A 121896-nucleotide genomic window follows, 5' to 3' on the forward strand; every position below is an offset into this window, starting at 1 on the left:
GATTCTGGACAAAGGACCACTTGCACAAGATTCTGATGGAAGCTCATCAAAAAGTAAGAACTATTTATGATGTTAATTCGTTGTTCTGTTGAAAAATGTAAAACTACTATTCCGCCATTAATTTCGGTGCGGTCTCGCTTTAACGCACGCTGTATGTCGTAGTAACGTTAATTTTAAAAATCTAACACAGCGGTTGCATTAAGAACTAATGTATCTTTCATTTGCTGTCCAACCTGTATTTTTTAGTCAAGTTTATGATTAGTTATTGATTAGATTAGGTGCCTCTCCCAAGATTTCTCCCGACATTTTGTTGGCAGCTTGGCTACTATTCTCATTGTATAACCACGATTTGTGCCGCTAAATATGCACATTTTCGAACAAACAATATATGTATTGTGTAATATGATGTTATAGGACTGTCATCTGATGAAGTTTTGAGAAGGTTAGTGAAAAATGTAATATCTTTTGCTGGTTTATTCGCTATCGCTAACGTGCATGAATTAATGCTGCTGTGTGGTTGGCTATTGTAGTAAGCTAATATAATGCTAAATTGTGTTTTCGCTGTAAAACACTTAAAGAATCTGAAATATTGGCTGGATTCACAAGATCTTTGTCTTTCATTTGCTGTACGCTGTGTATTTTTCATAAATGTTTTATGATGAGTATTTAGGTAATTCACGTTGCTCTCTGTAATTATTCTAGTTGCTTTGGTGAGAGTTGTGATGGTGGCTGCAATGTAAAACTATGATTTATACCTGAAATATGCACATTTTTCGAACAAAACATATGCTATACAATAAATATGTTATCAGACTGTCATCTGATGAAGTTGTTTCTTGATTAGTGACTATTTATATCTTTATTTGGTCGAATTTGTGATAGCTACCTATGCAGGAAAAAAATGGTGGGAAAAAAAAGTTGTGTCTTTTGCTATGGTGGTTAGCTAATAGAAATACATATTGTGTCTTCCCTGTAAAACATTTTAAAAATCAGAAATGATGGCTGGATTCACAAGATGTGTATCTTTCATTTGGTGTCTTGGACTTGTGATTTCATGAACATTTTATTATATGATATCCCTGTGGCTTTAGGCTAGGCTATGCTAGTCAGCTTTTTTTATGGGGGGGATCCCGGATCCGGGTTTGTGACTCGTTAGAGGTTTTAAGATGGTTTCAATTAATGTCTTATATAAAAGGTGAATCATCAGTAAGGCCATAGGAAGTTTCCTAAGTAATCCTAAGCCAGATATTACAAAAAGACAAAACCCTTTCTTATGTTCACAGAATACAAAACAGAACCTCAATGACCCTCACCTCCACCACACTCTCTGACAGTCCAGTTCTGGTGGCTGTCTCAGCCAGCAGAGGCGATCCTCTCCTGGTCATTCCCTGGTCAAATAAGGCTTTCAAAACCTCTCTTTGACCAGGAAAAATGTACAATCTTCTTTGTCCTAAGAACAGAATGACACTTGTTAAGACATATCCTAATCCAGTGTTATATAGGGGTCAGTATACTTATTACAGACTTCATATGAGAAGTGGGCCATGATCAGCTAAGAAATCACTAAGGCATAATACAAGATTGGGGACAGCAAGGAGTCATCATGCCCGGTAGTCCTGACGCATGGTCCTAGGGCTCAGGTCCTCAGAGAGAGAGAAAGAAAGAGAGAAGGAGAGAATTAGAGAGAGCATACTTAAATTCACACAGGACACCGGATAAGACAGGAGAAGTACTCCAGATATAACCAACTGACCCTAGCCCCCCGACACATAAACTACTGCAGCATAAATACTGGAGGCTGAGACAGGAGGGGTCAGGAGACACTGTGGCCCCATCCGATGCCCCATCCGATATACAGTAGATGGGTTCTAAGAATATTATAAGGCCTCATGTATTCAAGTATGTTGTGCTGGAGTATGGTGATGTTCAGCTTTTCAGTTGCACCAAAGAGCTGGAGAAGGAGCTTGAGCCAGCACAATGCAGACCGGCTATATTTTGCCACCTTGCTCCCCAGCTCTACCCTCACGTTTTTGGCCATGGATGGTGACTTTAACGAAATGTAGATAGGAAGCCATAATTGTACTCCTCAAAGCCATAATTGTACTCCTCAAAGATCCATCGCAACCCCTTCACGACCTCCCTCAACTCAGAGAGCACTGACAGTTCACAGCTTCTCAGTTCTACCTGCTAGGACAAAGACATTCCGACTATTTCCTACATTATGCTGACAGACCCTATACTGTGAAGATACATTTAACGTCTACATGATTTTATGATGTATTCTAATAGAATTGTATTGGTTGCATTCGCATATTTAGCAGATGTTATTTCTTCAGCCTCCTGAGGTTGAAGAGGAGCTGTTGCACCTCACCACACTGTCTATGAGGGCGGACTATCAGATTGTCAGTGACGAGTACGCCGAGGAACTTGAAGCTTTTCCCCTTCTCCACTGCGGTCCCGTGGATGTGGATGGGGGCGTGCTCCCTCTGATGTCTCCTGAAGTCCACGGTCAGCTCTTTTGTTTTGTTCATGTTGAGGGAGAGGTTATTTTCCTGGCACAGATGTATAATGTCTGATTTTTCATGTATTTTTAGCTGTTCTATATTATTTTGTCTCTTGCCATTTCAGAGTCAATGCAAGTCACCCTGTGCCTTAAAATGTTCTACTTGTCTACTAATAAATTCAAACTAAAACCTTGTGAGAGGTTTTGCCTATCGTGCTGTACCAAAAGCAATTACCACCAACTCTGATTGTGTGGCAATAAAGAGTCTTGTTGCGACCAGTGTAACAGACCGATCTAAAGACACTACACACAGATGAAATGGGAGACCAGGACTAGTCCGTCACATCATTCCTTTTGAGCTTTCCCGTTTTGAGCTTTTCTGAACTCATAAAGTAGAATCTGGGTCAGCCATCGGTCAATGATCAACGCGAGACTGCTCTCTACCGAAAAACAAAACTGAAACCATAGAAGAGCAAATGAGCCGTCGAGGGGCAGTGTGCCCACAAAAGCCTGGGACTTGATTGGAGGCAGTACAGGGTTGTATTCAATAGGAACCAAACAGAATGAAAATGGACTGAAACTGCAAGGGACTTCCTGAACTTGTCCTGTAAGAAATGCTTTTTTTTTGTTTTCCATTGAAAGGGGAATTCTGCTACGGTCCGCACTAATAAATATGACCTAGTACTTACAACAGATCTACCTAACTCTCTTCCTGGAGATCTACTATCCTGTGGGTATTCAGTCCAACCCTAACCTAACATACCAGATTCAGCTAGTTGAGGGTCATGTTCCAGGCCCTGACCAGATTGCAGATAATGCATTGCATCAACCAATAGTTGCATAGCACGTGATTTGCATGCCACGTCATCGACTGCGCAGTCGGGCATTAGATTTCTATACCGCTCCGCTATATCATATGGGTGGCATTCCTGCCTGGCTACATTGCAGACGCCTTCCTGATCTCGCAAAGCTTGGATAGGTGTTTAACATATCAGCTAACCTAACATCATATGATATAGGAATGTAATGCCCGATAGTCGATGACGTGGCGCACAACCATTGGTTGATGCAATGCAACGTCTTCAACGTAATCAGGCAGGAACACTACCAGTATGTGGTTAGGTGATATGTTCAACACTAGCCTCGCGTGGCCATCCATCCAAATCTTGTCTTGGAAGTCTGGAGAAATCCAGTATAGGATTCTGGGTTTGAATGGGAGTGTAGGTTTTTGTTCAGACCCTTATCTAGCACGCCTAACTAACTGGTTGATAAGTTGAATGACGTTAGTTGGGTTTGGAGCGAAAACCTACAGGATGGTCGCTCTCCAGGAACAGGAACAGAGTTGGTCAGCCCTGCAATAGCGATTTGGGATTTGTAAAATATAAATAAAAGTAGAGGCCAATAAATCATCAAATAATCTGAACCAATTATGCTAATCCGTTATGTTAACGATCCGTTATAATACACACAGAAATGATGAAGCAATGAAGACCACCTGGAACACACCCATGTAGACCTGCGATGAGCCCGCGTGCTAGCAACGCAACCGCAGCCTAGCAATGAATGCAGAGGTAGAGGATGGAAATGGAGTCCCTGGACAAGGCGGGAACGAGATGGTGGTTAGGAGTAGTGCAGTATTATCAATAGGAGAGGTGTACTTGGAAAACTGAGGAGGAATGGAGGGAAATGGAGAGGGAGAGAAGGTCTAAGAGAGAGAGGGAAGAAGAGGTTGAGCTTGAGTCGGATAAGAATGTAGAGAAAATAGAGAAATGGTTTGTTAAAGAAGAAGGGAAAAATGTGTAAGCAGAGGGGGCTGAAGACAGGAGGAGAAATGGAAGTGAATGAGGGTGAAGTATCGGAGGTGGTAGGTGTGGTGAAGTTATCGGAGACCGAGATATGCACCGAGGATCAGGAAAAAGATGAGTCTGTGACAGTAGGAGTGAAGTTTATGGAAAAAATGGACTCTTGCCTTTTGGCTGATCCATTTGTGGTTCACTGTGGGTGAAAAAATAGTTGGGTAATGTGGAATCGGTGAAGGCAACCAGAAGTGGTCTAGTGATAATTGTTTGTGTTTCTGCTGGTCAGAGGGAGAAGGCGCTCAGAGTAAAACAAATGCGGGAAAGAAAAGCGAATTGTTTCGCTCTCAAGAAAAGGGTGCTGATGAAAGGAGTGATAACTGGGGTAGCAGTAAATATAAAAGTTGACCAGCTGAGGGGAAAGATTCCCGGTGTAAGTGATGCTCGTTGTTTGATGTGACGCAGAAAGGGTGGCGACAGTGGGGAAACAGAAGTCATTGTCTGTTCTTTTGAGTTTTGATGTTGAGTCTTTGCCTGACAAAGTGAAGCTAGGATATATAAGTTATCCGGTACGAGCGTATGTGCCGAATACATTATAATGTTACAGATGTCAAGCTTATGGCATGAGGCAGCAATGTGTAGGAGGGAGGGTCCAAGGTGTGATAAGTGTGAAGAAGAGCATGAGACAAAGGAATGTGTAGTATTGGGGAAAGTATTGGAATGTGTCAATTGTAGGGGTGCCCATGGGGCTGGGGATCAGAAATGTCCCGTACGAGAGAGGCAGGTTGAGGTTTCCAGGGTTAGAGTAGTGCAGAAGTTGTCATATGCTGAGGCAGTGAAGAAAGTAGAGGAAGATGGGTTAAGGGGGAGGAGTGGTGAGAGTAGTAGAGATATGCCAGTACAGAGGGATAAGCCAAAAAGTGATATACGGTTCAGTAAGATTGGATTTTTAGCATTTATGGCAATGGTTATCAACTGTACTGCAGGGATGGAGCGGAAGTCACAGAAAATTGAAGTTGTAGTGGCAGCTGCAGAGAGGTATTTGGGTGTGCGAGACTTGACATCAGGGTGTGTTAAGTGGTAATGTAGGAATAAATACATTTAATAGTGGAGTAGGGTGGTGTTAATTTTATTTTCTATCATTTTGAAATTAGTGAGTGTAGTGTTAGATGGTAGGGTATGTATTTTTTTTACATTTTATCTATCAAGCAAAGTGTAAGGGAGTTGTACTCCAGTCTAGTAGGTGGCGGTAATGCAACAAATTGGATGCCAACCGCCGTTAAACCTCATAGAAGAAGAAGCAGCAATGAACGCACCCGTGTCGACCTGCAACCTGGAACGCGCCCGAGGGCTAGCAACGCGACCACGGGCTAGCAATGTCAGTAAAGCTAGCCAGCTGAGCCACGAGTTGCCGGAGCTCGTTCAGAGGTGACGTAAATATTTTTATTTATTTAGGAACTGCAAATGCAATGCTCACTTATTTATTAATTACCAGTTTGCTTCCTATGGCGGTCAATGGAGGTCTGGTTGTCGGCCATGCTGGAAATGTGATCTCACATTATTGTGAAATTGTCAATACAGTACACCTGTATAGATGTTTTTTGTAAAACATGTCGTGGTAATTTCCTGTATTACCAAATATGAGAGAGCAAACCACACACAAGTCAGAGTTATATTTTAATCTTTAATTATATATGAGCTTCACCATAGCCCTTTTGACTCTCAGACTCTCCTTACAAAACAATTCTTAGTATCTTTTTTAATAGCCAAGATACACCCCTCTCAACTTACATGACGAACCACAGATCTTAGGAACAGTTCACAAATAACTTTTTACTTGAAAGAGGAGTATCCCATAGCTAGTTAGCATTAGCTATAAATTATCGTTCAGTTTGGTCTCCTAAAACGAGATTCTAATCTCGTTCTTGGTACCACTTAGTACGAAAACACTACCTCATCCAATGGCATATATCAATTGTCAATTCTAGATACTCCCATCTCAAATACACCCCCTCCTGGACAAGCTCAGAAAGGGGAGTGAACCTCTAGGTCATATACTATCTCAAGATTCATCAACACATCAGAGGGGTAATACAATGATTCCAGACACTGCCATACTCCTCCCCCCAATGGGAAAAGAAGGGAGTGACTAGCGTACAGACATAGTGGAGCCCTTCTCCCTTTCTGATATTCTGCATATTATGAAAGTAAATAAAACATCTTATTTATCTATGTTACCTAACTAATTCTGATTAATCTACAACAAACATCAGTTATTTGATTAAGTGGGGGTTATCAAAAAATATGGTTGTATAAACCCCATTAGATTTATTTAAAGCCACAATCTGGAGTTTCAGCAAAGAGCAATCTCACCACTTAGAAGAGGATATCCCCCATTTGACGTGTACCTGTTTCAGAACTTACCTATACTGTTGTTTGATATCCCACGACAGTTTGTGGTCCATATACCAGATATAGATACTTTACAGGCATATCATGTTATGCCATTTGCCCAAAGGATCCCATTTAATGTAGAAATTCACCTAAAATACCTTATCCACATCCTAATACACCAACATTACCTGTAAAGACCTTAAAGAAAGTACTTTTTCTAAAAAAGTCACTTTCTACACTTAAGTCCACTACAAATCAGATTTTATTGGTCACATACACTTGGTTAGCAGGTGTTAATGTGAGTGTAGCGAAATACTTGTGCTTCTAGTTCCAACAGTGCAGTAATATCTAACAATTCCCAAAAACAACATAATACACACAAATCTAACAAGTTATCTAACAATTCCCCAACAACTACCTAATACACACTAATCTAAAGGGTGAATGAGAATATGTACATATAAATATATGTATGAGCGATGGCCAAGTGGCATAGGCAAGGTGCAGTAGATGGTATAAAATACATTATATACATGTGATATGAGTAATGTAAGATATGTAAACATGATTAAAGTGCCATTATTTAAAGTGGCATTGTTTAAAGTGATTAGTGATCCATTTATTAATGTGATCCACTTTTGACAATACATGCACTTAATTACAGTGCTTATACTTACCGTAAAACTCAAATAGCCCCAGAGTCCCTTTTAATAGCCGGGCAACGGCACACATTTCAGCAAATAAACACCCGTTTTGGCTCTAAATTAATTGTTTCCGTGGTTACCATGGACACAGCTCTGATTTTCCCACGGTCATTGTCGCTAGCCCTGGCAACACCACCAAAAAGAAAACACGACATCAAGAAGTGCAAAATCGGGGATGTATGATCGGCAACCTAGTCTTTGTAAGTCTGATCTGTGATGGATTTGTTATTATAATGTACACTACCGTTCAAAAGTTTGGGGTCACTTAGAAATGTCCTTGTTTTTGAAAGAAAAACACATTTTTGTCCATTAAAATATCATAAAATTGATCAGAAATACAGTGCAGACATTGTTAATGTTGTAAATGACTATTGTAGTTAGAAATTGCTGATTTTTAATGTTATATCTACATAGGCCCATTATCAGCAACCGTCACTCCTGTGTTCCAATGGCATGATGTGCTAATCCAAGTTTATAATTTTAAAAGGCTAATTGATCATTAGAAAACCCTTTGCAATTATGTTAACACAGCTGAAAACTGTTGTCCTGATTAAAGAACCAATAAAACTGGCCTTTCAACTAGTTGAGTATCTGGAGCATCAGCATTTGTGGGTTCAATTACAGGCTCAAAATGGCCAGAAACAAAGAACTTTCTTCTGAAACTCGTCAGCCTATTCTTGTTCTGAGAATTTAAGTCTATTGCATGCGAGAAATTGCCAAGAAACTGAAGATCTCGTACAAAGCTGTGTACTACTCCCTTCACAGAACAGCACAAACTGTCTATAACCAGAATAGAAAGAGGAGTGGGAGGCCCCGGTACACAACTGAGCAAGAGGACAAGTACATTAGAGTGTCTATTTTGAGAAACAGATGCCTCACAAGTCCTCAACTGGCAGCTTCATTAAATAGTACCTGCAAAACACCAGTCTTAACGTCAACAGTGACGAGGCGACTCCGGGACCCTGGCCTTCTAAGCAGAGTTCCTATGTCCGGTGTCTGTTCTTTTACCCAGCTTAAGTCACCTCTTCACTGTTGACGTTGAGACTGGTGTTTTGCGGGTACTATTTAATGAAGCTGCCAGTAATAAGTGAGGTAATGGAGTCCAGGTGTGCCTGCTGATGACGTGCAGGTGTGCATAATGATTGATGCCAGGTGTGCGTAATGATGGATCCCAGGACCGGTGGTTAGTATACCTGCGACATCGAACGCTGGAGGGAAGGAGCAGGAGTAGACTTGACAATATTGATATACATTACCCCAAAACATTCACTCCTCCCATTTGTCATTTGATGATTTTTGTAAATTGGATGTAAATCTCCTCAGATGGGTTGATATGTAGTTTATTTGTTTGTAAATATTTATGTGTGTCTTCAGCATCTTGTCTCATTGTCAAACTAGTGTCTGTCAATGCAGTTGTATTTCTGTATCACATTAAGTTGGAGTGGATGTGTGCGCAACAAAAAAGTTATCCTTCAAACAGGGTAAGAGTGGGGGTGGAGGGGTCAAATAAATCAACACAAACAATGAAATACTGATATTCATTGATTTGCACAAAATTACTCTCATTGTAAATTCTATTCTTATTGGCATTGAAAATGTTTTCCTTTACGCTATTAAGCTAGCTTAAAGTTGCACCGATAATTAGCCTTTAACCCAACAGGCTACAGGAAAGACAGGATAAAAATCAACCAATCAAAACAATATTCCAAGCTGGTTCAGAGACTATAATGTTTTTTGTACTGTTATTATGATGAAACTTGCCACAAATAGCAACGGGTAAAGAGAAGGTTTTGAGTAAAGTTCAGTAATCAAATGTTGGGTAGGATGGTGGTTTCATTCGGTGGCCAGATCACCTTGGTCAAATTCTATGGTCTACAGGCTGCTTGACCTATAAGAGAAAACATATTTTTGATATCAATTATGAAACCAAAAGACTAGAAACGACAGGAAATAGAATATACTTAAAAGTGTCTGGATCCCACAAAGAATACAGAAGTCACAGATACAGAGTGGCACTACTTAGTTCTGTTATTTCTAACTAGATCAGTAGAAATGTAGGGCTAACTGAAACTACAGTTCTGCAATTGCAGAAATGAGGCTTTTAGTTTAATACATAGGATTTTATAGCACTTTTCTAAAACCCAAAGGTGTTCAAATAAGCAACTATGAAGAAAACCAACACAAAAATGGCAACAAATTACCTGGGCTAGGGTCGAAGAGGAGGCGGGAAGAAAGAGACAACACAAACAAAACTTCTGTGATGGTGTGTAGACACAAACAGAAGGGGAATGTTGAAATCCCCAGACGACATCCTCAATTTTGCACTATGCAACACACTGCAATAAGCTGTGCACTGACAGATCAAACACACAACGGGTTTATCAACACTTATGTAATATTTCTTGTATTATTTCTATTTTTTTTAAATATTTAACCTTAATGAGGCCTGTAATTACAAAGACAGACACATCAAATACAATTACAAAATGCAAAACTGCACAAACAGCAAACATGAGGGTATTGAAACTCAGCAACAGTTCACACTGTACAGTATCAAACGGATGTCTCTACATAGCCAAAGAGCATTGTGGTTAAAAAGGTACCAAAACCCATCTTCTAACAGACTATTTGTGTGCTGAGCTATCATACTCTACTTAACTTATTAGAGCAACATGAGGGTATTGAAATGAATCAACAGGTCACACTGTACGTGTCAGTGTCAAACGGATGTCTCTACATAGCCAAAGAGCTATGTGGTTAAAAAGGTACCGAAACCCATCTTCTCACAGATGGATTTTTGTGTGCTGAGCTATCATACTCTACTTATCTTATTAAAGCAAATGTCAATGTGTACAATGTGGCAATTGGGACAAAATTTGATATATTCATATGTGAAATAAAATGAAACTCAACTGAATAGCCAAATAAGCTCAGGGTCACCCTGACGAAGGCTGCTGTAGCCACAACGCGTCAGTGTTTTTCTATTCTTTCCATGCATAATCCAGAAGGCTTTAAACATTTTCCACGACATGAGTGCCTTGAGTTCTTCTGGAAGTTTGTTTGGACAAATGCTTTTCCGGCATTGTTTACTACCTAGTGTCAACTTCTTTTTGTTCTATAGTATTTTATCCCATGATCAAAGAGCACCTTGTGGATTAATTATAACCACAGAAGCACTCCTGTCCCGTGTCTCTAACCTTTCTCATATGTTTGTTGTTGCCTCATTCAAAACATCCCTTCCAGCCACCTGTTCTGACTCAAATAAGACATTGTTATAGATTGGGTGTAGTATGTAGTCTGTGCCGCTTTTCTTCTCAGTTTTTTCACATTTGATACTTAGGTATTCTCACTGGGGAAGTGTAAAAGAAGGAGCTCGGGGAATGTACCAACACCAATCATGCAAAAGAGGAACGAGCAAAAAATATGTACAGCGCCTTCAGAAAGTATTCACACCCCTTGACTTTTTCCAAATTGTGTTGTTACAAAGTGGGATTCAAATGGATTTAATTGTCATTTGTTGTCAACGATCTACAAAAAATACATTGTAATATCAAAGTGGAAGGGAAATTTGAACATTTGTAAAACATGAATGAAAAATGAAACACTAATATATCTTGATTAGAAAAGTATTCAACCCTGAGTCAATACATGTTAGAATCACCTTTGGTAGCAATTACAGCTGTGAGTCTTTCTGGGTATGTTTCTAAAGAGCTTTCCACACCTGGATTGTGCAACATTTTCCCATTATTCTTTTGTAAATTCTTCAAGATCAAAAATTCTTCAACATCCATTTTGGGATCTTTTAAGTCAAAACAGTTACTGAGCACTCAGGAACATTCACTGTCTTCTTGGTAAGCAACTCCAGTGTAGATGTGGCCTTGTGTTTTAGGTAATTGTCCTGCTGAAAGGTGAATCCATCTCCCAGTGTCTGATGGAAAGCAGACTGAACCAGGTTTTCCTCTAGGATTTTGCCAGTACTTGCTCCAATTTGTAAAAAAATTTGAATCCTGAAAAATTCCCCAGACCTTAATGATTACAAACATACCCATAACATGATGCAGCCATCACTATGCTTGAAAATATGGAGAGTGGTACTCAGTAATGTGTTGTATTGGATTTGCCCCAAACATTGCACTTTGTATTCAGGCCAAAAAAATTATTGATTTGCCACATCTTTTGAGGTATTACTTTAGTGCCGTGTTGCAAACAGGATGCATGTTTTGGAATCACAACCATTAAACTCTGTAACTGTTTTAAAGTCATGCTGAAATCCCTGAGCGGTTTCTTTCTTCTCCGGCAACTGAGTTAGGAATGACGCTTGTATCTTTGTAGTGACTGGGTGTATTGATACACCATCCAAAGTGTAATTAATAACTTCACTGTGCTCAAAGGGTTATTTCGTATCTATTTTTTATTTTATTTTTACCCATCTACCAATATGTGGCCTTCTTTGTGAGGCATTGTAAAACCTCTCTGGTGGTTGAATCTGTGTTTGAAAATAACTGCTCGACTGAGAGACCTTACAGATAATTGTATGTGTGGGGTACAGAGATGATGTAGTCATTCAAAAATCATGTTCAACACTATTATTCCATGCAACTCATTATGTAACTTGTTAAGCACATTTTTACTCCTGAACTTATTTAGACTTGCCACAACAAAGGGGTTGAATATTTATTGACTCAAGACATTTCATCTTTTCATTTTTAATACATTTTCTCATAAACTTTATATGTTAGAATTCATAAATACGCTTCCCAAAAAGAACATGTTCGCTGTGGAAGAACATTTATTTTGATTGCCGATTTTCTGCATTTATCAGAGTGCCATCAGGTAGCCTGATTTCAGATGCGTCCATTTAAACAGGATTATTAAGAAATTGTTATTCTTGCAAAGCATGTAAATGTTTTAATCAAACTATTATTTTAACCGTACTCATTATGGGGTATTGTGTGTAGGCCAGTGAAAAAACAAAAAAACAAACTCTATTTAATACATTTTAAATACAGGCTGTTCAACAAAATGTGAAAAAAAGTCAGGGGTAGATACTTTTGGGGGTGGAGACACCTCCTATAAGAAGAGGCACACAGGAAACAAAGTGCAGGAAGACAAGTAAGTTTCATTTGCAAAGGTTGAGTGTTGCAATATTTTCCTCACTGCATGCTAGTGAACAAAGCAAAGGAGAATGTCCGGGCAGGGACCCCTCTCCCTGCTCACCTGGATGGCAGCCATGGGTAAGCGCCGACTCACAGGATTTCCCTCAGCTTAATATTCAATTACATATTAACTCGTTAAAAAAAGTAAATTACTTTCATTACTATATATTTTACATTACAGTAAAAAAATTGTGAGGTTTTCCTCAGTGTGAAATATTCCAGTATGTTGAACCTTTCACACCATTGTAATCAATAAGTATAGTTGAAGTAGTGGAGGATATGTTTTCAAGATGGATGCTTAACTTGCACAGGGATCATTTATGTGAAAGGAAGGTGCCTAATGTACTCATTCGCGTGGGCTAATGGGGCTCCCAATAAAATCTAATGCTCTAAATTTAATTCACAGAACTAGTCATATCTTTATTTGCGGTTTTACGTCAATAACGGTAACCCACTTCCACCAAAAAGCTTTTTGGTTTTGAGGTAATAGTTGGTTGGAACCATAGGTCACTTAATCTTTTAAACCTAGATAACACTTTATAATGCATTCATGTTTTTGAGACAGTCAATGATAAGCATGAACTATTGGCCATTTATCACATTTTTCATGGTGAAAAATTCATCAAGAAGTTACTTACAATGTTACAGCTACATTCACTTTTGAGGGCAGTTCTGGTTAAACCACAGTAGCCTATAGCACACCTATGTTCAGTCAAAAATGTTGAAATTAGGATTCCTCAAAATACGTTTGTGCACCTTCTCATCCATGTGCACAAATTACAGATTAAACTTTGTTTACACCAACGCCTGTGCCAGACAATGATCAGCTGTGGGTCATTTTCTTCAAAGGAGGGAACTCTTCGATGCTATATTTCTAGGCTATATATAATATATGCAACAAATCGTCCACCAACATGGTTCTGTGGCAATGGACCACATAACCAATAAGCAAAGCATTAACAATGAAGGTTCCAACACACACTGGACCAGCACCATTTATTTGGGCTGGACTTAACAATGATGGGGCCCATGGCAAGAACGTCTTTAACCAACTGTTAGCCTAAATGTAATTCAAAACACATCGGCGCCACCGATATGGTATGTTGTAACGATTTGGGAGAAGCCCAGGTAAAATGGAGACACGTTAATGCTCACCTGTGTCATCCAGACTATGTGCCAGCCCCTCCATTAGCTGTTTTGTGCGTCTCCGCGGTGGGAGTGACAACATCAGGACCATGGCCAGAGGCCAAGCACTCGGCCAAATTGATAACACGACAGTCTCATCATAATGCACAACAACAGAAATTATTGAATTTACTCTAGGAAACGTTCTGAAAGGACATAGAGAGAATAAGCAAACTCACAAGCATACCCGTCAAAAGGACCCAGCATTTAAAGCCACCAGCGCATTTCAAACACACGAGCAAATCACACTTCTCCTTTCCTATAAATGTTGGCTAATAAAAACCTAGGCATTGGATAACCGGCGTCAACACCAACAAGCTGCTTGTTACTTTCAGTCTGCTACTCTGTGGCGAAGTACACACATCGCGTGGCCCAAACACCACAAAGCAAGCAAAAAAAAACTATGGCCAAACTGAGGTAAGGAAGAATTCAAAAGCGGTGGCATGCGACATTTGTGATTTGTTTGTTCACAATAAGTGTGGAGATATCCAACCCTTGTCATATGATTAAGCTGTAAACTCTCAAAGTAACATTTAGCTTGTTTCCAATCTACTATGCTTAATGAGCACAGACAAAGCAACTGGGCTGGACAACCTTCCGGGAAGATTCATAAAGGATAGTGCTGGTGTCACTGCTAAAAATAACGCATACTGTAAACCTTTCTATTAGTAGTGGTACATTTCCCAATGATCTCGAAATAGCCCGGGTGGTTCCGCTCCACAAGAAGAGCAGTAAAACAAATGTAGGAAACTACAGGCCTGTGTCGATCCTCAGCACCTTATCCAAAGTTGTTGAGAGATTCGTTTTTAATCAACTTTAGGAATACCTTCTCGATCACAAACTTCTTTATGAACTCCAATCTGGCTTTAGAACAGCTCATTCCACTGATACTTGCCTTATCCACCTTTTTGACCACATCAAGCACGAAAGTGAGAAGGGGAGCTATACAGGTAGGGTCACGTTAGACTTGCAGAAAGCTTTTGACACTGTGGACCATGATATTCTCCTGATGAAACTGAAATGCATGGGTCTAAATGATGAAGCAGTGAATTGGTTTAGGTCTTATCTGACCAACAGAACACAAGTATGTAATGTTGGTGATGTTCTGTCAGAGGCCAAAGAAATATCCTGTGGAGTACCGCAGAGATCAATTTTAGGGCCTCTCTTATTTCTTACATACGTTAATGATATGCCAGATACAGTAAAGTGGAAACTCCTGCTTTATGCTGATGACTCAGCCATACTTGTATCAGGGAATGATACAGTTTACATAGAGGAGACCCTGAATAAGGTATCGCATTTTGTTAGAGATTAGTTGACTGACAACAAATTGTCGCTACATTTGGGAAAAACTTCATCGATTTTGTTTGGAACAAAATGTAGATTGCTTAGGGCTGACAAGATAAAGGTAAACTGTGCAGACAAGAAGATTGAATTTAAAACAAGTGTAACTTATCTTGGTGTGTCCCTAAATCAATCCCTTTCTGGAGACCTGATTTCTGCAAAAATATTTCGAAAATGGTGAACAAATTGACATTTTTATATCGTAACACCAGATATTTTAGGATCAAAGTTAAGAAGCTGCTTGTCTCAACCTTGATTCAGTGTCATTTTGATTATGCTGCTCTGCTTGGTATAGTGGGCTATCAAAAAAAACAAAAAAGAGAATGCAGGTCATGCAAAATAATGTTATCATCAGGTATATGCTGAATGTCCACCCTAGGGCCCACATAGGGGTACAGGAGTTCTGGGAGGTGGGCTTGTTGTCTTTGGAGTCCAGAGTGGACCAATTTAAACTTAATCATATGTTTGATATCTTAAATGATTGTGGCCCAGGTTATATGAAAAAACACATCGATATGGTCTTCAACCAACACAGTTACAATACCAGAGCTAGTGTTATGTCTTGTAAAATCCCAAGAGTCAACAGTACTGCGAGGGGCACATTTTTCTATACAGGCATTTGTCTATGGAATAGCCTCCCCTTGGAGATCAAGCAAAGAAAAAGTAGAAATATCTTTAAAAAGCAGGCAAAGGTTTTCATTTGGACAAGGTTGTCTAAGTAAGAGAAACCACTCCACTGCCCCTTGTGCCCCCTACTGCTGGTCAGGTGTATTTATTTGAATGATAGTTATGATGTGCAATGAATAGATTGTTTTAATGTAAAATGAATATGGTATGATTCTTAAGGCTAAGGAAAACTGCAGCGAATAGTGCCACTTTTTAGGATGTCAATATAAATGAATGTATATATTGTTGTTTGTAATTTTATCTTGCCTTTTATTCATTATATGTGTTATTGTTTTTACCATTGAGGATCACTTTGGAAACAAGCGTTTTAATACTTTCAAGTGATATCCTCTGGGTTCACTTTGTACATTTTGTTGTACATGTCTGTTACTCAAAATAAATTCAATTCAATATGTGATAGTAGGCCTATATTATGAAGGCCTATATGATATCAAAATCTGTCTCTAATGGATATTATTTGCCTCTGTCTTGCATAGCACAGGTCAGGTGGTATGGCAGCATAGGCCTACGAATTATAGATGAATATATTAATTACCCTAATTTTTCATTTACACATCTCTTGATCTTCACTGTTCCTGTCCTGCACAATTCATCTCCACTGGCATCAGCTCCACTGGCCTCGCGTACCCTCTCCTCTCTCTATTCCTAATAACTCTTGGATGAGTTGCCTAGCTCAATGCGAGTCCCAGTAATAGCATTAAAGTTTGGTCACTTATTTTGAGCAAATTTTTGGGGGATGATAAATTGATAGTCTATATTTCTGCACTGATACACTGCGAACTTAGGCTACAGGACAGACAGTGATCATTAATTTTCACTGAGCATTATCTAACATATTACATGGTAAATTATGCCAATTTCCCATGTTGTATGGAAGATCTGATATCTAAGATGACAGGCCTGATGGAAACTAGATAAGGTGGGATCTTTTTTTGACTCAGTAAAATGAATCATGAGAGAAATATTGATATAATAACCATATCGAGTCATGCGATAACATGCTGTGTTGTCCTCCCACTACGACTCACCGGGAAAGCATGCAGTTTATTAGTCTACTGATTAAATAAATGATGATGAACTTCACAGGGTGGTGAAAGTGAAAGATCATGAGCTTGATGATCATTTCCAATAAATATCGAGGGTCTTATTCTGGTGACATGCTCATCAAAAAAATTACTCTGGCTTTTTTATGTGCACAACGTCATCACGCATACACTTTTATCCTCTACAAGTCAATTTGATCTCTGGTGAGAAAGAGTGCATGTTGTTTTAGAATATTCTAATGGAAATCTGTCGCCAATTGGATGGACACCTAGCTAATCATCTGATTGTGCTTCTCTACCCTTCTTTACCAGCTGTCTCTTCAATGGCTTTCAACATTGATGAAGCAAACCCAAAAATCTACAAGGGGGAGGAAAAGGATTTCTTTGGATACAAAGTCCTGCAATTCATATCTGGCAAGGAGAAAGGGCAAGTGTTACTGTTATCATAGTAGTGAGAAATGCAATGCATTATGTTACAAACTTAATCTGCAAAACAGTATTACACACCCGAGGAAACAAAAATAACCAGAAAAATGCACCTATGTCTGCAAACATGCACTATATACAGTACCAATCACAAATGTGGACACACCTACTCATTCAAGGGGTTTTCTTTATTTTTTTTACTATTTTCTACATTGTAAAATAATAGTGACAGCATTAAAACTATGAAATAACACATATAAAATCATGTAGTAACCAAAAAAGTATTAAACAAATCAAAGATTTTAGATTTTAGATTCTTCAAAGTAGCCACCCTTTGCCTTGATGACAGCTTTGCACACTCTTGGCTTTCTCAACCAGCTTCATGGGGAATGCTTTTCCAACAGTCTTAAAGGAGTTCCCACATATTCTTAGCACTGGGTTGAGATTGGGTGATTGTGGAGGCCAGGTCATCTGATGCAGCACTCTATCACGCTCCTTCTTGGTCAAATAGCCCTTACACAGCCTGGAGGTGTGTTTTGGGTCATTATCATGTTGGAAAACAAATGATAGTCCCACTAAGCGCAAACCAGATGGGATGGCGTATCACTGCAGAATGCTGTGGTAGCCATGCTGGTTAAGTGTGCCTTGAATTCTAAATAAATCACAGACGGTGTCACCAGCAAAGCACCCCCACACCATCACACCTCCTCCTCCATGCTTCCAGTGGGAACCACACATGCAGAGATCATCCCTTCACCTACTCATCCCTTCACAAAGACACGGTGGTTGGAACAAATAATCTCAAATTTGGACTCATCAGACCAAAGGACAGATTTCCACCGGTCTAATGTCCATTGCTCGTGTTTCTTGGCCCAAGCAAGTCACTTCTTCTTATTGGTGTCCTTTAGTAGTGGCTTCTTTTTGACCATGAAGGCCTGATTCACACAGTCTCCTGCTGAGATGTGTCTGTTACTTGAACTCAGTGAAGCATTTATTTGGTCTGCAATCTGAGGTGCAGTTAACTCTAATGAACATCCTCTGCAGTAGAGGTAACTCTGGGTCTTCCTTTCCTGTGGCGGTCCTTATGAGAGCCAGTTTCATCATAGCGCTTGATGGGTTTTGCGACTGCACTTGAAGAAACTTTCAAAGTTCTTGTTGAGAGAATACCAAGAGTGTTCAAAGCTGTCATTAAGGCAAAGGGCTATTGCAGCAGACGACCACACCAGGTTCCACTCCTATCAGTTAAAAACAAGAAGAAGCGGCTCCAGTGGGCACATGATCACCAACACTGGACAATTGAGGAGTGGAAAAACATTGCCTGGTCTGATGAATCACGGTTCCTGTTGCTTCATCCTGATGGTAGAATCAGGATTTGGCGTAAGCAGCATAAGTCCATGGATCCATCCTGCCTAGTATCAAGGGTACAGGCTGGTGGAGATGGTGTACTGGTGTGGGGAATGTTTTCCTGGCACACGTCAGGTCCCATGGTACCAATTGAGTAACAAACATTTCCGACACCTTGTAGAATCCATGACCCAAAGAATTCAGGCTGTTCTAGAGGTAAAGGGTGTACATAATAAACTGAATATATATATAAGTAGTGACACAGGCTCATCTAAATCGACCAATCCATACTGTTATTTCTCACCCACAGGGTAATGGTCAGTGCTCCATATCAGAAGAACGGATCTGGTGGAATCTGTAGATGTGCTCAAGACAGAACAAACTGTAAAGACTGTTACACTCCTCAAGGTAGAGATGGAAGTTGATGATACACTATACTGTACTTACTGGACTGCAATTTAGAAAGGTGGTTACCTTAACAAAATGAATAATTATACGAATTATTAGAACATGTAACACCTATCACGGTAACCATGGCTAATCGATATTTGTCAGAGTATTAAAATATTGCTGAAATGTCAACAAGATCTTGAAAATGAGAAACACTAGTTGATTCTGCAAGTCTGCCTTTTGCCTTCCAACAGGAACTGACACAATCAAGTACATTGGACTGTCTATGGCTGGACAATCTACTTCTCCTCCAACGTTCACTGTAAGATAACCACCAAACAGTTATTTTGATCATGTTCTTGTTTTCAAATACTCCATGTGAGTATACTTTACATATGTAATACATGTGTTTGGCTGTGTTTACAACAGGCTGCCCAATTATGATCTTGATTTCACTAATTGGTATTTTGACCAATCAGATCAGCTCTGAAAAAGATCTGATGTGATTGGACAGAATACCAATTAGTGGGAAGAATATCAGAATTGGGCTGCCTGTTTAAATCTAAATTACTTGTTTCACTTGAGTTATAAAACAATACCTCAGCAATCTCAAAATGAGCATGGCAAATTCCTGTAAATCTCTTTTGAAGCCATCTGAGGTCCACCAGACAATCCATTATTTTATCACATTTACAATTATTTATTCTCCTCATTCAGGCCTGCAGCCCTGGCCTGGCACACACGTGTGATGGGAACTCCTATCTGAACAGTATTTGTTATCAGTTCAACAGCCAGCTCCAGATCACCTCGAGCTTCACACCTGCCTTCCAAGGTATAACGGCGAAACTTGAAGACAATTGTCGATAATAATAACATAACCCAAGAGTTTTAGGTATACATTGACTGTTTATTCATGTCATGCTAAATTACATTAGGATTAGGTCACAAAATATTAATTGTGAATGATAAGATCTGGTTTCCTGAATATGTAAAGAATGTTGTGAGTGTTATCCATCAAATACATTTATGTAATTCACTTTCTCTTCCAGAATGTACTAAGAAAATAGTGGACCTCGTTTTCCTCTTTGACGGATCAGGAAGCATGACAAAGAATGAATTTAATGAGAACAAAGGTTTCATAAACAATATCATGACAACCCTAAAAAACTCCTCAATCAAGGTATTCTTCCCTTTAAATTTCATAACTTGAATCATGCTTGTGAGGTTGCTGAACATACATCTGTTTATCTACACTCTTAGAAGTAAAGGTGCCTAGAAGAAGCTTTTGGGTTGCCACACCGGCAGAACCTTTCCAGTTCAAACAGGTTCCTTGAGGAACCCCTCTGAAAAGGGTCTTCGAGGAACCCCTGTGTAAAGTTTCAAACCGGAACCTTTTTGTGATGGGAGGAGTTACATTTTGAACCTTTCTAATAATATATTGTAGAGGTGGCAGCCTATCAGATTGTAGGAGTGGCTTATTGGAGGTGACGCTTTCAGATGATTATTTTTGGCCACCCGTTAGCGTAAATGTTTGTACACTGCAAAAACAATTACTTGAATATTTACACATATTTATTCTAATATAATATTAAGAATATTTACATTTATGTTAACATATAGTAATAACGTGGCAAGTATTCTAACCTCGGGAGTGGCATAGGCTCTTGAGGATCTCATATGCCTCTATTGATGAAGCTACAAAACTGTCGGTGTTCAACCTTAACATGGGATTACAATACAACAGATCAAATGAACAGGAATAACATTTACTCTAACGGGTGACCAAAAAAATATCTATGTTAAAGCCACACGACTACTACGCCGCGCCTCCATTCCAGGGTTCCTCCAGGAGCCCAATGCTACTTTGAACCATTAAACGTCCCTCCAAGAATCCCTCAACTAACTGAAGGTGCAAATATGAACCATTGACTAGCAATGGTTCCTTGTAGAACCTCAGGGGTTTCTTGAGGATCTTCAGGGTTCCTCGAGTCACCACTAATTCTAAGAGTGTATGTCAAATACCCATGTCGCTGCATGGAAAGTATGGAATGAAATCAATTTTAGTCATCTTTTCCTCTTTTTTTAAACCACAGTTCGCAGCGGTTCAGTTCTCAACAAGAGCCAGGACAGTTTTCAACTTCAATGACTACCAAGAGGGGAGAGCCTTGACTAATCTTTGGAAAGAAGAGCACATGGCTGATCTAACCAACACACATCAGGCGATAGACTTTCTTTTGTAGGTCACAGTTGATCATTATTAATCAGTTTTACTTGACGAAAGGGGATTGTGGTATAAGAAAGATAGCTTGATCTGTTGTTTGTATACATCTAATTCAGGAAAAACATTTATGAAAACCAAGCCGCCGGCGCCACCGCAGATGCAACTAAAGTACTGGTCGTAATAACAGATGGAGATCCCAGTGATACTGATAGAAAGTTTAACTCTATCAAAAGAAGTGATGACAAAAACATAATCCGCTTCATCATCGGGGTAAGTCCTTAAAATGGGAGAGCCTGCATGCCTCCAACACAACACCACACAATTGTTTGACTTACAGTGCATTCGGAAAGTATTCAGACCCCTTGACTTTTTCCACATTTTGTTACGTCACAGCCTCATTCTAAAATTGATTCAATTGTTTTTTTTACCTCATTAATTTACACACAATAATCCATAATGACAAAGCAAAAACAAGTTTTTAGACATTTTTGCAACCCCCCCAAAGAAAACTGAAAAATCTAATTTACATAAGTATTCAGACCCTTTGCTATGAGACTCGAAATTGAGCTCAGGTGCATCCTGTTTCCATTCATCATCCTTGATGTTCCTACAACTTGATTAGAGTCCACCTGTGGTAAATTCAAGTGATTGGACATGAATCGGAAAGGCACAAACCTATCTAAATAAGGTCCCACAGCAAAAACAAAGACATGAGGTCAAAGGAATTGTTCGTATAGTTCCGAGACAGGATTGTGTTAAGGCACAGATCTGGGGATGGAAGGTTACCAAAAAATGTTGCAGCATTGAAGGTCCCCAAGAACACAGTGGCCTCCATCATTCTTAAATGGAAGAAGTTTGGAACCACCAAGACTATTCCTAGAGCTAGCCTCCCGGCCAAACTGAGCAATCGGGAGAGAAGGGCCTTGGTCAGGGAGGTGACCAAGAACCCGATGGTCACTCTGAGCTCCAGAGTTCCTCTGTGGAGATGGGAGAACCTTCCAGAAGGACAACCATCTCCAAAGCACTCCACCAATCAGGCCTTTGTGGTAGTGGCCAGACGGAAGCCACTCCTCAGTTAAAGGCACATGACAACCCGCTTGAAGTTTGCCAAAAAGCACCTAAAGGACTCTCAGACCATGAGAAACAAGATTCTATTGGCCTGATGAAACCATGATTGAACTCTTTGGCCTGAATGCCAAGCGTCACGTCTGGAAGAAATCTGGCACCATCCCAACGGTGAAGCATGGTGATGGCAGCATCATGCTGTGGGGATTTATTTCAGCAGCAGGGACTGGGAGACTAGTCAGGATCGAGGGAAAGATGAACAGAGGAAAGTACAGAGATCCTTGATGAAAACCTGCTCCGGAGTGCTCAGGGCCTCAGACTGGGGTGGAGGTTCAACTTCCAACAGGACAATGACCCTAAACACACATCCGAGACAACGCAGGAGTGGGTTCAGGACAAGTCTCTGAATGTCCTTGAGTGACCCAGCCAGAGCTGAGAGGATCTGCAGAGAAGAATGGGAGGAACTCCCCAAACACAGGTGTGCCAATCTTGTAGCCTCATACCCCGTAGACTCAAGGCTTTAATCATTGCCAAAGGTGCTTCAACAAGGTACTGAGGATAGAGTCTGAATACTTATGTAAATAAGGTATTTCTGTTTATTATTTTTTATAGATTTGCAACAATTTCTAAAAACCTGTTTTCGCTTTTTCATTATTGGGTATTGTTTGTAGATTGTTGAGAAAAAACATGATTTAATCCATTTTAGAATAAGGCTGTAACGTAACAAAATGTGGAAAAAGTCAAGGGGTCGGAGTACTTTCCGAATGCACTGTAATTCCATTACAACTGTTTCATTCCCATAACTACAGCTGATTGATCACTAGCCAATAAATTTTGACTAGGAGGTATGCTCTCTTCCTAGTTGAAACGACCAAATGCCAATATATTTGCATCTCTGTGAACTTCAAGTGAAATGTTTTGCAAACGCACCTCAATCCAGGGATGGAAGATTTTGCTGTAGTCCTACAGTACTTATCCCACAACAATTTACGGTGAATGGAGAAGATTGAAATACTGCTAGTTTTTAATTAAACTGCCTACTTCATCCTCATGCTGGTTAGCTCATGCTAAAGCAGCAGTATTTTATCTTCTCCATTTACCCAACATTTTTGTGGGATAATTAGTAGTACAGCAACACCTTCCATCCCTGGATTAAGGTACATTTTCAAATCGTTTCACTTGAAGTTAACAGAGGTGCAAATATATTGGCAAATAGTCATTTCTCCTCCACCTAAAAATGTGTCTGTTCCCACTCCCTCTCCCATCAATAACTCCACAACTGCTAGTAAATTTACTAAATGCTTTTATCCTCTACTAATGGTCCTGTTCTGTCATCAAATCAAATCAAATGTATTTATATAGCCTTTCTTACATCAGCTGATATCTCAAAGTGCTGTACAGAAACCCAGCCAAAAACCCCAAACAGCAAGCAATGCAGGTGTAGAAGCACGGTGGCTAGGAAAAACTCCCTAGAAAGGCCAAAACCTAGGAAGAAACCTAGAGAGAAACCAGGCTATTCAAATGTTCATAAATGACCAGCATGGTCAAATAATAATAATCACAGTAGTTGTCGAGGGTGCAACAAGTCAGCACCTCAAGAGTAAATGTCAGTTGGCTTTTCATAGCCGATCATTGAGAGTATCTCTACCGCTCCTGCTGTCTCTAGAGAGTTGAAAACAGCAGGTCTGGGACAGGTAGCACGTCCGGTGAACAGGTCAGGGTTCCATAGCCGCAGGCAGAACAGTTGAAACTGGAGCAGCAGCACGGCAAGGTGGACTGGGGACAGCAAGAAGTCATCATGCCAGGTAGTCCTGAGGCATGGTCCTAGGGCTCAGGTCCTCCGAGAGAGAGAAAGAAAGAAAGAAAGAGAGAATTAGAGAGAGCATACTTAAATTCACACAGGACACCAGATAAGACAGGAGAAATACTCCAGATATAACAGACTGACCCTAGCCCCCCGACACATAAACTACTGCAACATAAATACTGGAGGCTGAGACAGGAGGGGTCAGGAGACACTGTGGCCCCATCCGATGATACCCCCGGACAGGGCAAAACAGGCAGGATATAACCCCACTCACTTTGCCAAAGCACAGCCCCCACAGCACTAGAGGGATATCTTCAACCACCAACTTACCATCCTGTGACAAGGCCGAGTATAGCCCACAAAGATCTCCGCCACGACACAACCCAAGGGAGGGCTCCAACCCAGACATGAAGACCACGTCAGTGACTCAACCCACTCAAGTGACGCACCCCTCTTAGGGACGGCATGGAAGAGCACCAGTAAGCCAGTGACTCAGCCCCTGTAATAGGGTTAGAGGCAGAGAATCCCACTGGAGAGAGGAGAACCAGCCAGGCAGAGACAGCAAGGGCGGTTCGTTGCTCCAGAGCCTTTCCGTTCACCTTCACACTCCTGGGCCAGACTACACCAAATCATATGACCTACTGAAGAGATGAGTCTTCAGTAAAGACTTAAAGGTTGAGACCGAGTCTGCTTCAATCACATGGGTAGGCAGACCATTCCATAAAAATGGAGCTCTATAGGAGAAAGCCCTGCCTCCAGCTGTTTGCTTAGAAATTCTAGGGACAATTAGGAGGCCTGCGTCTTGTGACCGTAGCGTACGTGTAGGTATGTACGGCAGGACCAAATCGGAAAGATAGGTAGGAGCAAGCCCATGTAATGCTTTGTAGGTTAGCAGTAAAACCTTGAAATCAGCCCTTGCCTTAACAGGAAGCCAGTGTAGGGAGGCTAGCACTGGAGTAATATGATCACATTTTTTGGTTCTAGTCAGGATTCTAGCCGCTGTATTTAGCACTAACTGAAGTTTATTTAGTGCTTTATACGGGTAGCCAGGAAGTAGAGCATTGCAGTAGTCTAACCTAGAAGTAACAAAAGCATGGATTAATTTTTCTTCATCATTTTTGGACAGAAAGTTTCTGATTTTTGCAATGTTACATAGATGAAAAAAAGCTGTCCTTGAAACAGTCTTGATATGTTCGTCAAAAGAGAGATCAGGGTCCAGAGTAACGCAGAGGTCCTTCACAGTTTTATTTGAGACGACTGTACAACCATCAAGATTAATTGTCAGATTCAACAGAAGATCTCTTTGTTTCTTGGGACCTAGAACAAGCATCACTGTTTTGTCCGAGTTTAAAAGTAGAAAGTTTGCAGCCATCCACTTCCTTATGTTTGAAACACAGGCTTCTAGCGAGGGCAATTTTGGGGTTTCACCATGTTTCATTGAAATGTACAGCTGTGTGTCATCCGCATAACAGTGAAAGTTAACATTATGTTTTCGAATGACATCCCCAATAGGTAAAATATATAGTGAAAACAATAGTGGTCCTAAAACGGAACCTTGAGGAACACCGAAAATTTACAGTTGATTTGTCAGAGGACAAACCATTCACAGAGACAAACTGATATCTTTCCGACAGATAAGATCTAAACACTGATCATCACACTGATGATTTACTGAACAGGTTCAGTTTCACCAGTTAAAACCACAAATAAACTGTATGCCTTGGTTAAATGACCACACTATTGCCTTAAAAAGTGTACTTAGAAATGCAGAACGGAAATGGAAGGTCTGCAAACGTCAAGTATTCTATGAGATAAGGAAGGATCTGATGAAAAATTACAATGTTGCGGTTAAAGAGGCAAGAACAAACTACTTCTCTACCCTGATCTCTGAGGAATCCCACAATTTGAAAAGGCAGTTTTTTTTAAAGCATGTTGTTGGCCCCCTAACAGGGACAGGCTCGCATCCCCTGATCTCTGCAAACAGTTTTATTTTTATTTATTTTTTATCCCATTTTCTCCCCAATTTTCGTGGTATCCAATCGCTAGTAATTACTATCTTGTCTCATCGCTACAACTCCCGTACGGGCTCGGGAGAGACGAAGGTCGAAAGCCATGCGTCCTCCGAAGCACAACCCAACCAAGCCGCACTGCTTCTTAACACAGCGCGCCTCCAACCCGGAAACCAGCCGCACCAATGTGTCGGAGGAAACACCGTGTACCTGGCCCCCTTGGTTAGCGCGCACTGCGCCCGGCCCGCCACAGGAGTCGCTGGAGCGCGATGAGACAAGGATATCCCTACCGGCCAAACCCTCCCTAACCCGGACGACGCTATGCCAATTGTGCGTCGCCCCACGGACCTCCCGGTCGCGGCCGGCTGCGACAGAGCCTGGGCGCGAACCCAGAGACTCTGGTGGCGCAGTTAGCACTGCGATGCAGTGCCCTAGACCACTGCGCCACCCGGGAGGCCTGCAAACAGTTTTTAAGATTCTTTACAAAATTGTAAAGAAAGTTGCCCTCGACTGGTGCAGGTCATATCTATGTGGCAGACGTTTCTCAGTGAGCATAGGTGCTTCAGTATCGACCCCAGTACCTATTCACTGTAGTGTCCCTCAGGGGTCAATTCTGGACTTCATTATTTTTTCCCTGTACATGCTTCCCCTTGGTGACATCATCCACAATCACAACATTCAGTTTCACTGCTATGCAGACACCTTTATTTACTAATCAGACCCAGGGTTCTACTAAGCTAGAATATGGAATTGATTTAAGATGGTAATACCATGGATTCTTTAGCTATTTGATTTTGCTTTAGCTATTTTTCCTTTAGCTATCCCAAAAAACAAAACAAAAATAATTTGATTAAATATTAAATTTGGACTTTACTACTATAGACCATAGAAAATCTGTTGAATAACACATTCATAAATGGTTTTAAAAAAAGACAGTCAAAAAATAAATACTAAGGAATAAGGATTTGAAGTGTCTGTCCTATATCTAGGAGATCTAACAAAGCTCAGGAAATATTGTTTTTTTTTTGATACATTTAACCCCTTATTTTTGTTGGCACCAAACTACCTCCATACTTCCATTAATTTGTATGTTCGTGAAAGTCTCATCTTTCCATAGAGTGGTCATACTAGTTTTTAGGCCAAACCGTTCGGACGCTACAGACGTTTTCGTAAGAAGACCGATTTTCGGTATGTCTCACGGTCTGACAAACACCACTGTAGCTCCGTCACTTTCCACTGCAGATGCGGAAGACCGACATAGGCGGATGCGGTGGGAAGTGACGCACAAAGCCGATGCATAAAAACAGATCTCTATCTTAAACTGACGGATTTTGATGGGGACTTTTTTATCATGTTACTTAGATTGACACACGGGTGAGTCAATAGATGATTAAATCGCTGCTGAAGACGCTTTTATAAAGATTATTTTAATTAGCTTTATTTTTTCATTCTCCTACTGGTACTTGTATAAAAGGGCTATACAAATATAGTTTTTATAATTATTATTATTGTTATTAGTAGTTTCAAGGGTCCAGTCCAACTTCCCAGTTACGATGTGGATGTTTAAATATCATTCATATTGAAAAGGAAATTAGACTTCACTATAATTCCTGCCCTCAAGTGATATATTTCTTGGCAGGTCAAGATTGACAATTTGACGAAACTCAAGTCCCTGGCATCAGAGCCAAAAGAGAACAACACTTTCCTCATCCAGGACTACAACGGACTAAAAGGAATCCTAGACAACTTTCAAAAAAAGATCTTCAACATTGAGGGTACAACTCCAGAATTAGTTGAAATCTCTTATTACTACTTACTTATTTTTCAGCAAAGTCCCTGTCAGCTGAGAGTTGTTATTCATTAAAAAAAACTGAAGTGGAAATACTGGTCACCTCCTGAAATATACACCTTACTCAAAACATTCCACAGTAGAAGTATTAATGTATCGCAATTAATATCAGTGTTCGTATATTCTAGGTTCCAAGACTGCTCTGGCTGGCAACTTGACGAAAGAGATGTCTCAGAGTGGGTTCAGCGCTGTCTACGTTAATAAGGTGCGATATTGCGATAGTATGTACAGTATGTTTTATCATGATCTTAATATTTTTTATAAATGTACTTACCACCATTGCAACTAGTTTATGGACGCAATATATAGTTAATTAATGCTTATTAATGAAAAATATTACCCAATGTTTTATTTCCTCTACAGGACACCTTGGTTCTGGGCTCAGTGGGATCAAACAACTGGCGTGGGTCCCTCTTTGAGACTGAGGGTCTGGGATCAGAGGAAAGGGAAATTCAGGACCCCACATTGGACAAAGATTCCTATATGGGTAATGGAACATTAACTTAGGGCTAGGTGTCCCGCTAGCCAGACAACTTCCGGTGAAACTGGATGGCACACAATTTAAATAAATAATCATAAAAATTATGGATATTAAACATTTAGGTACATACAAGTGTCGTATATCGGTTGAAAGCTTAAATTCTTGTTAATCTAACTGCACTGTCCGATTTACAGTAGCCATTACAGCGAAAGCATGCCATGCGATTGTTTGAGGACGGTGCCCCACATCAAAATATTTTTCCACCGGCACAGGTTTCAGAAATTCACAAATAGCGATTAAATATTCACTTACTTTTTGAAAATCTTCCTCAAATTTGTCGTCCAAATGGTCCCAGCCATAACATGTAGTGTCGTTTTGTTAGATAAAATCTTTCTTTACATCCCAAAAAGTCAGTTTAGTTTGCGCCATCGATTTGAGTAATCCACTCGTTCAACATGCAGAGAAAGGAATCCGAAAATGTACCCCTAAACTTTGTTTCAACAAGTCAAAATAAGTTTATATTTACTCCTCAGATACCCTAAAATGTTATCAAACTATAATATTTCTTACGGAAAGAAGTATGTTCAATAGGAAACCGATTTTAGCAGGTGCGTTCTGTCTTCATCAAGCACGCATACACAAATTTCCAAGACTGTCCCTGTACTAAAACCGATATTTCTTATTCGTTTTGGAAGTTACAAGCCTAAAACCTTGAATATAGACTGCTGGCACCCCGTGGAAGCCATAGGAATTGCATCCTGGGAGCTAGAATTCAGTATGCCCCTATACTTTCCATTGTAAGAGCATGGGTTCTCAAAAATAAAAATATTCTGGTTGGTTTTTCTTTGGATTTTCTCCTACCATATCTATTGTGTTATATTCTCCTACATTATTTTAACATTTCTACAAACTTCAAAGTGTTTTCTTTCCAATGGTACCAATTATATGCATATCCTGGCTTCTGGGCCTGAGCAACAGGCAGTTTACTTTGGGCACGTCATTCAGGCGGAAATTGAGTAAAAGGACCTAGCCCAAAGAAGTTTAGAGGGTCGTGCGAACAGAGGGTAGTGCGAACGGCCCAGTACGTCACTGGGGCCAAGCTTCCTGCCATCCAGGACCTCTATACCAGGCGGTGTCAGAGGAAGGCCCTAAAAATTGTCAAAGACTCCAGCCACCCTAGTCATAGACTGTTCTCTCTGCTACGGCACGGCAAGCGGTACCGGAGCGCCAAGTCTAGGTCCAAGAGGCTTCCAAACAGCTTCTACCCCCAAGCCATAAGACTCCTGAACACCTAATCAAAATAGCTACCCAGACTATTTGCATTGCCCCCCCTCCACCCTCTTTTACATCGCTGCTACTCTCTGTTGTTATTATCTACGTATGCATAGTCACTTTAATACCTCTACCTACATGAACATATTACCTCAACTAACCGGTGCTCCCGCACATTGACTGTACCGGTACCCCCCTGTATATAGTCTCGCTATTGTTATTTTACTGCTGCTCTTTAATTACTTGTTACTTTTATTTCTTATTTTTATCCGTATTTTTTTTAAACTGCATTGTTGGTTAGGGGCTCGTAAGTAAGCATTTCACTGTTGTATTCGGTGCATGTGACTAATACGATTTGATTTGAACAAACACTATTTACAAAGCTCCATTAGTTCAGATGTTTCAGAGAAGGGAGTGTAGTTACAATGTACCTACACTTCTTTATTGTTCCTATAGGATACTCTGTAGCTGTTGGGAAGAAGAACGAGAACCTTCTATATTTTACCGGAGCACCAAGATCTGAACACATGGGACGGATCCTACTTTTCAACAAGGTTAACAACAACTGGACTGTGGCACAAAGATTGTCTGGAGAACAGGTTGGTAACATTAGCTATTTCTGTAAGCAGTGTTGTATATCAATCAAGTTATACAATAGGGACAGCATGAAACCAGCTTTTGTGGTTACTTCAACGGTTGATTCACTCCTCCGATAGTAAAGAGGAACACATGATATCACTTTTTATGTTTACTTATGAGTTCCATTCAAAAACCAGAAGACTTCTTAAAACATTTCAAAACTATTTTTGTATGAATGTAAGTTTGGATTTTCTCAGATGGGCTCCTACTTCGGGGCAGAGCTATGTTCTGTGGACATAGACTCAGACGGCAACACAGACTTCCTCTTGGTGGGTGCACCAATGTTTCACCAACCACCTAGAGAGGGCAGGATCTACGTCTACACACTGACTGATAAGGTGGACTTAACTGTGAATCTCTGAACAACAGATTCAAATGCTGCAATTTGTGGTTGAATATGTTCATCAGGGACAAAGTGATCTGGAAGCTGATATTGATTAATTTGTATATAAATATCCATCCTCTTCAATAACACTGCACAAAAAGACAATGTAATATGGATTTATCTTCATGTGATCTCTCCTTTATTAGCTGGAACTGAGGATGGAGATGAATGTTTCAGTGCTGGCTCGGGGTAGATTCGGCTCCTCCATCTCCTCTCTCACAGACCTGAATGGAGATGGGCTGAAGGATGTAGCTGTGGGCGCTCCACTTGAGGACGATCACAGGGGGGCCGTGTACATCTACCTGGGTGAAAAGCTAAAGGGAATCCGCCCTGAATTCAGCCAGGTGAGACAGACGAAGATGGAAATCATTCAAAAAGGCTCTTCATGATCAAAGAAAACAGACATCCCTCCTGGGATATCAATATCAATGCCTTTTCATGAAATGTTTGTCTTCTTACTGCAGCACATCTCAGCTGCGAGGATGAGATCTAAGCTCCAGTTCTTTGGCCAGACGATTGATGGGAAGATGGACCTGGGTGAGGATGGACTGACTGACATCGTAGTAGGAGCGCGTGGCGCAGTTGTCGTCTTGAGGTACGAGTCCAAAAAAGGATAAGAAAAGACAGCTGGTTTAAAATGACAGTAAAAATATCCCACTAGTGTGTGATCTGCACTGAATGGGGGCTGAACGCAATGAGGTGTGGGCGGTGCTACCCAACATCGTACAATGTAAGCTAACATCACTGTCTTTATCTCAATCGCTCACAGGTCCAGACCGGTCCTCAGCCTCTCTGCTCATCTCCACTTCCATCCCTCGGAGATCAGCACTGATAACTTTGACTGTCTGGCAAAAGAGATAATTTCCCCCGTGGTGACTTTAACAGCCTGCTTTAACATGGCAGAGGCAACAAAGAGTAAAGCTGGTAAGAACTCTCAGAACATTAGGAACACTGATGGCTTTGTGCTTTCCAACAGAAATCATGATCTGAGACCACATAATTGTGGCCTTGGTGGTCTAGGTCGGAGCCTCGGTGCATAGCTAAATTACTGACCCCAATACGTGGGTCTTGGTCTCTGAAGACCAGTGGAGGCTGCTGAGGGAAGGATGGCTCATAATAATGTCTGGAACAGAGTAAATGGAATGGCATCAAACACATAGAAACCATGTTTGTTACCATTCCACTTATTCCGCTCCAGCCATTACCACAAGCCCGTCCTCCCTAATTAAGGTGCCACCGACCTGTGGTGAAGACCCAGATGAAGTCCAAGTGTTTTGGGTCACAAGAGTTAAGGTCTTGACTCCATCTCTGCTTTCTACTTTAATGGTGTTCATCAACAGGCAACCATGAGGTTCAGAACTTCTCTCCCTGATAGGGAAGCCATTTACGACTCTTGTGTACTTTTCCAGAGGCGCTGAGTGCAGGGATGAACGTCTCCTACTCGCTGGATGTGGATCCAGTGAGACAGAGGAGCCGAGCCTTTTACAGTGACACGAACAAAGGGGCCAGAAGTCTTCTCTCTACTGTGGAGCTGAGAAAGAAGCGGACCTGCTTCAACCACTCAGTCTACATGACAGTATGATCAATGCGAACCTGTAGCTATGCAACAATACAACAACCATAATGTTTCTCGTAAAGAGGGGATTTAATGAATAACATTAAGTTGTTAGGTTGTTGAATTATTATTGGATTGTTATTGTGTGTTGATCTTATTCAGTGATGAGAAGAATGAGGGTTTTTCAGGACTATGGATAGGAAAATTAATGCCACATTTTCTTTTCTTCCAGCAATGCGTGATTGACACATTATCGCCCATAATCATCCAACTTAATTTTTCTCAATCTGAAAGCCAACAAGAGGGTCGTACTGCCATTCTGAATACTGACAGTCCTACAAAGGCTGTGGTCGAGGTACGAGGAAACATTCTGGGTCTGACTAAAACCTGTTCACTTACAATGATCAACAGTACTAGCAATTACTGTGGACTGAGTATTGTAATTTAGCCAAAGACCTGTGAAAACATGTCATCTAAACACATTCACAGTTGTCTTGAATTCGTCACAGGTGCCCTTTCAAAAGAACTGCAAAGAAAATGAAACCTGTTTGGCAGAGCTTGAGGTGGACTTCAACTTCATGTAAGTGTCTGATAAACAGAGGCCACATAAAGTAACTTGTTTGTAGCTATAATAATTACTGACTGCTCAAGTATGTTTTCTGACTGTACAGTCTTGTCTCTCTTATCAGCACATCGACTTTATTAGTGGTGGACCAGAGTTACTTCAACGTGACTATAAGACTGTCCAATCACGGGGATGACTCCTACAACACCAGTCTAACCCTCCTCTACCCTCCTGGCCTCTCATTCTCCATGATGCATCTTCAGAAGGTAATACCGACACCCCTCCATCTATTGTGTAATTCACTCTGATATTTTCTTCTTGCTCTCATCTAAACCAATGTTATTAAATGCTGGAGACCCAAACCATGTTCAGCCAATCAAGGGTTAGATGATTAGTTTAATCAGTGGTGTTCCTCCTGGGCTGGAACAAAAGCTTTCCTTGCACATCTTGTGGGTCTGCAGAACCAGGATAGAAGAACATTGATTTAAACATCAGTTTGCAGCCAAACATTTAAATGTACCCTACATGTGCTAATTATTTATAAAATATTAAAAGTTGCACTATGCAGAAATCACTCCACCCTTTCCTGGTTACTAAAATTGTAATAGTTAGCCTAGGTTTGTGACAAAACAAGCAAGTATAGTGTAGAGAATTATTGTACCATCTAAATAGCTGTGAAATATATTTTCCAAAACCAAACATATTGTATTTTCAGCTGTTTGAAGCTGGTGTACGAAACTGAAAGTAAGACACAAAAACAAAACGTAACTGGAAGCAGTGTTAGGTTCCTAACAAACAGAGTAAAAAGTAAAATGGACAACTAGAAAAACCATAAACCAAGTTTATTCACCCACTGGGTCATACAGCTGCAAAGACAAGGTATGATTACACAAGCATATATATTTATAACCTCCTACTAGCCGGTGTCAACCCCTTTTACATCTCTGTTGCTAGTGTAACGGATGTGAAATGGCTAGCTAGTTAGCGGGTATGCGCTAGTAGCATTTCAATCAGTTACGTCACTTGCTCTGAGACTTTAAGTAGGGTTTCCCCTTGCTCTGCAAGGGCCGTGGCCTTTGTGGAGCGATGGGTAACGATGCTTCGTGGGCGACCGTTGTTGATGTGTGCAGAGGGTCCCTGGTTCGCGCCCGTGTCGGGGCGAGGGGACGGTACTAAAGTTATACTGTTACATTGATGCTGTTGACCCGGATCACTGGTTGCTGCGGAAAAGGAGGATGTTGAAAGGGGGGTGAGTGTAACGGATGTGAAATGGCTAGCTAGTTAGCGGGTATGCGCTAGTAGCATTTCAATCAGTTACGTCACTTGCTCTGAGACTTTAAGTAGGGTTTCCCCTTGCTCTGCAAGGGCCGCGGCCTTTGTGGAGCGATGGGTAACGATGCTTCGTGGGCAACCGTTGTTGATGTGTGCAGAGGGTCCCTGGTTCGCGCCCGTGTCGGGGCGAGGGGACGACGTAAAGTTATACTGTTACACTAGGCAGGAACTTAATTGGTTCCTCTCACTGGTGTAGTCATGGCCCTGCCTGATGCTCAAACCTTCGTGGGCAAGGAAGTGTTTGTGTGTGCGATAGGACTGTAGTAGGAGGGTCGTTGTGGTCGGACCCTTTGGCTCCCCTCCCAGAGGTTTCTTCTCTTGACCTCGAGCCAAATTCATCAGTCTTCCCTAGTCCTGCAGCTGGCCTGCCTTTTCAGGAACTGAAGCTAGACTGTTGCCCTTTGCTTCTCTCTGTAGGAACATTGATATTTAATAATAACATCTTTGAACAGAATATTACATTTGCGCACTCCCCCTTGTCTCACTCAGTAACTTTCCATACACCAAATTCCTATACATGTAAAGTAATCAATATGTTCTCGTATGGTATCATGAAGAAGTATATTTGAAGCTTGAATCCAACAAAAATAGCGGCCATAGAACATATCTACCCCTTCTCAGACTTGCTTTCAATGAGAATGACAGATCTATAACTCCCATTTGTATGTGAATTTGGTCGGGTTGCCCAAAAATGTACATATAGCGATTTATGCGTAGTGCACCTTTAAGTGTTGAATTGATTAGTTCCGTAAAATTGTTAATTTTTAACAGGCTTGTTTATTTTAGACTGTATTTATTTTACACACTTGACATATTGTCTGTATTCCATAGTCCACAAGGAGAACTGTGTTCAGCTGTGGCGGTCTGGAAGGTGAAATGGACAGGACTACATGCAGTGTCAGCATACCTGTCTACCGTAGTAAAACTACCGTGAGTGATTACTTAGATATACCAGTAAATAATGCTCAACTGTGAATACACGGTAAAGCTTTAAAATGTTCTTAAATGATAAAGACTCAGAGCTACAAGCAGTAACTCAATGTCTTATTGAGTGACAGCTTTGATTTGACTATATACAGTGCCTTCAGAAAGTATTCAGACCCCTTGACTTTTTGCACATTTTGTTGTTACAGCCTGAATTTAAAATAGATTAAATATAGTTTTTTTTGTTTATCACTGGCATACACACAATACCCCATGATGTCAGTGGAATTATGTTTGACATTTTTACAAATGAATTAAAAATGAAAAGCTGAAATGTCTTGACTCAGTTTAACCCTTTTTTAACCCTTTTTAAGCTTAAATAAGTTCAGAAATAAAATTGTGCTTAAGTCCCAAATTGCATGGACTCACTGTGTGCAATGATGAGTAGAGAGCAGAGCATTACTTTATTCATCTCAACTTGGGAAATTGTTTGATCACAGCATGTATCAATGACTTAAAATGACAGGACACGCAACAATGACCAACATGATAAAAACCAAACATTAAGACAAAAAGGCACATACACCATAGTATCCCTAAAATAATAACCTGATTCAAGTGCTGTTTTTTTTATCCTACTTTGGGAGAGAGAAAAAACAGGCAACAACATTTTCCAATAGGAAGACCTCATAACCGTTAATCAATTAGTCATTAAAAAGCTTCATGGCTGTCAGTAAAAATGACCATCTAAACCTCTCTGTGGAACATCTGGGCAGGCTTAACCTGCTACTGAAGCTGCTCCTGTGTTGCATTCGAGCCCTGGTGGAGTGGGTGTGTGTCATGTGCAGCTTTTTTATGAACATGTCCTGCATTGATTCCAGCCTGCTGCCAATTGTAGCACTGTCTTTCTTAAGGATTTTGTCAAGCATGCTTATGTCCTCCTTAGCTAAGTTCCCTTTCCAGCACACAATGGCATAGGTCGCTACACTCGCCACGACATTGCTATAGAACATATGAAGCATTTTGTCACATACTTTAAAAGTTCAAATCTTCTTTAAAATACATTCTGGTTTGGGGTATATGCAGCAGTTTGGGCCGTCTGGCTCATTGTGAACTGGTTGAAGTCCATTTATTCCTAACAAAGGCCGTAATTAATTTGCCAGAATTGTACATAATTATGACATAACATTGAAGGTTGAACAATGTAACAGCAATATTTAGACTTAGGGATGCCATCCGTTAGATAAAATACGGAACGGTTCCGTATTTCACTGAAAGAATAAACGTTTTGTTTTCGAAATTATAGTTTCCGGATTTGACCATTTTAATGACCAAAGGCTCGTATTTCTGTGTGTTATGTTATAATTAAGTCTATGATTTGATAGAGCAGTCTGACTGAGCGATGGTAGGCACCAGCAGGCTCATAAGCATTCATTCAAACAGCACTTTCCTGCATTTGCATAAAGGCACTAAAGTAATACTGCAAAACTGTGGCAAAGAAATTAACTTTTTGTCCTGAATACAAAGTGTTATGTTTGGGGGCAAATCCAATACAACACATTACTGAGTACCACTCAATATTTTCAAGCATAGTGGTGACTGCATCATGTTATGGGTATATTTGTAATCGTTAAGTGTGGAGTTTTTCAGGATAAAAAATAAACAGAATGGAGCTAAGCACAGGAAAAGTCTGAGAGGAAAACATGGTTCAGTCTGTTTTCCACCAGACACAGATTAATTCACCTGTCAGCAGGACAATAACCTAAAACACAAGGCCAAATCTACACTGGAGTTGCTTACCAAGAAGACAGTGAATATTCCTGAGTGAGTTACTGTTTTGACTTAAATCTACATGAAAATCTATGGCAAGACCTGAAAGTGGTTTTCTACTAATGATCAACAATCAATTTGACAGAGCTTGAAGAATTATTTTAATAAATGGGCAAATGTTGCACAATCCAGGTGTGGAAAGCTCTTAGAGACTTACCCAGAAAGACTCACGGAAGTAGTCGCTGCTAAAGGTGCTTTTACAAACTATTGACTCAAGAGTGTGAATACTTACATTTACATTTAAGTCATTTAGCAGACGCTCTTATCCAGAGCGACTTACAAGTTGGTGCATTCACCTTATGATATCCAGTGGAACAACCACTTTACAATAGTGCATCTAACTCTTTTAAGGGGGGGGGGGGGGGGGTTAGAAGGATTACTTTATCCTATCCTAGGTATTCCTTAAAGAGGTGGTGTTTCAGGTGTTTCCGGAAGGTGGTGATTGACTCCGCTGACCTGGCGTCGTGGGGGAGTTTGTTCCACCATTGGGGTGCCAGAGCAGCGAACAGTTTTGACTGGGCTGAGCGGGAGCTGTACTTCCTCAGAGGTAGGGAGGCGAGCAGGCCAGAGGTGGATGAACGCAGTGCCCTTGTTTGGGTGTAGGGCCTGATCAGAGCCTGAAGGTACGGAGGTGCCGTTCCCCTCACAGCTCCGTAGGCAAGCACCATGGTCTTGTAGCGGATGCGAGCTTCAACTGGAAGCCAGTGGAGAGAGCGGAGGAGCGGGGTGACGTGAGAGAACTTGGGAAGGTTGAACACCAGACGGGCTGCGGCGTTCTGGATGAGTTGTAGGGGTTTAATGGCACAGGCAGGGAGCCCAGCCAACAGCGAGTTGCAGTAGTCCAGACGGGAGATGACAAGTGCCTGGATTAGGACCTGCGCCGCTTCCTGTGTGAGGCAGGGTCGTACTCTGCGAATGTTGTAGAGCATGAACCTACAGGAACGGGTCACCGCCTTGATGTTAGTTGAGAACGACAGCGTGTTGTCCAGGATCACGCCAAGGTTCTTAGCACTCTGGGAGGAGGACACAATGGAGTTGTCAACCGTGATGGCGAGATCATGGAACGGGCAGTCCTTCCCCGGGAGGAAGAGCAGCTCCGTCTTGCCGAGGTTCAGCTTGAGGTGGTGATCCGTCATCCACACTGATATGTCTGCCAGACATGCAGAGATGCGATTCGCCACCTGGTTATCAGAAGGGGGAAAGGAGAAGATTAATTGTGTGTCGTCTGCATAGCAATGATAGGAGAGACCATGTGAGGATATGACAGAGCCAAGTGACTTGGTGTATAGCGAGAATAGGAGAGGGCCTAGAACAGAGCCCTGGGGGACACCAGTGGTGAGAGCACGTGGTGCGGAGACAGATTCTCGCCACGCCACCTGGTAGGAGCGACCTGTCAGGTAGGACGCAATCCAAGCGTGGGCCGCGCCGGAGATGCCCAACTCGGAGAGGGTGGAGAGGAGGATCTGATGGTTCACTGTATCAAAGGCAGCCGATAGGTCTAGAAGGATGAGAGCAGAGGAGAGAGAGTTAGCTTTAGCAGTGCGGAGCGCCTCCGTGACACAGAGAAGAGCAGTCTCAGTTGAATGACTAGTCTTGAAACCTGACTGATTTGGATCAAGAAGGTCATTCTGAGAGAGATAGCAGGAGAGCTGGCCAAGGACGGCACGTTCAAGAGTTTTGGAGAGAAAAGAAAGAAGGGATACTGGTCTGTAGTTGTTGACATCGGAGGGATCGAGTGTAGGTTTTTTCAGCAGGGGTGCAACTCTCGCTCTCTTGAAGGCGGAAGGGACGTAGCCAGCGGTCAAGGATGAGTTGATGAGCGAGGTGAGGTAAGGGAGAAGGTCTCCGGAAATGGCCTGGAGAAGAGAGGAGGGGATAGGGTCAAGCGGGCAGGTTGTTGGGCGGCCGGCCGTCACAAGACGCGAGATTTCATCTGGAGAGAGAGGGGAGAAAGAGGTCAAAGCACAGGGTAGGGCAGTGTGAGCAGAACCAGCGGTGTCGTTTGACTTAGCAAACGAGGATCGGATGTAAATGAGCTCTCTGTTTCATTTTCAATAAATTTGCAAAAATAAATCTAAAAACATGTTTTTACTATGTCATTATGGGGTATTGTATGTAGATGGGTGAGATTTTTTTATTTAATCCATTTTGAATTCAGGCTGTAACAAAATGTGGAATAAGTCAACAGGTATGAATACTTTCTGAAGGCATACCTTCCACTTCTTTTCCACTTCCACAGTTATGATCCCATTTCAAATCAAGTCTGACTTTGTCAACAATGCCATTTCTTTTTTCAGGCAGTGTTCACCAGTAAATTCCATATTTTGAATAGATACAACTGGAACGACACAATGGAAATGACCGTCATCGGCCTGAGGTAGAAAATCTGCTTCCACAATGTGAATTGTGTGAGAGAATCAGTCCAGTAAACACACATTTCCCAGTGCAGTCAAAGTATTGTACATACATTGATTAAACCAAACTAGTTGTATACAACCCCAATACTTTCTACTCAATTAGCTGAAGGACTTCATAGCATTCCATTTATGTACACAAAAAATGCATTTGCCTTTGCTTTATTTACAGCGACAATGGAAACTCAACCAATAGTTCCCTAACCAGGACCATCCCTGTTCAATATGCAGTTGACCTGGTAGCAAAAGCGTAAGTCTTTACACGCCTATACTTAACATTTTGTTTGAGAATGACTCCATCAAGTTCATTGAATAAAATCAAGGTGACTTATGTATCTTTTTGTTGTTGTTGAAGCCTTCCCCAAGACTCCACCACTTACATTAACTTTACTCTGGAGGACACATCACCTAAAAGACTGGTGAATGTATATGAGGTAAACAATCAGCTGCTATTGCTGTGACTGATCTTGAAAGTGTGATTCACATGTGGGGGACTGTGCTAGATCTTTTTATACTCCAAAAACTATTTTAATGTCTCTGTCGCTCTAGCCTTGCTCATTTGGGAGTTAGGGTTTATGTTTTGTAACAAATTCTGTGACAAATGCCTTTGTATAAAATCTCTATACAAATGTTATTGTTAGTATCATTGAGTGATTAAATGTCCCACTGTTTACAGGTGCAGAATTTGGGATTTAAGTCTGTACCAGTCACAGTTGCCTTCACTTTCCCAACTAAGCTTGAGCACAGATTTGAAATGGACTACCAAATATCTGTCTTACAGGTAAACTGTTCACATTCCTTACGAAAGTCCTGACATTTTACTGGCACAATTTCTGTCAATAGGAAACACCTAATACAAGTTTCCTTTCTTTTCTTTGAAGAACTACACTCAATGTGGAAAGGTCATCAATTCATCAACAGAGGTGAGAATTCAAAAATGCCACTCACTCTTGACATTGTTGGTAACTGATCCAATCAGGTTACAACTCAGTATAGTAAATCATGTTACTGAAACACACATGTTGCTTCTGGCTGTGTTTACAGTACTGCTCTCCAGAAAAATACTGCAAGTCCATCGAGTGTGACAGTTTCCTTTTGGAGAAGTTTTTGACAGTTACATTTGTGCTGTCTGGAAATGTTTCCTTCAAGGACCTCGATCAACATGCAAAGGTCTGTATTAAGACACCTTTAACAAATAATGGTACAGAGTAACAACATGCTAATAATTAATAAGACTTTGAGACAGCAAACATCCCACTTTAAATCTTTGTCACATTTATTGTTCTTTAGCACGCTACACCATTTAAGCTAGAAATGCCATTCAAACTTTTAAAGGTGCAGAGTGGACTCATTGATATATATATATTAAATTATACTTTTAAACTATTGAGCTTTTTGTCCTCCATCCACTTCCATGGGATTTCTTCAACATTCTAAAAGGTTCCATTGTTAGACTCCCATGAATTCCAATATTCTATTATACAAATCAACAGATGTCTTAATAACTGCATCAACTTCATCCATTAACTTCCCAGTGCTGAATACACCATGCAAGAGACGCCATGCAGTAAGCATGAACTTTTGTAGGCTTTTTGACTGGTCTTCAAATGGGCAAAATCGTAGCGCAATAGTCTTCATCGCAAAAATGTCATAAAAGGCATCTGATTTTATGATATAAACTTGAAGCCCCTGCAAAAGACCAGGAACATGGAAGTATGTTGTGGGAATGTATCACTTGCCTGGCGCAACTGACAAATCAGCTATTTTCCCCAAAATTTACAGGGTATGACATCTTGGTCTACATATCTGCTTTTCAAATCAGAACAGATATCTACCTATCAAATGATGCAGCTTTGTTAGTTGCTGCATCTACAACGTTTTCTGTCAACTTTAACAAACTGACATTTTGACCACTTTCCGAGCATTTTATACCACAACTTAGACATAACATATGGGTCTAATACTTCTCTGCTATTCAAATCTGAAATCAGACAGCTGTTCTAATAACCACTACTTTTAGTTTGAACTTTGAAACATCTGCCGTTTTGACCACTTTCCCAACAAGTTAGACGAAGCTCTACGTTTTTGTCTAACTTCTCTGCTATTTAAATCTGAAATCAAAACACTTCTACTACCACAAAATGCTTTAAGAATTGAAGCAAGGGGCACAATTTTATTTAATGTTGTTCGACTAACAATATCTCACTCCACAGAGCTTGTCATTGCCAAATAAATTCACTGGGGATAGAGAAACAGTCAACTTCATCAGTTTTGTCAAACTCAGCTATGACAAAAATCGATATGTCCAGACAGCGAGTGACCCAGGGGTAAGTTTCCTGTCAAAAACTTTTCTTCAACAAAGATACAAATATTTATTGAGCAAAGATTCACAAAAGCATACATTTTGTAATATTTCTGTGCTCATTAGGATAACTCTACAAGCGTCCACCAAACACAGGTAATTCCGTTTGTGGAATTAAACTGATTTACTGCATAAGAGTTGTTTTAAAATGCTTGTTTTATTGTCACGCATGGTCTCAAAATGTATTCCTCCAGATTGATGTTCAGGCTGAGATCATCATTCCTCCACATACAGCGCTGATAATAGGTACAGGAGTTGGAGTAGGACTCTTTCTCCTGATCATCATCACAATGGCCATGTATAAGGTGAGTATCAATGATGCGACGGAACCTTTGCTTCTGCATTGTAAAGGATCAACACTTTGATTGTTGAACTATTCAACATCCTTTCTTTCCTTTCTACTCAGATGGGATGCTTCCAGAGAAAAAGCCTTGATAATGACGAGAATGAAGGGGGAATAGAGTAAGCAAGATGACGCTGCTAAGGCTAACAATGTCTATGCTAATGCTTTGGGGAAGCAGCCACAGCCCGAGAGTGGAGGCAAAACTTCTCCTAGTTGACATTGACAGTAAAAAAATGGCTTCCACGCTAGCAATGAGGGGGTAGGGGAGGGACCAAAAGAGAAACAGGATGTGTCAGAGTCAGATGCAGGCTAAAGGAGTAGTAAAGTAGTCTAAGCAAAAAAAGGAAATGTACTTGGTATTCAGACTTACCTTATGTTGCTTCCTTATGCACACTGAATACATGTAATTCAACCACCCAAAACCCTCTCACTTGTTGGCCAACAGATTTTCTCATGGAGTTTTCATTCAATAGGTTTTTCAGTACATTTATCTAATGTAAATATCCAATATTTAATTGATTGAACTACTGAATGGCAACTTTCAGTATTAATCAAACCATTATACTGAGAAAGGCATACATTTTCTAAGGGGCCTGACTCAGATTTAGGAAATGTATGCCTTTTCTATGCACTTCTCAGTAGTTGGTATACAGGCTTAACTAATGCAGGTGTGCAAAGGGCATTGCAGGCCTGGTTTCCTTGGGCACACTTAATTTAATTAAACAGCTGAAAACCTTCCCACTTGCTGGCCAACAGATTTCCTTGTGGAATTGTAATTCAATACATTTATCTTAAGCCATCCCTTTAAATACAGTATAGCTTTAATTATAATTTGTCGACAGACTAGAATACATAGAGAACGTGTTCAGAATATATGGATCAATGAAAAATAGCCATCTAAATATGCATATTCATCTCTGTTTCAGCACCAACTGGTATATTTAGGGACATTTTTGGGTTAGAAAATATGAATCAGAAAAAAACTGCTGAAGAACCTTTAGGCACAATATATATTGATGAATAAAACAAATTGTGGTTTGATTCATCCTGAAAGTTGTCAAATTCAATCCATGAAATTTTGGAAGGTGTAAAAAAAAAAGTACAATAAGTTTTGAACAATAGTCCTACCCTAATCATGGAGCTGTATAACAACAGTCCAGCCACCGTGCACCAGGCTCCCAAATTATTGCACAACATGTTGGCTGGGTGGGGGTGGAGGCCATCTTTTTGGTTCTCTTTTCAGTCATTGTAAATAACAATGTTTAAATGACTTGCCTAGTTAAATAAAAGGTACAAATAAAATAAAATAAATAAATTGTGCTTGATTTATTACTTGTGCTTTGAGATTATCAAAATGATCAATACTTTGTAGTTGTGCCTTTTGTAATGTCTACATGGTGGCAGCCCAGGTGCAATGTGTGAGATCGTGGAAATCAGATTAAAAAAGGTATTTATACCCTTTGTAATTGAAAGCCTAAATTTGCTCTGGTGCAATACATTTCCTCAACAAGTCACAACGTGTTGGACTCCACCTGTGTAAGAAATGTATAGATCACCTGCCTTAAATTAATCTGTAAGGATAAATACCGCTCTCTCTGTATGGTCCCACAGTATGATAGAGACTTTCAAAAGAAAGAGCAAGTCAGAGATGTGATTATAGAGAAGCACAAATCTGGGGAAGGGTACACAACCATTTCAACGTCACTGAAAGTCCCTCTGAGCTCAGTGCAGTCCGAGTGGAAAAAATAAACTACCACGACACTCCCTAGATCAGGCCCCCACTCCAAACTTAACAGGCACTTAGGGAAGCTACTGTGAGGACTGTGACATTAGTCAGTGGCTGCAAACTGTGAGGACTGTGACATGGCATTCCACAAAAAGGATCTTTATGGTAGAGTGGCAAGGAAGAAGCCCTGGCTGGAGAAAATCCTTGTCTGCAAAGAGTTCGCAAAACATCCCCTAGAAGATGCTGCAGTTGTGGCAGAATGTCTGGTGATCTGATGAGACTAAAGTGGAACATTTTGGCCTTAACGCTAAGTGGGATGTGTGGCTTTTCAGCAACAGGGACTGGCTATATTGTCTGGATTGATGGGAGGATGAATGGTGCAAAAATACATAGAAATGCTGGTTAAAAACTTGCTCCTCTCTTCCAAAAAACAATAACTGTGGAAGTTTGTTTTTCAACAGGACAACGATCCAAAGCCCACTGCCAGAGAAACACTGGAGTAGTTTAAAATGAAGAAAATAGATGTCCTTGAGCAGCCAAGTCCCTTAATCTCATCAAAAATCTGTGGAAAGACCTCAAAATTGCAGTCCACCGTTCCACAACTTGACACAGCTTGAGGCATTTTGCAAGGAGGAATGGGAAAATACTGCTTTATTACAGTGTGCAAAGTCAGAGTTGAAAAGACTACTGGCTGTAATAGCTGCCAGAGGTGGTTCAACCAAGTATTGACCTAGGGGGATGAATACATAAAAATGAACATTTATTTTATTGTTTACCATTTTCTTTTGTGTGGGGGGGGGGGGGCTCTGAATAACGTGACTCACAAATAAAAGTTCCCAAACAAATGCATCAAAATCCAAGGTTGTGAGACTTAAAATGTGAAAAAGTGATGGGGGCCAAATACTTTTTCAAGCACTGTAATTAAACATTCTAAAGTGCATACAATACAGCAACTCTGCTGGTTCAGCCTTAGAAGCCTAATGCCCACCAGATGCATATGAGTTTTATTTTAGCAGATTTCTATCCCACATTTTCTGTTCCATACACGTGCTTTGCAACTAGCTATTTGGAGTCTGTGTACCGCTGCATGGTAAACCAACACAGGAGTTAAATATTGACCGCATGCGGTACACAGAACGCACCGCAGCCTAGTGCGGTACCCCCCAGCGTAGCGTTGCAGAATGCTCCTTTGACAATTAATGACTTCTGCACTACATGCAGCACTACATGCAGAGCAGAACTGGTGCAGCATTAGTGTAAATAATGACATTTTCCACATGAGAATAAGAATCAGTTGAGTGTAATAACATTCCATTGTTCACTCATCAAATAAGAGGAAATGTAGTCGGCAGCAGTGGAGGAAGAGGGCAACGTCCAATATGTTACTTTCTGCTTTAATAAAAATTAAATGCCATTCGTTCTTTTAACCTTGAAATGTACATGATTGATTATTTATTCTGTAAAAAAACATCAACATGCCTCATCTAAGAAAATCCCTAAACAATTCTCACCAAGACAGACTAGGCTGACAATTCATCAGTAACATTAGCTGTTGCTAAGTAATGATATCAATGGGAGTAACACGTTTTATCAAATGGAGTTGAGGGTTGTGTGCGCGCGTGTAATTGGTTTCCTGCATTTTACACAATCATTTTTGCAATGAATTGCTGTTCTGATCTGTTAGCAGGAAAATACACGAGAGCAAAAGCATTCATATGAAGGCCAAGTGTTTGTGTAAGTCTAGGTGTGTAGTCCATTGACCGACAGTGCATACAATATGAGCCATAGTCCAAATGCAGTTACTGTCCGAAGGGAGATGATGTGGGGTCAAAAGTCTTAAAAAGGTCTTTCAGTGTTTTTTTGTCACCCACGTTGTCACTTTTGCCCCTCATTTGTCCAGACAGTCGCTTTGGTTGTACATCAGTGTTACGTCGAGTGATCCGTACCATCACTTGGATTGGAAGGTTGTGAACGCCGGGGGTATCCACCTGGACCTGTCTCCTACCTGAATTCCTGGAGGGAATGAGATGCTCTCCTGCAGCCTCCTGAGAGTTGGAGTCCTGTGGGAAAGGCTGTGGGCTGAGTCCTGCAGGGCTGGACAGTCCAACAGCAGGACCTGATGTTCTCTCAGTAAAGGGGGAGGCCAGAGGGACAGACGGCTGGTGATTGAGTGAGGGGGGAGGAAGAGGGGCAAGGTCTTCAAAGGACCACACCACGTCCCGGGCAAAGGTGGACCGTGGCAGGGTGATATCAGCCTGGCGATGGTGGCGAGAGTCACCGAGTGGCACGTAAGGCACTAACGGTTCTAATGGAACCACCAACAGCTCATCCGGCTCCTCTCGCTCACTCTCCGGCTCCTCTCGCTCACTCTCCGGCTCCTCTCGCTCACTCTCCGGCTCCTCTCGCTCACTCTCCGGCTCCTCTCGCTCACTCTCCGGCTCCTCTCGCTCACTCTCCGGCTCCTCTCGCTCACTCTCCGGCTCCTCCGGGCTCTGCCGCTGCTGTCCTGTGGAAGTAGATCCTCTGGTGATTTGGTCTTCACTGGAACACAGGCCATCGCCTCCTGAAAGGGGTCACAACAGGTCTGACACACTTCCAACGGTAACGGACACAATCCTGAATATATTTTGATGCACACTAAGAGCCCAAAAATTCTACATAGTTTAGCCAGAAGTAGGTAAGAGAAAATAAGCATAAAAAACATCACGTCTCATCCAAGATGGGGTAGCAGTCAGATTTTATTTTTGTATATATTTTAAATATTTTTTACCTCAATTTCAACATACTCTCCTGCAACCCACCTCACCCAATGTGATATGGATCTGCTATTTTCTATACTTTAGAACCCCCAACAGAAGCTAGCTAGCTAACTAGTTACTAGCTAGTAGTCAGTTAGCCACTGCTAGCGGTCATCAGCTAACCTCAGCCCGGTCAACTCCTGCCAGTCTGCACAGCGCGATTCAACCCAGAGCATATCGGACTGCTTTTTCTCTACCACATCTCCGGATTCCTACCGCAAGCTCTGAACCGTTACACTGGATCATCGCAGCTAGCTAGCTGCTATCAGAGTGGCTACTCCTGGCTAACGTCTCTGTCCCGAAGCAAGCACCAGTTAGCCTGGAGCAAGCCTCGTGCTAGGCCCATCTCCAGTCTAGTTGAAGAGGTCCATCAGCCACTTCTTGGGCTACAATACCCATTTTACTGCTTACACGGAGCAGTGTGCCCTGGACACCATATGTGAATTGATTTCCCCCCATCTATCTTCAGAGCTCGTACTGTTAGGTGACCTAAACTGGGACATGCTTAACACCCTGGCCATCCTACAATCTAAGCTTGATGCCCTCAATCTCACACAAATGATCAATGAACCTACCAGGTACAACCCCAAATCCGTATACACGGGCACCCTCAGATATCATCCTCACCTACCTGCCCTCTAAATACACCTCTGCTGTCTTCAACCAGGATCTCAGCGATCACTGCCTCATTGCCTGCGTCCGTAATGGATCTGCAGTCAAACAACCACCCCTCATCACTGTCAAACACTCACTAAAACACTTCAGAGAACAGGCCTTTCTAATCGACATGGCCCGGGTATCCTGGAAGGATATTGACCTCATTCCATCAGTAGAGGATGCCTGGTTATTCTTTAAAAGTGCTTTCCTCACCATCTTAAATAAGCATGCCCCATTCAAAAACAATGTAGAACCAGGAACAGATATAGCCCTTGGTTCACTCCAGACCTGACTGCCCTTAACCAGCACAAAAACATCCTGTGGCGTACTGCATTAGCATCGAATAGCCCCCACGATATGCAACTTTTCAGGGAAGTTAAGAACCAATATACACAGGTAGTTAGGAAATCAAAGGCTAGCTTTTTCAAACAGAAATTTGCTTCCTGTAGCACAAACTCCCAAAAGTTCTAGGACACTGTAAAGTCCATGGCTAATAAGAGCACCTCCTCCCAGCTGGCCACTGCACTGAGGCTAGGAAACACTGTCACCACCGATAAATCCACGATAATTGAGAATTTCAATAAGCATTTTTCTACGGCTGGCCATGCTTTCTACTTGGCTACCCCTACCCCGGTCAACAGTTCTGCACCCCCCACAGCAACTTGCCCGAGCCTCCCCCATTTCTCCGTCACCCAAATCCAGATTTCTGAGAGCTGCAAAATCTGGACACCAACAAATCAGCTGGGCTAGACAATCTGGACCCTCTCTTTCTAAAATTATCCACCGCAATTGTTGCAACCCCTATTACTAGCTTGTACAACCTCTCGTATCGTCTGAGATCCCCAAAGATTGGAAAGCTGCCGCGGTCATCCCCCTCTTCAAAGGGGGAGACACTCTAGATCCAAACTGTTACAGACCTATATCTATCCTACCTTTCTAATGTCTTCGAAAGCCAAGTTAAACAGATCACCGACGTTTTCGAATCCCACCGTACCTTACCGCTATGCAATCTGGTTTGAGCTGGTCATGGGTGCACCTCAGCCACGCTCAAGGTCCTAAACGATATCATAACTGCCATCGATAAAAGACAATACTGTGCAGCCGTATTCATCAACCTGGCCAAGGCTTTCAACTCTGTCAATCACAACATTCTTATCGGCAGACTCAACAGCCTTGGTTTCTCAAATGACTGCCTCGCCTGGTTCACCAACCACTTCTCTGATAGAGTTCAGTGTGTCAAATCGGAGGGCCTGTTGACCGGACCTCTTGCAGTCTATGGGGTGCCACAGGGTTCAATTCTCAGGCCGACTCTCTTCTCTGTATACATCAATGATGTCGCTCTTGCTGCTGGTGATTCTTTGATCCACCTCTACGCAGACGACACCATTCTGTACATTTCTGTCCCTTTTTTGGACACTGTTAACTAACCTCCAGACGAGCTTCAATGCCATAAAACTCTCCTTCCGTGGCCGCCAACTGCTCTTAAATGCAAGTAAAACTAAATGCATGCTCTTCAACCGATCGCTGCTCGCATCTGCCCGCCCGTCTAGCATCACTACTCTGGACGGTTCTGACTTAGAATATGTGGACAACTACAAATAACTAGGTGTCTAGTTAGACTGTAAACTCTCCTTCCAGACTCACATTAAGCATCTCCAATCCAAAATTAAATCTAGAATCGGCTTCCTATTTCGCAACAAAGCATCCTTCACTCATGCTGCCAAACATACCCCTACCGATCCTTGACTTCGGCGATGTCATTTACAAAATAGCCTCCAACACTCTACTCGGCAAAATGGATGCAGTCTATCACAGTGCCATCCGTTTTGTCACCAAAGCCCCATATACTACCCACCACTGCGACCTGTATGCTCTCATTGGCTGGCCCTTGCTTCATATTCGGTCGCCAAACCCACTGGCTCCAGGTCATCTATAAGTCTTTGCTAGGTAAAGCCCTGCCTTTTCTCAGCTCACTGGTCACCATAGCAGCACCTACCCGTAGCTCGCGCTCCAGCAGGTATATTTCACTGGTCACCCCCAAAGCCAACTCCTCTTTTGGCCGCATTTCCTTCCAGTTCTCTGCTGCCAATGACTGGAACGAATTGCAAAAATCACTGAAGCTGGAGACCGATATCTCCTTCACTAACTTTAAGCATCAGCTGTCAGAGCAGCTTACAGATTATTGCACCTGTACATAGCCCATTCAACTACCTCATCCCCATATTGTTATTTTTCTTGCTCCTTTGCACCCCAGTATCTCTGCTTGCACATTCATCTTCTGCATATCTATCACTCCAGTGTTTAATTGCTGAATTGTAATTACTTCGCCACTTCGGCCTATTTATTGCCTTACCTCCCTAATCTTACCTCATTTGCACACACTGCATGTAGTTTTCTATTGTGTTATTGACTGTACGTTTGTTTATCCCATGTGTAACTCTGTTGTTGTTTGTGTCGCACTTCTTTGTTTTATCTTGGCCAGGTCGCAGTTGTAAATGAGAACTTGTTCTCAACTGGCCTAAAAAAAATTGTTATTACAAATTGACAAATGCACTACTTGTAGCATGATGTGTCTGACTGTACCTGGATCTTTGCAGCTGTTACTGATCGCCTCCTCCCCCTCATGGCGGCATGGGCTCAGGCGTAGGAAGAGGGTCCTCAGAACAGAATGGGTTGTGGATGGCGCTGGAGGACAAGAAGTGGTGATGAAATGTCAGTAATATAGTTGCATTTCCCGCAAAGGGACATTTAAAGTATTGTATTGAGTAAAGCAGGCCCTTACCGGTGAGCGGTGTTGGGTCTGGCACCTCCGGTTTATGCACGACTATTGGGGGATAAGGCCGGGTCTGTGTTGGAGGGTCAGGGAGGGTTGTCTGGCTGATGGGGCCTTCAAAGAGGCTGCGAAAGGGTTTTCCCCACTGGCTTCTGAGTCTCAAGCATAGCCTCAACTGAATCAGAAGCTGGTCTGTTACAACCAGTGAAATTTCTAGGGTGATCTGGTTGGGTCTGTGTTGGATGGCCGGGAGTGGAGGTCTGTGTGAGGGGGCCGGCAAAGAGGCTACGGAATGGTTTTTCCATGGACTTCTGGAACTCACTGACAGCCTCAACTGAGGATGTCCGTCTCTTGCAGACTGGAAGAGGCTCAGAAGACCGAATGGGGTCTGGAGGACCAAATGCAGTTCTGGGGGGATTTGGTTGCATCTGTCTGGGAGGGTCAGGGAGGGTTGTCTGGCTGATGGGGCCTGCAAAGAGGCTAAGGAAGGGGTTTTTCATGGGCTTTTTAGAAGCTGGTGCCTTACAACCTGGGGAGTTTAGGGAGTGTGAGGGAGGTTCGAGAGTGGTCTGGCTGATGGTTCCTGCAAAAAGGCTGCAGAAGGGGTTTTCCACAGGCTTATAGGGCTCAAGCACAGCCGTAACATAACACGAAGCCGGCCTTTTACAGCCTGCAGGAGGAGCAGAATCTGAAGGACCAAATGTAGTGCTAGGGGAATCTGGTTGGGTCTGTGTGGGATGTTGGGGAAATGTCTGGCTGATGGGGCCTGCAAAGAGGCTGCTGAAGAATGGCTTCAAAGGTTTAGGAGATCCAAGCACAGCTTTAGCTGAATAATAAGCCGGCCTCTTATAGACTGAAGGATGATCAGGGGGCCGAGTGGAGTCTGGAGGATTTAATGTAGTGCTAGGACGATCTAGTTGTGTCTGTATATCAGGGTGGCGAGAGAACTGGGTGATGGGGCCTGCAACAAGGCTGCCGACGGGGTTATCCACAGGCTTGTGGGACTTTAGAACAGCCATAACTGAATAAGAAGCTAGTCCCTTACATCCTGGGGTGTTGATGGGCGAATTAGCAGAGTTCTGTATGAGAGGTGTAGTGGAGGTCTGGCTGATCGTCCCTGCAAAGAGACTGCAAAAGGGGTTTTTCACTGGCTTCTGGGCCGTAGAGAAAGCCTCAACTGAATAAGAAGCCTTCCTCTTATTCAGACGAGGATTAGACGAACTAACGGGATCTGGAGAAACGAATGTAGTGCTGGGGGGATCTGATTGGATCTGTGTGGGGATTGTGAAGGGTTTTTCTACAGGCTTCTGGAATCCAAAGCACAGCTTCGACTGAATAAGGAACATTTCTCTTGCCGCATGTAGAGTTTAGGGGTGGATCACGAGGGTGGATAGAGTCTGGAGGAACTAATGTAGTTGTGGGGGGGATCTGGTTGGGTCTGTGAGGTCTGGCTGATAGAGGCTGCCAAGAAGCTGCGGAAGGGTTTTTCCAGGGGCCTATGGGACCCAAGCACAGCCTCAACTGAATAAGAAACCGGTTCCTTAAAGCCAGAGTTTGGGGGAGGATCAGGAGACTGAACGGACTCTGTAGGAGGGGCAATTTCCTTCTCCACGACCACAGCTGACACTTCATTCTGACACACGGGGGTACTTTCCTCAGCATGTGGCTCAGAGGGGCATGAGCTGTTGTAAAAGTTTGGCCTGAAATCCAGACAAATGTAGCCAATCAATAAAACACTAATGAATAACGTTGATTTACTATCAAGTGTAAAATGTAAAGCTCAACCACATACATACACTACCATGCTAACATACCAATGTGGTGCGGGGGCCTTTCTATTCTAATACACCACTGTGGTGCGGGGGGCTTACTATTCTAATACATTACTGTGGTGTGGGCTAGTAAAACAAGGAAAATACTCCAGCGTGAGGACATTTCTCAGGTTCCGATGAGGACTTAAGCTATTATAAGCTTAGGGTTTAGGGTTACAATTAGGATTAAGGGCTAGGGAAAATGAATGAAAATACATTTTCGGTCCCCACAAGGACAGTAAAAGAAACGTGTGCACTTGCATTCTTAACCTTAGGGGATTCAGGAATATGTCAATGACAGGCTTTGTCTCCTCAGCTGTCGCCGAATCCTTTGTGACCACTGGCTCCTCCATGGATGGAGGATGGAAGAACTTGCAGGGGAAACTCTGTGGGTACTTGGTCAAGGAAATAAAGAAAAAACATCTGCATCTACCCCTACGGCAGCCATTTTGTTGTTAAGTTATTATTTTGTGATCAAATTTGAAGTTTTTCACAAACAAGAGGTAGAAGGACAGATACACAAGGAAACAGTACTAAAAACAGAGTACAGTCATTTCCCCCCCTCACCCACCCAGTGGCAACCACTACATAAGGGACATTTAGAATAAGCTGAGAAAAGGATATTGTGCATGTATATGCAGCTCTCTCCTTTCGAACAGGATTCCTGGACGTAGAATTTACACACTTTGTTGATCGAGTAGTTGACGTCCAGAGCATGTTCTAGCTGGCAGTCATCACCCTGCAAAACAAAATAAGTTGTTGGGGTCTCTATACAAATGGGTCAGGCCACTGACAGTATTTACTGTAAAAGTCAACATAAACATACCTGACTATCATTTCAATATATTGGGTTTAGGTTCAATGACAAGTGCCCATTAATATTGTTACAATTTCTAATCATAAAATTCAGAAACCTGCCTTGATGCACTTTCCCCTGAGGAAATGTCGACAGATTAACCTTCCGTCAATCTCCAAACCATTCTGGTCTTTGAATTCCTTTGTCATGTTCTTCTTCCCCTTTCCAGTCAAAGTTTCCTGGAAGAGGTTGGAATCAGCTGTGAAAATGTATATTAGACTGAAATCATTGACTTGGGAACCTTTGCTGTAACCGAGCACATCGTAAAGCTACCAATGACATTTCTATGGATATTGACAAGGAAGTATGTATGATTTCATTTTGAATTACCAGTGTTAAACGTACATCATTTGGGAACTGTCGTCCACCTCTACGTGACCGGTCAGTGCCTCGCTTTGACCAATCCCCTCTTCTGAGAAAACCGCCCCTCGTCACAGCCCCGGCCTCTATTGCGCCACTCTCCAACCGTTGGAACCACCTCCACCCCTGTTGGAACCACCTCCACCCCTGTTGGAGAAGTTTCCCCCTCTGCCCTGGTTGTCAAGTCTCTGCTGCTGAGGCTCCCGTCCTTTCTTCTCGTTTACACCTTGAACATCCTTGTTCTGATCAGGATCTGTGGAACAAATTAAATTAAAATCCTACACTCCTTTTAAAGTCTGAATGCATTGTTAATAGTAAAGGGTTAATCCATAAAAACCCACCCTTCTCTGTAGCATGACCTGGGGATGCACCCTCCTTGCTATCACTGTAGAAGTCCAGGTCTCTACTGAAGTCAAAGCCTGGTTGCTCGAAATCACACTTCACCATGTTGTAGTCTCGGGCCACAGAGTCAAAGTCTTTATAAGATTGTGATGGGCATTTATGAAGCTTACTTTTCTTGGCCTGCTCCTGCAGAAAAACACAAAAAGTGTAACGTTATAACATAAAATCAAAAGGAAAGGGGCAATACCAAATGGTAATGATTTGTGGCCTATTTCTATACCAACTTTTTAATCTACAGTAGGGCTCGCCAACCACGTTCCTGGAGAGCTACCGCCCTGTAGGTTGTCACCCCAACCGTAATCTGGCGCAGCTCAATCTAATAATTAGCTGGTTGATAAACTGAATCAGGTTAGTTACAACTGGGATAGGAGCGAAAACCTACAGGAGAGTATCGCTCCAGGAACAGGGTTGGAGAGGCCTGATCTACAGGTATGTGGTGTGCAATTCGCCTAGTAGTATAAAGCACTGCACAAACGCAAGATAGGCCCATGTTAGTTAGGCTTATGTCAATGTTTAGCAAAAAAACTTCTCCATTCTGAATTGTCCTATTCAGCATCTGTTTAGTACATGACAAGTTCACCTGTTGGTCCCCTTTTTCCTCTTCCTGGGGCCACTCTGTTGACCCCTTTGCAATGGCCACTTTCTGGACTGGGCATCCCTTTCGTTCTCCTCCAGTTTAACTGGTTCTAGTTGCCTTTCATCCCTTTGAAATCTGAGAAATTGGATACAATCAATTCTCACAGTTGGCTATGTACTCCAATTCAAAGCTGAAACACTTGACTAAGTTAGTTAGCTAGTTACATTAATCCAGCATAGTATAAGAGAGACAGTAGAAATATTTACTACTTGTACACTGTTGTGTCGGGTAGGCCTACTCGTCTCCTCAAAATAAAAATGAGTTATTATTCATTCATGACCCCTACAAAATGTGTCTAGGTCATAGTTATATATTGCAGTAGCTAGCCAGGTAGCTTGCTAACGGCTTAAAACAGTAGCTAGCCAATGTAGTGCCAATGCTCACTGCAGACAACTTTGCATGTGCGTGTTGGCTCGTGCACCTGCACCACTCTATCTTGACGCTCGCGCACTTCACTTGCAAACGGTTCGTCTTGTTAGATGAGCGAACAGCACAAATATGTTTCCATGACAAGTACTCCCAAAATATAATTTCGATTACGAAGCCAGTGTTATCACCAAACAAACAACTCACCAGAGAACCTTATGTACTTTCTGTATTGATTTGTTGTTCATAAAAAAAACATGAGTAACACACAACAAAAAAATCACCAAAGAACGACATGACGTTTTCCTTGCTTACTTCCGAGCACGTGTGCACTACGTCGCCGCCTACGTGCCACTGCCAACTGCGTTCCTTCGGGAGTGGTACTGATCGAAGTGCACGTTCTTCAGCACACTAGAACATGTTGAAAGATAATTATCAGTCGTATTCATGACACCATTAAGTCTCTGGGCCAAGCTTTGCCTATGTTATCTTTGAATTTGTTGAATAAGTCATGTCTAGTAATGCAGTGCATTGATTATTTTTCTAACCATCATTTGTGTGAAGTACAATTAGTTAGTTGACTGTTTCATGCCATAATCACCAGTCTATTGTCATAGTCAAAACACTGAGACCAATATGATTACAATGAAGCACATTAGCATTACTAACAGATAAATATAGCACACCTTGGGCACCTTTAAAACATAAATACAATCTAGATAGGAGCTGACCTTCGTTCCTCCACAGTGGAGGCTGTCCCGGTGTCTAGCTCAAAGTCCAGGTCTGGGTGCCGGTTGACGCGACAGAGTGAGTTGTCTTGTTCCCTCTCTCTGTGTTTGTGCTTCTCTCATTCATCCAGCTGAACTCTGTGGATCATCAACGCTGTGTCCCTAGCTGTCCCTTCGCTTCTCTGAACCTCAATATGACACACTGGGCCTCCCTTGCTCTCCTTCTGGTTTTGGGCCTCTCCATCCAGGGGACCCTCTCCCAGGACGCTGAGGAACCTGCACCAGTGGACCCAAGCCAGGCCCCTGTCGACCCCTCCCAGGCAGAGGATGAGGACGAGTGGGGACTGAACTCCGTTAGGGGAGGCTTTGAAGCCGTCAATGGATACTTTGACTCCATGCTGGAGCTTATGGGCGGACGCGATGGAGTGTGCCAGTACCGCTGTCGATATGGTAAGAACATGATCAACTCCTCTGGCTAGCCTATCATACATGTATCATATGCGTGGCATGCCAACGATAGTCAGAGGAGTTAGCTAAACAAGCCCATCTAGATCTAGACCAGGCTTGTGATTAGTTAGCCGAGATATTCTGTTTTGTACAGAACGCTTCCATGTGATCCTAAATTCAAATTGTGTAATGATTATCCGGCAGGTAGAGATCCATTATAGATTAGGGAGATGGTACACAATGGAGATAATTCTGAAGTCTTAACACATCATGTTAAAGCCATTCAAACTCTTAAATGCAAGAACACCGTATAACTGATTAGGGAGAGCTTATACCTGGAATTAATTTGACATTACTAATAACCTTTATCACCTCACATCTGATAATGCACCTTAGTCAGTGGACTATGAGCAAGGAGAGATAGCTGGCAGAGCTGGCAGAGGTGTCATGAGGTAAAGTGTGAAATACTCAGCGATTCACAGCTAGGCTGTAGTCTTCACCATTGATATCGTATGTCCATGGACTTTACCTGTATTGACCATGGACCCTGTTTTGGTTACCACCATTTATGAACTGATAATCTTCCCCAACAACGTCTGTTGTCTGACATATAAGTTACGGACATCCAACCTCCCATTGGGCACACACTGGTTGAATCAACGTTGTTTCCACATCATGTCAATTAAATTATGTTGAACCAATGTGGATTAGACTTTGAATTGACATCTGTGCCCAGTGGGCTCCCTTTGCTGGGTTGGTCAATCAAGTGTGGATGGCGATCAAGGTTGGGTTCCGTTCCAGTTCAAGTCAATTCAGTCAATTTATGAAGTAAACAGAAATTCCAGTTCCTATTTTCCTCATTGGATTTTAAAAACATAAAAGTGGAATTAAAATATTCCTCATGGCATTTCTTGAGTTGAAGGGAACTGATGTCTCTAACATTCTTTCTACCTCAGGTAAAGCTGCTCTTCCTCGCCCTGACTACCAGATGCAGGAGCCCAACGGATGCAGTGCCTACTTCCTAGGCCTTCCGGTACCCAATAGTGTATGCATATATAGATTATTGGAAACACACGCGCACACACACATTAATGCTCAGCGAAACATTTCCACAATCAAGTATTTTTATAGAACGCAAATCAAAATAGTACATTGGTCATACAACTCCAATAATATACAGATTGAACAGTACACATTCACTGAGTTTACAAAACATTAGGAACACTATGATCCATTATTGATGTCACTTGTTAAATCCACTTCAATCAGTGTAGATGAAGGGGAGGAGGCAGGTTAAAGAAGGATTTTTAAGCTTTGAGACAATTGAGCTATGGATTGTTTATGAGTGCTTTTCAGACCGGGAATGGGCAAGACAAAAGATGTAAGTGCCTTTGAACAGGGTATGAGTACTAGGTGCCTGGCGCACTGGTTTGAGTGTGTCAAGAACTGCAATGCTGCCGGGTTTTTAAACACTCAACAGTTTCCTGTGTGTATCAAGAATAGTCCACCACTCAAAGGACATCCAGCCAACTTGAGCATTGGAGTCATCATGGGCCAGCATTCCTATGGGACGCTTTCGACACCTTGTAGAGTCCATGCCCGACAAATGGAGGCTGTTTTGAGGGCAAAAGGTGGTGCAACTCAATATTAGGAAGGTGTTCTTAATGTTTTGTACACTCAGTGTATAACACCATCATAGCGCACATGCACACTCACTCACTCACCATCCTTGTCCTGTTCCATAAAGGTTGATCTGGGTATCCCTGCCATGACTAAGTGCTGCAACCAGCTGGATATGTGTTACGACACCTGCGGCTCCAACAAGTACCGCTGCGACTCCAAGTTCCGCTGGTGTCTCCACAGCATCTGCTCTGACCTCAAGAAGAGCCTGGGCTTCATGTCAAAGGTCGAAGGTCAGTCAACCTGATGCAGTGTACATGGAAAGTTCCACAGTCTAACAAGTGTAGAAGCCGTCAAGCCCTTGATTCCTCAACTCTCTCTCAAAGTCCATTGCAGGAGGCTCCAACGTCCCTCCCCTCAAACTTTCTCCAATGAACTTTGAGGGGGTGCAAGGAATTAAGGAAACACCTAAGATCTGACAGCTTGTACACATTCATGCAGAGTCACAGATTACACCTACAGCCCTATACCTGAACTTCATTGCCCTTTTATCAGGCCTATTGATATTTTGCTCAAGATGTTTAAATAGGCCAGTAATTAACTCTCATCCCCATGTCCCTCTTTACCTTCTAGCCTGTGAGACGGTAGCAGACACCCTGTTCAACACAGTCTGGACTCTGGGCTGCAGGCCCTACATGAACAGCCAGAGGGAAGCCTGCCTCTGTGAAGGAGAGGAGAGGGATGAGCTTTAAATTAGGGTTATAGACACACACACACAGACAGCTCTCCTATTCACCAAGTAACATGGGATACGTCACTCCAAATGACTGCTGGAGATGCGACTTGGCTATTTGTGTAATTTATTTGGTGTGTTTTACTTGGTTTTGTTTAACAGAACAAGTGCTGTATATTTGCAACAACTGTTGGGTTTATTTTTTAAATCTGCAAAAAAACATGTACTACAATACAATCTTGTATTTGTCTTCTTGAGTTGTGGAAAATCTGAGAATGCCATGTGCTTCAGACTGCATCTCTTCCTGAAAACGGGGGAACACAGAATGCACACAAATCTGAAGTTTAAACTATAAACTATACAAATATACTGTACATGAACTTACAAAGATGACTGCCACACATTATCTTCTATTAAGTTCAAATGTGTTTTATGTCTCACCATAACTTAATTCATGATTTAAAAAAATGATTTGCCCCATTAGGTAGAAATGATACATTACTCCACACTTAGTCCTGAGATACAAAGACATCAGTTTATTGAGTTAAATATATACAACGTGAAACAGGACAGGTTCTATAGAAATTGAATCTTGGAATAAAAAAAGTCAGTTTCCTGGCTTTTATAACTAAAACAACCTCCTGGTACTGCCCATGCCATAATAACATAAAAGCAATCTGAACATACAGTACACTGAAAAGCTTCAATATGAATCCTCAAAGGATATGGCCAGAAGACAAATCCTAGGGTAGTAGTACTATACTGAACAAAAACGTAATAGCATCATGCAACAATTTCTAAGAGTTCATATAAGGAAATAAGTCAATTGAAATAAATTCATTAGGCCCTAACTGATGGATTTCACATGACTGGGCAGGGGTGTAGCCACAGCAAGGCCCAGGAAATCAGAAAGATTTTTCCCCCACAAAAGGGCTTTATTACAGACAAAAATGCTCCACAGCACCCCCCACGTTGTCTGCGGTTGTGAGGCCGGTTGGACGTACTGCTAAATTCTCTGGCAACAGCTCTGGTGGACATTCCTGCAGTCTGCATCCCAACTGCACGCTTCCTCAAAACTTCAGACATCTGTGGCATTGTGTTGTGTGACAAAACTGTACATTTTAAAGTGGCTTTTTATTGTCCTCTGTACAAGGTGCAACTGTGTAACGATCATGCTGTTTAATCAGCTTCTTTATATGACACAACTGTCAGGTGGATGGATTATCTTGGCAAAGGAGAAAAGCTCACTAACAAGGACGTAAACAAATGTGTGCACAAAACTCAGCACTTTACATGTTGCGTTTATATTTTTGTTCAGTGTAGAAATCTAGAAATATTCTGGTGGTAGAATGCAATCTGGTGGGAAAACGACCAAATTGTCATACTTGAGTAAAGATACCTTAATAGAAAATGACTCAAGTAAAAGTCACTCAATAAATACTACTTGAGTAAAAAGTCTTAAAAGTATTTGGGTTTTAAATATGCATAAGTATCAAAAGTAAATGTAATTGCTAAAATATACTTAAGTATCAAAAGTAAAAATTCGAATTCCTTATATTAAGCAAACCAGACGGCACAATGTGTTTTCTTAATTTACGGATAGCCAGGAGCACACTCCAAAACTCAGGCATAAATTACAAATGAAGCATGTTTTTAGTGAGTCCGTCAGATCAGAGGCAGTAGAGATGACCAGGGATGTTCTCTTGATAAGTGTGTGAATTAGACCATTTTCCTGTCCTTCTACGTATTCAAAATGTAAGTGCTTTTGGGGGTCAGGGAAAATGTATTGAGTAAAAAGTACATTATTTTTCTTTAGGAATGTAGTGAAGTAAATGTAAAAGTTGTCAAAAATATAAATAGTAAAGTACAGATACCCCAAAAATCTACTCATCGGCCAGTTTATTTGGTACACCACCCCATTTATCGATCCCATTTATGGATCGCTCTTACTGAAAGTGAGTCACGTGACTGTGACTCGCTATATAAAGCAGGCAGACAGGGATCAAGGCATTCAGTTACTGTTCGGTTGAACGTCAGAATTGGAAAAACGAGTGACCTAAGCGACTTTAAGCATTTTATGATCGTCGGTGCCAGACGCTCCTGTATCTCAGAAACGGCCACCTTCCTGGGCTTTTCACGCACAACAGTGTCTAGGGTTTACTGAGAATGGTGCGTCAAACAAAAAACATCCATTCTGTGGCAGTCCTGTGGGCGAAAACAGCCTGTTGATGAGAGAGTTCGAATGAGAATGGCAAGAATCGTGCAAGCTAACAGGCGGGCCACAAACAGACAAATAATGGCGCAGTACAGCAGTGGTGTGCCAAACAGCATCTCAGAACGCACAACTCGTCAATCCTTGTCACGGATGGGCTATTGCAGCAGACGACCACACCGGGTTCCACTCCTATCAGCTAAAAACAAGAAGAAGTGGCTCCAGTGGGCACGTGATCACCAAGACTAGACAATCGAGGAGTGGAAAAACATTGCCTGGAGCATGACAGCAAGTTCAGTTTACTTGAGTGGCCTGCGTAGTCCCCAGACCTCAACCCAATACAGCATCTTTGAGATGAGATGGAATGGGCTATTCGCAGCATGAATGTATCACTGTCCAATCTGCAGGAACTGCGTGATGCCATCGCGTCAGCATGAACCAACATCCCTGTGGAACGTTTCAGACAACTTGTAGAATGCCCCGAAAAAATCAGGCTGTTCTGGAGGAAAAGGAGGGTCTGACCCAGTATGTACCTAATAAACTGGCCAGTGTGTGTATATTAGATAAGGAGAATGTTAGCCAAACGGATGTCCACAGGGTCTGGATGGGTCAGCAGCAGGTTCGAGGGGGATGTGAGCTCATGACGCACTGTGAAGATCAGCAGAAAAGAAGACGTGTGATGAATGATTTGACAAGCGTGTTATTGCATAAGTGTCACAAATAAAATACTATGGGTATTATTAGTGACATCTTACTTTTTAAGGTGTGATATGAACACACATTCATTGATATGAAACATATGTTGTATTTCAAGCTGTTTTACCTACAACAGCCGCCCTTTCAGGTTATGTTGGGGCTTCTGTTGGGGCTTCTTTTAAATGTGTTGATCTCTGCTTCATCTTCAGGTTGAACTCGCCAAGCTGGGAAAAAATTACAGAATTATTGTCTTTAAAAAGGCTTTGTCATATTGATATATTATATCCTCACTATTTAATTAGTAGAAATCAAGAGGGACATATATCAAGGTTTTGGTGTTTCTGCCACTCTCTGTGGATGAAATGTATTAACATTTAGAATAGACGCAGACATGCATTCTCCATAGCCAATAGAAGACATCACAAGTTAGTGAAGTTCCTTCATAGCAAAGACAGTACTTTGATTCTTTAGAGCAAATGTAGTCTCGAACTCTAAATGTCACAAGACTTTTCCTTTAATTTCGCCTTCATCTCTTCGTCTGTCCTTTTCTGCTCGGTCTCCCAGTCAGGCTTTTTCTCAGCCTCTGGTTCGGAGGGCAAATAGGTCCGTTGCAGCCACATTCGCCACAGCGTCTGCAAACAGTCTCTGCCATTCTGTCAATGATTTGTCCTCTGCTTCTGGCTCTGTCTTGGGCTCTGGTTCAGAGGGGACCTCAAGGCCTTTTGCAAGCGCTTCCGCCAAACGCAATTTTCGCCTTGTCATATAGGTTCTGTTTACCCTCATGGATAAACCTTGGTTGTATATACCTCCTTTTTCTTCCAGTGTTTCCTCTTTTCTCCATTTTCTATTTTGGGATCCTGTTCTAGAGGGTGCCTCAGAATCCTTTGTAGCCACCGGAGGGACCACAGAATGCAGTTTCTCCCCTTCTATGACTGCTTCTCCTTCTGGCTCCTTCTTTGTACCTGGCTCAGAGGGGGGCTCCTTGGCAGCCACCTGAGGAGTTTCTTTAAGCAGCCTTAATTCTTGTATATTTTTGCGTTGCCTCTTTAGACGCGTGTTTATACTCAACTGGTTAAGTCCGACAGTCCAAGTCTGGGCCACACAGTCTCTATGTCCTGTTCAGGGATGAGTCTGTATCCTGCACTTGTACATCCATGTTTGTGAACTGGGGGTTTCCAGTGGCCTGTGTGTATGCCTGGAAAAACGTTTCTGAAGTGCCATTACAGTAATAAGGCGGGCAGTTGGGGTAGAGTGGATACACAAGGGGGTTAGGGAGGAGTGGCATGTTACCATGTGGCATTGTAGCAGGGGAAATGGTACCAGGGGGAAAGCTACACCTTGGAGGGAAGGTGCTGGCATAGTGGCTGCTGTGGTATGCCATGTACTTAGAGTACTGCACTGAGTAGGTCGCCATCAAAGATGCATGAGGGTGTGTGGGATCGTTGGAGTATGGGTAAAGCCCCAGGAAGCTTTCTTTGTCGCCATCCCAGTCTTTGCCTCGCTCCCACTATCTCTATATCTATCCAGGTCTCTGGTACTACAGCGTCTGTCTCTCTCTGATCTGTCCCAGTCTCTCTCTCTGTCCTGGTCTCTGGTGCTAGAGCGTCTGTCTCTCTCTCTGTTTCTCACAGATTGCCAACGTCTCTCTCTCTGTCCTGGTCTCTGGTGCTAGAGCATCTGTCTCTGTTTCTCTCAGATCTGCCCCCATCTCTCTCTCTCTGTCCTGGTCTCTGGTGCTAGAGCGTCTGTCTCTCTCTCTCTGTTTCTCTCAGATCTGCCCCTGTCTCTCTCTCTATCTTGGTCTCTGGTGCTAGAGCGTCTGTCTCTCTCTCTCTGTTTCTCTCAGATCTGCCCCCGTCTCTCTCTCTATCCTGGTCTCTGGTGCTAGAGCGTCTGTCTCTCTCTCTCTGTTTCTCTCAGATCTGCCCCCGTCTCTCTCTCTATCTTGGTCTCTGGTGCTAGAGCATCTGTCTCTCTCTCTCTGTTTCTCTCAGATCTGCCCCCGTCTCTCTCTCTATCCTGGTCTCTGGTGCTAGAGCGTCTGTCTCTCTCTCTCTGTTTCTCTCAGATCTGCCCCCGTCTCTCTCTCTATCCTGGTCTCTGGTGCTAGAGCGTCTGTCTCTCTCTCTGTTTCTCTCAGATCTGCCCCCGTCTCTCTCTCTATCCTGGTCTCTGGTGCTAGAGCGTTTGTATTCTGCGGTCCACCGATGGCAAGGGGGGCTGGAGTTGGAGCTATCTGACAACAAGGAAATACTGTGACATTTGCTTGAGCATGCTCACTCCTCTTTATCTTTCCCTTTCTCCTCTTCCTCTTTCTGTTTATCTTTCTCGCTCTCCTCTTTCTCCTTCTTGCTCTCCTTCTCCTTCTCAACCTCCCACACGCTTTCTTTCTTGCCCTCCTTCTTCTCCTGGTCTCTCTTCTTCCCATACAATCTCTCCTGGGTCCTGTCGTTCAGTCGGCCCCACCCCTCAACCCCCAGATCCAGCCCAATTGTCTGCAGCAGGCTCTGGATCCGTTCGTACTTCTGCTCATCCTCAGGCCTCATTTTCCTCCACCTGTGGAGACTTATGCCTCCCTTTCCTCTTCTCCTCAACAGGTGGAGACTTTGGCTTTTTGTTTTTTGGGCTATCCTTAGCCTGGATGAAGCCCAAACTCAGTCTATGTTGCCCAATCTCTCCTTCTCCACTTTGTAAGAGACTGTGGTCTTGTGGCAGAACGCTACCTGCTGGGACCACTTTACGCAACAGACTCCCAAGCGGATTGGGCTGAACCCCGAGTAGGGTGGGCTGACCCCAGAGTATATTGAGCCAACATAGCGGGAGCTCATCAAACCGGGAGCGCCTTTTGCGAGAGGGCACCTTCCTCTCACTCTTAGAGGTGGTCTCGGGCTGGCCATCAAGTGGAGACGGCTGACCATGTGGCAGCTCCTCTCCCACAGAGGGTAAATCCTTGAAATTGTTGACAATCTTTGAGAGCCTGTCGATGTCCCCCCCTTTGTTGAGGACATTGAGGATGTACTGGAAGCCCTTGGCTGCTTTGTCCTGAACAATTGGATAAGGGACCAAACATGAGGAAACATCAACAAATAACCAACCACTGCAACAGCTATATACATTTGAAATGTGTATGCTGGTCCGCTTCCTTAAGAGTGAGGTGACTCTCAAAACACAATTGATCCCAGATATGCTACATAGTACATACCTCCTTATTCACCGTGGGATTGCGTCGCTGCTCCAATAAAGCCACTTTGAGTTTCAGAGGATGCTCCTCTTCATGTACGTACAGGATAAGGTTGTCCTTCACTATGCTGTCTTTGCGCAGGATGGACTCGTTCATCCGTTCCACAAAGCTTTTGACCACTTTGGGAGAATGGAGAACAAGCTTGGGAGGGACCTGCTGGTCAGCAGCCTCCTGGAGTAAATTGAGGAAAATATTGAAAGTACCAATACCACCAGTATCAGAAAATTAAACAAACAATTCTGACCAAAAAGAAAAACATTTGATTGTGAAACCATTCAATTTTGAGATGGGGTGAAATCCAAAGTTGTGCTATATATTCATTGGCTATGTCATAGATAATTTGTAAATGATAACTATTGATACATTACTAGCCCTAACACATAATCTGCAAAAATGACAAGTTAATTAGTTGGTCATGGTGATTTCAGAACCAAAAAACATTGTCCCCCATAATCTGACAGGGGGGTGGTAGATGCCAAGTCTCCCTTATGGCCAGATCAGGTGCCTACATAGTACACACCATAGACATACAGTGCCGTCGGAAAGTATTCAGACCCCTTGACTTTTTCCAAATTTTGTTACATTACAGCCTTATTCTAAACTGGATTTTTAAACGTTATCCTCAGCAATCTATACACAATACCCCATAAAAATCTGAAATACCTTATTTACATACAGTTGAAGTCAGAAGTTTACATACACTTAGTTTGGAGTCATTAAAACTCCTTTTTCAACCACTCCACAAATTTCTTGTAAACAAACTATAGTTTTGGCAAGTTGGTTAGGACATCTACTTTGTGCATGACACAAGTCATTTTTCCAACAATTGTTTACAGACATATTATTTCACTTATAATTCACTGTACCACAATTCCAGTGGGTCAGAAGTTTACATACACCAAGTTGACTGTGCCTTTAAACAGCTTGGAAAATTCCAGAAAATTATGTTGTGGCTTTAGAAGCTTCTGATAGGCTAATTGACATCATTTGAGTCAATTGGAGGTGTACCTGTGGATGTATTTCAAAGCCTACCTTCAAACTCATTGCCTCTTTGTTTGAGAAAATCAATCCCAGAACAACAGCAAAGGACCTTGTGAAGATGCTGGAGGAAACAGATACTTTTGTACTTATATCCACAGTAAAACGAGTACTAGACCGACATAACCTGAAAGGCCACTCAGCAAGGAAGAAGCCACTGCTCCAAAACAGCCATAAAAAAAGCCAGACTACGGTTTGCAACTGCACATGGGGACAAAGATCATACTTTTTGGAGAAATGTCCTCTGATCTGCTGAAACAAAAATAGAACTGTTTGGCCATAATGACCATTGTTATGTTTGGGAAAAAAAGGGGGATGCTTGCAAGCCGAAGAACACCATCCCAACCGTGAAGCACGGGGGTGGCAGCATCATGTTGTGGGGGTGGTTTACTGCAGCAGGGACTGGTGCACTTCACAAAATAGATAGCATCATGAGGTAGGAAAATTATGTGGATATATTTAAGCAACATCTCAAGACATCAGTCAGGAAGTTAAAGCTACTTCTTATGGATAGGTGGGACGGTAGCGTCTCACCTGGCCAACATCCGGTGAAATGGCAGAGAGCCAAATTCAAATTACTATAAATATTAAACTTTCATGAAATCACAAGTGCAATACATCAAAATAAAGCTTAACTTGTTGTTAATCCAGCCAAGGTGTCAGATTTCAAGAAGGCTTTATGGCGAAAGCAAACCATGCGATTATCTGACAACGTCCAGCACACAAATGCATAACAAATCATTTTCAACAAGGGAGTCATAAATAGCAATATAATATATGCCTTACCTTTGAAGATCTTCCTGTGTTGGCACTCCAAAATGTCCCAGTTACATTACAAATGGTCCTTTTGTTCGATAAATTCCTTCTTTATATCCATAAAAACTCAGTTTAGCTGGCGCGCTTCAGTCAATAATCCACTCGGTTTCCCTCTTTCAAAATGCATACAAAATGAATCCCAAACGTTACCAATAAACTTATCCAAACAAGTCAATCAACATTTAGAATCAAACCTTAGGTACCCTTATACCCAAATAAACAATACAATTTAAGACGGAGAATCGTTATTGTCTTTACCGGAGATAAACAAAAAGAACACGCTCTCTCAGCCATGCGCTTGGAAACACTACAGCCAAAATGGGAGCCACTTAGAAAAACTACAACTTGTCCCTCATTTTTCCAAAAACCAGCCTGAAACTCTTTCTAAAGACTGCTGACATCTAGTGGAAGCCCTAGGAACTGCAATCGGGGACGAATTCGCCCTATTATAAAAGTGCCAGGCATTGAAATCAGTGGTATGCTGAATATTTCTTTTTTTTTATGGTTTGTTCTCAGGGTTTCGCTTACCATTTCAGTTTTGTTATACTCACAAACATTATTTTAACCGTTTTAGAAACTTGAGTGTTTTCTATCCGAATCTACCAATTATATGCATATCCGAGCTTCTGGGCCTGAGTAGCAGGCAGTTTACTTTGGGCACACTTTTCATCCGGACGTCAAAATACCGCCCCCTATCCGAAAGAAGTGAACTTGTTCAGAGTGAACTGCCTCCTATTCAGTCCCAGATGTAATAGATGCATTTTATTAGTAGTATTGGATAGAAAACACTCTGAAGTTTCTAAAACTGTTTGAATGATGTCTGTGAGTATAACAGAACTCATATGGCAGGCAAAAACCTGAGAGAAAATCCAAACAGGAAGTTGGAAATCTGAGGTTTGTAGTTTTTGAACTCACCTCTATCGAATACACAGTGGGATATGGGTTAATTTTCCTAAGGCTTCCACTAGATGTCAACCGTCTTAAGAACGTTGTTTCAGGCTTCTCATGTGAAGGGGGGCCGGATGGGAGCTGTTTGACTAAGGGGTCTGCCTACAGCCTCGTTCTCAGTCACACGCTTTCACTTGCGAGTTAGCTCTCGTTCCATTGCTTTTCTACAGACAATAGAATTCCCCCGGTTGGAACATTATTGAACTTTTATGATAAAAACATCCTAAAGATTGATTCTATACTTAGTTTGACAAGTTTCTTCAACCTGTAATATAACTTTTTGAACGTTTCGTCCAAATGGAGCAGATCGCGCTTTTGGATTTGTTTACCTAACGCCCTAACAAAAGAAGCTATTGGACATAAATGATGGACATTATCGAACAAAACAAGCATTTATTGTGGAACTGTGATTCCTGGGAGTGCATTATGATGATCTTCAAAGTGAATATTTATAATGCTATTTATGAATAATGTTGACTACCCAACATGGCGGATATTTCTCTGGCTGGTTTGGGCTCTGAGCGCCGTTCTCAGATTATGCTTTTTCCGTAAAGTTTTTTTGAAATCTGACACAGCGGTTGCATTAAGGAGAATTGTATCTAAAGTTCCATGCATAACACTTGAATTTTCATCCACATTTATAATGAGTATTTCTGTGAATTGATGTGGCTCTCTGCAAAATCATAGCATGTTTTTGAACTACTGAACATAACACACCAATGTAAAATGAGATTTTTGGATATAAATATGCACTTTATCGAACAAAACATACATGTATTGTGTAACATGAAGTCCTATGAGTGTCATCTGATGAAGATCATCAAAGGTTAGTGATTAATTTTATCTCTATTTGTGCTTTTTGTGACTCCTCTCTTTGGCAGGAAAAATGGCTGGGTTTGTCTGTGACTTGGTGGTGACTTAACATAATTGTTTGTGGAGCTTTCGCTGTAAAGCATTTTTGAAATCAGACACTGTGGCTGGATTAACGAGAATTTAATCTTTAAAATGGTGCCTAATACTTGTATGTTTGAGAAATTTGATTTATGAGATTTCTGTTGATTTGTATTTGGCGCCCTGCTATTTCATTGGCTGTTGGCGAGGGTTTCCGCTAGCGGAACGGGGTGCCGCTAGTGGAACCCCTGTCATAGACAGGTTAAAGCTTGGTCGCAAATGGGTCTTCCAAATGGACAATAACCCCAAGCATACTTCCAAAGTTGTGGCAAAATGGCTTAAGGACAACAAAGTCAAGGTATTGGAGTGGCCATCACAAAGCCCTGACCTCAATCCTATAGAAAATTTGGGGGCAGAACTGAAAAAGTGTGTGCGAGCAAGGGGGCCTTACAAACCTGACTCAGTTACACCAGCTCTGTCAGAAGGAATGGACTAAAATTCACCCAATTTATTGTGGGAAGCTTGTGGAAGGCTCCCCGAAAGGTTTGACCCAAGTTAAACAGTTTAAATGCAATGCTACCAAATACTAATTGAGTGTAAGTAAACTTCTGACCCAATGAAAATGTGATGAAATAAATAAAAGCTGAAATAAATTATTCTTTCTACTATTATTCTGATATTTCACATTCTTAAAATAAAGTGGTGATCCTAACTGACCTAAAACAGGGATTCTTTACTAGGATTAAATGTCAGGAATTGTGAAAACTGAGTTTAAATATTTGGCTAAGGTGTATGAAAACTTCTGACTTCAACTGTAAGTATTCAGACCCTTTGCTATGAGACTCAAAATTGTGCTCAGGTGCATCCTGTTTCCATTGATCATTCTTGAGATGTTTCTACAACTTGATTGGAGTCCAGCTGTGGTAAATTCAATTGATTGGACATGATTTGGAAAGGCACACAACTGTCTATAAAAGGTCTCACATTTGACAGTGCATGTCACAGCAAAAACCAAGCCATGAGGTTGAAGGAATTGTCTGTAGAGCTCCGACACAGGATTGTGTCATAGCACAGATCTGGGGAAGGGTACCAAAACATTTCTGCAGCACTGAAGGTCCCCAGGAATACAGTGCCCTCCATCATTCTTAAATGGAAGAAGTTTGGAACCACCAAGACTCTTCTTAGAGTTGGTTGCCAGGGCAGACTGAGCAATCGGGGGAGAAGGGCCTTGGTCAGGGAGGTGACCAAGAACCCGATGGTCACTCTGACAGAGCTCCAGAGTTCCTCTGTGGAGATGGGAGAACCTTCTAGAAGGACAAACATCTCTGCAGCACTCCACCAATCAGGCTTTTATGGCAAAGTGGCCAGACGGAAGCCACTCCTCAGTAAAAAGCCGATGACAGCCCGCTTGCAGTTTGCCAAAAGGCACCTAAAAACTCTCAGTCCACGAGAAACAAGATTATCTGGTCTGATGAAACTTAGATTGAACTGAATGCCAAGCGTCACGTCTGGAGGAAACCTGGCACCATCCCTACGGTTAAGCATGGGGGTGGCAGCATCATGCTGTGGGGACGTTTTTCAGTGGCAGGGACTGGGAGACTAGTCAGGATCGAGGGAAAGATGAACGGAGCAAAGTACAGAGAGAGCCTTGATGGAAACCTGCTCCAGAGCGCTCAGGACCTCAGACTGGGGGCGAAGGTTCACCTTCCAACAGGACAACGACCCTAAGCACATAGCCAAGACAACACAAGAGAGGCTTTGGGAAAAGTCTCTGAATGTCCTTGTGTGGCCCAGCCAGAGCCCGGACTTGAACATCTCTGGAGAGACCTGAAAATAGCTATGCAGCAACGCTCCCCATCCAACCTGACAGAGCTTGAGAGGATCTGCAGAGAAGAATGGGAGAAACTCCCCAAATACAGGCGTGCCAAGCTTGTAGAGTCATACCCAGTAAGACTCGAGGCTGTAGTCGCTGTCAAATGTGCTTCGACAAAGTACTGAGTAAAGGGTCTGAATACTTATGTAAATATATATATATATTTTTTTCAATTATAAATTAGCAAAAATGCATAAAAAACTGTTTTTGCTTGTCCTTGTGGGGTATTATGTGTAGATTGATGAGAAAAAAAAACGATGTAATATATTTTTTAATCAGACTAACAAAATGTAGAAAAAATCAAGGGGTCTGAATACTTTCCGAAGGCACTGTATATACTTTACTCACACACAGCTCAGAGAGGCCCAGCTCATGAGCTTCATCAGTAGCATATTTGAATTTAGAATGGAAAATGAACATGTCTATGCAACAAATGAGTGTATCAAACCAAATCTATTAATTCTCTAACCAAAATGAATCATTTCAAACTAAAACATATCGTTCCCGTATCATATCAGAGCCCATGTATCTAGATACCTATCGAATCAACTTGAAAGGGAAAGAAGCACATCCCTATTGTATTTATGTATATGTGGTGAAGTTGTGCTGTTGAGTTTGCGATGTAAGACAAATTTCCTGAATGGGACACACAATAAAGAATTAAGAAATAATTTGAAGATGTATGATGCTGATCAAGCCTACGTTGTCCCTGAATATTGATCTAAGGTCAGTTTAGTATTTTTTACCTTTAAATGGTTAATGGGACAGGTTTATGGGTAATTGATTCTAGATCTGCACTTGGGGGTTATTCTACTGCCTCTCCTTAGTCTATGTAATGGAACAGAACAGTGCATCCAAACATCAGGAAATAAATCTATTCATAAATACAGATGTAACAAGCACATACATTTGAGCGACATTCATTGGTCCATGCCCGCTTTCTCAAAATGCTATTCACCCTCTCTTTAAGAGTAACATCCTTTAAGAGTAACAACCTAACATTCCTTGTCCTTCGTCTTCTGTTTACGGATGGCCTTTGATTCAGGCCCAAACGTTTCCATAGCAAGAGCAGCATTTTTTTGCCGGCAATCTGTTCCTCTATGATCTCCAGCTCCATCCTCTTACAAAGGAGCTCCAGGTCCTCCCCACTGAGCTCCACGGGATCTCCATCAACGTCCCCATCTGTGTCTGGGGAGAAGGGAGCACTGCTACCCTTCAATGAGCCTTTGCTCCAGTCTCTGGATGATGGGTCCATGATGTAGCTCATAGCAGAGGAAGCACCATACTCCTTCCCACCTTCTCTAGTCCTCCTCATGCTGCAGTATTCACTGTAGGGCTCTCGGGGCATAGCCTGGCCATTGTCTCATTGCCCTGAGCTCTGTTCTCCATACTCCCTCTGGTGACTGCATGTCTCTGGTTCTCCATACTCCCTCTGGTGACTGCATGTCTCTGGTTCTCCATACTCCCTCTGGTGACTGCATGTCTCTGGATCCATTGGGTACATTCTGACTGCATGTCTCTGGATCCATTGGGTACATTCTGCCAAGGTGCCTGAGCTGGGCTGATACTCCAGGTTCACTACAGAGAATAAAGAGGTGGTGAACTGTACTGTGTGTCTGGGTGACAACTATAACATTAAGTATGTTATGAATATAAACATGTCTGTCGTTGATGATATATTTGATGTTCTTTGCCCAGATATGCATGTTCAAGGCAAGACATAAGGACTCAAACTAATTAACAGGCTTCTAACAAACAAGTTCCAATATATAGGTAGTTGCATTTAACTTATATAATGTTAACCCGCTTGTAAGATTTTGTTTTGAATGTCAGCTGAAATGTGCTAGTTAGTGATGTAATTTTCAGTGCAGGCCCACATATAGCTTGCTAGCTAAATAGTGTAAATGTAAGCATGCCAGGTAGGAGAATATCGACAAATATATAAAATAGCCAAATCGAAATAGTCACGTTGCCACTTAAAAGGTGCAAGCATTGCTTGTAATTAATGTTTACCTCCAGTCTGCCCCTTCTGCGCTAATGCTACCCTCGCGCAGGCCTTTGTGTTCGCCGTCTCATTCTGGATCTTGAGGGTTCAAACAACTTGCATGCACACAACCAGAGTCAGAGAAGTCTGAGTGCTTTGACTTGGAATTAATATTGTATATGGTTACATTTGTTACAACTAATAAACAATAAACCCGTTTCCAGGTTCCTACTTCTAATTAAATTATTTCAGCTTCATAGGATCAAAAATCCAATACTGCCACCAATAGGGCAGAATGCAAAAGTGCATGGAATTGTCTAATACAAAACCAATGGAAGTTGTCCCTGAAAAGGAATGTGAAGCTCATTCGGGTGAAGTTCATTTGAAATATGATACACTACACACTTACAATAGACCGAATATTTTATTCAATTACATATTTACAAAGTGAAAGATCTATAGAAATAGGAGGGCTGACTGCACTGGGGAATGAAACAAGGGCAGTTCTTACTTTCAGCTATCAGGCATGATAACTTACAAACATAATACCGTCAATAGTCTTTTCATGCATTGATACACATGTACTATGCCTAGGGCCAGGAATTTTTCCTGACCACATGACCAGACCAAGTAAACCCCACGCCCTTATTTGGTTTAGAACAGGCAAATTGTCTCAGGCAGCCAAATACTCCATCTAAATTGCGGTACGGTTCTATAAACATAAAGCCATCTTTCATATGCAAAATGTACACTTACTCTACTGTTATTTAAGCAATAAGGCCCGAGGAGTTGTGGTATATGGCCAATATACCACAGCTAAGGACTGTTCTTAAGCACGACGCAACACGGAGTGCCTGGACACAGCCCTTAGCCGTGGTATATTGGCCCTACATCACAAACCCCAGAGGAGCCTTATTGCTATTATAAACTGGTTACCAATGTAATTAGAGCAGTAAAACTAAATGTTTAGTCATACCCATGGTATACGGTCTGATATACCATGGCTTTCAGCCAATCAGAATTCAGGCCTCAAACCACCCAGTTTATAAAACCGGTTTTAACAGTTGCAGCCGACAGTATTTTTCAGTGACAACGAGTTTGTGGCGTCCATCTTCCGTTTACACACAGGGTTTTGGAGATGCAGATCGGTAATTAGCACAGGTAGTCGACTCCCGTCTTCCGTCCGTTTTCCGTAAACAAGCACTAACATGGAAATATGGCCGTGTGGGAACCCTAACCCAATAAATGTGCATTTTTGTCCCGCTGATATGAAAGATAGTTCCTTATGTTCCAAAATCAGACCGCAAGCGATGCGTGTTAACATTTAGTGCAAGGGTCGGGGCTCTTAATTAAACGCCCCCGGCCAGAAGATACTATCATCAATAGGCGCTAAAGGTACTTAGCATATATGAATGTGCTAGACCCTACCCATACCCCACACACAATACCCATAAATTACACTGAAAATAACTTCAATACGAAGCATTTAAGGATAAGACTAAACTTTAACAAATCCTTTGTTAGCATCATTACAAATCTATAAATGGTTGATAGGTAAGAATATAAGCCAACTGATGTCCATAGGGTCTGGATGGGTCAGCAGCAAGTTCTATTCTAGTGGGAGATGAGCTCATGATGCCAAGTGAAGATCTGCAGAATAGAGAAATAGTTGAGACGAATGACTCGCTATAGAATACAATCATGTTCTCTTGAAACAGATGTATTTCTGGTGCTTTTACTTACAACAGCTAGCCATCCTTTGAGGCTATGTTAGGCGTGCCCATCTTCAGGTTGAACTCTTCAAGCTGAGGAACATGTAAGAAATTCAATGTCATTAAAAGTTTTTTTGCCGTAACAAGGACAAAATGTGGTTGAATGGTGAACGCTAAGTTATAGGTAGACAAAAGGTCAACATACCCATACCTTTCACTAAGATGAGGTTAATTCAGATAACCAAGGGAGAACTTCACTTCCATACCAAAGACATTACTTCCAACAATTACAATGAAATACAAATGCAAAAAAAAGAAAAAAAGCACCAACCTTATTTTTCCTCCATTAATTCTCATGCCACTGGTTGTTTCTCCCCTTGTCTCCTTCTCAGCCTCTGGTTCAGAGAGGAATCCAGGGCCCGTTATAGCCACTTTCTCCACAGGGTCTGCTAGCAGTTTCTCGCCATCTATAATTGCGTCGTTCTCTCCTTCTCGGTCTTTCTCAGCCTTTGGTTCCAAGAGGACCTGAGGGCCTTTTACAGACACTTTCGCCACATGATCTGCAAGCAGTTTCTCCTCTTCTAACATAGTTTCTTCCTCTCTTTCTGGTTCTTTGTTGGGCCCTGGTTCAGAGGGAAGCCCAGAGTCATTTGTAGCCACTTGAGGAACCCCTTTCTCTATGGTGTCTGCAAGCAGTTCCTCCCCTTCTGTCATTCCTCCCTCCCCTTCAATCTTGGGTGCTGGTTCAGAAATGGCCTCAGTGCCTTCAGCAGCTGCTTTTGCCTTTGACAGTTTCCCCCTTGTCAAATAGGTTCTGTGTACCCTTATGAATATCCCTGGGTAGTATATACCTCCTTTTTCCTCTAGTGTTTTCTTTTTTTTCTTTTTCTTGGGCCATGGTTCAGAAGGGTTCCCAGAGTCCTTTGCAGCCTCTAGAAGAGGCACTTTTTCCTTAGTGTCTACCAATGGTCTCTTCCCTTTGTACTGGAAAGCCTTTTTCCTCCTCTTTGCAAAATGCTTCTTCTTCCTTTTTATCTTGTACTGATGCCTCTTTAGACGTCTCATTAGAATCCTCATGAAGATACCTGGATACAACTTTTTTTTCTTGGGGCCCATTTCAGAGGGGGCCGCAGAGTCCATTGCAGTCACCTGATGAGCCACTTTCTCTGCAGCATCCGCATGTAGTTTCTCGCCTTCTGGTTCTTTCTTAGGCCCTGTTTCAGATGGTGCCTCCAAATTATTTGCAGCTTCCTGAGGGATCACTTCTCCAGCAGTGTCAGCATGTAGTTTCTCACCTTCTGGTTCTTTCTTAGGCCCTGTTTCAGATGATGCCTCCAAATTATTTGCAGCTTCCTGAGGGATCACTTCTCCAGCAGTGTCAACATGTAGTTTCTCACCTTCTGGTTCTTTCTTAGGCCCTGTTTCAGATGGTGCCTCCAAATTATTTGCAGCTTCCTGAGGGATCACTTCTCCAGCAGTGTCAACATGTAGTTTCTCACCTTCTGGTTCTTTCTTAGGCCCTGTTTCAGATGGTGCCTCCAAATTATTTGCAGCTTCCTGAGGGATCACTTCTCCAGCAGTGTCAGCATGTAGTTTCTCCCCATCTATCATTGCTCCTCCTTCTTGGTCTTTCTTGGGCTCCGGTTCAAGAGGGAAGTGAGGGGCCACTTTCCCTGCTGCTTCTGCAAGCAATCGCTTTCTTTTGCGCTGGTGAGCCTTATTCTTCCTCTTCGCAAGCCGTTTCAAATTATACTGAAACTTCCTTAGATGACTGTGATAACTCTTCATGAATATACCTGTGAAGAATATATTGTTTCTCCCCTTTGCTTTAATCTTGGACCCTGGTTCAGAGGGGGACTTCTTTGTCGCTATCGGAGTGGTCAAAACCACGGCGTACTTCTTTGTCACCATCTGACAGGACACTTTCATTAGGGCTTGCCTCTGTTTATTTTTCTTGCGTTTGCTAGCGGGTTGGGTGTATGTGCATCTCTGACTTAAGACTGCTGTAGTCCTGGCAGGCTGGGTGTATGCGTATGTCTGGTTTAAGGCTGTGGTGCCATAAGAGTAATATGGGGGGTAGTTGGGGTAGGGTGGATACCCAGGGGTGTTAGATAGGAGGGGCTTATTACTAGGCAGCATGGCAACAGCGGGCATGATTCCAGGAGGCATGGTACCAGGGGGCATTGTACCAGGGGGCATGGTACCAGGGGGATAACCCCACCCTGGAGGGAAGGCAATGGTGTAGGGGCTGCTGTGGTATGCCATATACTGAGAGTACTGGGTGGTGGAGTAGGTAGCCATCATAGAGGCATGAGGATGAGAAACAGGGAATATAGGGTCCATGGAGTATGAGTTGAGCTCAATGGAGCGTTCCCTGGACTCATCCCCATACCTATCCCTCTCAGATCTCTCTCTGTTCCAGTCGCTCTCGCTGTCCCAGTCTCTGGCCCTAGAACGTTTGTCTCCGTCTCTGGTCCTTTGCAGCCACCAGTCTATATCCTTGTCTATCTCCCGGTTTCTGTCTCTCTCAGATCTGTATCTGTCCCGGTCTTTCTCTCGGCCTCCGTCCCTGCCTTTCTCTGGGTCTCTGTCTCTCTCAGATCTGTATCTGCCCCCGTCTCTCCTAGATCTGTCCCGGTCTCTCTCTCGGCCTCCGTCCCAGTCCTTCTCTGGGTCTCTGTCCCCGTCTTTATCTCTGTTCCTTTCTGATCTGTTCGTTTCTCTGACTACCGGTTTGTCCTCGTCTCTCTCTCTGGTACTAGAGTGTCTCTGCCCGTCTCCTTTTCGATTTCTCTCAGATCTGTCCCTTTCTCTGACTCTGTCCTTGTCTCTGGTACTAGAGCATCTTTGCCCGCATCTCTCTCTCGTAGAACTTTCCCCTTCTCTGGCTCTGTCCTCTCTGTCCCTTTTCAAGTCTCCCATCTTCCCATACAGCCTATCATTGGTCCTGTCTGTTAGCCGACCCAACTCCTCAACCCCCAAGTCCAGCCCAACGATCTCCAGGAGGGTCTGCATCCGCTCGTACCGCTGCTCATCCTCAAGCCTCACCTTCTCCTCAACTGGAGAAGACTTGGATCTACTGCTGGAGTCAACATGACCCTCGAGCAGAGTCGGCCAAACTTGTGGTAGCTCCTCGCCCACAATGAGTGGCTCATTTTCGTCGTTGACGATCTTTGAGAGCTTGTTGATGTCCACACCTTCATTGAGAACATTGAGGAAGCGCTGGAAGCCTGTGGCTGCTATGTCTTTCTCCTGTGTCCTGAGTGAGTGATCTGGCCCCTGAATGGTTGGATTATGTTGTTTATCATTAGGGACCACCTAACAGGAAACATATGAGGAAATATCAATTAATATCTATCCACTTCAGCTATAAACAAACTAGTGCTGGGCGATTAACCAACATTTAGCGGATGTTCAATTATTTGAATACCATTTCGTTCAGTTTTTTTCTGTGAGCTCAATGCGTACATCGCACAGTTTCTCTCAAGACAAATCAGATCCAGCCTGAACTGTGCAATGTAGTAGGGAATAGTAGTTTCCAACAGGCCAATATTATACATGGTTTAGCTCATAAAATGTGGTAATTAACTACAATGACCATAATCCATTGCACATTTACATTTTACATTTTAGTCATTTAGCAGACGCTCTTATCCAGAGCGACTTACAGTAGAGTGCATACATTTTTATTACATTTTACATACTGAGACAAGGATATCCCTACCGGCCAAACCCTCCCTAACCCGGACGACGCTATGCCAATTGTGCGTCGCCCCACGGACCTCCCGGTTGCGGCCGGCTGCGACAGAGCCTGGGTGCGAACCCAGCCCAGCCTGGGCGCGAACCCAGAGACTCTGGTGGCGCAGCTAGCACTGTGATGCAGTGCCCTAGACCATTGCGCCACCCGGGCGCATCTACTTGTCCGGTCTGTTTCTTTTATGCCTGCTACTGAAGAGAAGAATGCACAATTGCGAGGTGATATAGAGAGCAGCTGTTGCTCTGTGAGGAATCTCTACCTGAAAATACATGATCTAGTTGGTATTCAGCAGTCATAAAAGTATGCCTTATTTACGTTGAAGAACTACAAAATAGCGATTTTGTAAGACAGCATAGGCAGCAGCTCTATAGAGATGAGATGATGACTTGGAATGAAATAAAGTCATCAAATAAAACAAATGTAATATACACAACTGAAATGTTTTATTCAATTAAAGTAATGTGAATAAATTATGGTTAATAAGTGATAAGCAGTAATTGCCAGTCACTACCATCATGGTACTTTTATTAATTGTTTTACTCTGTTAGAGCATTCAACCCACAATGCATTTAATGTTTAAAAACTGAATAATCAAAACCCGAAAAAGCACTAATCGCTCAGCACTAAAACAAACAAAATGCGCTTGAGCCGCTTGCATCAACACCGCCCCATCAAACGTAGCTTCATTTACGTATCGCTTGTGTGTGCATTTCACACTACCTTTGTAGTGTGAATGTTCATCTGATTGTCTATGCTATGTTCATCTGATTGTCACAATGAATGTATTTGGTTGCATTTTGTCAACTGCATTTTACTCAGAATGACTCATTCAGCAACGATTGGCTTTTAGCTGGCTAGCTATGCTACAAGTTCATCTCAATGACTGATGATGCTAGGTAGCAATTTATGCATCAGGTGGCTGACAGGGATAACACTAATATAGCTGTGACATTTGAGAAAAAAAACTAGGCTTATATGAACACAAAAAATATTATGAAGGGTACAAGTAAGTAGGCACTTCCTATCCTGCGTATGTGGGATGGGTGTCAATGGGAGAAATCGATTGCATTCATCGGGGGCCATGGTTTTCTTGACTTCCGTATGATACTTTTTCCGACCTACTTTTGTGATGGCTACATACCTTATTGTTGGGAGAGCGTCGTTGGTTCATTAAAACCTTCACTCTCAGTCTCAAAGGATGGGCCTCTTCATTTTCTAGGGGAGCGCTAATCATCAGCTCCAATGCTCGCATCTTGTTTTGTTTCTTCGGCTTGGCAGGGGTATCACGGAGGAAAAGAGAGAGAATAGTTTATTATGTGTAATGCAGCTGTCTCTGAATAGTGATCTAAGGCCAGTTTTTATTTACCTCTTAGACTCTTCATGGATTAATAACTGATCTTAGATCTGTGTTTGGAGAAAAGTGGGTCTGCTGCTAAGTCCATGTAGCAGAAACATCAGAATCCAAACATCAGGAAAGATCTGATGGTCATCATGATGAAGGCTGTTGTAGTCACAACGCATTGGTGGATTTTTTATTTTTGCTATGCATAAGACAAACAATAAAGGCTTTTAAATGTTTTACTCTACATGCTAGTACCTTGATTTTTTGGACAAAGGCTTTTTTGCCATTGTTTTCTTTTGGATCTATCAGGGAAATTGTATTCATCACAGTGTCGAGGTCAACTCGGAATTTTATTAAATTCAACCCATTAATTGAAATTCGAATTTTAATTGTTTATAAGCAGAATTTTAAATAAATTAAACTTAGACATGGACATATGCGTCTCAAACCTTTGACAAATACTTTGTCAAAATCACCTGACACCTCTTACTAAAGAATACAGATACCATTTTAAATGTTAGTTTGATTATAACTCAATGATGTCAAACAGAATTGTGTTTGTATTTTTGTCATGAAATGTTCTCTTCCATTCTGGAGTGTTTGATCTATTGCATTCTGAGAAATTTATGTGTTTCTATCATTACATTTAATAACAAGTAAAGTGAATGATTCATAAATTAGAGACAACCTACATAACTAACTTTGAATATCTCCAGACCACTGTAATTATAACTTGTTTTAGGAGGACGAGTTTAAAAAAAAATGAAGTGTTTGAAGAACATGTTTAGCCCAGGGGTCTATCAGTATAGCCCTTACCCACCTTGCGTCTTATTTCCCGACCCTTATTTCTCGTCCCCTGTTAGGTGACACTTTTTCCACGTCGGAGGGACTTTCCGTGGTTGGTAGACTGTTGCGTCGCCGAGCAGTGCCCAGGAAATAATTAAATTCAATTGATGGATGCTAGCCCCCTCCCCTCCAAATCAAACATGGATTCCAATTTCTGTTATTGCTTTGCGCCACACCTGTGTTTCCCACCTGTTTGGCCTAACTAATCAGCCTCGCAATACAGGCGACGTGCTGCAACAGACAGGAAGTAGAAATGGAGTGTGTGCGAGCAAACATTTGAGCAAACATTGAAATCCACCTTTGATGAATAGTAATTTCACGCTTCTCCAATGTCATGCCCCAAGACGGAACGTTAAATAAATGTCCTTACACGTTATTAACTGAATACATGACGGCGAGCTTGTAGGGCTACAACATGTAAAACAGTATTGGTCACCATACATGATGTCAACATGAACATAATGATGTATGGAATAAATTAAGCGGAATTCAACCCAAATCTAGATTTTTGCACGAACTATCCCTTTAATTCAAATTTAATTCTGCTCCTGTGGGGTGTGACCAATTAAAATCCAATACTTTTATGGGAAATAAAGAACAATTTCCAATTCAGAATTGAACCCAACCCTGATGAATAAATACAGAACTAATTAGGTACATACCTTACGCATACACCGTACCGCTGTTCTTCTGAACTTACTCAGAATGTCCAGCACCCTCTGTTTAAGAGGTAGGCATACGCGTGACGACTTGTCGGTGACATGGTTGTATGTTTTGAATATTGTATTGTTGATCTTGGTCTGTTTAGAGATGCCCTTCACTGTTGTGGATGCAGCCTGTGTTTCAGGCATGTCCTTAGCTCCGCGTTTAACTTTTTGCAGAGCAAGAACAGCTTTCTTGTGAGCTATCTTTTCCTCTATGACCTTCAGCTCCTTCTTCTTACGAGCGAGTTCCAGGTCCTCCACACTGAGCTCCACAGGATCTCCATCTGTGTCTGGGGAGAAGGGAGCACTGCTACCCTTCAATGAGCCTTTGCTCCAGTCTCTGGATGATGGGTCCATAATGTAGCTCTTAGCAGAGGAAGCACCATACTCCTTCCCACCTTCTCTAGTCCTCCTCATGCTGGAGTATTCACTGTAGGGCTCTCGGGGCATAGCCTGGCCATTGCCTCTCTTCTCAAGGCTATCGTCCCATTGTCCTGAGCTCGGTCCTCCGTACTCCCTCCGCCGACTGTACCTCTCTGGTTCTTCATACTCCCTCTTCTGACTGCATGTCTCTGGTTCTCCACACTCCCTCCGCTGACTGTGCTTCTCTGGATCCATTGGGTACATTCTGCCAAGGTGCCAGAGCTGGGCTGATACTCCAGGTTCACTGCAGAGAATAAAGAGGTGGTGAACTGTACTGTGTGTCTGGGTTAGAGGTCGACCGATAAAGGTTTTACACCTTTATTTAATCTTTATTTAACTAGGCATTTCAGTTAAGAACACATTCTTATTTTCAATGACGGCCTAGGAACGGTGGGTTAACTGCCTCGTTCAAGGGCAGAACGACCGATTTTTACCTTGTCAGCTCGGGGGATTCAATCTTGCAACCTTACAGTTAACTAGTCCAACGCTCTAACCACCTGATTACATTGCACTCCACGAGGAGCCTGCCTGTTACGCGAATGCAGTAAGCCAAGGTAAGTTGCTAGCTAGCATTAAACTTATCTTGTAAAAAACAATCAATCATAATCACTAGTTAACTACACATAGTTGATGATATTACTAGTTCATCTAGCGTGACCTGCGTTGCATATAATCGATGCGGTGCGTATCGTTGCTCCAATGTGTACCAAACCATAAACATCAATGCCTTTCTTAAAATCAATACACAGAAGTATATATTTTAAGCCTGCATATTTAGCTAAAAGAAATCCAGGTTAGCAGGCACTTCTCTTGCGTTCATTGCACGCAGAGTCAGTGTATATGCAACAGTTTGGGCCGCCTAATTTGACAGAATTTTACGCAATTATGACATAACATTGAAGGTTGTGCAATGTAACAGGAATATTTAGACTTATGGATGCCACCCGTTAGATAAAATACGGAACGGTTCCGTATTTCACTGAAAGAATAAACGTCTTGTTTTCGAGATGATAGTTTTCGGATTCGACCATATTAATGACCTAAGGCTCGTATTTCTGTGTGTTATTATGTTATAACTAAGTCTATGATTTGATAGAGCAGTCTGACTGAGCGGTGGTAGGCAGCAGCAGGCTCGTAAGCACTTTCGTGCGTTTGCCAGCAGCTCTTCGTTGTGCTTCAAGCATTGCGCTGTTTATGACTTCAAGCCTATCAACTCCCGAGATTAGGCTGGTGTAACCGATGTGAAATGGCTGGCTAGTTAGTGGGGTGCGCGCTAATAGCGTTTCAAACGTCACTCGCTCTGAGACTTGGAGTGGTTGTTCCCCTTGCTCTGCATGGGTAACGCTGCTTCGAGGGTGGCTGTTGTCGATCTGTTCCTGGTTCGAGCCCAGGTAGGAGCGAGGAGAGGGACGGAAGCTATACTGTTACACTGGCAATACTAAAGTGCCTATAAGAACATCCAATAGTCAAAGGTTAATGAAATACAAATGGTATAGAGAGAAATAGTCCTATAATTCCTATAATAACTACAACCTAAAACTTCTTACCTGGGAATATTGAAGATTCATGTTAAAAGGAACCACCAGCATTCATATGTTCTCATGTTCTGAGCAAGGAACTTAAACGTTAGCTTTCTTACATGGCACATATTGCACTTCTACTTTCTTCTCCAACACTTTGTTTTTGCATTATTTAAACCAAATTGAACATGTTTCATTATTTATTTGAGGCTAAATTGATTTTATTGATGTATTATATTAAGTAAAAATAAGTGTTCATTCAGTATTGTTGTAATTGTCATTATTACAACCAAAAAAATATTAAAAGAAATTGTCCGATTAATCGGTATCGGCTTTTATTTGGTTCTCCAATAATCGGTCTCGGTATTGAAAAATCATAATCGTTCAACCTCTAGTCTGGGTGACAACTATATAAACACTAACGTTAAGTATGTGATGAAAATAAACATGGTTTGCTGTTGATTATGGATGTATTGGATGTTATTTGCCCATATATGCATGTTCAAGGCAAGACATCACTAAGGACTCAAACGAATTAACAGGCTTCTAAACAAACAAGTTGAGTTCCAATATATACAGTTGAAGTCAGAAATGTACATATACTTAGATTGGAGTCATTAAAACTCGTTTTTCAACCACTCCACAAACTTCTTGTTTACGAACTATAGTTTTGGCAAGTCGGTTAGGACATCTACTTTGTGCATGACAAGTAATTTTTCCAACAATTGTTTACAGACATGTTATTTCACTTAATCACAATTCTATTGTGTCAGAAGTTTACATAAACTAAATTGACTGTGCTTTTAAACAGCTTGGAAAATTCCAGAAAATGATGTCACGGCTTTAGAAGCTTCTGATAAATGATGTCAATTAGCCTGAGTCAATTGGAGGTGTACCTGTGGATGTATTTCAAGGCCTACCTTCAAACTCAGTGCCTCTTTGCTTGACATCATGGGAAAAATTGTGGACCCTAAGTCTGGTTCATCCTTGGGAGCAATTTCCAAATGCCTGAAGGCACCATGTTCATCTGTACAAACAACAGTACGCAAGTATAAACACCATGGGAACACACAGCCGTCATACTGCTCAGGAAGGAGACGCGTCCTGTCTGCTAGAGATGAACGTACTTTGGTGTGAAAAGTGCAAATCAATCCCAGAACAACAGCAAAGGACCTTGTGAAGATGCTGGAGGAAACCGGTACAAAAGTATCTATATCCACAGTAAAAACGAGTCCTATATCAACATAACCTGAAAGGCCCCTCAGCAAGGAAGAAGCCACTGCTCCAAAACCGCCAGACTATGGTTTGCAACTGCACATGGGGACAAAGATTGTACTTTTTGGAGAAATGTCCTCTGGTCTGATGAAACAAAAATAGAACTGTTTGGCCATAATCACCATTGTTATGTTTGGAGGAAAAAGGGGGATGCTTACAAGCCGAAGAATACCATCCCAACTGTGAAGCACGGGGGTGGCAGCATCATGTTGTGGGGGTGCTTTGCTGCAGGAGGGACTGGTGCACTTCACAAAATAGATGGCATCATGAGGGAGGAAAATGATGTGGATATATTTAAGCACCATCTCAAGACATCAGTCAGTAAGTTAACGCTTGGTCGCAAATGGGTCTTCCAAATGGACAATGACCCCAAGCATACTTCCAAAGTTGTGGCATAATGGCTTAAGGACAACAAAGTCAAGGTATTGGAGTGGCCATCACAAAGCCCTAACCTCAATCCTATAGAACATTTATGGGCAGAATTGAAAAAAAGTGTACGAGCAAGGAGGCCTACAAACCTGACTCAGTTACACCAGCTCTGTCAGGAGGATGGGCTAAAATTCACCCAACTTATTGTGAGAAGCTTGTGGAAGGCTACCTGAAACATTTGACCCATGTTAAACAATTTAAAGGCAATGCTACCAAATACTAATTGAGTGTATGTAAACTTCTGACCCACTGCGAATGTGATGAAATAAAGGCTGAAATAAATCATTCTCGCTACTATTATTCTGACATTTAACATTCTTAAAATAGTGGTGATCCTGACCTAAAACAGGGACTTTTTACTGGGATTAAATGTCAGGAATTGTGAAAAACCCAGTTTAAATGTATTTGGCTAAGGCGTATGTAAACTTCCGACTTCAACTGTAGGTAGTTGCATTTGTCTTCTATAATGTTAACTTAGCTTGCTTGTACGTTATTGTTCTGAATGTCAGCTGAAATGTGCAAGCGTTAGCCAGCTAACGTTAACTATAGCTAACTACCTAGCTAGTTTGTAATGTAATTTTCAGAACAGGCTGGCATATACCTTGCTAGCTAACGTATGTAAATGCAAGCATGCCAGATAGAATATCGACAAATACATGAAATTGCCACATCGAAATAGTCACATTGCACATTTTCCATAATAAGTGGTGGCAAACATTGACTATAGCTAATGATTGTTTACCTCGAGTCTGCCCTCTTCTCCTGCGCTGATGCTACCCTCGCTCAGGTCTTTGTGTTCGCAGTCTCATTCTGGATATTGTGGTGTCAAACAATTAGCATACCAGTCTCTCTTAAAAATCAGAGTGCTTTGACTTTCATATAAATCGTATAGATTAGGTTAAATTTGTTATAAAGGCAACTGGTCAACCAACATAAACTCGTTTCCTGTCTACATCGTCTTTTGTTCTATGATTTCAGCTTCATAGGATCGACATTCCTATACTGCCACCAATAGAACGGAGTGCGAAGAGCATGGCATTTTCTAATACCAAACCAATGAAAGTTATGCCTGAAAAGAAATGTGAAGCTTAATGCCTTGGTTAAATTACTTTGACATACTCCACACTTACAATATTAGACAATCTTTTATTCAATTAAATATATACAAAGTAAAAGTGATCTATAGACTGAAGTGGGGAATGAAACATGGGCAGTTTTTTTGCTTTCAGCCATCAGGCATGAGAACTTACAAACATGTAATCAATGGTCTTTTCATTGCATTTACACACATGTACTATGCCCAGGGCCAGGGTTTCTTTCCTGACCACATGACCAGACCATGTAAACTCCATGCCCTTATTATTTGGTTTATAACGGGAGAGAAAATGCATTTGCTGAGCAGATATAATAGTAAAGAAAAAACGCTGGCCCTACCCATACCACATACAATACAAAACATTACACTGAAAATAGCTTCAACATGAAGAAGTTAAACTATAACAAATCCTTTGCTAGTGTCATGACAAATTTAGCTTCTTAGGGACCACTTCTTCTACAGTCTCAGCATGTAGTTTCTCCCCATCTATCATTGCTACTCCTTCTGGATCTTGGGCTCCTCTCCAAAGGGGAAATCCTTTACAGCCACCTGAGGAGCGAGCCACTTTCCCTGTTGCTTCTGCAAGCAATCACTTTATTTTGTGCTGGTGAGCCTTATTCCTCCTCTTCAAATGCCATTTCCTCTTACACATACACTTCCTTTGAAAATTATGATAACTCTTCATGAAAATACCTGTGAAGAATATATTGTTTACCCCCTTTGCTTTCTTCATTCACCCTGGTTCAGAGGGGGACTTCTTTGTCACCATCTGACAGGACACTTTCACTACATCTTCTGCATGTTTCTGTCTCTTCCATGTTTATTCTTTTCACTTTCGCTACGGCTTCTGCATGCTTCTGTCTCTTTCCCTCGCAGTTGCTAGAGGGCTGGGTGTATGTGTATCTCTGAGTTAAGATCAACCAATCAACTGAATTTATTTATAAAGCCCTTTTTCATCAGTAAATGTCACAACGCGCTTAGACAGAACTCAGTGCTTAGACAATGTGGCCCAGTCTGAAGATACCCCCAGAAAGGGCCAACCAGCAGGATGTAACTGCTTAGGTGAAGTGAAGGCCATCCTCACTTGGGGAATGTTGCTTTTCAGTTAGCTTTTCAACAGTATCAAAAATACATTTTGGATTGTTTTTATTCTCCTCAATCTGGTTGGAAAAGTAGGCTGATCGGGCAGCATTGAGGGCTTTTCGATATTGCGCTTTACTGTCTTCCCAAGCTAGTCGGAAGACTTCCAATTTGGTGGAGCGCCATTTCCGTTCCATTTGTCTGGAAACTTGCCTCAGGGCTTTGTTATGTTCTTTATACCAGGGAGCTAGTTTCTTCTGACAAATGGGGGGGTTACGTAGGAGGGGCAAGACTGCTGCAGTGCTGGCAGGCTGGGTAGATGAGAGATGGAGGTTGCTAGTAGCAGGCTGGGTAGATGAGAGCTGGAGGTTGCTAGTAGCAGGCTGGGTAGATGAGAGCTGGAGGTTGCTAGCAGGTTGGGTAGATGAGAGCTGGAGGTTGCTAGCAGGTTGGGTAGATGAGAGCTGGAGGTTGCTAGCAGGTTGGGTAGATGAGAGCTGGAGGTTGCTAGCAGGCTGGGTAGATGTGAGCTGGAGGTTGCTAGCAGGCTGGGTGTATGAGTATGTCTGGTTTAAGGCTGCGGTGCCATAAGAGTAATATGGGGGGGCGCTGGGGTAGGCTGGATACCCAGGGGGGTTAGGTAGGAGGGGCTTGTTACTAGGCAGCATGGCACCAGCTGGCATGATTTCAGGTGGCATGGTAACAGGGAGCATAATACCAGGAAGCATGGTACCAGGCGGCATGTTACCAGGGGGCATGGCACCAGCGGGCATGGCACCAGGGGGATAACCCCACCCTGGAGGGAAGGCGATGGTGTAGGGACTGCTGTGGTATGTCATATACTGAGAGTACTGGTTGGTGGAGTAGTTTGCCATCATAAATGCATGAGGATGAGAAACAGGGTATATAGGGTCCATAGAGTATGAGTAGTGCTCAATGGAGTTTTCCCTGGACTCATCCTCATACATATCCCTCTCAGATCTCGCTCTGTCCCAGTCTCGAGTACTAGAGTGGCTGTCCCAGTCGCTCTCGCTGTCCCAGTCTCTGGCGGGGCATTTGTCTCGGTCTCTGGTCCTTTGCAGCCACCTTTCTATATCCTTGTCTATCTCTCGGTTTCTGTCTCTCTCAGATCTGTATTTGTCCCGGTCTCTCACTCTGTCCCGGTCTTTCTCCCGGCCTCCGTCCCTGCCTTTCTCTGGGTCCCTGTCTCTTCCAGATCTGTCCCGGTCTCTCTCGCAGCCTCCGTCACAGTCTTTCTCTGGGTCTCTGTCCCTGTCTCTCTCAGATCTGTATCTGCCCCCGTCTCTCCTAGATCTGTCCCGGTCTCTCTCTCGGCCTCCATCCCAGTCCTTCTCTGGGTCTCTGTCCCTGTCTTTATCTCTGTTCCTTTCTGATCTGTTCGTTTCTCTGACTACCGGTATGTCCTTGTCTCTCTCTCTGGTACTAGAGTGTCTGTGCCCGTCTCCCTTTCGGTTTCTCTCAGATCTGTCCCTTTCTCTGACTCTGTCCTTGTCTCTGGTACTAGAGCATCTTGGCCCGGATCTCTCTCTCGTAGAACTTTCCCCTTCTCTGGCTCTGTCCTCTCTGTCCTCTCTGTCCCGGTCTCTGTGCCCATCTCTCTCTCCATCTCTTTCAGATCTCTCCATTTCTCTGACTATATCCTCCTCCCTCTCTCTGTCCTTGTCTCTGGTACCAGAGTGTCGGTGCCAGTCCCTCTCAGATCTGTCCCTGTGTCTCTCTTTGTCCCATTCCTTGTTACTAGAGCTGCTGTATTCAACGGTCATGTTTGAGTGCTGGTTTAGAAGGGGGCTAGGGCTGGCGCTGTCTGATGGTAATGAGGAAGTACTGAGATGTTTAAATAAGGGCTCGCTCTCCTTTTTCTCTTTTTCCTTCTCATTCTCAAACTCCTTCATTTTCAAGTCTCCCATCTTCCCATACAGCCTATCATTGGTCCTGTCTGTCAGCCGACCCAACTCCTCAACCCCCAAGTCCAGCCCAACGATCTCCAGCAGGGTCTGCATCCGCTCGTACCGCTGCTCATCCTCAAGCCTCACCTTCTCCTCAACTGGAGAAGACTTGGATCTACTGCTGGAATCAACATGACCCTCGAGCAGAGTCGGCAAAACTTGCGGTAGCTCCTCGCCCACAATGAGTAACTCATTTTCATCGTTGACGATCTTTGAGAGCTTGTTGATGTCCACACCTTCATTGAGGACATTGAGGAAGCGCTGGAAACCTGTGGCTGCTATGTCTTTCTCCTGTGTCCTGAGTGAGTGAACTGGCCTCTGAATGGTTGGATTATGTTGTTTATCATTAGGGACCACCTAACAGGAAACGTTATGAGGAAATATCAATTAATATCTATCCACTTCAGCTATAAACAAACAAAAAGTGTATTATCTGCTTGCATCATCAAGACGACCCATCAAACTTAATTTACGTAGCGTTTATGTGTGCATTTCACACTACCTTTGTGTTATCATGGGCTTGCTATATTCATCTGCTGTTTGTTTTGGTTGTTTCAGATTATTTTGTGCCCAATAGAAATTAATGGTGAATAATGTGTCATTTTGGAGTCACTTTTATTGTAAATAAGAATAGAAAATGTTTCTAAATACTTCTGCATTAATGTGGCTCCTACCATGATTACGGATAATCCTGAATGAATCGTGAATAATTCTGCGTGAGAAAGTTACAGATGCACAAATATATCATACCCACAAGACATGCTAACCTCTCACCATTACAATAACGGGAGGTTAGTCTTGTGGGTATGATATTTGTGTATCTAACTTTTTCACTCAGAATTATTCACGATTCATTCAGGATTATCCGTAATCATGGTAGGAGCCACATTAATGCAGAAGTGTTTAGAAACATATTCTATTCTTGTTTACAATAAAAGTGACTCCAAAATGACTATACATTTTTTACCATTCATTTCTATTGGGCACAAAATAATCTGAAACACAACCAAAACAAACAGCAAATGCATCCAACAAAGCTTGATGTCATCCTTGTGTGCTATGAATATGGGACCAAATACTTCACTTTTTACTACTTTAATACACATAAGTGAATTTGTCCCAATACTTTTGGTCCCATAAAATGGAGACTATGTACAGAAAGTAATGTCATTTCTAAACGGTTTACTCGATATGGATAAAAATACCCTCAAATTAAAGCTGACAGTCTGCACTTTAATCCCACAGTCATTGTTTGTTTTTAAATACAAACCTGTGGAGTAGACACAAAATAAGATAAAATGCTTCACTGTCCCAATAATTACGGAGGGCACTGTATTTGGTTGCATTCTGTCAACTGCATTTTACTCATAATGACTCATTCAGCAATGATTGGCTGTTATCTGACTAGCTATGCTACAAGTCCATCTCAATGACTGTTAGCATGATAGGTAGCAATTGATGCATCTGTGCATCTGAAAGGATAACAACATTTTCATGCAGGTGGTTGATGGACACTAATATAGCCATGACATTCTAGACAACACTGTAGGCCTATAAGAACACAAAAAAAGACTATGATGCGTACAAGTAGGTAGACACTTAATATCTAGCGTATGTGGGATGGGTGTCAATCACAGAAATCGATTGTATTCATCGGGGGCCATGGTTTTCTTGACTTCCGTATGATACTTTTGCCGACCTACTTTTGTGATGGCTACATACCTTATTGTTGGGAGAGCGTCGTTGGTTCATTAAAACCTTCACTCTCAGTCTCAAAGGATGGGCCTCTTCATTTTCTAGGGGAGCGCTAATCATCAGCTCCAATGCTCGCATCTTGTTTTGTTTCTTCGGCTTGGCAGGGGTATCACGGAGGAAAAGAGAGAAGATTTTAATATAATATATGCCATTTCATGCGTGCCTACATTTTACATATGCCTGGTCCCAGGAATCGAACCTAGTACCCTGGCATTACAAGCGCCACGCTCTACCTACTGATCTACAAAGGACCACATACTAAAAGGACCATTTTAGTATGTGTAAGGAAGTTGACCCTGGATAGTGATCCAAGGTCAGTTTTTATTTACCTCTTAGCAGCAGAAAAACCTGGTTCTTACATTAACTATTAAGTCCATGTAGTAGAAACATCAGAATCCAAACACCAAGAAAGATCTGGTGGTCACCCTGATTGTGCGTTTTTTAAATTCTTGCTATGCATAAGCCGTAAACAATAAAGGCGTTTTACTTTTTTCCACTACACGCCTTGATTAATTCTGGAAGTTTTTTGCACAAATGCTTTTTTGTAATTATTTACTATTAAGCATCAACTTCTTTTTCATCTATCAGGAAAAATCTATTTATAACAGGGTTAATTCAGGAGAAAAAATTATATTCAAGACATTCATTGAAATTTGAATTGGTCACACCCCACAGGAAGCAGAAATTGAAATAAAGGAAGTAGAATTTAATTCAAATCAAAGAAATTCAACTGAGACATGAATATATGAGTCTCAATCCATTGACAAATACTTTGCCAAAATCATTTGCCACCTCTAGCTAAAGAAAACACATACCATTTTAAAATGCTAGTTTGATTATAACTCAATGATGTCAAACAGTATTTTGTTTGTATTTTTGTCATGGAGTGTTTGATCTAATGCATTCTGAGAAATGTATTTTTTTTTATCATTACATTTAATAACACGTAAAGTGAATTGTGAATTATACTGAACAAAAATATAAACATGCAACAATTTAAAAGATTTGACAGAGTAACAGTTCATGAGAAAATCAGTCAATTGAAATAAATTCATTATACCCTTATCTATGAATTTCACATGACTGGGAATACAGATATGCATCTGTTAGTCACAGATGCATTTAAAAAAGGTAGAGGCATAAATCAGATAACCAGTCAGTATCTGGTGTGACCACCATTTGCCTCATGCAGCGCAACACATCTCCTTTGCATAGAGTTGATCAGGGTGTTGATTGTGGCCTGTGAAATGTTGTCCCACTTGTCAACAATGTGCAAAGTTCCTGGATATTGGCGGGAAATGGAACACGCTGTCTTACACGTTGAACAAGAGCATCCCAAACATGCTCAATGGGTGACATGTCTGGTGAGTATGCAGGCCATGGAAAAACTAGGACATTTTCAGCTTCCAGGAATTGTGTACAGATCCTTGTGACATGGGGCCGTGCATTTTCATGCTGAAGCAAGAGGTGATGGCGGCGGATGAATGGCACGACAATGGACCTCAGGATCTCGTCACGATATCTCTGTGCATTCAAATTGTCATCAATAAAATGCAATTGGGTTCATTGTCCGTAGCTTATGCCTGCCCATACCATAACCCCAGCGCCACCATGGAACACTCTGTTCACAACGTTGACATCAGCAAACTGCTAGCCCACACAACGCCATACTGTGGTTGAGGCCAGTTGGACATACTGCCAAATTCTCAAATTTGGTAGAGAAATTAAAATTAAATTCTCTGGCAACAGCTCTAGTGGACATCCCTGCATTCAGAATGCCAATTGCACACTCCCTCAAAACATGAGACATCTGTGGCATTGCGTTGTGTGACAAAACTCCACATTTTAGAGTGGCCTTTTATTGCTCCCAGTACAAGGTGCACCTGTGTAATGATCATGCTGTTTAATCAGCTTCTTGATATGCCACACCTGTCAGGTAGATGGATTATCTTGGCAAAGGGGAAATGCTCACTAACAGGGATGTAAACAAATGTGTGTACAACATTGAAGAGAAGTAAGCTTTTTGTGCGTATGGAACATGTCTGGGATCTTTTATTTCCGCACATGAAACATGGGACCAACACTTCACATGTTCCGTTTATATTTTTGCTCAGTGTATAAGGGAGACAACCTACAAAATCATCTTTTAAATATCTCCAGACCACTGTAATTATAACATGTTTTAGGAATGAAATGTTTAAAAAACATTTAGCTCAGGGGTTTAGCGGTATAGCACTTACCCACCCTGCGTCTTATTTCCCGACCCTAGACTGTGCCTGTTTGGTGACACTTTTCCCATGTTGAAGGATATTTCCGTGGTCGTAGACGGTTCTGATTGGGAAATAATTCAGTTCAATTGATAGATGCTTCCCTTCCAAATCAAACTCAAACATGGATTCCATGTTGTGTTATTGCTTTGCGTGCACACCTGTCTGTGTTTCACACCTGTTTGTCCTAGCTAATCATCCTCACAATAAGGGTGCCATGCTGCAACAGACAGGAAGTAGAACGGAGTCTGTTCGCGTAAACATTGATATACACTACCGCTCAAAAGTTTGGGGTCACTTTGAAATGTCCCTTTTGCCCATTAAAATAAAATAAAATTTATCAGAAATACAGTGTAGACATTGTTAATGTAGTAAATGACTGTTGTAGCTGGAAACGGCTGATTTTTAATGGAATATTTACATAGGCGTACAGCAGCCCATTATCAGCAACCATCACTCCTGTGTTCCAATGGCACATTGTGTTAGCTAATCCAAGTTTATCATTTTAAAAGGCTAATTGATCATTAGAAAACCCTTTTGCAATTATGTTAGAACAGCTGAAAACTGTTGTGCTAATTAAAGAAGCATTAAAACGGGCCTTCTTTAGACTAGTTGAGTATCTGGAGCATCAGCATTTGTGGGTTCGATTACAGGCTCAAAATGGCCAGAAACAAATAACTTTCTTCTGAAACTCGTCAGTATATTCTTGTTCTGAGAAATGAAGGCTATTCCATGCGAGAAACTGCCAATAAACTGAAAATCTCGTACAACGTTGTGTACTACTCCCTTCACAGAACAGCGCAAACTGGCTGAGGAGTGGGAGGCCCCTGTCCACAACTCAGCAAGAGGGCAAATACACTAGAGTGTCTAGTTTGAGAAACAGACACCTCACAAGTCTTCAACTGGCAGCTTCATTAAATAGTACCCGCAACACATCAGTCTCCACGTCAACAGTGAAGAAACGACTCCAGGAGGCTGGACTTCTAGGCAGAGTTCCTCTGTCCAGTGTCTGTGTTCTTTTGCTCATCTTAATCTTTTCTTTTCATTGGCCAGTCTGATATATGGATTTTTCTTTGCAACTCTGCCTACTAGAAGGCCAGCATCCCGGAATCACCTCTTCACTGTTGACGTTGAGACTGGTGTTTTGCGGGTACTATTTAATGAAGCTGCCAGTTGAAGACTTGTGAGGCGTCTGTTTCTCAAACTAGACACTCTAATGTACTTGTCCTCTTGCTCAGTTGTGCACCGGGGCCTCCCACTCCTCTTTCTATTCTGCATAGAGCCAGTTTGCGCTGAGTTTTCAAAAGGGTTTTCTAATGATCAATTAGCCTTTAAAAATGATAAACTTGGATTAGCTAACACATTGTGCCATTGGAACACAGGAGTGATGGTTGCTGATAATGGGCCTCTGTACGCCTATGTAGATATTCCATAAAAAATCTGCCGTTTCCAGCTACAATAGTCATTTACAACATTAACAATGTCTACACTGTATTTCTGATCAATTTGATGTTGTTTTAAAATGGACCAAAAAAAAGTGCTTTTCTTTCAAAAACATGGACATTTCTAAGTGACCCCAAACTTTTGAACGGTAGTGTTCATGTTTGATTTTAATACTTTATTGTGCACAGGTAATGTGAGGGATGCCGATTTAATAAGAACGATCTTCCGACTATGGATATATCTTCAACGTCAGACACGTGCTGCTAAAACAGGTAGTCATTTCAGTGTGATTTAACTTGAACGCCGAAGACTGAATGCCCCAAGACGAAACGTTAAATAAATGTACTTACACGTTACTGACTGTATACATGACGGCGAGCTTGTAGGTCTACAACATGTCAAACAGTATTGGTCACCATACATGGTGTCAACATGAAAATAATGATGTATGGAATAAATTATCTATTTGAATTTCATTGAATTACTCAAAGTAAGGGGAATTTGACCAAAACTATCCCTTTAATTCAAATTAAATTCTGCTTCCTGTGGTGTGTGGCTAATTCAATTAAAATCCCAACATTTTATGGAAATGAGAGACCAATTAGCAACTAAATTAAGAATTGACCCCAACCCTGATGAATAAATACAGAACTAATAGGTACATACCTTATGCATGCACCGTACCGCTGTTCTTCTGAACTTACTCAGAATGTCCAGCACCCTCTGTTTAAGAGGTAGGCATACGCGTGACGACTTGTCGGTGACATGGTTGTATGTTTTGAATATTGTATTGTTGATCTTGGTCTGTTTAGAGATGCCCTTCACTGTTGTGGATGCAGCCTGTGTTTCAGGCATGTCCTTAGCTCCGCGTTTAACTTTTTGCAGAGCAAGAACAGCTTTCTTGTGAGCTATCTTTTCCTCTATGACCTTCAGCTCCTTCTTCTTACGAGCGAGTTCCAGGTCCTCCACACTGAGCTCCACAGGATCTCCATCTGTGTCTGGGGAGAAGGGAGCACTGCTACCCTTCAATGAGCCTTTGCTCCAGTCTCTGGATGATGGGTCCATGATGTAGCTCATAGCAGAGGAAGCACCAGACTGTACCTCTCTGGTTCCAATTGGTATGTTATCTTCCAGCGTGCCTGAGCTGGGATGACTCTTCAGGTTCACTGCAGCATAACATAAAAATGTAAGAAGACATTGGTGAGCTTAATGTAAGCTACATGTTGTTGAATACTGTTGTGCTAGGTTGCCTGGCTCCCCAAACTCCTTGCTCCGGCCAAACGCTATGCCCAAGGGTGTTAATGCATTTATCTGCAATGAGTCTGGATTGGTTGTCACTAGTTACCACAGCCACAAAGTCAAAATTGGCTATATCGTAAAGATTCAAGAAAACAAAAACAAGCTGTTTGGTCTTAATTTAAGGTTAGGCATGAGATTATCAGTGTGGTTAGGGTTTGGTTTAAAGACATTTCAGAAATAGGCAGGGTTTATGACTTTGTGGTAACTAGTGACAACCGTCTGGATCTGAGTACCTCCCCGACAATTTCTAGAACGCAATCACATTCTAACTGTTCCGATTGGTCCCAGACACCGATCAGTTGGGTTTTTAAAATGTGTTATTGGCTTTGATACTCTGGTTTGAAATTATCCAATCGCTGATGACTGTTTTGTACAACCCTAATTTTGACATCACCACAAACAACTTCAAGAATGGCAGTCACTAGCTAGGTTTCCATCCATTTGGAGACAGATTTATGCGAATATTCTAGAATCTGGATAAAGAAAATATGCGAATTTTCCACCATTGGTGTGATAGAAATCAGTATGTGATGATATAGTGCACACAAAAAGTACCTTTTCCCTAAGTTTTCATGAACTGAATTCTATCGCATTTTCAACTCTACCGATAGTTTTGGCACAAAAACTGTTGTGTAAAATAGCAAATGTCTTTACGCTAGTATTGGCATATGTGCTCTAGCCAACAGCTCGCAGATACAGTGCAGGTAGGTTGTGCTGGTAGGCTAGTCTACATAATGAGATTATTATGGATAAGAACAAGAATATTTTTTATTTGTCAAATGGCAGTCAAGCATCGATCATCATGTCACTTGTTCAACCTCTCTTTCGTATCGTCTGAGATTTCCGCGGTCATCCCCCTCTTCAAAGGGGGTAAAACTCTAGACTCAAACTGCTACAGACCTATATCTATCCTACCCTGCCTTTCTAAGTTCTTCGAAAGCCAAGTTAACAAACAGATCACCGACCAATTTCGAATCCCACCATAACTTCTCCGCTATGCAATCTGGTTTCAGAGCTGGTCATGGGTGCACCTCAGCCACGCTCAAGGTCCTAAACGATATCATAACCGCCATCGATAAGAGACAATACTGTGCAGACGTATTCATCGACCTGGCCAAGGCTTTCAACTCTGTCAATCACCACATTCTTATTGGCAGACTCAACAGCCTAGGTTTCTCAAATGACTGCCTCGCCTGGTTCACCAACTACTTCTCTGATAGAGTTTAGTGTGTCAAATCGGAGGGCCTGTTGTCCGGACCTCTGGCAGTCTCTATGGAGGTGCCACAGCGTTCAATTCTCGGGCCGACTCTCTTCTCTGTATACATCAATGATGTTGCTCTTGCTGCCTGTGATTCTCTGATCCACCTCTATGCAGACGACACAATTCTGTATACTTGTGGCCCTTCTTTGGACACTGTTAACTAACCTCCAGATGAGCTTCAATGCCATACAACTCTCCTTCCGCGGCCTACAACTGCTCTTAAATGCAAGTAAAACTAAATGCATGCCCTTCAACTGATCGCTGTCCGCACCTGCCCGCCCGCCCAGCATCACTACTCTGGACGTTCTGACTTAGAATATGTGGACAACTACAAATACCTAGGTGTCTGGTTAGACTGTAAACTCTCCTTCCAGACTCACATTAAGGATCTCCAATCCAAAATTAAATCTAGAAATCGGCTTCCTATTTCGCAACAAAGCATCCTTCACTCATGCTGCCAAACATACCCTCGTAAAACTGACCATCCTACCGTTCCTCGACTTCGGCGATGTCATTTCCAAAATAGCCTCCAACACTCTACTCAACAAATTGGATGCAGTCTATCACAGTGTCATCCGTTTTGTCACCAAAGCCCCATATACTACCCACCATTGCGACCTGTACGCTCTCGTTGGCTGGCCCTCACTTCATACTCGTCGCCAAACCCATTGGCTCCAGGTCATCTACAAGTCTTTGCTAGGTAAAGCCCCGCCTTATCTCAGCTCACTGGTCACCATAGCAGCACCCATCCATAGCACGCGCTCCAGCAGGTATATTTCACTGGTCACCCCCAAAGCCAATTCCTACTTTGGCCGCCTTTCCTTCCAGTTCTCTGCTGCCAATGACTGGAACGAACTGCAAAAATCACTGAAGCTGGAGACTCATTTCTCCCTCCCTAACTTTAAGCACCAGCTGTCAGGGCAGCTCACAGATCACTGCACCTGTACATAGCCCATCTATAAATAGCCCATCTAACTACCTTATCACCATACTGTATTTATTTATTAATCTTGCTCCTTTGCACCCCAGTATCTCTACTTGCACATTCATCTTCTGCACATCTATCACTCCAGTGTTCAATTGCTACATTGTAATTACTTTGCCACCATGGCCTATTTATTGCCTTACCTCCCTCATCTTACCTCATTTGCACACACTGTATAAAGACTTTTCTACTGTATGTTTGTTTATTCCATGTGTAACTCTGTGTTGTTGTATGTGTCAAACTGCTTTGCTTTATCTTGGCCAGGTTGCAGTTGTAAATGAGAACTTGTTCTCAACTAGCCTACCTGGTTAAATAAAAGTGAAATATATAAATATTTTTTAAATTAATAAGACCTTCAATATTTATTGGAAAGAAGCATCAAGATCACCATGCACTAGTGCTGAGCAATTAAATGCCCGTTTTTTTTCTGTTTTTAAACTACAATATTTTGTTTTTTAAACAACAACTAATTGACCAATGTCGGTTCAATTATTTGAATTCCATTTTGTTCAGTTTTTTTCTGTGAGCTCAATGAACACATAGCAGTTTCTCTAGAGATAAATCAGATCCAGTCTGAACTGTGCAATGTGTTAGGGAGTTTTAGTTTCCAACAGGGCCAATATTCATCATAGTTTATAGCATAAAACATGGCAATTAACTACAATGACCACAATTCATTGTGCATCTATTTGTCCGGTCTGTGTTTCTTTTACAGAAGAGGGAGAAGAATGCGCCATCGCAAGGGGATATGGAGCAGCTATTGCTTTGCACCGTATCTCTAACTGAAAATACATGATCTAAATGATTGATAGTTGGTATTCAGCAGTCATGCCTTATTTATTTTAAACTACAAAATAGTGATTTTGTCAGACGGCAAAGGCAGCAGCTCTATAGAGATGAGATGATGACTTGGAAAGAAATAATAGTAATCAAATAAAACAAATAATATATACACAACTGAAATATTTTATTAAAGTAATATGAATAATTGTTGGTTAATAACTGATAAGCAGTAATTGGCAGTCACTACGATTAATTAATAGTTTTATTCTGTTAGAGCATTCAACTCACATAACGCATAGTGAATTTTATTTAAAAATCATCAAAACCTAAATCGAAAACCGTTATTTTTTAATAATCAAACCGAAACCTACCTCAAAAAGCACTAATTGCTCAGAACTACCATTCACTTTCATCACACTGTGAAGTTCTTCATAACTCAACTGTAGTCTAATAAACTGCATGGTTTCCCAAGTCATAGTGGCAGGACCACACCCAGTATCATCGTGTGACTCCAAGTTTAATATGATGGTTATTAGATCAATATTTGCGGATAAAGGCGTTTCCACCGCCATTTCTTGCGAAATACATTTACTGACACAAAAAGATTATCCAAATTATCTTTTGGCATTTATAAAATTGTACCATCATAGCTTTATACGTACAGTGCATTTGGAAAGTATTCAGACCCCTTGACTTTTTCCACATTTTGTTACGTTACAGCCTTATTCTAAAATTGATTAAATAAAAAATCCTCATCAATCTACACACAATATTCCATAATGACAAAGTGAAAACTGGTTTTTAGATTTTTTTGCAAATGTATAAAAATATATATAAATAAATAAAATCGACATTGAGCTCAGGTGCCTCCTGTTTCCATTGATCATCCTTTAGGTGTTTCTACAACTTGAATGGAGACAACCTGTGGTAAATTGAATTGATTCAACATGATTTGGAGAGGCACACACCTGTCTGTATAAGGTCCCACAGTTGACAGTGCATGTCAGAGCAAAAATCTCAAGGATGATCAATGGAAAAAGAATGCACCTGAGCTCGATTTCGAGTCCCATAGCAAAGGGTGTGAATACTTATGTAAATAAGGTATTTGTTTTTATTTATTTTATGCAAAAATGTATAAAAACCTGTTTTTTCTTTGTCATTATTGGGTATTGTGTGTAGATTGATGAGGAAATTTTATTTCATCAATTTTAGAATAACATGCTGACCAAACCGGACACACGCGTGCGCCTGCATGCGCCATCGCGCGCATGTTGTTTTTGTACCCCCACACCAGACACGATCAGGACACGCAGGTTGAAATATCAAAACAAACTCTGAACCAATTATATTAATTTGGGGACAAGTCAAAAAGCATTAAACATTTATGGCAGTTTAGCTAGCTAGCTTGCTGTTGCTAGCTAATTTGTCCTGGGATATAAACATTGGGTTGTTATTTTACCTGAAATGCACAAGGTCCTCTACTCCGACAATTAATCCACAAATAAAACGGTAAACTGAATTCCTTTCTCGTCATCTCTCCTCCTTCCTCAAGCTTCTTTTTTTACATCTTTGGACTTTATATGGTGGTTGGCAACCAACTTTACAGTGCATTACTACAACCGACTGGAGTGTGGACGTCAGTTCATCTTTCAATCACTCACGTGGGTATATGCTCCTAAAAACCAATGAAGAGATGGCACGGGGGTATATGCTCCTAAAAACCAATGAGATGGGCGAGGCCGGACTTTGCAATGCATTGAGCGTCACAAATAGAACCTATTTCTATTTTAGCGCCTGGCCACGCAGACGCTCGCTGGGGCTCGCGAGCAGTGTGGGTCCAATGATTGAATAACATGTATGTGTACATTTATTTTGCAAAGCTCGCACATGCGAGCGGTGTGGTCAGCATGTAAGGTTGTAATGTTACAAAATGTGGAAAAAGTCAAGGGGTCTGAATACTTTCCGAATGCACAGTACCGCGGCTAAGGGCTGTTATAAGCACGATGCAATGCGGAGTGCCTGGATACAGCCCTTAGACGTGGTATATTGGCCATATACAACAAACCCCAGAGGTGCCTGCCTTATTGCTATTATAAACTGTTTAACAATGTAATTAGGGGGCCTCCCGGGTGGCGCAGTGGTCTAGGGCACTGCATCGCAGTGCTAGCTGCGCCACCAGAGTCTCTGGGTTCGCGCCCAGGCTCTGTCGCAGCCGGCCGCGACCGGGAGGTCCGTGGGGCGACGCACAATTGGGCTAGCGTCGTCCGGGTTAGGGAGGGTTTGGCCGGTAGGGATATCCTTGTCTCATCGCGCTCCAGCGACTTCTGTGGCAGGCCGGGCGCAGTGCGCGCTAACCAAGGGGGCCAGGTGCACGGTGTTTCCTCCGACACATTGGTGCGGCTGGCTTCCGGGTTGGAGGCGCGCTGTGTTAAGAAGCAGTGCGGCTTGGTTGGGTTGTGCTTCGGAGGACGCGTGGCTTTCGACCTTCGTCTCTCCCGAGCCCGTACGGGAGTTGTAGCGATGAGACAAGATAGTAATTACTAGCGATTGGATACCACGAAAATTGGGGAGAAAAGGGGATAAAAAAATATTAAAAAATATTAAAATATTATGTAATTAGAAGAGTAAAAATAAATGTTTTGTCATACCCGTGGTACATGTAAGGGATAAACGCCGATGTTCTGTAAATTACCTTGGAAATAATGGACGATGCAGCGGGACGAGGTGGTCCCTTTTTCCAAGGTAATGTACAGAACGGAGGCGTTTATCCAGCTTATACCACAGTTGCCAAACAAAACAATATGAAAGCACACATTTACCGGTAAAAATACATATCTTTCGCTGATATTTTCATAAGCAAATTCATACTTTCTCATCTTTTGGTTTGCTAGAGACGCGACCCAGTCGTTCGATTAGTTTGATATTTACAGACGTGACCCACTCATTCGTTCTTAATGTTCCGTTCTTATCCCATGCTTGCTGCTAGCTAGTGTGAACACCCCTTGCGGGTGTAAAACTAGCCAGCCAACTTGCTACAGCTACACAGTCATTACCTCTGCAGCCAGAATAACAGCAGTTTATCCAGTTTATACCACAGTTGCCAAAGAAACAATACTAAGCACACATTTAGTGGTAGGAAAAAAAGGGTTGATATTTTCATTTATATAAACAAGTTCATACTTTGTCTTCTTTTGGACACGACCCAGTCATATGTTCTTTATGTTCTGTTGCCATGCTCTCTGGCAACATTCCTATGACTTACTTGCGGCTAACACAGTCACTACCTCTGCAGGCAGAATAACAGCAAAGTAGCTGTTTTCTATTGACATTCATTTGGATACATCCATAACAATGAGCTGATAATGCCCGGGAATAGATAGAAAACATCTTTCCACTAGATGTTGGAATATTGCTGCGGGGACTTGCTTCCATTCAGCCACAAGAGCGTTAGTGAGGTCGGGCACTGATGTTGGGCGATTAGGCCTGGCTCGCAGTCGACGTTCCAATTCATCCCAAAGGTGTTCGATGGGGTTCAGGTCTCTGTGCAGGCCAGTCAAGTCCTTCCACACCAATCTCAACAAACCATTTCTGTATGGACCTCACTTTGTGCACGGGGGCATTGTCACGCTGAAACAGGAAAGGGCCTGCCCTAAACTGTTACCACTAAGTTGGAAGCACAGAATCGTCTATAATGTAACTGTACTGTATATATAGTGTAGATGTCCTGGATGGCAGGGAGCTCGGCCTCAGTGATGTACTGGACTGTCCGCGCCACCCTCTTTGGTGCCATGCGATCGAGGGCAGTGCTATTGCCATACCAGGCTAGATCTGAACACAATCAGACCACATAGCGACTTTTGTGCGTCTAGACCAGTCTTTTCAATGCGATTTCCGTATTCTGATACCGTAGCAGAAGTTGCATGTAAGTATCAAGTGTAGACAGACAACAGATCGTGTCTACACTTGACACTTACATGCGACTTATGGTATCAGCAGGGGTGCCACTTCCACTGGGGACGGCGGGACATTCTGAATTCAAATTTTTGTCATTGCTGTGATACCAAACACAGTATCGGTGTGCTTTAGGACCATGCAGACGCCTCAGAGAGGTCGGGTAGGCTCTTTGGTGGTATCAGCCAGCTGGATTTAGGACCGCGCCGACACCACAGAGCGTGCGGACAGGCTGTGTGAAGGAAAAGCTTCTGAAAGGCTGGCTTATAGGACCGTCACGGGAGACATGAACAGAGGCAGGTGCTGTATGTTGTGCTTTTTCTTTGAGTTGTAAAAGCAAGCAGAGCAGAAACTGGTTACTCTTTATTTGACTGATGCAAGGTAACTGCGGTTTGACTTAACGGGAAATAATTTATTCCTAGTGCTGAGCTAGTAGTGTAGCTAACTGACATGTAACATTAGCTAATGTTTCATCCCCTCTCGACTGAAGTTCTGTCTAAAGTAAATTAACTAGCTACAGTGGCTAGCTAGTAGTTACCACAGCCAGTTCAGCTATAGCTATCTCAGTATCTGTCAGGTAGCAGTATTTAACAGCTGTTGTGTGTATGGAAATGTTTTGTAGCCTTTGTTTTGTCCTGTTTCAACAGAAGTAAATTAACTTGGCTAGTTTTTGCCAGTTGATGTACCATTAGAGCTAGCCAAAAGTTGTCTGATGCTAGCTAGCTCACTAACTTCAGCTATTATTTTTGCCTCAATCACACTAGATGAAACCAGCGGCCAAACGATTGAAGACCAAATTTCAGATTTTTTTTTTACAGTGCAATGTGAGTTTATTAGAGTCAGTATAGCAATGTAACGTTATTGATCTGGCGTAACTACATGACAGCAGTTTAAAGCTACAGTCTAGGATCTGGGAATAATGGTAATTTCAATTATTGAACCATTGGTTCTATTCTTGGATAATAATGTATAAATGTACACAAAGGAAATTATTTGTAATGCCTCATTTTAGCAGGATCAGATGGTGACAGGGGTCTCAGCAGGATCAAGAAACCAGGGAAGACCAGTCTGTGGTGCGGTAAGGTGAACTTATATGTTATGCTCTTGTGAAGGCTGTCTGAATTCTGGCAAAGAGTATGTTATTTTATCTCAGCATATCTACAGATTCTCCTTTCTCCCCGTTTTTTTGTTTGCTTGGAAATGTTGATACTGGAGACTGATATCAGAAGAAACTATGTAACCTAGCATTTATAGCGGCTAAGAAATGCATTGCTATTAATTGGAAGGTTGGTTATCCTCTGACAATGTCACAAAGGATGGCAGAAATGTAAAGATTAAGGGTATAGTGTGCAACTTTCATAAGGTCTGGATGCCTTATATGGAATACTGTACACATGAAAACATGCCCACGTCAGGGGAGAGGGGTCCAACGCCCTGCAGTGCCCCAACCCATCACACCCCACTCAGCTTTAGGATCTTAGTGAAACATTTATTATTGGTTTCAGGTGTGTTAGGCCAAGGTCAGAATGACAACCAACACTAGCTGCTGGGCTGCTCAGTCCTGGCCCAGGGGACAGCCGTACTGTTGGTTGTCATTCTGACCTTGGCCTAACACACCTGAAACCAATAATAAATGTTTCACTAAGATCCTAAAGCTGAGTGGGGTGTGATGGGTTGGGGCACTGCAGGGCGTTGGACCCCTAGGGACAAGACGGGGCGATCCAGCTATATTGTGTGCAAGTCAAAAGAGCTATACAGTAGTATAACGACCCTGGGTTTATAAGAGCGGAAATCGACTCTACCGCACAGTCGATAGCGCGCCGGACCTCGGGCTAGAAGGTCGAGGGTTCGAGACCTGCTCCCTGCAGTTTCATTACATTGGTGTCAGAAGTGATTGGACCTTGTATCCACGACAGTGCGTGTGCTTGGCCGGTGAGCGCGTTCCTGTAAGACGTAGAGTCGCAAGCTAGCGCGTAGACGCGCTCTTTGAAAGGAGGGAGTAGTGTAACGACCCTGGGTTTATAAGCGCGGAAATCGACTCTGCCGCTCGAGCATGCTTTTGCGGCACAGTCGATAGCGCGCCGGACCTAGGGCTAGAAGGTCGAGGGTTCGAGACCTGATCCCTGCTGTTTCATTACAGTACTATTAGGCCTATGATATGAATTGCAGTGCCCTCGTAATTATTGGGACAGTGAAGCATTTTTCTTCTTTTGGCTCTATCCTCCAAAAGTTTGGATTTTAGATCAAACAATGACTATGAAGTTAAAGTGCAGACTGTCAGGATTAATTTGAGGTTATTTTCATCCATATCGGGTGGACTGTTTAGAAATGACAGCACTTTTTGTACATAGTCCCCCCATTTTAGGGGACCGAAAGTATTGGGACAAATTCACTTGTATGTGTATTAATGTAGTAAAAAGTGAAGTATTTGGTCCCCACATTCATAGCATGCAATGACAAGATCAAGCTTGTGAGTCTAAAAATTTGTTGGATGCATTTGCTGTTTGTTTTGGTTGTTTCAGATTACTTTGTGCCCAATAAAAATGAATGGTAAATTATGTATTATGTCTATTTGGAATCACTTTTATTGTAAATAAGAATATAATTTGTTTCTAAAAGCTTCTACATTAATGTGGATGCTACCATGATTATGGATAATTCTAAATGAATCATGAATAATTATGAGAGAGAAAGTTAGACGCACAAATATCATACCCCCAAGACATGCTAACCTCTCACCACTACAATAACATGGGAGGCTAGATTTTTTTTTTTTGGGGGGGGGGTATGATGTGTGCGTCTAACTTTCTCACTCATCATTATTCACAATTCATTCAGGTTTATCCATAATCATGGTAGCATCCACACTCATGTAGAAGCATTTGGAAACATATATTATTATTTACAGTAAGTGACCACAAAATTATGCCAAAAGGGTCATTAGATTGTGTAGAAATGCAGGAAATTTGTTTGATGTCCCAAAAAATTGAGGGAGGACCCCCATTCCCCCCTCCAGGTTATGTCCCCTCACTTCCCCTCACTTCTAAAACCAAAGTTGCGCCCCTGGCTATCAGAATATGAAGATATCACAGAGAAGACTGGTCTAGACGCACATGAGTGGCTTTGTGATGATTGTGTTCAGATCTTGCTGACCACTTCAGGACGTGGTCAGGAATGCAATGCGGACTTCTCAGTCTGGATGCAATCAGGCTAACGAAAGCGCATACAGTGGGCGACGTCATAAGCAGTCCTCCCACAAGTCTCCATAAAACTTGTGTTTTGGGACCAATTGGCACTTTTTCATTATAACTTGAGGAAATTCGTTCCTAGCGTGTGAGGAACGCGATTGCTGGCTTCAAATGCTAGCCATAAATGCTAACTATGATCAGAATACTAAAGCTGCATGAATCTGAAGCAGAACCTGTTCTACTAAGCTAGGTAGCTAACGTTAGCTTGTAGCTATGCCATTTTCAGAACGTGCTGTGAGCGTGACAGAAGCATATAACGTTAGCCCGATAACTGTTTTTATCATAACCAAACACATTACCTTATTCTTAAAAATAATTTGCAAGCAGTAGCTATAAAACTATTGTTTACCTCCTGTCTGCAACCTCACCCACGCTCGTCTTAGGCCTTAAAGAGGGTAACTTACCATCTCATTATGTTCGCCTTGTCATTTTAGATTTTGAGGCGTCAAACAAGTTCCACGCAATTGCATAAAAATGCATATATTAGCTAGTACAAAAGCAACGATCTAGCTAGCCAAGGACATAAATAATTGTATTTTTCTGCTGTACCTGCTTCTGTAATTTTTTTTCACCTTCTTGTGATTCAAATTCCAATACCGCCACCAACAGGACGGAGTGTGGAGCATAGTTTAGATCATCAGCATGACTTCCATATTGATGTTACTTTTTGAGAAAAATAAATAAATAAAATAACTCTTTATTTGTATATATACACAGTGAGAGGATCCACAGAAATGGGTTAAGAGTTTTTCCTGACCAAATGACCAGCCTAGGAAAATCTCCAGGCCCTAATTAAAGCTAAAAGCCTATATAGGGAATCATTTTTGCTAGTCAGATCACGTTTTCAAGAAAAGCCCCATACCGTACCCATGCTACTACATATAAATCCAATCTGAACATACACTGAAAAAAAATCTTTAATATGTAGCCTTAAAGGACGTGGCTCAAGGATAACAAATCCTTTGTTAGCATCATTACAAATCAATAAATGGATGATAGGTAAGAATGTAAGCCAACTGATGTCCATAGGGTCTGGATGGGTCAGCAGCAAGTTCTATTCTAGTGGGAGATGAGCTCATGATGCCAAGTGAAGATCTGCAGAAAAGAGGAAGAGTTGAGACGAATTATATATTATAGAAAAACAGTCATGCTTTCTTGATTTGATAAGAGAATCACTGCATAACTGACCCAAATCAAATATTCCAGGGTCATTAACTTAACAACTCAACTTTACAAATTTCACCAAAGTGGAGTAAACACGCCAGAATACGGATTCTTTGATGAAATAAATGGAGTATTTCTACTGCTTTTACTTACAACAAACTGCCTTTGAGTTTATGTTGGTGTTTGTTGCGTCGATTTCCGCTTCATCTTCAGGTTGAACTCTTCAAGCTGAGAAAGGGTATACACTCGCATGTCAATAAAAATATGACTGAATGGTGAATAACATCGTTAGTAAAAAGACACAAGCAATAATGACAAAGTGAGAACAGCATAGAAGTAAGCCAAGGTCTATCATACCAATGATAATACTGTACTTCCAGAAGTAATTACACAAACCTTCTTCTTTAGTTTCCCCTTAATCACTTCTTCAGGCATTGTTTTTTTCTCCCCTTCAACATCGCTCTCTGCCTCCGCTTCAGAGAGGGCCCTGGGATACTTTGCAGCCAACTGAGCGGCCACTTTCGCTGCAGCTCTTGCAATCAGTCCATCTCTCTTCCCTTGGAGATCTCGATATATTCTCCTCTTTCTCAGAACCTCTTTCCTGTATTTATTACACCTTTCTTCAAACGCCTGCCTGTTTCTCGTGACTCTTGACCGTCTCATGCGGCGCTTGCTGCCTTTGGGCACCACCGTCTTAACGTAATGCAGACAGCGGGGGGGTGACGGCTCCTTCAGTTGTTGGGCCTTGCTCAAGGAGATGGGGCCTGGGGTCAACACTTTCAGTGCTGGCGTCAGTACAGCCGTGCTTGTGAACTTGAGTTCGCTATCGGGCTGGGTAGATGTGACCTGGGGATTGCTAGTGGGCTGAATGTATGTAAGCTGGCGGGTGCTAGCGGGCTTGGTAGATGTGACCTGGGGGTTGCTAGTGGGCTGAATGTATGCAAGCTGCCGGGTCCCACCAGGCTGGATAGATTTGACCTGGGGGTTGCTAGCTGGCTGAATGTATGTAAGCTGGCGGGTGCTAGCGGGCTTGCTGTTTGGGAGTTGGAGGTTCATGAGCTGGAGCAGGTTGCCAGTGGACTTGGTGTTTAGCTGCTGGAGGGTGCCAGTGGGCTGGTTGTATGGGAGTGGGATATATGCTAACTGGTGGTTACTGGCAGGCTGAGCAGATGAGAGCTGGAGGTTTCTAGAAGCCTGTGTGTATGCGTATGTCTGGCTTAAGGCTGCTGTGCTATTAGAGTAATGTGGTGGGGCGCTGAGGTAGGGTGGATACCCAGGGGGGGGGTATGGGAAGGGAGGCATGGTACCAGGGGGCATGGTAAAAGGGGGCATAATACCAGGAGGCATGGTACCAGGGGGCCTAATACCAGGGGGCATGGTACCAGGGGGCCTAATACCAGGGGGCATGGTACCAGGGGGCCTAATACCAGGGGGCATGGTACCAGGGGGCCTAATACCAGGGGGCATAAAGCTAGGGGGCATAAGCCCAGGGGGCATAAAGCTAGGGGGCATAAGCCCAGGGGGCATAAGGCCAGGGGGATAACCCCAACCTGGAGGGAAGGCATTGGCGTAGGGTCTGCTGGTATACAGAGAGAACTGGGTGGTGGAGAAGGTTGCCATCATAGATGCATTAGAAGGGTGAGAAGGGTCCTTGGAGTATGTGTTGAGCTCAGCAGAGCTTTCCTTGGACTTGTCCCTATACCAATCCATGTCGCTTTCTTCGTCCCAGTCGCCATCTCTGTCACAGTCCCTGGTACTACAGCGCCTGTTCCTGTCCCTGTTACTGGAGCGCCTATCCCTCTCTCTATCCCTGTTACTAGAGCGTCTGTCCCTGTCTCTGTCGCTGCTACTAGAGCGCCTGTCCCTGCTACTAGAGCGCCTGTCCCTGGTACTAGAGCGCCTGTCCCTGGTACTAGAGCGCCTGTCCCTGGTACTAGAGCGCCTGTCCCCGTCTCTGTCCCTGGCACTAGAGCGCCTGTCCCTGGCACTAGAGCGCCTGTCCCTGTCTCTGTCCCTGGCACTAGAGCGCCTGTCCTCGTCTCTGTCCCTGGCACTAGAGCGCCTGTCCTCGTCTCTGTCCCTGGCACTAGAGCGCCTGTCCTCGTCTCTGTCCCTGGCACTAGAGCGCCTGCCCCTGGTACCAGAGTGCCTGTCCCTCTCGCTGTCCCTGGTATCAGAGTGCCTATCTCTCTCGCTGTCCCTGGTATCAGAGTGCCTATCTCTCTCGCTGTCCCTGGTGCTAGAGCGCCTGTCCCTGTTGCTGTCCCTGGTACCAGAGTGTCTGGAACCAGAGTGTCTGTCCCTGGTACTGTCCCTGGTACCAGAGTGTCTGTCCCTGTCCCTGGTACTAGAGCGCCTGTCCCTGGGACCAGAGTGCCTGTCTCTGGTATTAGAGCGCCTGTCCCTATCTCTCTCAGATTTGTCCCCGTCTCTCTCTCGGTCTCGCTCCGAACTGGCCCAGTCTCTCTCTTGGTCTCTTTCTCCGTTTCTCTTAGATCCGTCCCTCTCCGTGTCCTCGTCTCGTTCTCTGTCCCAGTCTCTAGTTCTAGAGTGCCTGTCTGATGTCAAGGGACTCCTCTCCTGGTCTCTCTTCATCCCGTACAGCCTCTCCTTGGTCCGGTCTGACAGTCGGCCCAACTCCTCCACCCCCAGGTCTAGCCCGATGGACTCCAGCAGGCTCTGGAGCTGGCCGTGTGGGAGATCCGGCCTCCTTTCTCCACGAATGTGTGAGTGACTGTGGTCCTGTGGCAGAGCTCTACTGTGGGGCCCCGAGCAATCCTGAGAGCTCTGAGCTGGGGCCCCCTTATACTCACTCCTGTAGGTAGTCTTGGGATGGCCCTCCTGCATAGGGGGTAACTCATTCACGTTGTTGACAATCTTTGAGAGCTTGGTGATGTCCACCCCTTTGTTGAGGACATTGAGGAAGCGCTGGAAGCCTGTGGCTGCTGTGTCCTGCTCCTGTGTCCTGAATGAGTAAATGGTGGATTCGTGTTGTTTATCCTCAGGGTCCTAACAGGAGACATGAGAGAATATCAATGGATAACCATCCACTAAGACAGCTGCTTGCTCTATACCTTAAAAATTGATGAAGGTTGACAAGATTCATACCAGTTATATGGTCAAGTGCTGCAAAGACAGACATAGGCAAAGTACAGTTGGCCCAGAACAGAGTAGCATGTCTGGCCCTTAAATGTACACGGAGGGCTAACATCCACAACAGTATGTCAGTCTCTCCTGGCTCAAAGTAGTCCATCTATTTTCTCTAGTTTAATCATCATTTTGACAGTAACACTCAAAAACGTAATTCATATTAACGTTTTTAATTTCCATATGTAAGCTAAGTGTTTGTTTCTTGGGCTTTAGGAATGTGAACGAAAAAGTGCCTCAGGCCTTGAAGAAAATGTAAAAAAACAATCACTGATTGAGGGGATATCGGTGAACAAATGCCGTGGTCAAGGCTACGACGGCGCCAGTGTAATGAGTGGAGCTTACTCGTGTGTTCAAATGCGCATATCAGACCGAGAACCTAATGCTTCGAAGTTAGTTCTTTATGAATTTTAGTTTAGAAAACGATCTCTCCGCAGAAGCGACTGTTACAGGATTGTAAAAACAGCTTGATTGCCATAGCAACATCCGGGAAACTGGTCAGAAGTGAGTTGTGCTTCAAATACAGCAGTTCCGCAACACCTTTAATTGTGCCTCTCATTCTCCTTAATTGCCGGCTTCAACACGTTACGGAAAGAAATTAACATATAGGAAGCTCTAGGGACAGGTCGTCTGGATACTGGACAGACAATACATTTGCAGATGCAAACACAGATTATCATATATGGCGGACAACCGTTCTTGAGGCTTGAACAAAAAAAGCGGTTTGCGATTTCGTTCATACTGGTGAACCGGTGTTTGAGTTGTGTGGTTGCAAATATGAACAGTCCCTTATCTCAGGTATATCTTGGCATGTATTATTCAAGAATACGTTTACATTTTGTGCAGCGCAATGGACATAGGCCTATAATGCACCATGTCTCAGGAAAGACTGTCTGGGTTGGCAATACTCCTTTTAGAAAACAGTCGGGCCGCAACCTGGATCTACAGGCCGCGGTGAAAAGATTTACACACCAAAAAAAATGAGGACTTCAGGAGACTCTCTCAAGTTAGATTTCATTTACCTTGAATATTGCAGCCCATTTGTGTAGGCTATTAGCCAGTCAAAACCCGAGTTCAACAATAAATAGTGGCTGATTTTACCCTCAAGCCAAGTACTTTTTTCCAGTTTTTATTTTATTTTAACTAGACAAGTCAGTTAAGAACAAAATCTTATTTACAATGACGGCCTACCCCTCTCCTAACCTGGACAACGCTGGGCCAATTGTGCGCCACCCTATGGGACTCCCGATCACTGCCGGTTGTGATACAGCCCGAGATCAAACCAGGATCTGTTGTTTCGCCTCTAGCACTGAGATGCAGTGCCTTAGACCACTGCGCCACTCGGGAGAAAACTTGTTAGGCTATTTGATGTGTAATTTTGATAAAAGGCAGCTAAATACAGTACATAGCTATAGAATGTACACTGAAATAATGAAACAATCCCTAGTAAACTAGTATTTTGAGGGTGGACTGACTATTAGTTGGCATTAATAGACTGGTTTTACTCACAACAACTTTCTATCCAAGCTAGGAGCTAGCACGAGGACGGCTCATGTCATGCAGCCTATACAGGACAGTTGTATATTATAAACAATCCATTGGTAGCTGATTAGTATGCTGTTGCGCACAAACATTATTTTACCATCTGCAATGTTTGAGTTTCCAACTTTAATTACTGAACAAGTAATTACATTATTGCCACCTGTCAGCAGTCTAAAAATGGCAGCATTGCGACAACATGTATAGCTTCGTGAAATGTTAGGCCTAACATGAGAAAATGACTACCAAATAGGCCTACCAATAAACATTTATCCATTTGCCACAGCAAAGCTATAGATGCCCTCGCAATTTCAGCACCATGGACAGCCATCGGTTTATTTTACACCGGTGGTATGACGTTTTATTTTTGTGTTCCCCGGGGAGAGTAGCTGCTGCCTTGACAACAGCTAACGGGGCGCCTAATAAAATAAAATACTAAACGGGGGTTTGTAGCTATAGAATGTAGACTGAATAATGAAACAATCCCTAGTAAACTAGTGTTTTGAAGGGGAACTGACTGTATTAGTTGGCATTAATAGACTGGTATTACAACAACTTTCTATCCAAGCTAGGAGAGAGCACTAGGACGGTTCATGTCATGCAGGTTCAGGTAGCCTATACAGGACAGTTGTATATTATAAAAATAAAAAAAATTGGTAGCTGATTAGTATGCTGTTGCATAAAAACATTATTTTACAATCTGTAATGTTTGAATTTCCAACTTTAATTACATTATTGCCACCAGTCAGCAGTCTAAAAATGGCAGCATTGCGACAATATGTATAGCTTCGTGAAATGTTAGGCTTAATATGAGAAAATGACTACCAAATAGGCCTACCAATAAACATGTATCCATTAGCCGAAGCAAAGCTATAGATGCCCTCGCAATTTCAGCACCATGGACAGCCATCAGTTTATTTTAAGGGGGGGTTGGGGGGGGGGGTCAAAGAAACTGTGTTACACCGGTGGTATTGAAAGTACCAAACTATCTGTTCAATAAGTTAACACACAGCTCAGACACCCATACATATCCCACAAGACATGCTAGTATGCTACCAGGGTTCTCTTCACAGTCCCCAGGTCCAGAACAGAGGCTAGGAAACACAGTACTATATATAGCCATGACTACATGGAACTCTCTCCCAAAATGTAATGTAGTAGTGGAGCAATGTACATTTGTATGTACAATTGTGATGTAGTGGTGCGAATGTGGATTTGTATGATGCACAATGTTTTGCATGACGTGATGTTTTATTTCTGCGTTCCCCAGGAAGAGTAGCTGCTGCCTTGACAACAGCTAACGGGGCGCCTAATAAAATAAAATACTAACCTTGGGTTTGTAGTAGTAGATGTAGAAAATAGTAAGTGAGAGAGTTAGCTGTGTGTGAGTTTTGTGTGTCGGGAAATACATGGAGGAAACTCATACCTACACTCTGTTCTCTGTTCTGTATGTCGACTGCCAGCGCATGGAACAGAAGAATCCACTTGGCAAACCACACTATTTTCCAAACTTGCAAAATGTACAATATATGCATCTTCAAAATAAAACCTGAAGTTTGGTAATTGAGAGAATTGGCAAGGAATGCTTGGATGTGGATGTGCATGCGGTAGGTCAGACAGAGTTTAGTTGGTTGTCATACCCGTTACATTGAATTAAACTTGTAAAAACATTATATTTAAAAAAAAAAATCCAGTCCACATATTTTAGAAGCAGATCAGAGTTTCCTAGCAACTAGCTAGTTTACGTCAGATTAGCTAACGTTAGCTAATGTCATTTTCAGAGCAGGCTGGCTATGTAAACATAAGTACGCCAGTCAGGATGGACCGGCAAATGAATTAAATCACCAAATGTAAATAGTCACATTGCAAATACTTCTGGAAATGCATGTGCAAGAACTGACAAAAATTATGATTTACCTTCTCGTTTTTCCTCCTGGTAGCATCTCGCAGGTCTTCATCATATGTTGTGTGTCGTCTCATTCTGGATTTTGAGGGTTAAAAAAATTTGAGCGCCCTGCAACTGAGCTCTTTGACTTGAAAACAGAGCTCTTTGACTTGAAAACAAAATTGTAGTATTATAGTAGAAATAAAAAGGTTTATAAACTGTGGTTTCACAGTTAGTTAGCTTTCCCAGTCATACCTCTCCAGCGGGGTTGGGAGAAAGCGGATGTTTCCGGTTTTCACGGATACAGTATTTTCAGCCTAACTTCCGTTTCCACTGAAAAACAGATGTGGAGACTCCGTAAGGTCAGAGACAAAGAGGCAAGACTTAATTTTACTCCGCCCAAAATCTGGCAATGACAATAAGCCCAGGAAGTGAGGAATTTTTGTATTGAGGTCAATGAGAGCGTGTCGAATTTGGTCAACAAAAAATGTTATTCTAATTTGCTACTTCAGGCCTATTTGATCGATTAGAAGTTCCGTAATGGCTAGATGTATGCGAATGCACCAATATAAGTGGATGCACGTGGCATTTCGGCAATTAAAAACAGAAAGATTTTATATCAGAGTTGTGCCATAGAGATAGATAGAGGACACATCATGGATATAACCTGTTTTAGCATGGACATTGAAATTGAGGGCTTCCACTATTTTAAAGTAGTCAACTGGGTGGGTATTCTAATGAGTTGGAAGAAATCAGACAACGAAAAATAAAATTTGCCAAAACAAAAATAGCACAGATAAAGAAATGAGTCTTCTATCAATCTCTATGGGTGTTGTTCAAACGCGTATCTGCCCTCTCATTGGCTGAATGGTCCCACCTGATCTCGCCGCCTCAAACCTGTCTTCAATCTTTGAGGACATGTGTTTCCATTGTTAGAGCGATCACTTAAAGATCTTGTCAATATAATAGACAATCTTTGGTTAGGTGACTTCTGAAGCTGTGAGCTAGGATATTTTATAGGATTGGAAGTGCAACACTTCCACCAACAGCACGGAGTTAGAATTTCCCAAACTTGAACAAAACTGTACATTTATTGAATTCTTTACTTAACACGTCAGTACATACTGAATTACTGAATTGAATACCGCAAGTGTTTGTTTTAAACGACAGTGTTAATAAATACAGGACACATCAGCAGACAGAGCTAAAATCTTATTAGTTAATTCTCATGGGGCAGTCAGTCAACTAACCCCCATTCACTTGTAACAATGAATAGCACATTTTACAAATAGTGTACTTACAGTAGGTGTTTTAATGTGAAACAGATCTACACATAGTCACATACATACAGTACCAGTAAAGTTTGGAACACCTACTCATTCAAGGGTTTTTCTTTATTTTCACTATTTTCCACATTGTAGAATAATAGTGAAGACATCAAAACTATGAAATAACACATATGGAATCATGTAGTTACCAAAAAAAGTGTTAAACAAATCTCAATATATTTTATATTTGAGATTCTTCAAAGTAGCCACCCTTTGCCTTGATGACAGCTTTGCACACTCTTGGCATTCTCTCAACCAGCTTCATGAGGTAGTCACCTGGAATGTATTTCAATTAACAGGTGTGCCTTGTTAAATGTTAACTTATAGAATTTATTTCCTTCTTAATGCATTTGAGCCAATCGGTTGTGTTGTGACAAAGTAGGGGTGGTATACAGAAGATAGCCCCATTTGGTAAAAGACCCAAGTCCATATTATGGCAAGAACAGCTCAAATAAGCAAAGAGAAAATGACAGTCCATCATTACTGGTCAGTCCACCCAGAAACATTTCAAGAACTTTGAAAGTTTCTTCAAGTGCAGTCTCAAAAACCTTCAAGCGCTATGATGCAACTGGCTCTCATGAGGACCGCCACAGGAAAGGAAGACCCACAGTTACCTCTGCTGCAGAGGATAAGTTCATTAGAGTTAATTGCACCTCGGATTGCAGACCAAATAAAAGCTTCAGAGTTCAAGTAAGACACATCTCAACATCGCCTGTTCAGAGGAGACTGCGTGAATCAGGCCTTCATGGTCAAATTGCTGCAAAGAAACCGGTGGAAATCTGTCATTTGGTCTAATGAGTCCAAATGTGAGATTTTTGGTTCCACCCGCTGTGTCTTTGTGAGAAGCAGAGTAGGTGAACGGATGATCTCCGCATGTGTGGTTCTCACCGTGTAGCATGGAGGAGGTGGTGTGATGGTGTGGGGGTTCTTTGCTGGTGACACTGTCAGTGATTTATTTAGAATTGAAGGCACACTTAACCAGCATGGCTACCACAGCATTCTGCAGCGATACGCCATCCCATCTTGTTTGCGCTTAGTGGGACTATCATTTGTTTTTCAACAGGACAATGACCCAACACACCTCCAGGCTGTGTAAGGGCTATTTTACCAAGAAGGAGAGTGATGGAGTGCTGCATTAGATGACCTGGCCTCCACAATCACCCGACCTCAACCCAATTGAGATGGTTTGGGATGAGTTGGACTGCAGAGTGAAGGAAAAGCAGCCAACAAGGGCTCAGCATATGTGGGAACTCCTTCAAGACTGTTGGAAAAGCATTCCAGGTGAAGCTGGTTGAGAGAATGCCAGGAGTGTGCACAGCTGTCATCAAGGCAAAGGCTGGCTACTTTGAAGAATATCAAATATAAAATATATTTTGATTTGTTTAACACTTTGTTGGTTACTACATGATTCCATGTGTGTTATTTCATAGTTTTGACGTCTTCACTACTATTCTACAATGTAGAAAATAGTAAAATAAGAAAAACCCTTGAATGAGTAGGTGTGTCCAAACTTTTGACTGGTAATGTACACTCCTGTAGTGGTCTATCACATACTCACTAATGTGGGGCGAGCATTGCTCCCTAAAGTGATACAAATGATAATGTTGCTCCAATCCCATGGAACGTTAAGACATTTATATTCTGTGTTAATGATGGATGGAATGGCATCAGGGAGTTCGTATGCGTGAGACTGGAGGGAGCCAATCTAACAGGAGCACAGGATGTAACCGTCCCAGGGCCATCTCCTGCCGATCTGCAAGCACTAGTAATCTCCACATGAGGGCGCTGTAACAGAGAGAAATTGGAGGCAGCATTGGCGTAATGAGAAGGTCACTGTACTTCACACACACACACACACACACACACACACACACACACACACACACACACACACACACACACACACACACACACACACACACACACACACACACACACACACACACACACACACCTTACCTCCTCACTGGTAGAACTTCAGCTCCGTATCCACACAGTCAAAGAACAGGTCCCCCAGTTCCTCATCTGCTGGTATTTCTCCACTGAGCAGGGCTGATATGTCCGTCAGACACTGGCCCTCCAACATCCTCAATGTCTCCGTCAGAGCATTCCCTGCGTCCTGAGGGACAGAAACACACACAGACACACGCAAAAATACACACATGAATGCCCCCCCACACACAAGCACGTGCACGTGCACAAGCAGAGAAGACCTGACAAACAGCAATTTGTGAAGTTTATAGGGAATTATAAAAAGTTCAAAGTCGGTGATGTACGTAACACAATATCCATCAATCCATACCCACACTCATCAATGTAAAAAAAAAAGATATATTTAAAAAAATACTCTATGAAAGTGTAGCCTATTACATTCAACCCATATTTCATTCTAACCCCTTCTACACGTACCGGGTTGGTCTCCATAGTCTGCAGGGCCCCCTCATGGGCCTTGTACAGGTCGTGCCTGCGGTCCACTTGGCTCTGGAAGCGCGGCTGCTTCCTGACCGGGTCGTCTGGGCCGTACTGTGGGGAGATCACCCTCGACACTGGGGTCACAGACTCAGAGAAGATAAAAGGCTTGAAAACAGACCTGGCAGGACAGAGGACAATCCCGTAGGAGGAGGAGGGGAGGGGGTAAGGACCAAATGAAACACACAGACACGGAGAAACTCCTATCAAGAAGCAGTTTTGCCAAAGGGGGAAATGATGAAGATGAAAAAGAGCGATACAGAGATAAATGGCAAAGAGCGTATCTGAGTCTGAATCTTAAGAAGCACTTCTAGATAGCCTGAGGGGTTCCTGGGCCTGGTTCCAAACCAATCCCTTGCCACTTCTCCTACACCCTTGTTGAGTCCCTCTTGCCAATCTGAAAGAACTGAAAAGGTATCAGCAAAATAGTAACATTACCACATAGCTCTCTGGTAAGCTAGGAGGAGTTTCCTAAACATTTCTCACACACTTATCCAGCTCATTTAGATTAAACACAAGGAGTAGACAACAATGGGGTTCGGGTCAGAGTGATTAGTTAGGGACCAGGCCGGTGAGGTGACGCACCTGGAGGGGTCGGGGGTGGCAGTGAGGAAGTGGATGCACGGCAGGCTGGGGTCGCGGGGCAGGATGGACACCATGCTGCCAGTGGTGCGGAACCCCCCAGAGTCCATGCAGATCCCACTGGGCTTGTCCCTCAGGATGGACATCATCACCTCGGCCGTCACAGAACCTGGGGAACCCAGAAAATGTATCGGCTGAGTAGGTTATTAGTCATCTATTTTTATGGGAAAGCCGACCGGAGAGGAAATGGCAGGAGACATTAAATGGCAAGAGACTGGAAATGGCAGGAGACAGGAAATTACAAAGCTAGTTACATGTAACGTACTTTCTATGGTAAGAGGGGATACCAGGCCTTTATTACATGTAATAAAAATAGCTGTATAAGCAATACGGCAACCAAACCACCCATGTATAGTGTTGTTAATAGAGTCTGCTTTAACATCATTTAGGGAGTTTTTACAGTTATAAGAAATTGAATTAGATTAGAATAGAATAGAAAGAATAGTCTCCCTCACCATCATGCTGTTGGAGGAGCTGTGTGCCCCCACTGTAGCGCTTCTTGGCCAGTTCCATCCTGGCGGGGGGCTTTTCAGACTTGAACACCTCGTTGAAGCAGAACTCTCCCTCGCCGCTCCACCAACCCTGGGCCTGGGCCACACTCCGCAGCTCTGGGTGCTCAGCCGAGATATCCGTCCCGATGGTCAGCGCATTGGAGATGTTCTTCACCCCCTCTGTGGGAAGCAAAGACAGGTGGGGGGTGCATGGTTGTATGCTGCTGGTAGAAGTTGCTCAGATATGCACAGACATACACAGCTTACCCTCCCACTATCCTAACCATTAAGGGTAAAACCACAAAAATAATCTCCTGTGGGCAGATTTTGCTTGTAGACTGAAGAATCTGCAGAGACTGAATGGGATGTATGAGATAAGGAGCAGCATTAGTTCCGGTTTTGCGGTTTTCGTCACTGGTTATTTGCACATATCATGATTGGGTGAAGGCAGTGCTAAAACTGCTTTGGTTCTAGGGGGGGGGGGGGGGGGGGGGGGGGCTTTGGCTGAGAGATTTCTTTATGCGAGTGTGGAGACTTCATATTTGCCACTCTCAATTTCTAACACGGACTGTGTGAACAAAGAAATGAATCACTCAGCTGACCAAGTTACGTGAGATTTGACTTCTTAACAGAGATTACCCCAAAACTAAACTCTGATTCAAAACGTATGTCCACACTACAGCTCCAGTGATGTTAGAGCAATTTTCTCACCATGTAACTTCCTGTGCCACCCTCAGTTTCCCCCCCAAAGTCCATTCACACTACAGCTCCCACGGTGTTACAACAGTTTCCTCACCTGTGACTTTCTGTGCCACCCAGAGCTTGCCGGCAGTCTCTAGGACCCAGGCCTCGTTGCGGTCCACCAGGAGGAAGGAGTTGTGGTAGCTGAAGGGCGCCGGGTCCTCCCTGCATGGCCCCCCCTGGCCGTGCTGCTCCAGCAGACCAGTGATCACACTCACCGCCCCCCAGGCACTGTCCGCACGCTCAAGCCCCAAGCTGTCAAGCAATAGAATAGAGTAGAGTAGAGTAGAGCAGTAGAGTAGAGCAGTAGAGAGGAGTAGAGTAGAATAGAGTAAAATAGAGTAGAGTAGAATAGAGTAGAATACCGGTAGAATAGAACAGTGTTTCCCAACCCTGGTCCTCGAGTACCCCCAACAGTACACATGTTTTGTTGTAGCTCTTGACAAACACACCTCATTCGCTCATTGAGGGCTTGATGATTAGTTGACAAGTTGAATCAGGTGTGCTTGTCCAGGGTTACAATAAAAATGTGTACTGTTGGTGGTACTCGAGGACCAGGGTTGGGAAACTGGAATAGAATAGTGGTAGAATAGAATAGATCATGAGTAGAATAGAATCAAATAGTACATTCTGTCTTATATTATTCCACGGACACCACACATACACGCAGCTGCGAGGCTGGTAGCAGCATAGGGTCAGCCACAGAGCAGCATAGGGTCAGCCACAGAGCAGCATGGGGTCAGCCACAGAGCAGCATGGGGTCAGCCACAGAGCAGCAACCCCTGGAGTAGGTTAGTCCTGCTGCTGCTATATCACTGCAGTCAGTGGTACAACAGGACCAACCTGCGGCTGCCATTGCCAACTGCTAACTGTTAAAATGATTTGTTCAGCGTTACACTTCAATACGCTCCATGGTGCGTGCGGGTTATAAAATCCTTTAAATGTTATGCTTATGACAATGTAAAGGCAGCTTTATGACATAAGTGAAAACACACTTGGGCCAGATTCAATCAAAACTCCTATAGAAATGTTTCGGCAGTAGGGCCTATCTTTGTTTACACGACTAGTCCCTACGCACACATGTATTAAGTATTAAGTATTAACCTGTGATGAAGGGAGTCTACCTAGTACATTTACAGTAGCCCATCTGCTACTGCATAGCCCTGTATTGCTTTTCTGTCTACGGGCTGACTAAGTATATCTACTTTTCAACAAATTTACCAATTACATCAATGCATTGATTATTCACACCAAACTTTGAGTGATGTGATTCTGAAGTTAGTAAATTGATTCTCAAAGGGTAGTTCTACCCTATCATTCCTGGTCCTGGGATCCAATGTTCTCTGAAATAGCCCGGCAAGTCAGACCGCTCGGTCAGGAACCTGGAACCTGACCAAACAGCCAGCCAGCCCAGCCAGCTCGTCTCTCTATCTTTCGGATCAGGAGGTGATTCTGAAGTTAGGATTCACTTGGCCCCCAAAACAACACTACTGTTTGGTATGCTGGCCTACGGTTAGCCGGGCTTACCGGACCAGGTCCATTCCTAGCAGGGCTTCCCCTGGATCGATAGCTTCGCGGGTCCACACAGCCTCGTTCCCGATGCAGACCCCCTTGTCGTTTGCCCCCATCTCGGCCCCCCACAGCCAGGAAGGCCGGCTGAGGACCACAGCATGGGTGTGTTCTGCTTGGGGGATCTGAATGTACGTGCACTGCAGGAGGAGAGATGGAGACTTACATTGTTGTTCAATTCTCTTTTTTTTAAATTGTAACATCAAATCTACTGGCAAACCATACCAACACATACTCAGCCAATACCTTAAGCCTGTCGTATAAACCGTTGATAACATAAAGGCGTGAAAATACATATAAATGATAGTCTATCATTCAAACTTTAAACTTTGAGAATAGAAAATTAGAAAATGTTGATTGTGTATACCTAGGTGGGGTATTTTAGAGGTTTGATAACCCTTCTCCGTTATATTGCCCAGACTGACTGCTCACCAGTGAAAACAACTCTAATCCAATTAGTGATGTTGGTCACAGAGCAAAACACCTGTTGTGACCATTTTTAACATAACTCTGACTACAGGCCTACATACAATGTTCAGAGGGCAGATGGATTTGAGTTCTTTAACCATGCTTCATCCAGGTTTAATCTCATTGAGATCAAATCTCTTTTTCAAGAGAGCCCCGATCCAAGATGGCAGCAGGCTTGTAATTTGCAGCAGGGTCAAGCTATGGGGAGAAGTGAAGCTAGGCCTAGCTTACCTCCAGCATGGTCCCAGATGGGTGACTGGTTGCTGGGTAGTAAAGAACCTCCTGGACCTCATCTCTAGGACGGTCTGAGTTCTTCCCAAAAATCACGTGATCATCTTGCGAGCCGGGAGGCAAGGACACAAAGCAGTCACACGAGAGGGGTGGCTCAGGCTCTGCCATTCTGCATGAACAAGAGGACAAACAAACACCATAAATATATTACCAGGAAATAAACTGCTATCATATCAGAGGCCAGGAAAAAGTCCATACATTGGTAAAATCAGGAATACTCATAGTTATGTTGGTCAATAAATTGTAGAAGCGTTTAAGCAAACTCAATAATATACACATACCGTGTACCACTGTCACTATTCACTATCAATTAGTCATGTTTTTACAGTTTTTCCATTTAATTTCCCACTCTTGACTATTGTAAATAGCCTAAGAAACCTATAGAATGGGCACACGTGACAAAAGGCATCCATCCCTGTAAAGATACAGTATCTTTAGGGAAGTCTCAGGTATAATATGTTCTTCCTGTCAACTAGTGCATTGCCCATCCGTTCTCAAACAGAGCGATAAGGACGCAGTCTTGTGCACTGCACTTCTCGGTAATCTTTACAAATCCGAATGGTCCTTGCCGTCTCCTTCTTATCAACATGGCTATTTAGTAACGCTGTCCTATTATAAAATTCGGAAACATTTTAACCAATGTGATCGAAGTCTTGTGGAGACATTATATACTAAAATGGGCATTAGTCAAACGTTTATTTAAAATAGGGCCTATATAAACGGTAACGTTAGCGATGTGCCCTTGCTGTCCCTTCCCGGTTTCAGGAGATATCACGCTAAAATGCACAAATAAACGACTGTCATTTCCCTCCAATCCAAGGGTTGGCTGTCATTATAATCTGTTGAGCAATAGGGCTACTGTAGCTACTGATATGTTGCAAATTCCTACAGGAAAATTGTTACCTTTTTAATCGCAAAACCAGACGCGGTAGCAAAGAGACGACAGATTGTAGTGGAGCTACCGTACCACGTGATCGTATCCAAAGGTTGTATTTAAAGGTCTAGTCTCGTTGATTACTTGCTGCAAATACATAACAGAAAAACAAGTGTATAGCCCTTTTTAACAATTAGCCAACAAATGTTGGTGTAACAAGCGCACACATAAATTGTTCCAAATAAAGTTATTGGGAACATTTCCGCATGATTCAAGAATACATCATCACAACTTTTTAGATTTGAGTCCTCTATAATCTATTATCAAATAGATAATTGAATTGCTCAAAAAGAGCATATCCATCCCATCCATGGAATGTAGGCTACACTATAATGATTAATAACCAGTATGTTTTTATTCTCAGCGCACTAATAGGCTGGTCCCAGATCTGTTTGTGCTAACATGTCAAATCATTGGATGTGCTTGCTGAAAGCCAGAACAACTTCA

The 121896-nt window shown here is 42.4% G+C and overlaps 7 protein-coding genes across 14 annotated transcripts; 2 read left to right on the forward strand and 5 right to left on the reverse strand.

Moving 5' to 3' along the window:
- The first annotated feature begins 18896 nt into the window (after positions 1–18896).
- Positions 18897–43141, forward strand: LOC120022762 (integrin alpha-X-like). Its single transcript, XM_038966759.1, has 29 exons — positions 18897–18990; positions 19227–19294; positions 19690–19804; positions 20022–20152; positions 21066–21208; positions 21310–21463; positions 27714–27849; positions 28052–28128; positions 28287–28410; positions 30133–30275; positions 30513–30653; positions 30847–31044; positions 31165–31295; positions 31470–31624; positions 32110–32276; positions 32488–32610; positions 32765–32835; positions 32945–33086; positions 34984–35082; positions 39204–39283; positions 39493–39570; positions 39676–39754; positions 39997–40101; positions 40202–40243; positions 40365–40490; positions 41534–41647; positions 41749–41778; positions 41877–41987; positions 42089–43141. The coding sequence occupies exons 1-29, from the start codon at positions 18897–18899 to the stop codon at positions 42146–42148; spliced, it is 3237 nt and encodes a 1078-aa protein (XP_038822687.1). The 3' UTR covers positions 42149–43141.
- A 7331-nt stretch (positions 43142–50472) lies between these two features.
- On the reverse strand, positions 50473–54738 carry LOC120066106 (zinc finger CCCH domain-containing protein 4-like). Of its 3 annotated transcripts, none has more exons than XM_039017229.1 (5): positions 52977–53171; positions 52709–52825; positions 52415–52529; positions 52052–52178; positions 50473–51679 (listed from the first exon to the last, which is right to left on the reverse strand). In XM_039017229.1, the coding sequence occupies exons 2-5, from the start codon at positions 52793–52795 to the stop codon at positions 51358–51360; spliced, it is 651 nt and encodes a 216-aa protein (XP_038873157.1). In that variant the 5' UTR covers positions 52796–52825; positions 52977–53171; the 3' UTR covers positions 50473–51357. The 3 variants fall into 3 exon arrangements, 1 of the variants encoding a protein (XP_038873157.1); XR_005478738.1 differs by lacking the exons at positions 50473–51679; positions 52052–52178; positions 52415–52529 and adding exons at positions 53348–53534; positions 53989–54120; positions 54619–54738 and having other exon boundaries at positions 52714–52825; positions 52992–53259; XR_005478739.1 differs by lacking the exons at positions 50473–51679; positions 52052–52178; positions 52415–52529 and adding exons at positions 53348–53534; positions 53989–54120; positions 54619–54738 and having other exon boundaries at positions 52714–52845; positions 52992–53259.
- A 466-nt stretch (positions 54739–55204) lies between these two features.
- LOC120066097 (group XIIB secretory phospholipase A2-like protein) lies at positions 55205–58173 on the forward strand. 2 transcript variants are annotated; one of them, XM_039017215.1, is made up of 4 exons: positions 55205–55589; positions 56543–56619; positions 57334–57499; positions 57840–58173. In XM_039017215.1, exons 1-4 carry the CDS (start codon positions 55334–55336, stop codon positions 57956–57958), a joined length of 618 nt encoding a protein of 205 aa, XP_038873143.1. In that variant the 5' UTR covers positions 55205–55333; the 3' UTR covers positions 57959–58173. The 2 variants fall into 2 exon arrangements, with proteins under 2 accessions (XP_038873143.1, XP_038873133.1); XM_039017205.1 differs by having other exon boundaries at positions 55208–55589; positions 56543–56631.
- A 14415-nt stretch (positions 58174–72588) lies between these two features.
- Positions 72589–84599, reverse strand: LOC120066118. 4 transcript variants are annotated; one of them, XM_039017266.1, is made up of 7 exons: positions 84389–84599; positions 79958–80666; positions 78249–78377; positions 74940–76668; positions 73682–74633; positions 73382–73443; positions 72589–73288 (listed from the first exon to the last, which is right to left on the reverse strand). In XM_039017266.1, exons 2-6 carry the CDS (start codon positions 80624–80626, stop codon positions 73425–73427), a joined length of 3498 nt encoding a protein of 1165 aa, XP_038873194.1. In that variant the 5' UTR covers positions 80627–80666; positions 84389–84599; the 3' UTR covers positions 72589–73288; positions 73382–73424. The 4 variants fall into 4 exon arrangements, with proteins under 4 accessions (XP_038873194.1, XP_038873203.1, XP_038873185.1 ...); XM_039017275.1 differs by having other exon boundaries at positions 73682–74543; positions 74850–76668; XM_039017257.1 differs by having other exon boundaries at positions 73682–74543; positions 74748–76668.
- A 185-nt stretch (positions 84600–84784) lies between these two features.
- On the reverse strand, positions 84785–105342 carry LOC120066140 (eukaryotic translation initiation factor 3 subunit A-like). The gene is made up of 4 exons (XM_039017286.1): positions 105186–105342; positions 93921–94420; positions 89512–89640; positions 84785–88146 (listed from the first exon to the last, which is right to left on the reverse strand). Exons 2-4 carry the CDS (start codon positions 94329–94331, stop codon positions 85801–85803), a joined length of 2886 nt encoding a protein of 961 aa, XP_038873214.1. The 5' UTR covers positions 94332–94420; positions 105186–105342; the 3' UTR covers positions 84785–85800.
- Positions 105343–105680: 338 nt separating this feature from the next.
- LOC120066146 (YLP motif-containing protein 1-like) lies at positions 105681–112799 on the reverse strand. 2 transcript variants are annotated; one of them, XM_039017310.1, is made up of 5 exons: positions 112549–112799; positions 108074–108954; positions 106342–108040; positions 106099–106173; positions 105681–105876 (listed from the first exon to the last, which is right to left on the reverse strand). In XM_039017310.1, the coding sequence occupies exons 1-4, from the start codon at positions 112609–112611 to the stop codon at positions 106117–106119; spliced, it is 2700 nt and encodes an 899-aa protein (XP_038873238.1). In that variant the 5' UTR covers positions 112612–112799; the 3' UTR covers positions 105681–105876; positions 106099–106116. The 2 variants fall into 2 exon arrangements, with proteins under 2 accessions (XP_038873238.1, XP_038873227.1); XM_039017299.1 differs by having other exon boundaries at positions 106342–108954.
- A 2487-nt stretch (positions 112800–115286) lies between these two features.
- LOC120027443 (secernin-2-like) lies at positions 115287–121483 on the reverse strand. Its single transcript, XM_038972383.1, has 9 exons — positions 121419–121483; positions 120456–120624; positions 119715–119896; positions 118243–118442; positions 117411–117626; positions 116899–117064; positions 116254–116434; positions 115804–115963; positions 115287–115629 (listed from the first exon to the last, which is right to left on the reverse strand). Exons 2-8 carry the CDS (start codon positions 120621–120623, stop codon positions 115808–115810), a joined length of 1269 nt encoding a protein of 422 aa, XP_038828311.1. The 5' UTR covers position 120624; positions 121419–121483; the 3' UTR covers positions 115287–115629; positions 115804–115807.
- Between the last annotated feature and the right edge of the window lie 413 nt (positions 121484–121896).

Source organism: Salvelinus namaycush, chromosome 2 (assembly GCF_016432855.1).
Source record: "Salvelinus namaycush isolate Seneca chromosome 2, SaNama_1.0, whole genome shotgun sequence".
In the NCBI taxonomy this organism is placed as follows: Eukaryota; Metazoa; Chordata; class Actinopteri; order Salmoniformes; family Salmonidae; genus Salvelinus; species Salvelinus namaycush.

Bases quoted from the DNA above. Each gene is read 5' to 3' on its own strand.
- LOC120022762 (XM_038966759.1), top strand. From the start codon at position 18,897: ATGGTCAGTGCTCCATATCAGAAGAACGGATCTGGTGGAATCTGTAGA. The intron at 19,805-20,021 runs GTATAACGGCGA...TTTCTCTTCCAG, and splicing joins CTTCACACCTGCCTTCCAAG to AATGTACTAAGAAAATAGTG. The intron at 41,779-41,876 runs GTAATTCCGTTT...GTATTCCTCCAG, and splicing joins CAAGCGTCCACCAAACACAG to ATTGATGTTCAGGCTGAGAT.
- LOC120066118 (XM_039017248.1), bottom strand. From the start codon at position 80,626: ATGTACCCAATGGATCCAGAGAAGCACAGTCAGCGGAGGGAGTGTGGA. The intron at 78,378-79,957 runs GTATGTACCTAA...ACCCCTGCCAAG, and splicing joins CGGTACGGTGTATGCGTAAG to CCGAAGAAACAAAACAAGAT. The intron at 76,669-78,248 runs GTATGTAGCCAT...GTTTCCTGTTAG, and splicing joins GACGCTCTCCCAACAATAAG to GTGGTCCCTAATGATAAACA.
- LOC120066097 (XM_039017205.1), top strand. From the start codon at position 55,334: ATGACACACTGGGCCTCCCTTGCTCTCCTTCTGGTTTTGGGCCTCTCC. The intron at 55,590-56,542 runs GTAAGAACATGA...TTTCTACCTCAG, and splicing joins CCAGTACCGCTGTCGATATG to GTAAAGCTGCTCTTCCTCGC. The intron at 57,500-57,839 runs GTCAGTCAACCT...TTTACCTTCTAG, and splicing joins CTTCATGTCAAAGGTCGAAG to CCTGTGAGACGGTAGCAGAC.
- LOC120066140 (XM_039017286.1), bottom strand. From the start codon at position 94,331: ATGAGCTACATCATGGACCCATCATCCAGAGACTGGAGCAAAGGCTCA. The intron at 89,641-93,920 runs GTATGTACCTAT...ACCCCTGCCAAG, and splicing joins CGGTACGGTGCATGCATAAG to CCGAAGAAACAAAACAAGAT. The intron at 88,147-89,511 runs GTATGTAGCCAT...GTTTCCTGTTAG, and splicing joins GACGCTCTCCCAACAATAAG to GTGGTCCCTAATGATAAACA.
- LOC120066106 (XM_039017229.1), bottom strand. From the start codon at position 52,795: ATGACAAAGGAATTCAAAGACCAGAATGGTTTGGAGATTGACGGAAGG. The intron at 52,530-52,708 runs GCAGGTTTCTGA...TTTGTTTTGCAG, and splicing joins TCAGGGGAAAGTGCATCAAG to GGTGATGACTGCCAGCTAGA. The intron at 52,179-52,414 runs ATATCCTTTTCT...CCAAGTACCCAC, and splicing joins GAGCTGCATATACATGCACA to AGAGTTTCCCCTGCAAGTTC.
- LOC120027443 (XM_038972383.1), bottom strand. From the start codon at position 120,623: ATGGCAGAGCCTGAGCCACCCCTCTCGTGTGACTGCTTTGTGTCCTTG. The intron at 119,897-120,455 runs GTAAGCTAGGCC...CTCCTCCTGCAG, and splicing joins CATCTGGGACCATGCTGGAG to TGCACGTACATTCAGATCCC. The intron at 116,435-116,898 runs GTGCGTCACCTC...CTGTCCTGCCAG, and splicing joins GCCACCCCCGACCCCTCCAG to GTCTGTTTTCAAGCCTTTTA.
- LOC120066146 (XM_039017299.1), bottom strand. From the start codon at position 112,611: ATGAGACGACACACAACATATGATGAAGACCTGCGAGATGCTACCAGG. The intron at 108,955-112,548 runs GTAAATCATAAT...GTCTCCTGTTAG, and splicing joins CCAGGAGGAAAAACGAGAAG to GACCCTGAGGATAAACAACA. The intron at 106,174-106,341 runs GTTTGTGTAATT...ACCCTTTCTCAG, and splicing joins AGGGGAAACTAAAGAAGAAG to CTTGAAGAGTTCAACCTGAA.